The 115,553-nt window shown below is 37.6% G+C and overlaps 1 protein-coding gene across 2 annotated transcripts; it reads left to right on the forward strand.

The window, feature by feature from the left end:
- The first annotated feature begins 35,047 nt into the window (after window positions 1-35,047).
- On the forward strand, window positions 35,048-98,134 carry LOC141555042 (STE20-like serine/threonine-protein kinase). 2 transcript variants are annotated; one of them, XM_074287597.1, is made up of 18 exons: window positions 35,048-35,757; window positions 58,373-58,537; window positions 59,489-59,537; window positions 60,172-60,321; window positions 64,627-64,699; window positions 65,862-66,056; window positions 68,676-68,757; window positions 72,228-72,338; window positions 78,042-80,084; window positions 80,458-80,588; window positions 81,683-81,806; window positions 86,565-86,741; window positions 90,519-90,648; window positions 92,465-92,589; window positions 93,308-93,493; window positions 95,187-95,312; window positions 96,728-96,841; window positions 97,522-98,134. In XM_074287597.1, exons 1-18 carry the CDS (start codon window positions 35,611-35,613, stop codon window positions 97,633-97,635), a joined length of 4,242 nt encoding a protein of 1,413 aa, XP_074143698.1. In that variant the 5' UTR covers window positions 35,048-35,610; the 3' UTR covers window positions 97,636-98,134. The 2 variants fall into 2 exon arrangements, with proteins under 2 accessions (XP_074143698.1, XP_074143699.1); XM_074287598.1 differs by lacking the exon at window positions 86,565-86,741.
- Window positions 98,135-115,553: the final 17,419 nt, after the last annotated feature.

Below are 115,553 nucleotides of genomic sequence, written 5' to 3' on the forward strand. Positions count from 1 at the left end.
TTTGGGTTGATATTACGTAATACTATACATATATTTGTTGCAATTCTGAATTTCTAAATCTTTTCTGCATCATCTATATCTTCTGCAAAACTTCCAAAACATTCCCATTTAATTTCTTTTGTTAATTCATGATATAGCAACACCACAATGGGAAAAGTTAAAATGTGAAAGGAATAACTGTATATGTATCTTGTTACATGTGGAGATTACAAAAATGAAATGTTACCAACAGTTACAACTATCAAGGACTTAAAATCTATTTTTTGATTAAGATTTAGACACAAATCATTACATTAAAAGTGCTACAGTCCTAAATAATTGGGGGCCACTGAAAGTTTTTGAGCAGGAAAGTGCTATGATTTTTGCCTTACAAATACAACTTTGATAACAGCAATATTATATGATGATCAGTTATGATAGACTTAGCTTTTCTCAGGAATATAATGATCCAAGACAATTCCAAAGTATTCATGATGGAAATGATGAATTTTTTCCATATCTAGAGAAAGAACCATGGAGTCTGAATGCTGACTGATGTCTAACTATTCTCACTTTATATTTGTTTTGTTTTTGTTTTTTTGTGATTGTTTTTCCTTTTGTCCTGATTTTTCTTTCACAACATGACTAATGTGGAAATATGTTTAACATGATTGTGCCCATATAACCCATTTCAGATTGTTTATCATCTTGGGTAGGGGGAATAGGAGAGAGGAAGGGAGAACAATTCGGAACTCAAAAATCTTATAAAAATGAATATTGAAAACTATCTCTACATGCAATTGGACAAAAAATTTATTTGGAAGGGAGGTGAGAAGTGACAATGGCAGTTGTCCAGAAAAAAGGATTGGAAAAGAGACAGTATAAGCAAGAAAGTACAGTGTGGAAACTCACAATAATCCAGATAGTAAGTAGTGAGTTTCTAAACTAGGGTAGCAGCTATGAATGGAAGAAGCATGGCTGAAATTGGAAGAATCTTCCATAAAATATGTCAAAGTCTGTTAGTTCTATAATAGAACTCAGGGATTGTGGGCAGGGTTGGAAGCAAAAGAAAAGGAAATGTCAAAAATGACAGAGAGGTGTCTAGGAGGATGGTGGCACTATTAATAGAAATCAGACAAGTTCGGAGGAGAGATTTTGGAGGAATGATGATTTTAGATTTGAACTTGGTAAATTTGAGACTCAATGAGATACTTGATGGAGATTTCTAACAAGAAATAGGGGATGGAGATCTAGAGTTCATGAAAGACCTTGGAGCTGGAAATAAGCATTTTAAAACTCTCTGCTTAGGGTCAAGTTTGAGTATGATGAGGAGACTAGAATTAGTATATAAAGGCTTTCTATCAAGGCTTGGCTTTGCCACAAGAACTTTTAGACTTTCTGGCTCAGTAATAGCCATACTTCTATCTGCCTCACAGGGCTTTTGGGAAGAAAGTGCTTTATAAATGTGAAAGTACTATTGTGATTAACTAGAATGGCTACCTCCCACCTGGGTCTTTAAAACCAAGAGATCTTTTTCAGCTCCAAGTTAGGAGATTAACTCTCTCATATGCCTCATAGAGTTCTGATTTAGAATAGCTATTTTAGAAATAAGATATATGATTAAATTAACTTTGTTTCTAAGATTTTAAACTAAACTAGTAAGACAGGAAAAGGGCATGTAGTGAATCAGGTTTCATTTTCCTAGAAACCTTAGATTTCAAGACTAGAGGTCATCAGGCTTAGATAAATATGAATAGAAAATGAAACTGAATCACCACCACTTATTACAATGTTTATACAGGTAAAGAAAAAATAAAATTACAGTTAAGAGATTAATTTCAATGTTATCATATTGAGAAGGAAAGGAGAGTAGGGAAGAAACATGTATGCCAGGCAATGTGCTTAGCACTTGACAAATATCTCATTTGATTGCTAGAAAGAAGAAAAATAGAAAATTTAATGAACTGCTCAGAGCTGCTTTGGTTGTCCTTTGTTGTCAAAGAGGATCCAAAATCATATCATATGTTGGAGTCCAGGTGGTTTCCCCAAGTGTGACTGATCAAACCAATACACGTTTGGAAAATTCTAGCACAGGTCAGGCAGGTAGGGAAGACTGCCTGAGAGTAAATGGTTAAACTACAGGTTGACTTTATTTTCTGCATCCAACAGCAATTAGGTGGTGCAATAGAGAGAGTACTGGGCCTGGAGTCAGAAAACTTGAGTTCAAATCTGGCCTCCATCATTGCTAATTGTGTGAAAAATCATTTTATCTTTGTCTGCTTCCAGTTTCTCAATCATAATAATACCTATTTCACAGGATTGTTATGAGATAATATGATAACTGAAAAGCACTTGGCACAGTGCATGGCACATAACACATATTTTATAAATAGTTGTTTGCTTCTTTCCCTTACTCCAAAACTATCCTGACTACAAGACTACTTTATATTTTTGTATGTTATGTAAAATCAACTCTTGCTTCATCTTCAAAATCTCCTGATAAACCTCAATACAATATCCTAGGACTTTACTGGCCCAACCCTCTTATTTAAAGAGGGAAATTCTGAAGCCTAGAGAGTAGACTAATTTGCCTTGAATCATATGGCTAAATCAGGACAATGCACAAACTCTGAAATCAGGACTCTTGATATTTAATCCAGTGTTCCTTATAATAAATCACCCATTTGGACTATTATTTTCCACAGGGTTGGAAGCAAGTAACAGTCACAGAAGCAAAAGTTACCAATCTGATAATTTGATTGATTCATTTCCTTTTAGGGGCCCCCACCACCTTCAGTGGTCCAAGCAGTCACTGTGTCTAGTTACTGCAAAAGCTAGAAGATGACAATCTGTCCACACTCTATATTTCACAGAGTCATAATATAGATAAAAATTGAAAGGATTCAGGGAAGATGATGAAGTAGGTTGGAAAATTCCAAGCTCTCCAGATCTTCCCCACAAATAAGACAAAATTGCAACATAAGGCAAATTAAATCACTACAAATAAGTAAGAATTGGAGCCTCCGGAGACAAACAAATAAGATTGGAAGATTGAGGTTTGGATTATGTGAAGTGTAAATACCTCCAGGCTAGTTCTGTTGCAACAGCAACCAGAAACCAGAAGTTAGGTAGGTAGAGAGGTAACCTCAGCTCCCTCCAAAGGAATTTTCATCTTCCAGGCAATATGGGGAATTGGACACCTGAGTTAGGAAAAATTGAGGGAACCTCTGCTGGTAAAGAAGCCAGGCCCAATTGTGCTGCTGAGACATGGCTCTAGGTCAGAAGGAACCAGCACATACTTAGTAAGTACAGAAGCTGTGGGGCAGGAATGCTGCAGGATTAGGGCACTCACAGGAGGGAATAGATCTTGGTTTTTAGGTTCCATATCAAAGGGAAGAAGTGAAGAAGGACCTAAGCTAAAAGCCATTACTTATACCCAAGACTAGTAGTGATTATACCAACAATCTGCTACAAAATGAGCAAAGGAGAAAGAACTGCATCTTAGAAAGTTACTATGGGAATAAGGAAGATGGGCATTAATTTTTAGAGGATGATATTGAAATTTTTAAAAAGCCTCTTCTTCCCCAAAGAGTAATGTCAAATGATTACTGCCCAAAAACAATTCACAAAAGAACTCAAAAAAAGACTTTAAAAATCAAATGAGACAAATTGAGGAAATACTAAGAACTCTTTTAAAAATAAAGAAAATTTCAAGAAAAACAAAATTATGTAAAGTTAACCAATTAGAAAAGGAGTTCCAGAATCTTAAGAAACTGATTTCTTGAAAACTAGAATTTGACAAGGGGAGGCTAGCAAAGTTATAAGAAACAACAAAATACAAACAATGAAAAAGTAGAAGAGAATGAGAAACATCACATTACAAAACAACAGATCTGGAGAATAGATCAAGAAGAGAAAATGTAAGAGTTATTGGACACTCGAAAGCTATGACCAAATTAAAAAAAATCTTGATATAATAATACAAGAAATAATTAAAATTGTCCAGAAGTATTGGAACAAGAAGGGAAAATAGAAATAGAAAAAAACCTCACCTATAACCATCTGAAAAATGGAGAAAACCTACAGGAACATCATAGTTAAAATTTTAAAACTGTAGATCAAGGAGAAAATATTACAAGAAAAAAAAAAAACAATTCAAATACTAGAATCACACAAGACCTACTTCAAAGGACACAGATTTTGGAACATTATATATCAAAGAACAAAAGAACTAAGGTTGCGGTCAAAATGTGAAACATAATATTCAAGGAACAAAATGGATATTCAGTGAATAGCCAGGCTTTCATGGTTTTGTTGCAAAAAGACCTAAACTCAATAGAAAATCTGACAAATAGATGTGAGGGAAATATAAGGTAAATATCAAAGATTAACTTCAAGGGACTTAATAAAGACAAATTATTTATGTTTTATATATAAACCATAGTGTTCTTGCACTGGCCCATGCTCTTCTCCTCAAAGGCTGGACAGACTTCAGGTCATATTGATCCATGCCTCTTAGTGCCACATGTATATCTTTAGATAATCTATGTGAATATGCCTATCTTATATAGGACATATGCATATGTCCTGGAGACATCCTACATTAGTTATTATGATGATATATCTGTCCCAGTTTCTTAAAGGTTCTGCTAGAAAAATACATGCTGTCGGATCTTGTCAAGCAGGAAACACTTCAAGTCTTTGGGCCAGCCCAGCCAGAATCAGGGAAAGCCACAGTCAGATAGCTGGCCATCATTAGTGATTTTTTTTTGTCAGTAGCTCCTGAAGAACATAAGTTAAAATATGGAGTGGTGGACACTTTGAAGGGGGTCTGAATATCTGAAGTATTTCTTGACAAAAGTCCACCAAAGACAGGGATCTATCTACTGTACACTTGATTTCCTTTTCCACCACCCTTCCAACCCCCATTCCTGGCTCCCAATCCCACTGAGTCTAATAGAGTGAATTACACACTGCAGGTTTTCATCAGAGTTGTTAATGGCTTACCTGAAAAACTCACCCTTCCCCCAATCCCTCCAGGTCCTGGTTCCCATCCAGAAGGGCAGGACTTAGTATCCTCCAAAACTACTGCCTGACATTCTGAAAAACAAGGAATTTCTTTAGGAAAATTCCACTTTGCAAAAGTTCAATTTCAAAGGTAGGGTATCAAATTTCTAAACCAGGCCCTGTTGCCTACAGTTGGCTTAACACTGTGATGTTAATATAATCAAGTCGGATGAGGCAATCTTGTGACCTGAAAATGGTGAACCGTAGAGTTGGATATAATTCAGTATTTAGAGCTGGAAACAGGGATGGATATGTTGGTAAATGTTTAACAAACAACATTCCGGGAGGGAAAACGAAAGCTCGACATATTTTAAAGTTTAATCAGTATTATTAATGATTTTTCCCATCATTTTCTTAAGTCCAGTCAGTTAACAAAATAACAAATTAAACGAGATTTGTAGCATTTGGTTATTTCCAAGGTATAAATGCTCACACTGAAAATTTAAGCACTGGCTTTCACAAGCTGTTATGAGTTGTCCCTAGTACTCTCTGGTCAGAAGAGACCTTAGAGGAAATCAAATTTACCTCTTTCATTTTACATATAAGAAATCTGAGACTCAAGGTCATAAAGTAATTTTTTTAAAAAGAGGCAATTGGGGTTAATGATTTGCCTAGGGATACACCAGTGCTAAGTGTCAAGTGACTGAGGGCAGATTTGAACTCAGCTCCTCTGGACTGGTGCTCTATTAACTAAGCCATCTAACTGCCCCCAACATAAAGTAACTCGACTGAGATCATACAAGTGTTAAATGCCATAGCAGAATTTTAATCCAAGCTTTTTGACTCAAACTCAGTATGTTTTTCCATTATATTAAATTCAGAAGTCAAGATATCCCTAGCTGACATTTGTAGAATACTTCCATATTCTTCATCTCATTTAATCTAAATATACTAGCCCCTCTGAGGTAAGTGGATTGATACAACAGCTGTTGTGATGATGATAATGATGGTGATGTTAGTGATAATGATAGGAGTAGTGGTCATGATGATGATGATGATGATAATGATGAATGTGATGATGATGATGATGATGATGATGGTAATTCAGACTCTCATCACCATTTACCTGGACAATTTTAATAGCATTCTAAACTCTCTGACTCAATTCTCTTCCCTTCCCAATTCATCCTTCACACAGCTACCAATCTGATATTCTTAACGCATAGGTGTGGTCATATATGCTATTGCCCCTTGTTCTATTAACTTCAATGGGTCTCTATTGTCTCTGAAGAAATACAAACATTCTGTGTTTGTCATTTACAAACTGGCTCCAACCTGTCTTTCTAGTCTGATTTCATGTGGCTTGCCCATATCTGTTCAGCATTCCAATCAAAGCAGTCGACTTGTTATTTTCCACACTGGCATTTCATTTCCCCCCCCCCCCCACACACTACTCCCATATCTTTGCCCTGGAATATCCCCTGCCCTTTCTCATATCACCTCTGCCTCTCAGAACACCCAACTTCCTTTAACTCTTTGCTCGAGGGCCATATCCTATCCAAGACCTTTCTGATTTTCCCAAATGTTAGTGCCCCCACGCTTCCACCCCTGTTACTACTTCAGTTACTTTTTATCTTTTGGACAAATAACTTGTCTGTATTTAACTATACAAAGCAACTATATTTGATACAATGGATAGAGTGCTGGGCTGTCAATCATGAAGATTTGACTTCAGATGTGGTCTCAGACACTAAACTAACTGTGTGGACCTGGATAACTCAATAAATTTCTCTCTGCCTGTTTCCTCAACTATAAAATTAAGGTAATAACTCCTAGAGTTGTGAGAATCAAATGAGCTATTTGTAAAGTGATTAGCACAGTGCCTGGTGGATAGTAAACCCTATATAATATTATTATTATTTAGTGCTTAGCACAGTATCTGGAATGCAGTAAGCATGTCCTCACCATACACATATGTGTGCTCACACACACATACACACACATTTATCAGAATATAAAACTCCATGATAAGAAATTGGTAAAAGAGTTTTCTTACAATGACTTGACATTCCTTCTTCATAATTCCTTGTGGAGTTATAGGAAAACTCCTTAATAGCTTCCTAAAGGAAGATAAAGCTTCTTGAGGGCTGCCACATTTTTGTTTTTGTCTTTATATAACTATTGCAAAATAATAGACTAGCTGGGCAGTCAGAATCCAGGACGTCTGTAAAGCTTAGTGCCTGGCTCATAATTGGCACTTACTTAATAAATGCTTGTTGAAATGGACCTCATTTTACAGATGAGAGAGCAGAGTGGTGATCTGACTTGCTTGTGATCACACATAACTAAGAAGCAAAGACCCAAATCCAAGTCTTTAGTCCAGTGCTCAGTGCCACAGATTTCACTGCATCAGGACTTACCTTCAAAGGCTGCCTCTTTATTGGTCTATCATTCTCCTCACACTTAAAAGTAGACCATTGACAAGCAAACACTAAGCAGAGCCCCAGAAGAAGAAAAAAAATCCCAAAACTACTTTCATTCTATGGATTGAAGTAGGCCTTTGCTACCCCAGTGGGATTTGAAGGACCAATGCCTTCCTTATTATGAAAATAGATGTCTGACATTTCAGCAAGTGTTAACTTTGGTGAAAAAGGAAACAAGAGATTTCTTTAGAGAATCTGTGACTTGCCCAAAGTTTCCTCAGAACTAGGAATGAAATTCTGACCATTTGGTTTTAATTCCGGCACTCTTTCCATTTTATAATATCAAAAGCCCTAGTTTGTATTTATGAATCTGCCACTTCCCAGCTATGTCATTCTCAGGAAGTCTGCCTCCTAAATTTCAGTATATTTGTCTATAAACAAAGCAATGATTAGAGCAAATGGGACTTTGCTCCCAAGTCATCAAAGTTTAGGGGGTTCATAAGATTTGGCAGCTTATGCATTCCTAGTCATAGCACAGAAGCATTTAAACTTAGTGCCTAATTAGCAAGAATAATTAGCTAAAACAGGAAGCTTCTAGGTGAGGCAAGTTGTTAATAACACTAATCTCTTAATCATTAAAGTAACTATTTCCCCTTTCGGCTTACCTGAATTTGCATTACTTTTAGATGGTGAGTTTTAAAGTTTTTTTGAGTATATAGTTCAATATTTTTGCCCAAGTGCCAAAATTGCTAGTTATGATTCTGTAACATAAGGATAAGTACTGTTTATCTTTGGGGTTTGGGGATCTTTAAGTACTATGGAAAAACAAAGAGATCAAAGGTATTCCAAGCAACTGTCCTTAGCAACTATACTTTCTTATACAGGGGCTGCTATAAGGCTCAGGTGAGTCTGGGTTTCTTTTGATCTAGATTTGCTCAGTATTTTTTTTAGAGATAAAAAACACTTTCATTTTTCAGAAAAAGAAACAATGTCATAGAGGGAAGGTGACTTGCCTAATAGCATAACAATTAAAAGGTGTATTTGAATCCAGATTTCCTGATTCCAAATCCAGGATGCTTGCCACTGTTAGTGTGTGTTTGTTTACATATTTGCCTTAACTTTTGTTATGCTCCCCCTTTTCCACTATAAGAGAAAATATGGATGAGAAAAAGTGCTGAATTTATAATTGGAAAGTCTTGGATTCAAATCCTCTCTCTCTTTTTTAATTACAGCTTTTTATTGACCAAACATATGCATGAATAATTTTTTACATCATTGTCCCTTGCACTCACTTCTGTTTCAACTTTTCTTTCCCTCCCTCCACCCGCTCCCCTAGACGGCAGATAGTCTTATACATGAAACATGTTAAAGTCTATCCTAGATATGATATATGTGTACACATCTTCTTGTTGCACAGGAAGAATTGGATTTAGAAGGTAAAAATAACCTGGGAAGAAAAACAAAAATGCAAGTAGTCCACATTCATTTACCAGTCTTCCTTCTCTGGTTGTAGCTGATTCTGTCCATCATTGATCAATTGGAACTGAATTAGATCTTTTCTTTGTAGAAGATATCCACTTCCATTAGAATACATCCTCATACAGTATTGTTGTTGAAGTGTATAATGATCTCCTGGTTCTGCTCATTTCACTCAGGATCAGTTGCTCAGTATTTTTTATGCATTTAGGAAGTTATAAAATACGAATCAACAAAATATTTTTAATTTAGCTGTGTGTTTCCAGTATTCTTGAAGATCTCTCTATGTATCTATCTCCATGTCTCTGTTTCTCTTGTCTCTCTCTGTGTGTCTCTATCTCTGTCTATCTCTAGCTACCTTTCTGTTCATTTGTCCCCCAAAGGACATACATATTAGTATCATAATAATGACCAGCAAGTGGCAATGCAGAAAGCAAACAGACTTTTAAAAATAGATTAATGAAGAAGACTGATCTCTGCCTCCAAGGAGAACATGAGGGTGAAGGGAAGCGGTAGAAGATAGAAGTATAGAATTCATCAGGTTCTATTCTGCAAAACCACAGGTATAATAATTCTGCCTGGTTTACACTCACTCTTGGCTACTTACTATACATATCAAAATCTCTTTCTTCTTCCTGCCATCTTTTGTATATCTCATTGCCTAAGGAAGGAAGACACTTGTGAGTTTGATACTCTCAGAGCTCTTCATGTCCTCCTTTATTGTGACTGTTTGCTTCTTGCCTCTCACAAAGTTTAAACTCTCCCTCTTATTTAAGATGAGAAGGAGGGAGACTATCAGCTTTGAAACAGTTACAACCCATAAGGACTCAAATAAGGAGATACTATATAAAATGTTTGTCTGCCAGCAAACATCAGTCTCCAATGTCCCCCTACATTACTCTGCAGTATTAGGAATTTTTTAATACTTTACAAAATCAGCTATTATAAGCTTGACATCTACAATTATATTTTGCAGTACCAAAATTCACATCAGCACTTAATAGAATAAGAATGATTAACCTAATTGTTGTTTAGCCATAGCTGACTCTTCTTGACCTTTGAGATTTTCTTGGCACAGTTGCAAGTATCTGATAGCATTCACAGAAAATACAAAATGCTTCATGAAAAAGACATAGAATATTGTAAGGCACATTACATGTTGCTTCAGTAAATACACATGTAAGTCACATATAGGGAAAAAAGAAATTACATATAGGACATATTACATGCACATGTTACAACATATTGCATGCATATCCATAGAACACAAGCAAATATGCATAACAGCAAAGAAATAATACCAGTAAGTCTATGAAATGCCAAAACACGCAGAAGGACATACATTAACAAATGGGCAACAAAGCTCTTCATAACTACAGGTAACATAAATACAGTACAAGTGAACATGAGAAACAATAAAAAAAGAAGTATGCTCAAAATAGGAAACAATGGATACATGCATCAATGAATATATGCAATTACATTCAAAATACACGGCATGTTGTTAAATATTAGCATTGTTATTTGGCTGCATGTGCAACTTTTTTCCAGTTTCTCTTGTGTTAGTGTTACTTACCATATTGTAATAAGTTAGTTTGGTTGCCAGTTGAGTAAGCTCACCTCTTCTGGGGCCTGCTGACATATTTATCTCTATGGTTGTTTCTTTAAAGCCTGTTCCATTCTATAGTGTTGTTATTCAAGTATTTCAATCTTGTCTGACTCTTTGTGACCCCATTTAAGGTTTTCTTGGCAGAGATATTGCCATTTCCTTCTCCGGCTCATTTTACAGATGCAGGCAAATAGGGTTAGGTGACTTATCTAGGATCACACAATTATTAAGTGAATGAGGCTGATTTTGAATTCAGGAAGATGTCTTCCAAGTTCCAGCTTGGGTAATTTGGCTACTGCTCAATGCAAAATGCAATGGCTTCTAACTGTGATTGTCTTTGTGAAGGGACAGACCCCAGGCTCTCTAGGCTCTCCGAATGTTTTAATCCAAATAGGCCTTTTATGATACATGTGTGAGGTGGTAGACCAATTCCGAAAGGGCATTATTTTTTTGTTCTCCCAATATCTCTATGGGTTTTAGGACAATTTTGCATTTCTTGCTCTTCTCCTTTTGAATTATCACTTAATTAATTTGTGATAATAAGAATAAATCTCAGAAAAGCCTTAAATCTCACTCACTCTATAGATGTGACCAAGAATAGAGTCCTTTTGTCTTCTCTGGGTTGATGCTTACCCCTTGTTCAAATAGTATGTAACTCACATATTTGATAGAAGTTCTAGAAAACTTTAATTTGTCAATCGAAACTTTTAGACTTTTTTTTCCTGATTCAATGCTTTCATTAGTTTCTTTCCATGTCCTTCTAGAGTCTTCTCAAAGGCAATGTCATCAAAGTACACTAATGCTTTTTTTCATGTCTTTATTTTGCCCATCAGTCTTTGGGCTGTGCCAGTGAGATGCCTTGGAACATTCACTCAATTGTCTTTTTAGCCACCCCAATTTTGTTTCCTTTCTACAGGAAGCTCTATAAGGTTAGGAGAATGTAGAGATCTCTGGAGGGAAGATGGGACTAAGTAGAAAAGGACAATTGTATCAATTCATTATGGCCTATGAGTTCTTTGTGTTTTCTGCATTTTTGTGAGACAAAAATAAACTCTTTCCTGTTCTTAATGTGCATTGTTATCTTGAGTTCTGATTTAGAAACTAGTGGTCTTTTTATCCACTTGTGTGAAGACTTCATTATGAGCTAGAGTCTAAGATTTCCTAGGAAAAACCGTGTCCTTTGGAGGGCATGGAGGAAAAGAGTTGTGATTGGCAGCCCCCAAGACTGAAACCAGTCCTTGATGGTTACTGAGTGATTTATAGATATGCTTTCATTTAATCTTTACCTAGACTGTAAAAGGTAGGTATAGCAAATATTTACACATCTATTATATACACAGTTACCAAGGCTCAGATTGTTGAAGTGATTTTCCGAAAGTCACACAGCAAATGAGTCAACAAAACAAAACAAATAAACAAAAAAGACCAATCCTGAACCTAAGGAATTCAAATTTAGCACCCTTCCTCCTATGTCAATCCTGTACTGCTGAGGCAAATGCTGCCCTTTCCAGATCCTCTCCACCTAGATTAGGAACTGCTTTGGAAATTTGGACTAAGAACAGATTGCTGGATCTAGTCAGGTGTGCTGCCCAACGAAGCCACACAGAAATATATCAACTGGCGAACAATCTGTAGGTCATTTCTGTAAAGTTTCTTTTCTGTGCTCCTGCTCTACACATTGGGGCTTTCAGGTTAAATAGTAGCCAAAGTGTTCTTTGTCACCTATCCCAATTGAAGCTATTTGCCTATACAATACTTGAGTCCATGACAACACATACACTAAGAGTGGTGAAGTCCAATCACCCTTATTTTGTTACATTTTTATAGATTTAGGCACCAAAGGCACCAAAAAGGACATCTAGTCTACAATTTCCTAATTTCAGAGACTGAAAAAACCAAGTTTTGAAAAAAATCACCAGACTTATTTAAATTCACCGAAAGTGGACAACAAGTATCAGAGCAGAACCACACCCCTTCATTGCAAAAGCAATGTGCTTTGGCATCTTTCTTCCTTGTACTGTGTGGGGAATCTTTTTCTCTAGTCCTTAATTGGAGGTACACCATGGTTTCAGTGGCTAACCAAAGTTGCCTTTTCAAAATTGTTTCTTCCTCCCTCAGTATCAGATAGAATACTGGGTCCAGTTATTCTGACCCCTATATCCTGAAGGTCCATGATATAAAAATGTTGTATAAATGAACACTTACATAATTTGTAAAATATAATTAGTAATATAAGAATAACACATCATAAATGTAATTTATAATATAAGCATAACATATTATAAATACAACATAATATATTATGAATAATTTATAAGTATTATATATTATAAATATAATTTGTAATATAAGCATAATATATCATAAATGCAACTTGTGATATAAGTAGACTATATATTACAAATGCAATTTGTAATATAAGCATGACATGTTATAAATATGATTTGTAATATAAGCATAATATATCATAATTATAACTTGTGGTAGAAGCATACTATATATGACAAACATAACTTGTAATATAAGTATGATATATTATAAATATAATTTGTAATATAAAAATAATGTTTCATAAATATAATTTGTGATATAAGTATACCATATGTAACAAATATGATTTGTAATATAGGCATAATATCTGTTATAAATACAATTTATAATTTAAGTATAATACATATTATAAATATAATGTTTAAAATTATTTTAAAAGCTTACAAAATATTAAAATTTTTTTTTAGACAAGTCATTATCTTCCTCTGGGTTCTAGTTTCCTTATCTTACCTAAAAGAAGGGATAACTCTCTAAGCTAAGATTCTTTTCAGTTGAAAATCCTGTAATTCCAGAAGATCTCTCCTTTTGCTTGTATAATTCCAATGAGGAGGTGAGGTTGACTCCAGGAAGTTCTCCAATCCAATCCCCTAGTAAAGTAAAGACTTTCAAAATTGGTGGGAGAAAAGATTGGAGACTTTAAAAGCCCTTCAATCACAAAATCTGTGCCTTTGTGAGCAAGTGCACAGAAACGACTGCCTCTTTGCCTTGTGCTTAGCAGGTGTTTCATTAATCATTGTGGAACGAAAGTGACAGATACCAGCCCATGGTCTTTAAGTGTGGTACACTCATTTCGAAGACATGAAACCGATAATAGTTATTTTAAAAGATGAGCTAGTTTCCCAGTCCCACAAGCTGGGGAACCTAGCTACCACAAGGCTGCAGCCCTTTCCCCAGCATCCTGCCAGGACTCAAAATGTAGCTTAGATTATAGAAGTGTCAACAAATAAGGAAAACACATATAAGCATTTGTACACTTATATAAAAAAAAAGTGTCTGGGTGGTGCAGTAGATAGAGTGCCAGGCTGACAGTCAAAAAGATCTGAGTTGAGCAGCAGCCCTGGAGTAAGGAAGACCTAAGTTAATCTAGACTCAGATACTTAATAGTTGTGTGACCTTGGACAAGCCATTTAATTCTATGTCCCAGGAAAAAAAGAAAGACTTGAGTTCAAATCTAGACTTAGATACTTACTAGTTGTGTGACCTTGGATAAGTCACTTAACCCTGATTATCTCCAGAAAAAAGAAAGACCTGAGTTCAAATCTAGACGCAGATACTTACTAGTTGTGTGACTTTAGACAAGTTATTCAACTCTGATTATCCCCAGAAAAAAAAAGACTTAAATTCAAATCCAATCTCAGATATTTATGAGCTATGTGACTCTGAGCAAGTCACTTAACTGCTGTTTGCCTCAATTTGCTTCTCTGAAAAATGGGGATGATAATAGCACCTACCTCCCAAGGTTATTGTGAGAATCAAAACTTGGCACATGGTAGAAACTATATAAACATTAGCCATTATTGTTGTTGCTGCTATTGTTGCATTAGCATTTGAAAGTAGACGGAAAGAGTGTGATACCATTGAAAGGGAATCAACTTTAGATTTAGAAGACTTGAATTCAAATTCTATTTCTGCCACTAACTACTTTTGTGACCTTGTACAAATCATTTAACTTGCATGATTCTTAGTGTTCTCCCCTATAAAAGAAAGGGTAGTGGAACTAAATGGCTCTGGAATTATCTATGATCCTATTATTAGATGCAATCTTCTCATTTTACAGAGGAGGAAACTGATATTTAAAGGCAAGAAGTGACTTGCTCAAAACCATACAGATACTAACCTTTGATTCTAAATTCAGCTCTCTTTCCACTAAATTGGGCTGCAAGAATTATAAAATTCCCATGAGCCCAAAGCCTCCTAAGATAATGAGGAAGCTAGGTGTTGCTAGAAATGAATATCATTGTCTTGCAAAATAGAACTTTCAAAGAGTGAACTTACAGGGGGCCCTAGTGTTCAAAGAAGGAAGACAAGTTTTCTAGGGAAAATCATCATGGTATATGGAATTGAGCAGGATTTAGAAATATTTAGAAATTTTGATATTTACTAATTGTCACCTTGGAAAAGTCACTTAAATGCTCTCTGCCTCAATTTCCTTATGTATAAAATGTACATTCATGAACCCTTACCTTACAGGATCAATGTGAGGATTAAATCAGACCATATACAATGTACATTATATGTATTAAAATATTATATAAATATACCACATTAAATGACTCAATGGTGATGGTGAAGTAAGGGTATATTGTTATGTGAAAAAATTTATTGAAACATTTATACAATAAGGCATACATATTACATTGCTATAAAGGTAGACACACATTATATATCTATCTATATACAACGTATCCCAAAAGTCTTTGTGTTACTTTAGAGTATTAAAGGTTATCCAGCAATACCTTTCCTTGCCTCTAGACTCCTCCCCAACTGTTCTCAAACACTATTTTAAAATATTAAAACTTGGGATTTTACTAAAACTTTTAGAACATGCTCTGTGGGGACGGGGTGTGGAATAGAGATTTGACACATGCTCAGATATCACTTTAGATAGAAGCACTCAGGTGGGAGACAGGAAGACTTGGAGAGGATGTGATGACCTTTCTATTGGTTGAACAGTCAGAAATGAATTTAGTAGAGTTTGTGGCACATAGTAGGTGCTATATAAATGCTTATTCCCTTCCCTGTAGTCTACATTTTTCAATCTACCTGACTGAAATACCATAATTCTATTGTCTCGAAGCATTCATACTCATAACAGATTAGTTGGTTGGTTGGTTGTTGACCTTTGTTCTTGAAGAAGACCAAAATAACATCATTATGTTGAAGCTCAGGAAACACTGTGTCTGACTGGCTGATCAGAACAATACCAGTTCAAAATGTTCTACCACAAATCAGGCAAAAATAGTCCATGTGAAGATTCTGAGTGAAAATATCTCTGAATTTGTGCATCTCACATTTCTCTTGAGCTACTGCAATTCTGCTTTGCTCATAAAGCACAGCACCTTCTTTGATAAGGACATGCCATGCTGGGCAGTCCTTTGCCAGCTTCTCCCATGTCACACAATTGATTTCTGTATGAAGTACACAGGGAAGGATACTGAAAAGTACCTTCTCCTCTCCTTAGCCCTCTGACCCCCAAAATGGGCTTGGTTTTTTATTTTATTCTTGTTTCATTTGTTCTTTTCAGTTCTAAGTTCAAGAAATGGAGACTCAAACAGAAGCTTGAGCCATGGGGATCTTGGAGCCCAGGATTCCAGGCTAAATATAGCAACCAACCACTCAAGGAAGTCCCTGCAAGTCAGGGTGCTAGGATGCAAGCTCAAGGTGAGGGCATTTAGAACTTGGTGAGACTAATGCTAAGTAGGAACTGAGCGAAATTGGGAACCTACTCCCTTCTTTTTCCCAATTTTAAGGGTCCATGAGCCTCAGTTCTATTTTTTACTTTATAAAAACTAATCAGTCTATTAAGTAGTAAAAAATAGAATTGAGGCTCATGGACCCTTAAAATTGAGGGGAAATGTTTACTGAGTATTCTAGCCAATAGCAGAGAGATTCACATATACACAATGCTTTGGGGATCTAGGAGACCCTAGAAGAGAGGTAGAAATGTAACATGTCTGACATTCAGATAATGAAGACCAAAGGATCACTGTTACATATACACATAGATACACACATATACATATATATGCACGTATATATGTATGTGTATAAATACTGTTTTTTAGTTTCATCTACTCTTCAGGGTGATTCAAAGGCCACATTTTGAATGTTTTCTTTAGCCAGAAATATTCTCTAACAGTAATTTGTAAATTGTTATTAAAAGTAAAGTCCTGTCTGAAATATTACAGTTCAAACTGTTCCTCAAAGAGTGATCAGCCTAGAGAAAACCAGTAAAATTGAGCCTTTGAATATTTAAGACTAAGAATAGAATCTCCAAAGCTGAGCAGTTAATGCTGAGGAGTTGCTCAACATTAAGACCATTAGTTTGGCTTAGCATTTGAAGCTATGTCATTGTCACATGCTGCCTTCCAGAGGACATGACAGCCTTCTCAACTTGCCACTTTGATGCCAAATGACACATCACTGGGCACTGAAGACTAATGCAGTTGCCCAAATTTCTAATGGAACAGCTCCGAGTATTACATAGACAAAACACTGATCAGAAAGATATCCCTTACCCAAATCTTGGTACTATGACAAGGCACACATTGAATTTTCCTTATATTTAGAAATGTTAGGAGACAGATGACTCAACTTGGAACAGAACAGGTCTACTAATAGTCCTGAAATACCACTGAACAATAGCTAGAATTGAAACCAAGTGATTTATATTTCTGACTGCATGAAAGGAAGTATATTTAGAAGTGTTGAACTTGATTCTCTAAGGACTGGTGAAAGCTTAAAATTCTGTTTCTTTGTGTAAAACTTTACTTAGCAACACCTTCCCTACACCCCATGCTCTCCAATTCTTCCTTCCAAACTATCCTTACAAGCTTTAGGAGTTGCTTGTACTATAACTGTCCTGCAGTTTCCTCTTCTGGGAAATGGCAGGGTAAGTTATTCTTGATTGCTGACCTTTGTCTTTTGCCTTTTAGAATATTTCATTCCATGTTGTCTACTTCCTTAAGTGATAAATCTTGTGAGATCCTGTTTTGTGGTTCCTCAATATTTATGCATTCAATGGCCCAAGTATCTAAATATTTAAAGAGAAAAACCAAATAAATCACAATTTAGCCCCCTGCCCAAATGGACAAGAATGAAGTTAAGGACCTGAATAGAATTTTTTTAAAAATCAAACATAATAAACTTCTAGAGACTATTGAATGGAAATTAAAAGGAGTATAAATATTTGTTCAGCTTTGTATAATACTTTACAAAAATTGGTCAGAATTTACCAAATAAAAACCTCAAAATAAATGTGGAAAAGCATAAATACCATAATTTTTGCTGATTCCAATAGTTATATATATATATTATATATATACATATATATAACTATAACAATAGTTATATTCAATAAATGGATACTAAAAATTAAAAGTTGATTTAAAAATCAACTAGGGACTAAATACTCAATAATAGCAATATTGAAAAAAAACTTTAAAGAAAACCACAATTATTAAAATGAACATTTATGATTCTAGAGGATTGCTAATGAAACATGTTTTCTACTACAAAGATGTGTCATATTTAAGGTGCAGAATGAAACGTAGGTAATTTTGTATACAACCATTGAGTTGAAGGGAAAGAATTTGCTCATCTTTTGAATTTGCTCATCTTTTATAACCTATGCAATCTTCATAAATAGTTCTTAAAATTGTCAGTTTGTCAGTTTAATAGTTACTGATCTGAGTTGATTTCAGCTTATTAACATGGAACAACCAAGATACATATAGCATTTTGCATGTATACCAGTCATTTTGATTTTTGCACTATCCTATGTGGTCCTGACCTACTCTTTCCTGCATGCTGTGCCAAGGAAGAAAGTGAACAAAAGAATCACACAAAACACAAAAGCTTAAATGTAGGGAGAGGTTGGCCTAACAATGTTCCCAAACAAAGCAACTATGAGTAAAGGCCCAAGAATAAAAAAAAAAAAAAGGAAGTGAAAGTCTTTTGAATCACTATCTTGACCTAGAAGACAATTCTCAGAGGAGTTCTAGTGGTAAGCAAATATTGCCGTTTAAACATCTGCAGGATCAGTTGACAGAAACCAGCCCCAGGGATTTGGAGAGAAGATGCTTTGAGGCCAGGTGGCTCAAAGTAGCTCCCATTTGGGGTTTGCCAAGTCTTGATCACCCACGCAGAGCTATTCTAATAAACATAGATCCTGGGTTTTCATCCTGAACCTAAAGACTCATGATTATTTGCTTTGATAGCTCCTTGATCCTAGGAAGGAACTTTCCCTATCAGTCCAGATGCTATACCAATCTTGTCCAATTTCTTCACTGAGTAGCTGCTCAACTCATAAGTGAACTATTTTATATCATTTCTTACAAATTGACTTTGGTAATATGCTATATAGTCTATAAAACCCACCATGTATTTTCTGGTAAATTTTTATTAAAGGTAAATGGTGAACTGTAATTATGATTCTCTAGAGATAGTGATGCTTGCTGATCCATAGCCATATATCATCATGGAGAATATCGATATCATAAAAAAATTAATTTTAAAAGAGGAAAGACAAAATATTCAGAAAACTAATCATAGTCTGACATTATATGCAAAGTTCCATATCTCTAGTCAGGAAGCTGTCACTTTATATCTTTTCTTTGGGATCATCTTACAGCATTTAGTTTAATTTGTTTTGTTGTTGCTCTTTCCATTTAGACTATTCTAATCATTGTAAATATTATTCTCCTAGTTCTGTTCACTTCATTTGGTGATCTACAGGACTTAGCTCATTAGGTGTTTGGATGAGGATTCACCCACAGCAATGTCAAATTTAGACATGAACTTGGTTGGATCAAAATGCTATGTAGAAACTGCCTTAAATCTAAGGCCACGCTTCCTCTGGAAGCCAAGATAGAATAAGGGAGAGTGCACTCATGAAAATGTTTTAGGAAAATGTGTGTACTCCTGTTCTTGCAATGGTTTTGAAGTAAATATCTCTTTGTAAAATTTAATTGATATTAATTGGTTAAAGGGAAAATGAGGCACTAGTTTCTGCCTGGAAGCTAAGAGAGTGAACAAAGCACATGCAAAATGGAGGCTTGAATTCATGGGATTAGAGAAGAGACACCCAACTCTTCAAGAGTACCTCTAGAATCTTGGAGAGGAAGATGTGGGAGCTGGTTCTGGGATAGTGACAACAGTAACCACAGTAACTATATCTCTATTTAGTCAGTCAGTTAACATTTCGTTTACTATGTAGCAAGCATTGGGCTAAGTAAGAGAAAAACAAATATAAATGGAAAGAAAGACAATTCTGGCCGTCAGTGAGCTGACATTTTAATGGGAAAGACAACACATAAAAGAAAGCTAAAATGGGAAGTGCAGGAGAGTGCCACTTGGAGAGAAATAAAACGTGGCTAACCTGATTGTTCTCTTTAAGTAGAGTTTCTAGAAGGAAGCTCATACATCTCATCTCCCATCTGACTACACCTATTTTGGACTTCTTTGGTAAGGGTAGAGACTGTCTCTCTTTTTTTATTCGCAGTAATTAGCCCAGTGCCTAACACATAGTAGGTACATAATAGTAGTTACTGATCATTGACTATTGATCCATTTAATCCGGAGTAGTCACATGAATGGAAGATATTTCCAGTGTGTGAATTCTAGAGCTGGAGTGAGGCTTCAGGATAAAAAATTGGGCCTGGTAAAAGAAATCTGATTTGAATGTATCTCTTAGTAAAGAAGTTGAAGTAGCCACAAGTCTAAAAGAATAATTCATCAAATTTATTATTTCTTATTACATGATATTCTATTACATTTGTTTACCACAATTTTTTAGCCATTCTCCAAATCAATGGATATCTATTTTGATTCTAGCCCTTTTCTACCACAAAGTCTTACCATAAATATTTTAGTTTATGTGAGGTCTTAATGTCAATTATTTCCTTGACATGTATATTTATTAATTCCCTTTTTATCATTTCACATTGGTTTCCAGAATGGTTGGAACAATTCACAATTCTTCTAGTAATGCATTAATATATCTGTTTTTCCACAATCTTTCTGTGGAAATTTTGATCTAGAAAAATTAAGAAATGATATTACTTTTAGGTTTAAAAAGCCCTTTCTTAATGCTTCTGGTTGAAGATTAATTAGATAGAGGGCAAAATATCTTTCTTAGGAAGAGAAGGAAGGAAATAAGATTGTGTTGTTGGTCAGTTATTTCAGTCGTGTTTTATTCTTCATGACTCCATTTGGGGTTTTCTTGACTAAGACACTGGAGTGGTTTGCCATTTCCTTCTCCAGCTCATTTTACAGATGAAAATTGAGACAAGATTAAATGACTTACTCAGGATCACACAGTTGGTATTAAGTGTCTGAGGCCAAAAGTAAACTTAGGCTGTCCCTTTGTTGACTGGGTTCAGTACAAATTTATATTATTTAACTAGGACTTTAGGGACTTCACTATAATAAGGTCTTTTTATGCCTCCCTAATTAACTCATTCTCCTAGTCATCACAGTAGCTTTTCTAAATCTTTTCATACTTCCTCATGTCTCTTCTTCCCCCATTTCTCTCAGCTGAAAACTTTGTCTCATATTTCATTGAAAAATATTAGGGTTATTCTATAAGAACTCCCTCTTCTCTCCTCCTCCTCATTGCACATATCATTCAGATACCTTCTACTACTTTCTCTTCCTTAAACTTTGCCTTACATGAAGAAATGCATAAAAGTTGTTAACCATAACTTGCAGTTTTTCTTTTGAGGAGGACTGTTTAGTTCTCATTCTCTAATTCCATCTGGTTTTTACCAGCTGAGTGCCTCCAGCTATCATCCCCAATGTCTCACTAATCTTCAGTCTCTTCTTATCTACTGACTCATTCACTACTGCCTATAAACATGCCCATGTCTCCCCCATCCTCAAAACACTGTCACTTCACTTGTCCATCATCACTTTACTATTGTCCTGTCTCTCCTGCCTTTTTTGGTTAAAATCCTTTAAAAAGTCTTACATTTCCTTTCCTCTTACTCTCTTTTCAACCCTCAAAAATCTGTATTCAACCTCTTCATTCAACTGAAACAACTTTCTTTAAAATTGCCAATTATCTCTTAATTACCAAATTGAAAGACCTTTTCTCTCATATGATCCTTCTTTACCATTCTAAAGTCTTTGTCATTGTCAGTCTTAATCTTTTCCTAATGTCCTTTTCTCTCTAAGTCTGTGACATGATTTTATTTCAATTCCTCCTACCTATTTGACTGTTCCTCCTTGTTTTCCCTGGATACTATTTCACTTGTGATCTCATCAATTTCCATAGGTTCAAACATCATCTCTACATAGACAATTCTCATATCTCCTTATCCAGCTCTAGTCTCTTCTGACTTCTAGGCTCATAGCTCAACTGCCCAATAGACATCTCAAACAGGATTTCTTGTAGACCTTTTAAACTCAACACTTCAAAATTGAACTCATTCTCTTTCCGTTCCTTCTTCCAAATTTCCTTGTTACTGTTGAAGGCACCACCATCCTCCCAGTCACTCAGACTCACCAGCTGGGCATCTGTTGTTGACTTCTCACTCTCTCTCATCCTCCATATTTAATATTTCCAAGTCCTATTAATTTTACCTTTGTAGCATCTCTCACATGCCCTCCCTTCTCTCTACCACCCTGGTTCAGGGCCTCATAATAGACTATTGCAATAACTTACTGATTAGTCTCATTGTCTCACCAAATTGAATGAAATCCTTCGATCGGATGATGAATTAATCTTCCTGAAGTGCAGGTTGGACCACATCACCTTGCAGTTTAATAAACTCTACTGACTCCCCACTATTTTGAGGATCAAATACAAAATGTTCTGTTTGAGGCTAATTGTACACTGTTTCAAAGTCCGATTCTTTTTGGACAGCAAAATAACTGTTTGGACATGTATACATATATTGTATTTAACTTATACTTTAACATATTTAACATGTATTGGTCAACCTGCCATCTGGGGGAAGGGGTGAGGGGAAGGAGGGGAAAAGTTCAAACAAAAGATTTTGCAATTGTCAATGATGGAAAATTACCTATGCATAAGATTTTTTTGTAAAAATTAATTTAATTAATTAATTAATTTTTTTAAAAAAGTTCTGTTTGGCATTTGAATCCCTTCACAATCTGGCCTCTTCTACCTTAATAATCTTTTTTATTCCTCATTATTTCCATGTACTCAATAAATCCAACACTGGTGTCTTTGCTTTTACTCATTCCACACTCCATCTTCCAATCCTTTCATCTTTTTCATTGACTTTCTCCTATTTTTGGAAGTTTCTGTCTCCTTCTGCCTCCTGGCTTTCTTGGTTTTTTCCAAGTCTCAGTTAAAATCCCACCTTCTAGGAGAAGCCTTTCTAATCCTTCTTAATGCTAATTAATGCCTTCCTTTTGTTGGTTATATCTAGTTTATCCTGTCTATTTCTTTTTTGAACACAGTTATTTTTATGTAGGCTCCCTTATTAGGCTGTAAGCTACTTGATAATAAGAAATGTCTTTTGTGTTACTTTATATCTCCAGTGCTTAGCACATTACATTGCAAATAATAGGCTCTTAATAAATGTTGGTTGACTGATTATTTACTATTGTTCAAGAGTGCTGTAAATATTGTCCCAAATCATACTGGGGTTTGGGAGACATATTGAAGGACCCGGAGAACTTATTATACCAATTAGGAGTTCTCTCTCCAGATTACCAATGTTTGATATTACATTAATGATAAATTAAATACAAATTGTTTCAGATAGATATATCTAAAATGAAGAATATAATACTAAGTTTTTAAAAAAATTACTTGCCCAGCACTGACTATTTTCATCTTTAATCAACTTAGCCAGTCTGGGTTTGAGGTAAAAGTTCAGGTTTGTTTTTATTTGTAATTATTATTACAGTATTATATTTTACATTATATTATATATATTAGTATATAATATAATATATTACATCTTTATTATATATAATAATTATTATTAGTGATGTGCAACATTCTTTCACGTGGTTGTTAGCAGCTTGCAATTTTTATTTTGAGAACTATTTTCTTCACATCCTTTCATAGCTTATCTCTTCTGATTTACTCTTGCTTTTATATGTTTTTCTGGTATACACCTTAAATATTAAACATTTAACAGAAATATTTGTACTAGGTTCTTTTCCCAATTAAATGCTTCTCTTCTTACCCTAATTGCATTGATTTTATTCACAATTTTTAAAAATTTTCATATAATTAAAAGCATCTTCTTTCTCTGTGATTGCCTCTATCCCTTATATAGGTAAAAATTCATGACTTTTTTTTATGAAATGATCTTTAATATTCAACTTGGCCTAATTTCTGACAAATTATTGTCCAGTTTTCCCAGAAATTCTTGTCAAATATAGAGTTCTTTTTTATGTAATTCATGTGTTCATATTTGGTTATTGAGTTTGATCATTTGTGATTCTTTCTTGTCTAGTGTCTTCCACTAATTAAAAGCAAAATCCTAAAAGTATTATGCTATTTTTAATCCAATACCAAATGGTTTGGATGATGGCTACTCTACAATATAGTTTGAAATCTGAAAGCCCTCTCCTTCTTTCATTCCTGCCTTTTCTCATCATTTCCTGTAATATTCTAGATCTCCTGTTCCTTCAAATGAATTATAGTATCATAAGAGGGCAGTTTAAGTAACTCATTTGGGACTGAAGCCAGATTAGAAGCAATTGAGAGAGTGGGTGGTGAGGAAGTGAAGACATCTGATGTCAACAACCTTTTAAAGAAGTTTGGTCATGAAAGAGAGAAGAGAGAAGGTGCAGAAGTGTTGAAGCAATGTTGGAGGGATTTTTGGTTTTGCTTTTTCTTTCATTTTTAAAGATCAGGGAGATATGTGTATGTTTTAAAGAAGATAATACATAATGCATAAGATAATGCTTTGAATATCATAGCAATTTAACAAATGATTATGGACTGAATCCAATGAAGAGGAAAAGACAGTATTCATACAGGATGTCCCAAAAGCCTTAGCATAGTTTTAAGCTCCGAATCACACTAAGAATTTGGGGACACCTTGTACAGACCTTTAAAGTTTAAGAGACACCTAATTATGTTCCACAAGCATATAAAGGTATTCCTCTCCCCATTATATAGATGACAAAACTGCATCTTAGGTTAATTGATTTGCTTAGGGTCACACAAACTAATTTAAGAGTTGGGGTAAGACTTTTTTTTAATTGTTTTTTTAAAATTTATTTTATTTGAAAAAACAGTAAGAAAAACAGAAAAACAGAAAAGAAATCAAAACAAAATAAAATAAAGCAAGAGAATATTGTCATGTGCCCAGCAGAACATCAGGGAGAATTAAAAATATATAACAACAAATTACCAAATCAAGAAAAAAAAATATATATATATATGTTAGTAGAAGAAATTATATTTATGAATATGCATTTTTCTTTACTTTCTTATAAATTATTCTTTCGTTCTCTTTATTAAATTATTTGTTTATTTTATTCTTTTTCTCCTTTTTATCCCTTCCACTACCTCCAAGCAAGTTATAGTTAAGAAAAGATATATTTATGTATACATATGTGGATATATACATACATACACACACTCACATACACACAGATCCCACATGTCTTTCCTATCCTTGCTGCCTTTTTAATTAAATTCTGCTCCGTAACTTGTCTTGCTATTACTTAACCTCCCCCCTCATACATACATATATATATGTATGTATATATATATGTATATACATATATGTATGTATATATATACACATATATACATATATAAAAAACATAAATAATTTGTCCATGTTTAAACAGTTTGTCCATGTTAAGTAAGTTCCTTAAAACTGATCTTTCATATTGATTCTTTTATGCTAAATTTTCTGTTAAGTTCTGGTTTGGTTGTCAGAGAGTTCTGAAAATCTGTAAGTTCATTGAATGTCCATTTTTTCTCATTCAAAATTATAGATAATTATAGATATTTTTGGCCACAGGCCTAGTTCTTTTGATTGTAGGTAGATAGGACTCCGGGATCTGCGATCATTTATTGTAGCTGCTGCTAAGTCTTGTACAATTTTAATTGTAGCTCCAGCATATTTGAATTGTTTTTTCTTGTTTCTTGCAAAATTGTCTCTTTGATCCGGGACTTTCAATTTTGGCAATAATATTCCTGTCTGTTTTCCACAAAGGATTTTGTTTACCTAATGATCAGTGGATTTTTTTCTATTTCTACTTTCCCCTCATATTCTATCACTCCAGGACAATTTTCTAGGATGATTTCCTGCATTATTGTGTCAAGTTTCTCTTTTTGAACACAGTCCAATTATTCTTATATTTTCTTTTTTTAATCTGTTCTCCAAATCTGTCATTTTTCTTATAAAAAGTTTCATATTCTGTTCTATTTTATCATTTTTATAATCTATTTTGTTATTTCTTGATCTCTCATAGCTTCACTGGCTTCCCCTTGCCCAATTCTAATTTTCAGAGTTGTTTTCATCTTTGAGACTCTGTATCTCCTTTTCTAATTGGTTAACTTTTTTTTTTCATAATCTTATTTTTCTTAGATGTTTTTAAATTTTTTCCTTAGTTTTTCCTCAACATCTCTTATTTGATTTTTGAATTCTTTTTTGAGTTCTTTTATAAATTCTCCTTGGGCAGGGAGCCATTCCACGTTACTCTTTGAAATAGAAGCTTTTTTTTTTTACTGAAGTGTCTTCCTCTGAAGATGAACCCCTGTCTTCCCTGTTCCCATAATGTTTCAATATTATTATTCAATAATGGGATTCTTTCTTCTTTGCCAGTTCATTTAAAAAATGTATTAGTGTAAGTGCCTTTTATTGTAAGGTGGAGGATGTTGCCCCAACCTTCCCTTCACATCTCTATTCTGACCAGAAACCCTAAATCAAGAACTCCACCCTCCTGCCTCTGCACTTACCAGGTACTAGTTCATTCTCACCCAGGGCCACATCTCAGCAGCACAGCTGGGCTTGGAGCTCTCTGGGTGAGATTTCAACTGAGGTAGGGGAGACATCACTGAAACTATATAAGTTTTAGGGATATTAGTCTGATTTGGAGTGAAGAATAGATCAGAGACAGGGAAACCATCTAGGAGCTAGGAATTCAGGCACAAGGTCCTAAGGGTCTCTTGAATTGGATTAAATCCAGAAAAGAGGAACAGAATGAACATTTATATACAATGTCCCAAAAGTCTTAGTGAAGATGTTCTATTCCACCCCCCTACTCTTGCTTCTTACTCTGATCCTAACCCTAATTCTAAGTCCTACAGGTATCATTCTGGCTCCCCTCCTCATGTGTGCCATGGAATAATGATAATAGCTAATATTTACTATTTACCATGTGTGAGACACTGTGCAATTATTATCTCATTTGATCAAATGTCATTATTATGATCATTTTACAGGTAAGGAAACTGGGATAAACAAAGCCAAAATGGTTTTTACATAGTAAGTGTCTGAGGTCACATTTGAACTCAAATCCAGGGGTCTATCCACTAGGTCACTTCTTTGAAGTAGAAAGAAAGGGGATAACTAAGTCACATGGTGGATAGAATGCACTTCTTCCTGAGTTCAAATCCTAGTTGTGTGATGCTGGGTAAGTCACCTTACTCTGTCTGCCTCGGTTTCCTCATCTGTAAAATGAGCTGGAGAAAGAACTGGCAAAATATTTCAGGATCTTTGCTAAGAAAACTTCAAATGGGGTCATGAAGAATTGTACATGACTGAAAAATAAGTCCAAGAAGCATTCTGATGAAAGAATTGCAAATCACAAGACTTAAAATTGGAAGAAACTTTAAAAATTATCTTTAGCTTCTTCCCTATTTTACAAAAGAGGAAAATAAGACCCAAAAAGGAGAAGTAATTTGTCCTAGATTACACAGCTAGTACAGACTCAGCAGGGCATGTAGATAAAGAAGGGTGCCTTGAGTATTACCAGTATCATTTGCTTCATTGACAGGGTTCCACAGAAAGGCAGGATAGGTAAGAATGGCAATAAACAGAGTAAGGACAAGATTAAGTATAGAGTCCAATGGGGAAGAATTAGCCTCAAGTGCCAACAGCAAAAAATGGCTACCAAATATCTGATAACTTTCATCTTTTATTCTTAATCAACCACAGATCAAGCAAGTCTAGAGCTGAGCATATAACTTGGGGCTTGCCAATCACCAAAGAGCTCTTCTACAAATAGTACCATAGAGATAAGAATGTCAGATGCTTGTCACAAGAAGGAAGCAGCACCTCTAAGCAAATCTAAATCCAAGGGCAGGGAAATCATCACTCTAAATGTCTTTTCCCCCCAGCTTAAAACATCTGTGGATTTCATGGAAAGGGCACTACATTGAGAATCAGAAGTCCTGGTTTCTTGCCTCAATTTTCCATTATTTGAGGGATGTGAAGAAAATCACTTAACCCTTTGGGCCTCAGTTTCCTCCTCTATAAAACGAGAAGATTGGATTAGATGATTCCCTAAGGTGTCTTAAAATTCTCTGGTCTCCTTATACCGTGTGTGCTACTGGTTGGAACACTGTGCAGTGTGAGGGATCTCACAAATGCTTATAATAATCATCTTCCTTTTTATGGCAAATTCATGTTATTTAACTCATTTAATTTTCCCAGCATTATTAAGATGACATGTTAGGATTACAAGGTTTAGGCCTTTGAAGGGAGTTTACACCTTTGGACTTCTGAGGGAGAGTTTAAAGGAGTTTGCATCTTTAGAAGGAGCAAGTTCGTTGGCTGTAGGAGTTCTCACAAGCCCCATTGAGTTCTCACTAGCCCAATCTCTACTAGGATAAAGGAGGAGGGCAGTTGGGCAAGGTTAGTCTGACTGGGAGATTGAGTTTAGATGGTGGTCTGGAAGGAGAGTCTAGGCTGGGAGAAGAACAAGACTTCCCAGGAGAACTTCAGGGAAGCTCAAGGAGATTCAGAGCCAGGATTCAGGAAGAAGAGGATTCAAGATTCTACCTTCACTCTGGCTGGAGGCTCTAGAAGTCTCTCAAAAAACCTGCTCACAGATGAAAAAATTTTACAGAAAAGAGATCTCCTCCTAGAGAAGGATTATAACTTAGAAATGATCAGGACCTTTACATTTTGGCGCCCAACATGGGGCAAGGACTTATTCTGAGCCCTTCAGAGGAGCTAGCCCAGACCTTGACATTTTGGCGCCCAAACAAGGACTATATTGGACAGCAATTGTGACAGCTGACCAACCTATGCTTACTATTTATATAAATGGAATACCATTAGAAGGATTGGTAGACACGGGTGCAGATCATGCAGTTGTTAGAAGTGCCAATTGGCCCAGTCACTGGCCAAAGATTAAGGCAGACATCTACATGTCTGGTATAGGAGGATAAATAGCAGCAGAAGTTAGTGCTATGCCTTTGAGATGGACATTTGAAAATGAAACAGGAGTTTTTACTCCTTTTGTGGTTGAAAAAATCTCCATCAATCTGTGGGGAAGAGAAATTTTATAGCAGATAGGATTACAAATAAGCACTTCGACTTTTTAGGCAGGGCTGCTGTTGAAGGCCTACCTGCACTCTCACCAGTTCCTATTCAGTGGAAGACTGATTCACCAGTGTGGGAAGAACAGTGGCCCTTAAGAAGTGATAAAATTCAGGCCTTATTAGACATAGTGAACGAACAACTTGACCAAGGACACTTTTGGCCTTCTCTAAGTCCTTGGAATTCCCCAGTATTTGTGGTGAAAAAGAAATCTGGAAAATGGAGGATGTTAACTGCTCTAAGAAGAGTAAATGAACAGATGGAAACTATGGGAACTCTTCAGCCTGGACTTCTATCTCCTACTCAGTTGCCAAGAGAATGGCCTCTTTGGGTTATAGACATTAAGGATTGTTTCTATTCTATCCCTCTAGATAAGGAGGATATAAAAAGATTTGCTTTTTCAGTTCCTAGTGTTAATTTGGCTGAGCTTTATAAAAGATATGAATGGACAGTTTTGCCGCAGGGAATGAAAAACAGCCCTACTATGTGCCAAATGTATGTTGTTGCTGCTCTTGCTCCAGTAAGAAAAGCATTTCCAAAAGTAATATTGTTACATTATATGGATGATATTTTGGGATGTGCACCTGAGGAATAAATGTTAGAAGCATGTCTACAAAAGACCATGGAAACACTAAAGTACTACAAACTGCATATAGCTACAGAAAAAATTCAAAGACATGCTCCTTTTCAATATTTAGGATATGAAGTATATCCTAAGACACTCACAGTACAAAAGCTTTCTTTAAGAACAGAGAAGTTGAACACCTTAAATGATTTCCAAAAATTAATAGGAGATATCCAATGGATGGGTCCAGTGTTAGATTTAACTATCAATCAACTGCAACCTCTATATGACATTTTAAGGGGAGACAGTGATTTAAATTCACCACGCTAGCTTACAAAAGAAGCACAAGAGGCTTTGAGAAAAGTTGGACTGGCTTTATCCAATGTGATTGAAAGATTCACTCAAAAACCCTTGGAAATAGCAGTTTTTGCTACAAGAGAGGCAGTCCTTCATCAAGGAGACAATGTGATTGAGTGGGTGAACCTCCCAGCACAACCAGAACAAAGCTTTACTCCTTCCCCAGTGCTTGTGGCTAGAATTTTATTAAAGGCTATTAAGAGAGTAGTACAATTATCTGGAATAAATCCTGAAAAAAATATACACATTCTATGCTAATGCATAAATTAATGTATGCTGTGAGACCATCCCAGAATGGCAAATTTTATTGGCCACAGCTCTAAATTTTGCACATGGGTCTCCATTAAAGATTACCCGGCTACTACATAATTGGTGATGGATTTTTGATGAAAAGGTTTCTAAGGCTCCTCTTAAAGGACCAACCATCTTTACAGACGCCTCCAAAGAAAATATTTGTGCTGTATACTCTCATGATTTAACCATAAAGATAGTAGTCAGGACTCCTTTTCAGTCCACTCAGCAAAATGAATTATTTGCTATCATGCTAGCTCTTACTTATTATCCAGGAGACGTAAATATAATTACTGATTCAGCCTATTCAGTAGGTGTAGTACAAAGAATTGCTACAGCCCAAATAAAATTTGCAGCCTCTAATATTTATCAGCTCTTTAAGGTACTTCAAGAGCAAGTGAGAAAACATCCAGGCAAGATTTATATCTTGCATGTCCACTCACATAGTGGACTTTCAGGTCCTATTTTTGATGGAAATTCAAAGGCAGATAGCCTTTTAACTATGTTAGCCAGTACTCCTTTATTTCAGGAAACACAAGAATCTCATTCTAAATATCATCAGGCTGCTCGAGCTTTACGTTTACAATTTGGAATAACAAGAGAGAAAGTTAGGAGCATAGTAAAAAGCTGTACAGCTTGCCTTCCTTTCCACGCTCCTACACTCCCTCCAGGGAAGAATCCTTGTGGTTTGAGACCCAGTGAAATCTGGCAAATGGATGCGACCCACTATAAATCTTTTGTTCGTCTGTCTTTTATCCACGTGGTGGTAGATACCTTTTCAGGATTCACTTTTGCAGTGCCAACAGCAAAAGAGACAACCTGAGTTATCACCTTGTAATCCTAACATCCTCAGGCCTTATTTTTCCCAGTAAGGTAATGTAAACCTCTTAAGAACAGAAATTGTCTTACATTTGGCTTTGAATCTCCAGAGTTTAGCACAGGGCCTGGCACATGATACACATTTAACACATTAGTTGATTGATTGATTGATTGATTGAGTTAAAGTGACAATCTTGTGATTATCTGAAAACAGCATGTTTTTCCATCACCCCCATTTCAAGCTTCTCTTCTATAGGCTGAGTGTTCTCAGTTCCTTTGACTGTTCTTTATATGGCATATATCCAAGACTTTACTATCTAAGGCGCTCTCCTCTGGACACCCTCCAGCTTATTGTGTTTTAGTCAATTAGTTGTGCTCTATTTTTTGCGACTTCATTTGGGATTTTCTTGGCAAAGATATTGGAATGGTTTGCCATTTCCTTCTCCAGCTCATTTTATGAAGATCTGAGGCAAACAGGGTTAAGTGACCTGCCCAAGGTCACCCAGCTAGTAAGTATCTTTGGTAGATTTGAACTAAGGTCCTCCTGACTCCACCACCTAGCTGCCCTCCAAGTTATTAATGTCCCTAAAATATGGTAAATAAAAACTTCACATGTGGTCTGATCAAAACAGAGTCCGAGGAATTTAATAAAGGTGTACCATAAAATCCCTTTCAGATCTCTTCTGAGCATGGACTGCATGTGAAAAATCTAAGAATGTAGTTAGACTGGAGGAAGTGACCCTAATTTTGGTGTTTAACTTGTACTTGTCTCTGTGCCTTTTTCCTACCAGGGAGAAAAACTATGGAGGAATTGAATTCCAGAGCTATTTGGCAGTTATTAGGCAGATAACCAATGCTTGGTTTATAGTCTAGATTTCACAGATTAAGAGGTATGTGGAAATGCTTATCATAAATTAGAATTAGGTTTCTAACAGAAGTATTCAAGTACCTGGACCAAGAAAAGGAGTACAAAAAAAAGAGACTAATTTTGAGTGTATTAAACAGCTGGAGAGACTCGTTATTTTAAATATGATGATGAAGATGATGATGGTGAATGATGATGATTATGATAATGATAATTGGAATTAGCATTTAGGTAATGTCTACTTTGTGCCAACCACTAAATTAAATGCTTTACAAATATCTCATTTTTATCTTCATAATAACTTGGGAGATGCTATAATTATCTCCCGTTTGCAATTGAAACTGAGGCAAACAGAGGCTAAATGACTTTTGCCCATGGTTATACAGCTAGTGTCTAAGATCAGATTTAAATTCAGGTCTTCCTGAAAAGATCTTCTGGAAGAACTTATTATCTGGATTAAGAATCTCCATCTAGGGAGATGAGAGACACTCAGCCAGAAATCTGTAGGGAACATCAGAAAAAACCAAAGGAAAATAGTTTTTTTTGCTAGTATCAGGCAAAAGGTATGTGTTTTTTAAAAAAGCAAGAAAAAGTCTGTTGTATTTTAAGATATATGAACATGGACTTCCCTGCTTTTCCTTTAGGATGAGAGAGCTAAGGACTTCAGTACAGACAGAAGCTGGAAGTCAGTCAGTTAGTCAAAAGCATTTATTAAGCACTCACCAAGTATCAGGCACTATGCTAAGTGACCAAATTAAAATCCAAGCAGAAAGGAAATTTCAGGCAGCATTTGGTAGAGCATCATTCCTCAAAAGTATCAAAGGAGACTTTAACCAAAAGAACAATGCTTTTTCTCTCAGTCTCAGTTTCTTCATCTGTAAAACAAGGATAAATTTTGTACTATTTCACAGAGTTGTTGGGAGATAAGTACTATGTAAACTACAAAACACATGATTTAACATTTATTATGTCCCTAGGCTACTATTAGGTAAGGGGAACAGTGATTATTAGGTGAATAAAGATGATTTGATTGAGAGCCAGTAAGACTGCCTTGTCTAGAACAGAAAGTGGATATGAGGGGCTGCTAGATGGTACAGTGGATAGAGCATAGACTCTGGAATCAGGAGGATCTGAGTTCATAAGACTTTTTTTTTTTATTTTATTTTATAATTATAACATTTTTTGACAGTACATATGCATGGGTAATTTTTTTACAACATTATCCCTTGCACTTACTTCTATTCAGATTTTTTCCCCTTCCTCCCCCAACCCCCTCCCCCAGATGGCAAGCAGTCTTATATATGTTAAATATATTACAGTATATTCTAGATACAATATATGTGTAGAACTGAATTTTTTGTTGCACAGGAAGAATTGGATTCAGAAGGTAAAAATAACAGTTTTCATTCATTTCCCAGTGTTCCTTTTCTGGATGTAGCTGGTTCTGTCCATCATTAATCAATTGGAATTGGATTAGCTCTTCTCTATGTTGAAGAAATCCACTTCCATCAGCATACATCCTTGTACAGTATCATTGTTGAAGTGTATAATGATCTTCTGGTTCTGCTCGTTTCACTCAGCATCAGTTGATGTAAGTCTCTCCAAGCCTCTCTGTATTTCTCCTGTTGGTCATTTCTTATAGAACAATAATATTCCATAACATTCATATACCATAGTTTACCCAACCATTCTCCAATTGATGGACATCCATTCATCTTCCAGCTTCTAGCCACTATGAAAAGGGCTGCCACAAACATTTTGGCACATACAGGACCCTTTCCCTTCTTTAGTAGTTCCTTGGGGTAGAAGCCCAGTAGTAGTATGGCTGGGTCAAAGGGTATGCACATTTTGATAACTTTTTGGGCATAATTCCAGATTGCTCTCCAGAATGGTTGGATTCTTTCACAACTCCACCAACAATGCATCAGTGTCCCAGTGTTCCCACAGCCCCTCCAACATTCATCGTTATTTGTTCCTGCCATCTTAGCCAATCTGACAGGTGTGTAATGATACCTCAGAGTTGTCTTAATTTGCATTTCTCTGATCAATAGTGATTTGGAACACTCTTTCATATGAGTGGAAATAGTTTTAATTTCATCATCTGAAAATTGTCTGTTCATATCCTTTGACCATTTATCAATTGGGGAATGGCTTGATTTCTTATAAATTAAAGTCAATTCTCTGTATATTTTGGAGATGAGGCCTTTATCAGAACCTTTAACTGTAAAAATGTTTTCCCAATTTGTTACTTCCCTTCTAATCTTGTTTGCATTAGTTTTGTTTGTGCAGAAACTTTTTAATTTGGTGTAATCAAAATGTTCTATTTTGTGATCAATAATGGTCTCTAGTTCTCCCTTGGACACAAACTCCTTCCTCCTCCACAAGTCTGAGAGGTAAACCATCCCATGTTCCTCCAATTTATTTATGATTTCGTTCTTTATGCCTAAATCTTGGACCCATTTTGATCTAATCTTAGTATGTGGTGTTAAATGTGGGTCCATGCCTAGTTTCTGCCATACTAATTTCCAGTTTTCCCAGCAGTTTTTGTCAAATAATGAATTCTTATCCCAAAATTTGGGATCTTTGGGTTTGTCAAAGATTAGATTGCTATTTTTATTCACTATCTTGCCCTGTGAACCTAACCTATGCCACTGGATCTGAGTTCAAATGTGACTTAAGACAATTACTAGTAATGGGACCCTCAGATTGCCTCTAAAAAGAAAAAAAAAGAAAAAGAAAAAGATTGGATATGAGCTTGGGAAATGTGAAAAATAAGACAGAAGTATCCATTTCTCACATTTGGGAAATAAGAGAAACCTGAATGTAGGTCATGTAGGAAATGTAGGTCAAGAACCTTGAATGTCAGATTAGACATTTGGATTTTATGCTATAGACAACTAGAAACAGTTAAAACTACTCAGAGCCAGGGAAGAGCCAGGACCCTGCCACCAAAACTCTTTTGAAACTAGAAGGGAACAAATTCACTCTAAGTTTCTCCCTAAAACATCTGCTGTCAGCCATCTGTGAATGTACATGTGTATCTCTTTTTCTCTCTCATACTCACGTGTTCCTTTCGTAACTCTTATCTGCAGTTCATTTCCTGTCTTAACAGCCCTCAGTGACCTGCTGGCAAAAGAAATACCAAGTATTTGGGACCTGCCCCAGAAAGCACTATGCTGGCCAACTTCCCTCCTGCCCAGGTAGTGTGAATCCTGGGAGCAGTAGGTCAGGGAGGAAAGGATCAGAGGCATGAGCAATGAGAGGAACGGGATTGGTGTGAGAGGGACCTGGAGTCCACAAGTCCGGGATCAGAAGATGGGTTAAATCAACCTGGGGACTATCTACTGCTCCACAGTTTATCTCCAGAAATGGGCTAGAACCTGAGAAAAGGGGAATTCACCTCACGGTCCTCTAAGATGCCTATTAGCCTCTTCTCTTCCAAAATCTTCCAGTTTCTGAAGTTTCCTAGGTTATAACCAGGCCAAGGTAGCAGACTGGCCTCAGTGACTATTACTTGTCCTGAAGTCTCTGGCTGCAGAATCTCTTTGAGACTAGAGATCTCTCCTCCTCCACTGCCCCGCCTGAACTTCGGGGGGTATACAGTCATTTCAAGGCCTGCCTAGGAAGAAGACAGCATCCCAGTAGCAACTGCGAGGGATAAAACACTCACCATGGCTTTCTTCCTGAGGCTGCTCAGATTTGGAACCGAGAAAAAGAAGGGAAAGCATTATACCAACATAAAACTAGATGTAAATCCTGAGGATGTGTGGGAACTTGTGGGAGAGCTGGGGGACGGAGCCTTCGGGAAAGTATTTAAGGTAAGCAAGCTATGGCTGGGACTAATTCTTGGGAGGGAGGGAGAAGATGTTTACTCATATGACCCAGATGGAGAATCAGCTTCTCTGGGAGTCTTGGAGATCTTAATACTCTTGGGATGGGCCATAAGGGCACAAGGGAGCAGGATCCTATATCTTCTCCCACTAGAGGGGGGTGGGTAGGAGAAACCCTAATTTTTCTCAGTCTCATTTGCCCTTGGCTACCTGCTAGAAAGATCTTGCATTAGGAACATAGGTTGGAGATTTTATTTTACAAAAATGAATAATGAGACACAAAGAAGATAATGACTTAGCTTGGATCATCAGTTAATAGGTATCAGGGTGGAATTTGAACCTACGACTTCCTGGCTGTCTATCCACTATGCCTACATGTTGCTCTGAATAAAGGTACTTCACTCACAGATACTCAAAATAAAACTGGGAATTCCATGGCCCCCACTGCAATATGTGACTTCCTAACTTTTTCCTGATTTCCTTATATTTTTAGTGTTCCATATTTACTTGTGTCCTCTTTTTTTTTTCCTTGTTGATCTCATCCACATACAGCCTCTTCAATTGTTACCTCTCTGCAGACTATTCTCCACTTTTTATTTCCCACATTTCAAACTGCCAACTGGTCATTGCAACTTAAATGTCCCCCTGACTCTTCAAACACATCCAACAAAACTCACCATCTTCTACTTCAAATCACTCTTTCCTGACCTGGCCATCTCTAGCAACTGCACTAACTTCGTAGGTACCTGTGATAGAAACATCACAGTAATGTCAGGTACAATCTATCTTCAAGTCCTATTGATGATTGAGTCTTTCTTTCTGATGTCACTTGAAAGTCTCTCCTTTCCATTCCCACTACCTGAACTTATTTTCATGATTTCTCATCAGAACTATTTCAGTAATCTCCTTATGAGCCTCCCTGCCTCCATTCTCTCCCCTTCTAATCCATATCTGCCATTACTGTATTAATCTTCCTAAAACAGTATCCTTCTCTTCTCGCTCAATAATAGTCAATATCTCCCTATTGCCTACAGAGTAAAGTACAAATTCCTTAATCTAGCATTCAGATCTTCTGCAATCTGGCACTCCAGGTCTTTCTCTACCTAGTTCTAATTCATTTCTATCTCTATTTTCTATCCCAGCCTTAGACATAACAAATGAGCCAGCCAAACTGAACTAACTTGTTATTCTCTCAACACATCTGGCTTTTTCCCCCTTTACTTTGCCCATGCCATCCCCTCTGCCCAGAGGAAGCTAATGAATCCCCCATTCCTTACTTCTTGGCTATCTTACAAGGCTCGGATCAATTGCCACATTCTCCAGGAAGCCTTCCTTGGTCCCTCCAATCAGAAGTGATTTCTCTTTGCCCTGGGAGGGAGGCTGAAGATGTTTGCTGATTTGACCTGGATGAGACATACCTCAAAGAGAATCAGCTTCCTCTGGGATGAAGTCTTGGAGATCTTAGTACTCTTGGGATGGGCCAGAAGGGCACAGGGAAGCAGGATCCTATATCTTCTCCCACTAGAGAGGGTGGGTAGGAGAAACCCTGATTTGTATTTATTTGTTCCTCTTCTCTTATTCCCCTTAGACAGCAGGGGCTGTACCTGATATTTTATCTCATACAAAGCAGGTTGCTTTTTAATGGGGGGTGAATTAATGAATGAATCAACACTGCCTGAATATCTTCTGCAATAATAATAGCTGATATTTAAACATTGCTTTATAAATTGCAAAGTGTCTGGCCTTGTAAATAGAGAGCTGATCTCAGGCAAGAAAGTCTAGATTCAAGTCTGGCCTCTCAAACCCAATAGCTATGTGGCCCAAAAAGGCATTTTCCTTCTCCCCAGACAATTCTAAGATTGTAAGTTGCCCAGTGACCATGACAGAACAAGTTCCTCACCCAGACTTTCCTACTCTGGTGTAATTTCAGATAAGAGTTTTTAAAAAGTCCCTTTGCATAGATCTCATTAGAACCTCAGAGCCATTTTGTGGGATCACTTTTATCTATGGGTATGATTAACTTCAGTTCACACCTGAGGAAAATGAACCTCAGAGAGGTTAACTCTCTTGCCTGGGGTCACTCAGCTGTCAGCGCTTTCTCACAAATTCAGCCCTCTGTCTATTATAGAACACTGCTGGACTGATGCTTTCAAAACAGGAGAGTGATCTCTTCTAGCTCTGATTAAATTAGTGTGACCTTGGGCACACATTTCTCTCTGTGTTTCATTTTCCTCATCTGAAAATGAGTGGGAGTGATAAGCTGACCCATAAGGTCCCTTCAAGCCGAAACACTTGATGAGTTTGGAAGGGGCCTGAGCCCTTTTCTAGGGCCCTGTTATCTGAGACTAAGAACAATGACACACCAGCCTTCAGTTTCCTGTTTACAGCTCTTGTTATTATGAAGTGTGGTTTCAACAAGAAAAAAAAAGGTCTCACAAAAGCAAAGCTTGTGGAGAAGGGCTTATTTTTGTCCCTTGTACATTTATAATTTTTTTCTGGACGCCCACTTAGGCACCATGCTTATTCTAATTGTTCAAAGAGTAATTGTGGAGAAGGGGAAGATTTTCAGGTAAAATGGAACAGTCTAGATTCCCAAGTGGGCATCTGAGCCCACCTAACACAACTCATTTTGCTGACATGAACCAAAGATCCACCTTTCACCACTTTTTACATCAATAGCCTGGTTCTTGCTGGTAAGTCCACTGACCAGATGGAGCTACCCAAAAGAATTCCATTCACAACTGCCTCTATTTCCTGCATGCCCACAGTAGACTGTGAGGTTCTTGAGAGCAGGGAATTTTTTTAAACTTTCTTTGTATTCCCAGCCCTTATTTAGCACAGCATAATAAAATTGATGTCTAATTTTTATTTCAGTTAATTAGTGGCTAAAGGTTTACTTCTACTTGTTGAAAAAACACAATTCAAACCTATGTAGGCAAGAACTGTAATATTTATGGTATAAATTGTGTAGAGTATGACATAGTGGCAGGAAAATATAAAGTTAATATAATTCTCACCCTCACGAAGCTCACAGTCTAATAAGGATGACAAATGTACACACATATAGTAAATGATAAGTAAAAGCATAAAATGAAGTGAATTCAGATGAAATAAGAGATCGATTCCTTCTGGGGGGATCAGGGAAGGCATCACAGAGGAGGCGTCATTTTGAGTTGAGACATGAAAGAAAGATTGATTCAAACTAAGGCGAGTAGAAACTAGTTTAATTTTAAAGTGGAGAGTTTAATAAGCCAGCTGACTGCATGGGGATATGTTTCCATAGAGAAACTGAGGTGCAGAACTTATATAGTGTTTTAACTAACTAGGATTTACAAGAAAGATACAGAAACTAGACATGCAATTAGCTTGCTATTTTAACTAACATCTTGCAGCTGTTGTCATCTTTAGAAAGATACTTCAAAGAAAAGAGCCAGGAGACAAAAATTAACCTGGTACTAACAAAATGGGGAATGTAACAGGCTCAGGAGATAAGGGAAGTTAGGTCTGTTCTGGTATGATAGGGAATATAATTCTAGGGAAGGACAAGCTTGTTAAGATATAAAAACATAACTGAGATACAGGGAATTACTTAGACTAGGACATCTTGGGCAGGGATTGAATTAAGGAAATAATACCTGGACAATGTTTTTCTTTGCTATCCTTCATTGTGTTAGAATAGTATGTGAAGGGGGCCAAAGCCTCAAGGTTTAAGGTTTTATCCAAACTCAGTTTTTTCCTGACCTGATTGCAAGAAAAAAGGAGGCTGTGGCCTATTATCCAGGGCCTTACAAAATGTGGGACAGAAATGGGGTATATGGTGGACTTTGCAGACAAAGGCACATGTTCACACATGAATAGAGAAGGAAAAATTCAGGAAATGTTTGGGGTTCTGGGGCTCATACAATCATATTTTTAGAAATGATAAGGACTTGGACATCATTTAGGCAAACTTCTATATTTTATAGATTAAAAAAAGCAAGGATCAGAGCACCCCAAAAACAGCTCGACAGGAAGATACAGAGAGAATAGTGGACAAAAAATTAGAAAAGTAAAGTGGAGTCTGATTGTGAAGGATCTTGAATGCCAGCCCAAAAAGTATAGACTTCATTTGATTTAATTGGATCAAAGTTTAATTGAAACTATGGACTTCAATCTAATGAGTGATATGAAGTCAAACAATCATAGCAAGTCATAATTGAGTCTTAAGATTTTATAGATCATCAGGGATATACTAGCAGTTTTACTGCAATCTTCGGTATGAATGAAGAACTTATTAGAAATAAATCAAGCACCAACCCAACTTGTAGACCTTATTCCCTTTCTCAAATCATCTCCATAGCATTCTGTTCCTTCCACAACATCCTTGTTGCCATCTCTAGATTGAGTGGCAAATCATGCTATGTTTTTTTTTTTTACATAATTGAAACATGTTGGATTTCCTTTGGTAGAAGTCTGAAATTCTACAGCCAAATGTGACGTATTGGGGATAAGGAATGACTGATCAGGCTTAACCTACCCAAAGATAATTGCATTTAAACACAATGATGGCTTAAGTGATGTGGACTTTGGCTTTAAGAGGAACTTTCCATTACATGATCTCATTTGCTCCTCATAATTGCTCCAAGAGTGAAGAGGAGATACTCTAGGTATTGTTTATGTCATTTTCAAATGGGAGAGGCTAGAACCAAGAACGATTGAGTTTTTTCTCTAGAGCTGTGAAGTTAAGAAATTAGTCGTGTAGCATTTATTAAGCACCTACTATGTGCCAGGTACTGTGACAACTGCTGTAGATACAAAGAACAGCAAAAACAACAATAATTCTTGCTCTCAAGGAGCTGATGGAGGAGAAAACATGCAGTTACATACAAACAAGATATATATATATATATATGTATACAGAATTAAATGGATAACCTCCCTCTGAGAGAGGACACTAAGATTAAAAAGTAAATGCCCAGGGTTGAATGATAGAGGAGGAACAGCAAGACCACTGTACTAGATTGCAGTGTGTGTAAAGGGGAGTAAAGTATAAGAAGACTGGAAAGTTAAGAAGGGGCCAAATTACAAAGTTCTTAAATAGCCAAACAAGGGATTTTTTTACTTGATCCTGAGAATGATTGGGAACCACAGGAGTTTATTGTATGAGGGAGTAACATAGAGATCTAATAACTGTAGCTTAGTAACAGCAATATAGTCTAATTGCAACAGCTGAGTTCAGGTCCTCATCCCCTGGACTATAACAATAACATCCTAGTTGGTTTCTTTGTCACTGTCTATGTCCTGATGTAACATGACTGGTCCTTCTACTGGACTGGGGTCTTGAATATCACCCTTTGCTCCTCAGTGCAATCTGGCCTGGGTCCCTTGTGGATGACTTTCTCAAAGTTGGAGACTCCATTCTCTAAACTTAGAACACTCAGGAATGGATGAACCAAAAAACCAAACTTAGGATCCATTTCTTTGGGTTAGATGGAAGAAAATCTCATACTTCTTTCTCTTAGAGAAAAGTCTCTCACTGAATTCCTTCATACTACCAGAGGCTGGATGAAAACACTAAAGAGAAGAGATGACTAAAGCTAATTTGAGCTTTTTTGAAGATGCTGACTATCCTGCTAATCAAAAAAGGTTCTTCTTAACCACATGACTTGCTAAATGACTTGCATGGGGTCACACAATTAATAAATGTCTGAGATCAGATTTAAACTTAGAAAGGAGAGACTTTCTGACTCTGCACCACCTAGGTATCCTATTATATAGATGTGTATGTGTTTTTTCTGTTCACTCATCCTATCATTTTAAACTCTTCATGGCCCCATGGGCCAGCGCATGCCAGGTCCTTCTATCTATCCTTCATCATCCCCTAACGGCTATTCAGGTTCTTTTTTGTGGCTTACATGACACTATCCATTTCTCTCTCTGCCATTCTCTTCTTTTGCTTTCAATTTTTCCCAACATCAGGGTTTTTTCCAACGAATTCTGTCTTCTCAAACTGTTTAAGCTTCAACTTCTTATTTGTCCTTTTAATGAATAGTCTGAATTAATTTCTTTTAAAATAGTGATTTATTTGAGCTATAAGTAACTCTCAGAAGTCTTCTCCAGCACTATAATCCAAAAGCATTGGTTCTGTAGCACTCAGATTTCCTTATAGTCTAACTCTCATAAACATAGATTACTAATGGAAAATCCATAGCTTAGACTATATGAACTTTGGTTGCCAAGGGTATGTCTTTGCTTCTTAGAAGACTGTCCAGATATGCCATAGCTTTGCATCCAAGGAGCATGTTTTAGTTTGCCATGTGCAGTGATCCTTGAGCTTACGAATATAAAATCTGACCCTGCTTCCATTTCTTCTCCATCTATTTGCCAGGAAGGTGATGGGACCTGTTGCTAAGATCTTGCTTTTTTTTGCTTGCTTCAAGTCAGATTATTCACTCTCCTCTTTCACTCTCACCAAGAGGCTTCTTAGCCCTCTTCACTTTCTGCCATCAGAGTGATCTTATCTGAATATCTGAGATAATTGATATTTCTCCCAGCATTCTTAATTCTAGCTTTAGATTCATCCAGCTTGTCATTTCACATGATGTAATCTGTATGTAAATTGTAAATAAGGTGACAATATAGAACCTCATCATACATACTCCCTTCCCAATTTTATTTTTTTTTTACTGAAGCAATTGGGGTTAAGTGACTTGCCCAGGATCACAGAGACGAGAAGTGTTAAGTATCTGAGGTCAGATTTGAACTCAGGTCCTCAGGACTGGTGCTCTACCCACCACACCAACTGGCTAGCCTTGCCTTCCCAATTTTAAACAAATCAGTTGTTGCATGTTTAGTTCTAACTGTTATTTCTTGGTCCATATGCAGGTTTCTCAAGAGACAAGTAACATGATCTGGTATTCCCATCTTCTTGACAACTTGCCACATTTTGACATGATCTATACAGCCAAAGGCTTTAGTGTAATCAATGAATCAGAAGTAGAATGTTTTTTTTCTGAAACTCCATTGCTTTCTTCATAATCGAGCAAATATTGGCAATTTGGTCTCTAGTTCCTCTGCTTCTTTAAAAACCTGTGCTTTTCTGATAATTCTTAGTTCACATCTTACTGAAGCCCAATTTGCTGAATCTTAAACATAACTTTGCTGGTAATGCAGGTATAAAGCCTGATAAGACAGCCATTTTGCTTACAATTGTTTAGTGATTTGAACATTCCTTAGCATTGCCCTTCTTTAGGATGGGAAGTAAACTGATCTTTTCAAATCCAGTAGCCACTACTGAATTTTCCAAATTTATTGCCATGTTGAGTGCAGCATTTTAACAAAAACATCTTTCAGGATTTTGAGTAGCTCAGCTGTAATTCTATCACCTCCACTAGCCTTATGGTTAGCAATATGTACTGAGGTTCAGGTTAACTTCATTCTCTAGGATTTATGGTTCTACAGCAGCAACCATACTGTTGTCATTATCAATTATTTAAGCTCTTTTAGAATTCTTTTGTGTATTCTTGTCACTTCTTAATCTCTTCTGTTTTCTACCTCTTCCTAAGTCCCTACCATTTTTGTTTTTATCAGGCCTATTTTTCATTGAAACATTGCCTTGATATCTTTAATGATCTTGAAGAGATCTATCTTTCCTTTTCTATTATTTTCTTTTATTTCTTTACATTAGTCATTTGAGAAAACCTTATTTCTCTTGGCTATTCTTTCGAATTCTACATTAGATTGGGTATATTTTTCCCTTTCTCCTTTCCTTTTTACTTTCCTTCTTTCCTTAGCTATTTATAAAGCCTGATAAGACAGTCATTTTGCGCTCTTGCTCTTTCTTTTATTTGGTTATTTTTTTTGTTGCTGCTTCCTGTACAATATTGTGAACTTCTCTCTGTCCATAGGTTATAGGCACTCTATCTACTAGACATAATACTTTAAATCTATTCATAATTTCATTTCATATTCATAAGGGATGTTATTTAGGTCATATCTGTATGGTCTGACACTTTTCTCTATTTTCTTCAATTTATGTCTGGATTTTGTCATGAACCCACAACCAGCTCCAAGTCTTTTAACTGACTATTATATCAAGCCTATAATTGACTATATCATTTTTGGTTGCAAAGTACATGATCAATATGATTTTTATATTGGTCATCTGGTTTGATGTCCTTTTGGAGAGTCTCTCCTTTTGGGTTGTTGAAAAAGAGTGAGTTATCTTGACAAAACACTTCTCAGTTTTTGCCCTGCTTTATTTTGTACTCCAAGGCCAAATTAGTTTATTATTCCAGTTATCTTTTGATTTATTATGTTATCCTTCTAATCCCCTATGATGACTGTCACATTTTTGATATTATTCCTTTTTAAAAATATTTCATTTTTCCAATTACATGTAAAATAATTTTTAACTTACAAATTCTCTCTTTTTCACCTCTCCCCAAGGCAGCAAGCAATTTGATAGAAGTTAAACATGTGCAGTCATGCAAAACATATTTCCATATTAGTCATGTTGTGAAAGAAAACACACAAAAAAGTAAAAAAAAAAATATGCCTCAATCTGCACCCAGACTCTATTTCATGATATTCTGGAAGATGTTGTAAATCTTCATAGAACTGAGCAACTTTGGTCTCTTTTACATCAGTTATAGGTACATAGACTTGTATTACAGTGATGTTAAATGGTCTTAGATTGAAATAGATATCATTCTGTCATTTTTGAGATCATGCCCCAGCATAATTTTCCTCACCTTCTTATTGAGTAAGGGGGCTACTCTGCTTCTTCTAAGGTATTCTTGCCTACAGACCTATATGTAATGATCACTCCATCAAATTCAACCGTTCCCTTTGATTTACATTCACTCATACACAAGAAGTTAATGTTTAATCTTTCTATCTCTGACAATATTGACCTTTAAAGCATTAGCCTTTCATTTTGTTACCACATACACCCACATCAGAGCTTCCTTTCTGCTGTGACCCCACCACTTCATTCTTTCTGAAGCTACTTGGAGTTGTCCTAGGTCCTTTCCTAGTAGCATACTGGAAACCTTTCAACTTGAGGGATTCATCCACCATCATCTCTTTTATCATTTTAGTGCTGTCCATAGGAGTTTCATGGCAAAGATACTTGAGTGATTTGCCATTTCCTTCTCTGGTAATTTATTTTTTGTCAGAACTCTCCCCTATGCCTTGTCTGTCTCTTATGTAGCCCTGCATTAAAAAGTTCATAGTTTTCTTGAGCTACACAAACTCCTTTGCCATGACAAGAACAAGGCAGTGATCTAGAAGGTGAACATGTACATACATATATAGATATATATCCAAATGAAATATTGAATGGATTTCCCCATTATTCACCTCATGTTAGCCTTATGCTAAGAATTAAGAACTTCATAAGGAAATAAATTCTGACAAGAAGGCTCTCATCTGTATTGAATTTATTTAATCAGATTAGAGTTCCAACATAAAAGAAAACTAATCATTTCTTTTAATATAAGAAAACCATCACTAATTTTACATTAGAGCAGCCATTTGTGTGATAGTGACTAATGTGCAAGATATTACAGAACTATATGCCTCTGTATGATCAGATCATTGCCTGGTTAGAGATAAGATCAAAATGAATGTCAAATTAAAGGAACGATAAACATGAGAAAGTAAAGTATTCAATCACAACAGCTGGATCCAAATCTCTTTAAATAAGCTGTTGACTGAAGAAAAAAAAAAAGGTAACTGCATGTTAAAACATTGATAAAGATAAATTTAATCAAGGAAGTCAGAGAGCCAAGAAACTACTTTAACCAACAAACATTTCTTCCCTTTGCCAAGTTAAGAATTTTGGCAACCAAGGATAAAGCTAATCTAAAATATTAATTAATTTGCAAAACATTATAGAGGACTACATCAAAAGCTTACAAAGAGTATCATTTTACAAACCAGAAAAAATAGTGTAATGGAAAATGAGGTTGGGAAAAAATTAACATGAGAGCCAATTAAATTAGAATATTCCAACATTTGTAGCTATTTGTAGGAAGGAAAACAAAGATATGAACTGGACTAGTTTTCTGAGATTTCTGTGTTGATTTATTTTTGTTAATGACAGTGAAACCAACATATTTGTATCCTAATACACTGTACATTAGCAATCAATGTTGTATACCCTGATCCTTCACTTCAGTCATGACACCCCTAAAAGCTACCTCTAGGATCAAAGCATGCTTTGGATCAGCATCACTCAAAAAAATCACAGTTCTCAAGCCTTCATTGACTTTTTTTTACTAGAACAACCAAAAGACCCATTTATTTACAGCAAAATACTTTTAATTAAATAGCACAGTAAAATATATGAAGAGAATTTCTCCTATATATACATGCTTTTACAAATTTCTTCAGCAAAGACATTTTCCTCTTTAAATTCAATCCCTATGTTTTGTTGCCTCTTTGTATGAAGACAGAGGTACCCAGAGTCTTAAAGGCAGTTGCATTAATTCTCAAATAGCATGTTTAACAAAGAAAAAACATAATTAGAAAAAAATCCATTTTCCTCTTCCAATCCTCTATCATAAAGCAATCTTTTTTTAACTGGATTCTATAGGGGCTTGAGAATTTCTCTCTAAAGCTATATTTCCATCAAAGGGTTCAACAATTTAATGGATTTTGTGGTAAATTGTAGGTTTCAATATCTTTCTCCAGGAGAGAATGAAAACTTTTATAGAGTGGAACTGGAAATGATTTAATATATGATATAATTTTACTCATAATTTTGTTAAGCTCAAATATGAAAGTGTCCATTAAGGAAAATAAACTTTAACAAGAATACTACACTTCTACAGCTGTCAGAAAGAAACAGAGACAGAAGGAGACACAAACAGAAAGACAAAAATAGAAACATAGAAACATAGAGGAAGACAAACAGATTTTAAGAAAGAGAAAGGCAGAGTCAGAAAGAAGAAAAACAAAGAAAGAAAATGAAAGATTGAGAAAAAGAAGGGAAGAAGAAAAAAAGAAGGAAAGGAGAGGAAGGGAAAGAGTTAAAGAAATCATATATTTTGTATAAAGAAGACAACTCATTTCAATAAGAAATACCATAAGATTCTATTGTGAACAATTTAGAAGATTTTTTTAAATGTATAGACCATTATTATTTGAAAACATAGATTTGGGCTAAATATTTAGCAGCAATACATATTCGTTATAGATAATTCAATTCAAAAATATTTATTTCATGCCTTTTTGTGCAAGAATTGAAATAATGGTCTCTAGTAATGATGAGTACATGCTCATTCCAACACGAATCTATTGGAATTGACTTGAATCACCTCACTATTGAAAAGAGCCATGTCCATCACAATTGATCTTCACATAATGTTGTTATTGCCATGGACAAAGTTCTCTTGGTTTTACTCAGTTCCCTCAGCATCAGTTCATGTAAGTCTCTCTAAGCCTTTCTGAAATATCCTGATGGTCATTTTTTGCAGAACAATAATATTCCATTACATTCATGTACCATAACTTATTTAGCCATTCCCTAACTGATAGGCATCCACTCAGTCTCCAATTCCTTTCCACTACAAAAAGGGCTGCTACAAACATTTTTGCATTTTTGAGTCTTTTTATGATCTCATTGGGATGCAGGCCTAGTAGAGACACTGCTAGATTAAAGAGTATGCAGTTTGATAGCCCTTTGCATATAGTTCCATATTACTCACCAGAATGGATGGATCAGTTCACAATTCCACCAACAATGTATTAGTGTCCCAGTTTTCCCACATCCCCTCCAACATTCATCATTATTTTTTCCCATCGTCTTTGCCAGTCTGAGAGTTGTATAGTGGTACCTCAGAGTTGTTTTAATTTACAATTCTCTGATCAATAGTGATTCAGAGCATTTTTTCATATGACTAGAAATGGTTTTAATTTCTTCATCTGAAATTTGCCATATTCTTTGACCATTTATCAATTGGAGAATGGCTTGTATTCTTATAAATTTGAGTCAATTCTCTATATATTTTAGAAATGAGGCCTTTATCAGAACTCTTCGATGTAAAAAAACATTTTCCCAGTTTACTGAGGAAGCCTTTCGCAGTCATTTCCTTCTGAGATAGTCTTCCATTTATACTGTATAATTTTACATGTCCAGTTATTTGCATGTGATTACCCCCATTACAACAGGAAATCCTTGAGGGTAGTATTTTTGTCTTTCTTAGCATATCTAGTCCTTCATACAATTCCTGCACATAGTAAAAACTTAATAAGTGCTTGTTTATTGACTGACAAAAATATTTAAGAATCTAGACTAGAGGAAGGATTCCATTGGGTTAGGTAAATTTTCCAAAGGAATTTGAAAGAATATATGGACAAGACCATATAGGTTGAGAAGACACAGAGAGCATGGAGCCTGAGAACAGTGATGAGAATATGGATAGTCTGCTGATTTGGTTTGAGTCTAGCTTTTCTTGAGGCAATATGCTTGTGTTTTACACCCCTGTCCATCTATTTGTAGAATTGCCCCAATGGGCTGCCCTAATGCATCAATAATCCAGCTAATTTTGGGTATAATGTCAACTCATTACTCTAGGGTACAAGTGTGGGTTCCAGGTCCTAAGGTGGGGTATTGACATGCTACCCCAGTGAGAGTGATGACTACAGTCATCTCCCATAAAGCTAAAGATAGGAGAGCCAAGGCTCAAGAACAACTTCTTCAGCTACCAGTTGACACCTGCTCCTTCACCCTCCATTGGTCCTAAAGCCATCATGCCTGAGGTCCAGTGACTAATGGAGTAGTGATATCTGTCCCTTGTTGCCCATGACCTATACTCTCTACTGCCTACTCTTTCTGCTTAGGTCTCTGGCCTTCCTTTAAATGATTAAAATCAGTTTCTTGCTGCTCTCCCTTAATGTTAATGCCTTCTCTAAGATTACCTTTCATTTTTACATATATAAAGATATATATATCTTTATATACATACATAATAGATACATACACAAAAATATATATTAATAATAGGTAATATATTTAATATGTATATACTATATATGTTTCTTTATGTGCATAGTTTTTGCATCTTATCTTTCTCATGAAAATATAAATTCTTTAAGAGCAAAACTGTTTTTGTCTTTCTTTGATCCTAGTACTTTACACAGTGCCTGGCACATAGAAGGCACTTCATAAATGTTTATAGATTGATTGATACGAGGTGTTTAATAAATCCTTGTTGACGTACTGACTTATTTGACTCTTGGGAAGATTTTTAAGTCCTAAAACTGTTACAAATGACTGGGAGAGCTAGGTATTTATTATCTTCAAAGTAATTATGACTACCCTTTGAGGAAAGTTTGGAAATGTCAGCAATAGCAAGCTTGTCCCTGGGTCCCTGGAAACTTTGTTCAAAAGGCACATCAGCCAATCAACTGCTTTTTTGTCGGTTCTGATCTGAAATACATCTTCAATTACTCCTAGGGATGACAATATTGTCTGTAAGAGCACAGATTTAGAGCTAGATTGGATCTTTAAAAAATCACTAAATTTAGCTCCGTCTTTTTGCAGTTGAGGAAACTGAGGCATACAAAGTGCCACACATATCTCTAAAGTGGAAGATGAACCCAATGCCTCCTGACTCTAAGTCCAGAACCTCAATAACAGCCCTAAGTCTTTTTGATTTTAGTTTCAGATATTTGACTCCCTGCCTTCTTTCCTCCATCCTTCCCCCTCTGCCATACACACTTTCAGAGTTCTCCAAAACATTAGTAATTTGAAACTTTTGTTCATCAGAAGTTACTTCTCTACCTGTGGCTCTCATATATCCCTTTGTGCTCTTGTACTCCTATCATATTCTATTTTCCAAAATGATAATGATGTTTCACAGTTATTCAGTTCAATTTGACAGGTCTTTACTAAGCATAGCTATGTTCTGGGAGTTGAGGGACCAAGGACAAAACTTAAGTCTTTGTCCTCTAAGGGCATCCATTCTACTGGGTTAAAGGCAAACAATATATAACATGCATGCAGACATACAGAAAACATTTAGCATAATGACTCTAATTGTAACATATTGCTATATTAATAATAACAGCTAATATTTATATAGCACTTTAAGATTTGCAAAGCTCTTTATATAAGGTGTCCAAAAAGTCTAAGACATTTTAAAATTTTAATAGTTAATAAATAAGTTTCTTGCTTTATTTATTTATTTTACGAGGTTTCTTGGGTCATACAGCTAATTAGTATTAGATGTCTGAGGTGGGATTTGAATTCACATCTTACTGACACTCTATCCAACCAATTGCCCCTAAACAGGTTTTGTTTTTTGTTTTTTGTTTTGTTTTTTTAAAATAACTATGAAATAGCTATTTAAAGCTTTAAAATGTCCTAAGACTTTTGGAACATTATATGCTATTAAAGCTTTAAACTATATTGAGACATTTGGGACACATTGTTATATATGCCCTCACATTCATATTATAGCATAATATCATATAGATATTATATCATATTATATGTGTTACATACATTATATCATATCCATATTATAACAATATAGCCTATATATTGCCTAATATTACATGGTTGCATATTTGTTATAATATATTTTTTAAATTATAAGATCATTAAGGACAAGGATCATATCTTAATTATCTTGAATCCTGTAAGACTCATCATTAGATTTTTGTCTTTCTTTTCTTTTCTTTTTTCTTTTTTTTGCTGTGACAATTGGGGGTAAGTGACTTGCCCAAGGTTGAACAGCTAGAAGTGTTAAGGGTCTGAGACCAGCCTGAGATTTTAGGGCTGGTTCTCTATTCCCTGCACCACCTAGTTGCCCCCTCAACATTGTATTTTAAGCTGAATAATTATTTCATAAAACATTGTTGAGTAAATATCTCTGTGTCTTTTTTAGAGGCAGCTGGTAGTTCAGTGGTAGAGCTCTAGGCTTAGAGTCAGAAAGACTTCAATTCAAGTATGGCCTTAGATATTTACTAGTTGTATGACTCAGGATAATTTCCTTTGTTTGCCTCAGTTTCCTCATCTGTAAAATAAGGATAATGATAGCACCTGCTTCATAGAGTTGTTGTGAGGATCAAATGAGATAATCAAAAAAGAAAAAGCACTTAGCATAGCAGCTGGCATATAGTGTTTATTCATTTATCTTTGTTGACTGGCACTGTTATTATTTTTTTATTTTCCTTAGTCTCTCCATTGGTGTTAGTCATTTCTATCTCTGGCTTTTTCTTGGTAACCCCCTTTCTTTTTCCCATTTCCTCTAAGCTTTGAATCCTAGAGTGGGAATCTTTCTTCATGCATGATTTCCCGCCTTTGGTTACAAAAAAGACTCCTTACTATGTATTGGAATATGGACTAGGACCCTATTAGAGCCCATTCCAGCATCCTAGAACCTGATGGAGTTTATGCTTTGCTAACAGAGGCTTCATGTTAATATGACAGAACTTAACAGAATTTATGCTCGGCTAGCGTGGAGAACTTCCTCAAGTGGAGATTCCAAGGAGGAACTCAGCAATTGGAGAAGGAAGTGGAGGTGAAGTAGTCTGGACTGTCAGGAGGTGAGCCAAGTTTTAGGAGTTGGATCAGAATAAACAAGAAGGGATCAGTCAGGATCATCTTTGGGAAATTACAGAGTTTTAAATGGTTTCCAGCTTGTCCTGGAAAATCAATATTCCAATAGTACTATTAAAAGGCTTCAAGACATGGAGAGGCTCCAAAGAACTGAGTAGTGAAAAGCAGAGTGAGTGAAAGCAGGTTGTGACATAAAACCAACCTATGGAACACCTCAAATAAGAACAGGGTATTAACAGGGGCATGTCTGAGAGAAAAGGAAAATGATCTGGTTATATTGCAAGGGTGAAGGATGATGTGTAGACAATCGAAATCCCACCACCAGTATTGTTGCTGTTGCTTATCCTTTGCTCTTGAAGATGACCTTGACATTAGGGAGTTGATGCCATTACATACAAGCAAATTATATTTGAGAGCAGGAAGACCTCACTTTCTCCTCTAGAACCACTTGGGTGCTGGGGCCAGATACAGATCAGGATGACTGGAGATGGCCCTGGATGCAGGTTACCACTGACATCCTTAAGATGTAAAGAACTGAGGAATGCAAGTTGGGAGGAAGGTTCCCAATATTTTGAATGGTTGTCCATTCCATGGGATGACATGGACAGAGCCACACAGAACAAACAAGTCTAGAGAGATTGCAACTTGTATCTTTGGAGAGAATATACAAAGTAATGAGATCATAGATTCATTTGAGCATTTGGGAGAAGTAGCCTGATGTTGGGGGATAGAAGGTTGAATCTAAAAGTTAATAAGATCTGGATGCAAACCCCACTTTAAACTCATTCTTACTGTATGACATTAGGCAAATCATGCAATTTCTTCAGCCTTAGTTTCCTCATCTGTAAAATGGAGCACCTATTAGTGCCTACTTTATGAAATTTTAATGAATCAATAAAATGGCATATGTAAATTAATTTGCAAGCCATATATATATATATATATATATATATATATATATATATATATATATGTCAACTATTATCATCACTATGGTGTAAAAGGAAAAACAAAGGTTTTAATTTCAAGGAGAAATGAACGTGAGTCCTACCACCAACTTGCTGTTCAATATTGGACAAGTCCATCATCTTCTCTGAGCCTCAGTTTATTTCTGTCAAATGAAGGGGTCACACTAGAATAATTTTAGGATACTTCCCAGCTCTAACATTTTATAGTATTCGGTATGTGAATAAGAGCTCTGAGAGAAGGCCTTTTATCACTTCCCTGACCCAGGAAATATGTGAACCAGCAAGTTTGCAGAGAAAGGCTAACTGTTTTAAGTCAGTCTCTTATATCAATCTGAAAGATGATTCTGTCCATTCCTGGAAGAGTAGGAAGCAAAATAGCAAAACAGAATGGAAGAGCCAGGAGATGGAAGCTGGAGAGTGTCCCAGATCAGTCCCTCCTGAGCCAAATCTGTACTGTTGCTTCATTCATTTTTTTGCAATGTTGTGAATTCCTAGAAAAAAGACACCCACATCCAGATGAAAGCACAAACTGACATACAAAACCAAAGTCCAATGCTTGGAAGTTTAGATTCCCTTTAGGAATTGTCAGTACTCCTTTCCATTAGCAAAAACAATAGCAACTGGAACACCAAATTTATCCTTCTCTTACTGAAGGGCAAAAGGCAAACTTAACATTTTGGCAATAAGGTATTGTGACCAGAAAAAGACCAGCTGACTTTTATCTACACCCAAGGCTATCTCTAGCCTGTTCTTATTTGAGGTTCCTTATAGGTTGGTTTTGTGGCACAAAATCTGCTTATATTCACTATGACCCACTCTACCACACTCAGTGTGATGGTAATATTCAGTGTCTTAGAGACTCTCCATGTTTTGAATACTTGTAATAATACCAATAGGATACTGATATTAAATAGATGAGTATTTGTTTCCAGGACAAGCTTGGGACCATCTAAAACTCTTTGTAATTTCCCAAAGACCCAAGATATATTATCTCCCAAATATTTTATCACAATGAAATTAATAACAATAACAACAATAATAATAATGATAGCTATTTTTACATAGTACCTACTATGTGTCAGGCACTGTAATTTTAATTACATTAAAATTAAATCAGATTAAAATAACCATTTAAGACTGGTTCTTTTAAGATATGGAATCTATCTACATCCATGTATGTGTGTGCACATTTATAATATATATAGTATATCTACTAATTTACATGTATTTATATTTGTGCTGTATATATTTTGGCACATACTTCTTGTCTCTTCCATTTGAATTTAAGACCCTTGTGAGTGGAGATTTTTTTTTTCCTTTTTCCTTTTGTCCCCAGAAAGGTTGCTTATCCCAAGGGAAGGTTATAAAACAATGAAAAACAGTTGAAGAAAACTAGTTGCCATTGTATACATGTCTGACAGCATATGAAACATCCCATTCCCTTACCCCTCAACTTTCTGCCAAGGTAGTGTTTTTTCACCACCTGCCATTGGAACCTAATTGGTCTGTCCTACCAAGAATATTCCAGGTGAGCTTAGCTTAGACGTGGGCTCTTCTGTTCGTTGTGAAATAATACAGATCACCTCTATTCCTGTAACAGAAAGTGATTTTTGTTTATTAAACTAGGAGGGGAAGGAAAGACAGACTTGGGATGACAGTTCAAGTTGGTGGGTAAGCCCCAATATGATTGAGTGCATTTTCTCTGTGAGGGAGGATGTGTGTGATGTAGAGCAAGAGGTAGAGAATGAGGTCTTGATGCGGGTGAGCAGCACTTCCTGCCAGTCTCCGTGAATGGAGAGAATCGGAAACCACAATGATTTCCTCTGGACTGTAGGGTTCAGCGTCTAGGGCTTCTCTGAATCGGGTGGGGAGTGGAGAAGAGGGTTGGGCAGGGATCATATAAACTTAGGAATACAGCAAAGAGGAGAATTGAGACTTTTGTTGTCATATGAATGTGGGAGAGGGGCAGGGAAGGGAAGAAAGGGGAAGGGAATAAGCATTATTCCAGGGCTATTATGTGCCAGGAACTGTGCTAAGAGCTTTTTTTTTTTTTTTTTTTTTTTATTAACAAATATTGACTCATTTGCTTCTCACAACAATCTTGTGAGGTGGTGCTTTTATTATCCCCACTTTAAAGCTAAAGGAACTGAGGCAGCCAGAGGTTAAGTGGTTTGTGAGGGTCACATAGTAAATGATTGAGGTCACACTTGAACACAGGTTTTGCTGACTCCAGATTTACCATTCTATTCACCACACCATCAGTGGTTGGTTGGGAGTCCAACACTGGCTGCACTCTGCAGAGACCTTTGTTTTCTCTGATCTTTCTGTCTCCCTTCCCTCCCCTTCCCTTTCCCTCTCACATTTCTCTCCTGAAAGTTAGGGAGGGTGATAGAAGGAAGAAGAAATATGTCAGGCTATTTGCAGGAATTCTGTACTAATGGTTTTCCCCAAAAGAATAATGATGAACCACATATAAATTGATTCAACGGCCATCACCCCAATGTTGTTATGTGCATGAGACAGGAGGGAAATGGAATTTTAAGCACAAAAGTACTCTGACACACTGATGTGGGAGATATTCTGGGTCTGAGGCTACTACTACCGTGTTTCCCCGATAATAAGACCTATCCTGAAAATAAGACACCCACATACTCTTTAATATTCCGCTAAAATAAACCCTCCCCCGAAAATAAGCCCTATCGAACTTACTATGAAAACGGTCATCATGGTGATCCCCTGCGCTATATGCTGCGTAGCGGTACCTTCAGTAAGCAGCGCCGCCCTCCCCTCCCGGGTGAAACGCACGTCGCGCTCCGAGCTGCATCCAATCAGAGCTGCAGCAGTGAGCGCGTCATCCTCTTCTTCCCTGGTGATTTGCTTGCTGGCGCTACTGAGAGCAGCGCCGCGGAGTAGAGCTGAGACAGGACCATCTAAAAACTCGGTAAGTTCAGTAAGCGATGGAGAATAAAATAAGCACTCAGGGGGCATGATGGAGGCTAAAAGGGGCATGATGGAGGCTAAAATGGGCATGATGGAGGCTAAAAGGGGCATGATGGAGGCTAAAATGGGCATGATGGAGGATAAAAGGGGCATGATGGAGGATAAAATAAGCCCTCCCCTGAAAATAAGCCCTCTGGTGTTTTTTAGTCCCAAAAAAATAATAAGACAGTGTCTTATTATCGGGGAAACACGGTAGTAGGCTACAGCATGGCCCTGACATAAACAAACTTATTAGCTAAAGCCCCCAAAGGCCCACTTCTTGGAGCTATTCCCTTAGATTTCAGCTCCCCAGTCTTCAAACCACTTCTCAGAAGGTAGGCAGTGGATATAGATGTATTCTTGTATAACGAAGGAGAAGTCCTGACTCTAATTCCAAGTGACCATCTCTAATCCTTGGGTGAGCTCTATATAACCTAGACACTGTGATGAAATGGTTCATCAATGAGATCTAGACAGAGCAACAGCCAAAGCAAGGTAATAAGGCATTGCCATAAGGTGCTGCAATTCAGGGAGCTCACTGCTGACCTGTTCCCATGATTTCCAGTCCTCTGCCAGGCCATGCTACCTGTGGTATAACCTCCCCTATTTTCTTTCCCAGCCCTGGGCTACCATAATAAAAGTGAAGTCACAGTAATGCTTCTCCCCTAACCATTTTACCCTCCTTCATCATATTCCCCAGTCTATTGAATTCCTCAACCATATCTTTACTGCAGCCACAGGGATTAGAGGGTTAAGGGTCAAGGGCCTTCTAGGGGAAAGGCAACTTCCTTTTTTCCTGAGTAACTTGTTAAGTGATTTCAACTGACCTCTGCATCATCTTCCCCTTAAGGCTGAATTTGCCCCATTACATGAATTTCTACTTATAATTCTGGACCCTGGAGGATTGTCCTTCCCCTCAAGCCTTAAAACTCAGAGATTTACTATATAAACAGGAGTGCCTGGGAAAGGGCAAGTAGTAGGGTATTTAAAGAAAAAACATTCTAAAGATAGGGAATTTCATGATCAAAATTACTAAAGCAGGAGAGCATAGCATAATTATGAATGATAATGAGTAAAGTCTACTGGACATTTTCCAAGAATGTCAGAGGACAGTGCTTTGTACATTAAATGCTTTATTCATTCAATCACTCAATGTAAAATACTTAAAAGGAAGCAATATGGAAATAAGACTTAGAAATATGAGAGGTAACAGATTACTGTGACCTTTGAATGCCAAGCTAAGGAATTTGGATTTATTCTAGAGGTAATAATAATAATAATAGGCAATTGAAAAAATTTAAGCAAAAATATGAACATTCATATCTAGCCATGTTACTTCGGAATATTGATGGTTTTGAGGAAGAGAGGACCAACTGCTCAAGTGCCATCTTCTGCAAACAGCCTTTCCTTATTCTTTAACTCTAAGACCCTCTTCCCAAACCACTTTGTAGTTATCAAATCTGTATTTATTTGTATTTGTTAGCTTTCATTCGTAATATGGTGTATTGTTGTTTGTAATGATTTGGGCTAGGTAGCAGTTAAGACAAAGAATGTCATCTTTCACCTAATCAAAAAAAAATCTAAATAAATAAATAAATGTATGCACTCCTTGTCTCCCTCATTAGAGTTAAATCATTTAACTCTTGTCAGTATATATTTGAAAAGGAAAATGGCAAATCACGCCAATGTCTTTGCCAAGAAAACTTCATGGTCATTATTTAAAATGCTAAAAGACATGATGTCAAAAGATGGACCCTCAAATCAGAAAGGTCTGGTGTGTTACAGTCCAGAGAATCATGAAGAGTTGGATATAACTGAATAACAACAATAATTATAATGATTATGTCTCTCATCCCCCCACCTTATGTCATTCCTTTTCTTTAAGATTTAAAAAAGTTTTTCTTTGAGGAGGGGGTTCTAATTTTTTCAAAAGTATTTTATTTTCCCAAATACATATAAAAATAGTTTTCAACATTCATTTTTGTAAGGCTTCATGTTCCACATTGTTTCCCTTCTTCCCTTACCTCCCCTATCCCAAGATAACAAGCAAGGTAATATAGGTTATACATGTGCAATCTTTTTAGACATATTTCTACATTTGTCATTTGTATAACAAAAAAATCAGACCAAAGGGGGAAAACAAAACGTGGTGTCATTCCTTATGGGATTATTTGGGAATTATATAGCAAGCTTGAAGGAAGAGAAAAGTTTGGATAAAAGAGGGTGGAGGAAAAATCTGAAGGCTCTGGAATCAGCGGTGGTACCCAGGAAGAGTAGACAAATAGACTAGAGATGATATAGGTTGGAAGAAAGAGGCTGGACAATTTAGAGGCAGCAACAACATCCAGAGAAACAGCACTTGGTAAGCTTTTAATAAATATTTAACAAATGGATGAATTCGTGAAAGGCTTTACCTGAAGATAAAGGGTGCTAAAAGAGAATGGAGACTTTTCTCAATTTCCCACTCATACCATGAAGAAAAGTGCTTAGCATTTGCCAATTATAGAGTAAACATAATATATATAACAACATAATAAATGTTTATTGATTCATTGGCAGAAGAAAGATGCCAAGATTCACAGTCAAGGCCTCCTAGTAAGTCCACAGAGTTGCCAGGAAATCATTTATTCTTTCATTTACACACACACACACACACACACACACACACACACACACACACACACACACATCTTAGTCCAATCTTGAGCTCATTGTTAAAGTTTTAAATAACACTAAGATTTTTTGAGACAATACATTGCACTAGATAGAATTAGAGAAATGCTTATAGATAGGTATAGTTTAAGAATTATAAATCCTAGATTTCTTAGAGTTGCCCATCCAATCCAACTCTTCCCTCAAGCTTGAATCTCCTCTGCATCATCCCTGATACATGGTCAACTAGCTTCTACTTGAAGATCTCTGGTAAGCAAAAGCTCACTTCTTCATGGGATAACTATTGAATAAAGCGTGGCCTTGGTTCCTGGTGGAACTTATAAATCAATAAAACTCTGGATCCTTCTATTCCTCTTGTAAGAGGGCCATGGGAAAGTTAGGGAAGGTAGGAGCTGATTCAAGAAGGATCATTTGTGTTTGTATCTTCCAGGCTCAGAATAAGGAGACCGGGGTCTTAGCTGCAGCCAAATTGATTGAGGTTCAAAGTGAGGAAGAGCTGGAGGATTACATAATGGAAATTGACATCTTGGCTAGCTGTGACCATCCACACATTGTCCAACTACTGGATGCCCTCTATTGGGAGGGCAAACTTTGGGTAAGTTGGTGGGGCTATAAGTACTACCCTATGCACTGAGTATATCCTCAGAGCATCTCTATTGTTTCTAATACTTAGTTTGAAGTCAGGTAAATGGGGGCATTGGATTCTGTTCCTGCCTTTGCTGTGTGATGTAGGGGATGATATGATATCCATTCTCTCTTCACAGGGTTGTTGTGAGGATCAAATGAGATAACATTTGTTTGAAAAAAGAGAGACACTTAACACATTATTGGTACACAATAAATGCTTATTACCTTCTCCTTCCCTTAAGTGACACACCCACAGACACTTAGCTAGAAGAGCCAGGACTCAAACTTCTAACATCCCTCTCCCCCAAGTCCAATGTTCTTTCCACCTTCCGAACTTGACCTTCTTGAAGACAGTCACCTTTTGTACACCTTATATCTCTCCAAGAATCTGACAGTACTTGGCACAAAGTAAACACTTAAGTCTTTGGTGGATCATTCACTAGTGGGGAGAAGCATTATAGAATAATATAGAAAGTGCTGAACCTGGAGTCAGAAATATCCCCAGAGTCTCATACTTGCTGGTCATCATCTATTCTCTGAGCCTCCTGCAACAACTTGAAGCTGTCTGGTTAATGGATTGCAGTATTGCAACATATGTACCACATATACCGGGATGTATGTGATGGGATTTGAAAATGTATTTGAAGAGTAGATTGTGTGGCTGAGTCATAGGACTATTGATTCAGAGCCAGGAGGGAACATAAGACCAGTGTCTGATCTCCTCATTGTACAGAAGTAGACAGCAGAGATGGGATTCAAACACAAGTCCTCTGATTGATATATATGTGGGGGGGTGAATGCATACGTGTAAAAGGGATATAGAGATATATACACCAGGTGTATGCTGGGGTGCAGGACATAGCTTCAGACAGATTCCCATAAGACATTTGACTCTTCCTTCCTCATCTCTGGTCCTCAGATCCTTATTGAGTTTTGCCCTGGGGGTGCTGTGGATGCCATCATTCTGGGTAAGTAAAATAAGGAGGCTACCACTAAATCAGATACTAATTGCCACAATTCTGAGAATGCAGCCCTTCGAGATATCACATCTTACCCAAGTATTTCATCTCCATTATACAGAAGGGAAAGCCAAGACCCAAGCTGTGCAATAGGGTCTCTGGATGTTCCACACTCCCCATTGCCTTAGAATCAAGAAGATCTGCTTGAATCCTGCCTTGGATACTTATTAGCTATGTCACCCTGGGCGAGCAATTTAACCTGTTAGCCTCAGTTTCCTTATCTGTGAACCAGAAAAAATAATAAATAAGATAACACATGTAAAGGACTTAGAAAACCTTAAAGTACTCTATAGAACGGGGCCAAATGCTTGTGGGATGCTGTATAAATCCTGGCATTAAGAATGATGTTGATGGAGGCAGCTAGGTGGTGCAGTGGATAGAGCACCAGCCCTGAATTCAGGAGGACCGGAGTTCAAATCTGGTTTCAGACACTTAACACTTCCTAGCTGTGTGACCCTGGGCAAGTCACTTAACCCCAGCCTCAAAAAAAAAAAAAAAATTAAGAATGATGTTGATGGTGATGATGATGATTGGAACTTCCAGTACTGAGTCCAGGGTCTCATTTTCTCTTTCCTCCTTGCAGAGCTAGAGAAAGGGTTGACAGAAGTCCAGATCCAAGTGGTCTGCAAGCAGATATTGCAGGCTCTGGAATACCTGCATGGATCTAGGATCATCCATCGGGACCTCAAGGCTGGGAATGTCCTGCTGTCTTCTGAAGGCTATGTCAAACTTGGTGAGTAAAACCCTGAACCATTTCCCCAAATCCTTCCCCAACACTCCCTGCTCCCTCACAACCCTTTCTAACAATATCAATTCCTGGGCCATTTCCCCACTCCTCAGCTGGCCAAGATATCTGTCTCTTAGATCTTGCTACAAAAGTGTACCCAAGTTCCTTTACATTAACTTCCAGTGCACCACACATTGCAAATCTACAACATAAATCTTCCTATCACCCAATATTTTTCTTATAAAATCCTTTCAACCCCCCACACATGCTTACACAACTCTTGAACTACCTCACAATAATAGTAATAACGATGAAGATAATAGTAGTTGCCACATTTTAAGATGTTCAAAGTACTAAATATGCAATTACATAATTTGAACATTTAAGCGACTAGGCAATGTGACTTTTCTATGATCCTGTATCTAGTAAATATCAGAAGTGAGATTTGAACTTGATTTCGGAACGAATACATTTACTACTATGGCACTTGGTGCCATATGATAATTGACCAACAAGTCTAATTCCAGTTCAAATATTCTTCCATCCCTTAAATAATTGTTCCTTACCCATAAAAGGTGCTAATCTGAATTAATAAATAGAGTTTCCTCCTGTGAGGTCCCTATGCCAATTAAACTAAACTAGGTCCAGTCCTTATTCCTAACCCAGCTACTCTGCACATAACCATAATAGAAAATGAGCTGGAAAGCAGATAAGAGCTGTAATACTGCAGTGAGGAACACTGGCTTCAAATTCTGCCTCTAACACTTATTAGTTGTGTGACACTGGGCACATCACCTAACCTCATCTGCCTCAGAGAGTTCAGCAAGATTAAGTTACTATTGTATCACTACTATTACTAGCTGTATAGCCAATATTATATGTCACTTAAAGGTTTGCAAAGTGCTTTCTTTACATATATTACCTCATTTGATTCTCATAACACTTTTTAGGCACCATTATCCTCATTTCACAGATGGGGAAAGCTGACACCAAAGGCTTAAGTGATTTGTCTAGTGCCAAATATCTAGTTATCCTAAGACAGGATTTGACTACAAAGGCTGATACTTTATTCACTGTACCATCTAGCTGCCCAGCTAAATCACAGATGGGATACAATCTGTGACTGTAGAGGGAGGACCCAAATCCAAAATGTGACAGAACCACAGATCCTTCATGTATTTGTGTATCTCACATGTACATATTCTCCTGCCACCATCCCCCACCCAACAAGTATCTAATCCCTTCCATGTGTGCTACTCTTTATTGTGCATATCTCCCCAAATATACCTTCCTGCTGATAAGAGACAAAACAAAGCAAAGTTTGGTTGATGTGAGAGAATGAAAAAGGGAGTCTCTGACTCCCTTAAGATACTGATTTCCCCTTCCTTCTCCCTATTCTCTTCTCAAAACATTAAACCCACTCCCTGGTTCAACCTCAATTATCTTCATTAGGAAATCTCATTCCTTCTGACTGACTCATACAAAAACTTTCCATGTTACTCCCCTGCATTCTAGGATCCACTCAATGCTCACAAGCCAGGCCCCATCCCTCAGGCAGAGATAATCCCCACACAGACTTGAGATGGTCAACACAGATGTCCAGACAGGTGACATCATCCTGGTCCTTATGAGCCATCAGGAGACTCTCTTATTCTGCCCCACACATGGCCTAGAGATATTAGTCTCAAGGTGACTGCTGTAATGGTGTAGGCACCCCTGGAGCACCCTTTTCACTACCCTTCATGGGGGAATGGAAAGAACCCTAGTTAGGGAGACATATCTTAGCTTGGCTGACTTCAGGTAAGATCCTTCATCTCAGTGTGCCTTAGCCTGAAGAACAAGGGATCTCAAAAGGAAGAATCACAAATGTTAGGAAAGATGCTGATTGCCCAGATAAAGAGCTTTTGGATTTTTATTTAAAGAGATAGGAATGGCAAAATCAAAAGAGTGTTTTAATAAATGCTTTTGACAGTACCTGCAGGATGAAAGGGAGATCAGAGACAGGGAGAACATTGCAATAATGTCATATAGCAGATAATAAGTATCTAAACTAAGACAGGAGAGGAAGGACAGACAGGGCTTAGTCCCTAATTAAATGTGGCCGGTCAAGGAGAGAAATGATTCCCAGGACTGTTTGTTCACTAGACTCACTACAAATTTATGTTACATAGTCTCAATGGGCCCTCACTACAGCAGGGCAATCCTTATGCACTTCCTAATCATTTCGCTAACTCTCTTACCAAAGAAATTATTCCAAACCTTTTCATCCTTCTTCAAGCCTCTCATTAAAACCACTCTCAGTCTCAGCCCAGGACCCTGACTCATTACTTCTCAAGGAAAAAAAAAAAGCCTCAAGACCTCCCTCTTTAGAATGAGAGAGATTACAATTGGGTCCAACACAAATCCCTGCCCTCAAACTTTAACTAGGCTCTTACTTTTGAAATATCATCCGTTTCATTTGTCTATGATTAGTTCCCTCTCAAATATCCCATTGTAATTGTTCAGACCCTTCCTTCTAAAGTCCCCAATTCTACTAATATTCATTTTCTTTAACAAATATTATTTTTGTCTTCTTTACTGAGAACCATTTGTTCTGAGATTCCCTATCTCTCCTACACTACACCTCATAAATTCCATTCATTCTCACACATTATCTCTTTCCTTTCATTATTATCAAAGAAAGTAGAATTCCTCTTTGCCAACACTAACCTTCTCTTCTAATAAGCTTTTCATATCCTTTGAGACCTTTCCCTATCGTTTCCTATTTCATCTTCAATTTTCCCATTCTACTAATTCCTTCTCTGCCTACAAAATGTTCTTTAAAACACACACACACACACACACACACACACACACACACACACACACACACACACACACACACTCTTCTCTTGATTTATGATTAAGAATGCTTTTATCTCTCTTCCTATTCATTGCTAAACTTTTAGGTAGCTACATGATCTACATTTGCTACATCTCACCATTCCCTTACTCCTCAGCTCCTGAATTCTGACCTTTTTGTCTCTACCCACTAATGAAACCGCCATTTCAAAAAATACCAATGGCCTCTTGATTGCATGACCCAATGGTCTTTTCTCAATTCTCATCTTCCTTGAACTTTCAGCAACACTTGACATTATTAACTGTTTTCTTGATATTCTCTCTTAATTGGGTCCAATACAAATCCATGCCATCAAATTTAAACTAGGCTCTTATCTTTAAAATATCATTTTTTCATTTATCTGTGATTAGTTCTCTCTCAAATTATTCTCAAGTCCCCAATTCCATGCTCATTTTTGCAATATTTGCCATTACAACCACCTGATTTCTTGATACTTTCTCTTCCTCTGCATTTTTGTCATTTTCCTCCAACTTATGGTACATTCTTTTAAAATTTCCCTTGCTATACCATCTTCTTTCTCTAAGTGGAGATGGAATCCAAGTTGTATCTTTTCTTCTCACTCTAAAATCTTTTCTTTAGTAATTTTAATCCCTTCTTTGGCCCCAATTATTCTCTCTATACAGATGACTCCCAAATTGACATATCCAAATCTGATCTCTCATTTGGTTCCAGATCTACATTTCTGGCAATCTCCTTTGAAATTTACAAATGTGTCTCCATATGTCCATAGTTAAATTCATCACTTTTCCCTATAGAATCTATACTTCCTCCTAAATTCATTTCCATTGAGAATCATTATCCTCCCAATTACTTTGATTTAAAACCTTGGAATCATCCTTGCCTCTTTCCTCTTCCTCACTTCTACTTTCCTCACCTAGCAATGAGCTGCCAAACCCCATTGATTCTATGTCCACCATATTCTATTATCTATCCCTTGCTTTCTACTAAAATGCTGCTGTCCTAGTTGGATTTGACATTATCTCTTGCCTAGAATATGTAGTAGACTACTAACTGCTCTTCCCCTTAGCTCCTTTTTCTCCCCACTCTAATCCATGCCTCACATATGCTGAAATATTCTTTCTAGGAAAGAGTTCTGGCTCTGTTATTTCCTTCCTTAAAACCTGCAATTATTCCCAATACAGCCCCTTAAGGAAAGGGACTATGTCCTTTTTCCTATATTTAGTAGGATACATTGCATAGGTTAAACAAAGTAGGTGTTCAACAATGTTTAATTATTGCAGAGAAATAGGAAAGTATGAAGGCCTATGGATTTGCAGGCAAAGAAATAAATTTGTGAGTAAATAATAATCAAAGGTATTTAAAGACTCATCCTATGGGAGTTGGGAGGAAGAAAGAAAATCTTTATTTTCAGTCCCTCACTTCACCTCCTCCATTTTTCCTTGAAACAGCTGATTTTGGAGTGTCAGCCAAGAATTCCCGCACCTTGCAGAGAAGAGCTTCCTTCATCGGGACACCATACTGGTACAGCTAGGGGCCAGGGGCTGGACAAAGTGTCCAACTTCCAAGAGAGCCCATGGCTCCTACTCAGGGATGGGGGTGAGATGGGAAGTTGGCTAAGCTTTGGAGTCAACATTTAGAACACAGAGGGAGGGGCCCACTAGCTCTAGCCTTTGGATTCTGGCCTCTTAGGGAGGAAGGGGATAGGACAAATACTTGGAGTGATTAAGGGTCCTCCTGGGTAAGAGATGGGCATGGCCCAAGTAGTATAATCTGAGAAGATGCACAGTTTGTTAAGGGAAGTTCATGTTAACAGCCAAATGCAAAAATTAAGTGAGAAATCAAGAAAAGAAGCCTAGATAGCTGGTTTCAAGAATAGGAGATTCAGCAGAAAGCCATGGAGTATATACATAATAACTATTGAAGAGGCCACAGTTCATCTCACAAAACTCTTTCTCCATGTCCCCTATATTGTAAACAATATTCTTTTTTTTTAATGTACTGATACATTTTGACAATAATGCTCATTTACAGATATTGCCCCACCTTCCCTCTATCCTATTAAATCTTTGCTCATGTGACAAAGCAATGATCACCTCCGCTGTGTCTGACGATGTGCATATGATATTCTTCACCTCTAGTCCCCTATCTTTTCAAAGAGGAGAAAGAGGGAGGTGTGTTTTCCCACCCTTCTTCTTGGCAATTCAGTTAATTTCTCTTTGGGGAAATTTTATTTTAAGGTGGCTTCTCAGTCTCCTGCTTTGAATATTAGGTGCAAAGAAATAGAGGTGCAAGAGAGGCCACTGGAAGTCTGAGGACCTGGGTCTAAACCCTGTGTGGCTTTTGGGTGGATTATTTTTCCCTGAACCTCAATTTTTTCTCTGGCAAGGATTGGACTTAAAAAACTTATCGTGTGCCTTCCTGTTCAATATCAATGATTTTAAGGCTTTCCTCCCTTGCTTGTTTCCCCCAGTCTGCCCCTGAAAAATCAGGCTTTGCTTAGTGACCTCCAGGAAAGACTATTAAGGAGAGGGATGGGGCATTCCAATACATCAGTCTACTGACTACCACACCTCCAATTTTAGCCTTTTGGTTTCTCTTTTCTCGGCAACTTAAGGGCAGAGGGAGGGGGTCATTCAGGGAACCAAGTAGGACACTTACAATGAATCTATGCTTCTGACTATAGGATGGCACCAGAAGTCATCCAGTGTGAGACGTCCAAGGAGGCTCCCTATGACTACAAGGCTGACATCTGGTCCCTGGGGATCACATTGATAGAGATGGCTGAAATGGAACCTCCCCATCATGAGCTGAACCCCATGCGGGTGCTGCTAAAGATCCACAAGTCCCCACCACCCACTCTGCGCTACCCTCAGCAATGGCAAGTGTTCCCCTCCCTTTCATTGGAACTGGAGCAATGCTGAGAAAAAAGCAGGACAGATCGGAAATAGTCAGAGCCTAGGGAACTAATAGGCCCATGGGAGGTGCCAGAATCAAGCGTAGGGGAGGGTGGAAGCAGTCAGGCAGAAAAAGGAGTGGTGGGCAGCTGGTGGCAAGCAGTCATGGTGACATGGTGCCTCGGAGATTTTGCATCATAGAGCAGGGACCTAACCATGGTTATTAAGATTTAGGGACAGGATTTCAGGATCCAAAAGAATTTGGAGGGGAAGGAAGTGACTGCAGACCAAACCTGCAGCAGTAGAGTAGAGGGTACAATCAGTGACATGGGAAGGAGTCATCTCTAAGTTACAGATTACCCAACTGATCCACTCCCAGTTTACTTAGTTCTCAAGGACACAAACAGTAAAGAGGATAGGAACTCACTGCGTGTTCACTGACTGAAAAAACAAATCCCTCGGGAAGGCCTTTGTGATTATTCTTCCATGAAGGCAAATCTTTATCTTCCTCCCTTGGTGCTGCTGCTGGTCTAGGAGCCCTGATCTGGGCCATGGACCTTTATTGCTATCCTTGTAGTTTCACTAGGCTTAGAATGTAAATAAAGGTCTAAAAGGTTTCTCTCCTTCCTTTCAATTTCTTTTGATTTAAACTAGCAATGGTTTATTGGATTTGGAATAAAAAAAATCTGCATTTGAATCCCAGTTTGGAGAGAGCTGTAGAAACTGGTTTCTTTTTCTAAAAGGCCAAAAAGTTGGACTAGGAGATCTCTAAGTTCTGTTCTATCTCAAGTTCAATTCTTCCGCTCTATTTCAAGAAACACTTCTATCTCAAGATAATAATATCCCATGGGCCTTAAGACTTACTGGGTGCAGATCATTGTAAGTAGATGAGCATGTGAGTCAGGGATGATGGGCTAGTGAAGAAATATGATTGATCCTTGCCCTCAGATCTATTAGGGAGATGTTGCACATATCCAGCAAAGTGCTGTGTAAGGTCCAAAGTGGGGAGAGGTCACAACCTGTTAGTGTTTTCAAAGGAAAAATTTTTTCTTAAAGATGGCATTTGGATTGGCTCAGGATACTGTTCCCAGTCTTTTCTTCCAAAACATACTCTTCACAGTGTTCACTATTAAAAATAAAAGTTCACCTAGAGGATTTTTATAGATCTTCCTCCTTCCCATTCCAGGGGACTGAGTCTGAAACCCTTAATCCTTAGAAGAGTGAAGCTGAGAACTGAGACTTTGGTCTCAGAGCAAAAAACATATCACTTCAACAGTTCAATTCAGTAAAGCAACAGTATTTATTTTTCTTAATATTTTTCCCAATTACATGTTAAAACAAAATTTTAAACTTAAAAAAAGTTTTGAGTTTCAAATTCTATCTCTCCTTTTCTCCTTTCCTCCTCCCTAAGATGGTAAGCAATCTAATATAGCTTATAAGCACGCAATCATATAAAACATTTCCATATTAGTCATTTTGTACAATGACTCAAATTTAAAAAGTGAGAAAAGAAAGTGAATAACAAGCATTTATTAAGCACTTGGTATCCGTGCTAGAGATATAAGGACAAAAAGAAACTATCCCTGCCCTCCAAAAACTTACAGTCCATCAGGAGAGACAACATGTAGATATACAAGTATATGTGGAATATAGATGAAATAACAAAATTCCTAAAATTCCAACTCTGTGCAAGTCTCTATCCCATGTACCAGAGACAATTAGATGACATAAAACACACAGCACCTCTTCTCGTGAGACCCACTTCTCTCCCTTTTATCATTATCTAGAGATCAATATACTAAGCAGCTAGGTGACACAGTAGAGAGAACACTGTATCTAGAATCAGGAAGATCTGGTTCAAATCCAGCCTCAGATACTTCATAGAGATGTCATCCTTGGTAGTTCAGAACCTCTAGTTGCCTCAGTTTTCTCATCTGTAAAATCGGGATGTTGGTGAAATGGGATAATAAGTGTAAAATGCTTAGCACAGTGTCTGGCACATATTACATAAATGTTAACAATTATTAATACATTTCCATCTCCTGGTAAGCACTATATAAATGTTAACTCTTATTAATATATACATATATTCCATCTCTAATGCTTCTTTTTTTTCTTGGAAATAAGTTACTGATAATAATAGCTCACATTAATATGCTGCTTTAAGATTTGCTAAAATCTTTATATATGTTATCTCATTTGAGCACAACAATGTGTGGGATAAGCACTATTATTAAACCCATTTTACAGATGAGAAAACTGACCCAAGAGACTAAATGACCAAGGTCATGCTGCTAATAAATGGATGAGGCAGGATTTGAGATCATCTTCCCCACCTCCAGTACAGTACCCTATCTAATATACCACCTAGTGCTTCACGAGGATTATGTGGGACCTTTAACCATTCAAACATTCGTCTTTCACCCTCTCTACTTCCTGATTGTCCCCTCCACTTTCAAAGAAAGAAACAAAGGCTTTTGTGAGAGTGAAGAGTCTGTAAGGTGGCCTTTCAATGTATATCCAAGGTCGATGAGAGTTGTTAGTGATGATCCTGAATATCAGCCACTGGGTTAAGTGAGCAGGTTCTTGGATATTCCTTTTAGGTCAGAAGAGTTTAAAGACTTCCTGAGGAAATCCTTGGAGAAGGATCCTGAGATCAGATGGTCTGCCTGTCAGCTCCTGCAGGTAAGCAGCCCATCTCCAAGGTGTGACTTATACCTCAATATCTCTACCACCTTCCACTGTCTTCTGTTCAAATGACCACCGTGCTGGAGTATGTGTTTTACCCAAATGATCTCCAACTATTAAGGGAGATCTGAGAATAAATAAGTCAATTAACAAGAGTTTGTTAAAAGTTTAATATGGACCAAGTGCTAGGAATACAAAGACAAAAAAAGAAATAGTCCTAGACCCTCATTGAGGAAGATAGCCCTCACACATGCTCCTCCATCTCCCCATGCCAAAGATTTAACTACCTCTCCTTCATGCCTGGTTACATAAGCAGTAAGTGAGTAGAAAAATCACTACTCCTTTCTCAGCCTCAGTTTCTTTAGCCATAAAATGGGAATAATAACGCTTGCTCTATCAATTTCAAGGACTTGTTGAAAGGCTATGTAAAATTTTAAAGTACTTTAACTACATGAACTAATATGATTTGGAATAAATAAATGTAATTTTTCTGTCTTTCAAAAGGCCTTTGAAAAGGGTTTGTGCAGTTCCAATTGTTCAGTAATGAGTCAGAGAGTTATCTACACCCAGAGAGAGAACTATGGAAAATGAGTGTGGACCACAACATAGCCTTTTCATTCTTTCTGTTATTGTTGGCTTATATTTTTTTTTGTTTTCCTTCTCAAGTTTTTTTCCTAGATCCGATTTTTCTTGTGCAGCAATATATCTGTATAAATATGTATACACATATTGGATTTAACATATATTTTAACATATTTAACACGTATTGGACTACTTGCCATCAAGGGGAGGGGTTGGGGGGAAGGAAGGGGAAATTTGGAACAGAAGGTTTTGCTGGGTCAATGTTGAAAAATTACCCATGCATATGTCTTGTAAATAAAAAACTACAATAATAATAATAATAATAAAAGAAAAGGGTTTATGCCAAAGGATCCTTTTAGTATCTTTTTTTGTTTTGTTTTGTTATTCCTTGGTTACTCATTGAAACCGAGGTGCACATTTTTTGTCACAAAGAACTAGTTCTAAATGAGGAACTAATGAATAGTTATAAAGGGCATTTCTCCATCCCACCCCATCCTAGTCCAACTATTTTATCATTGGACCATGATACAGATCTTAGCTGCTATCTCATCACTTCTCTTTTGTTTCAGTGCCTTTCTAGAAACCCAGATTTGTATTCATTACTGTATTAAGACTCAGGAGTCCTATGAACCAGGTTTTGCTGTAGCTTATGCCCAAGAAAATTTGGTAAGACTATGTCACTTTGAAGTGACATACATACCAAAAATTATAAGAAGTCATAGTATCAGTAACTGATTTTGTGCAGTTTTTAAATTTTTTTATTATAACTTTTTATTGACAGAACATATTCATGGGTAATTTATTACAACATTATCCCTTGCACTCACTTCTGTTCCAACTTTTCCCTTCCCTCCCTCCATCCCCTCCCCTAGATGGCAGGCAGTCTTATACATGTTAGATATGTTATAGTATATCCCAGATACAATATATATGTGCAGAACCGAACAGTTCTCTTATTGCAAAGGAAGAATTGGATTCAGAAGGTAAAAATAACCTGGGAAGAAAGACAAAAGTGCAAACAGTTTACACTCTATTCCCAGTGTTCCTTCTCTGGGTATAGCTGTTTCTGTCCATCATTGATCAATTGGAACTGAATTAGAGCTTTTCTATGTTGAAGATATCCACTTCCATCAGAATACATCCTCATAATGTGGGAAAACTGGGACACTAATACATTGTTGGTGGAGTTGTGAAAGAATCCGGCCATTTTGGAGAGCAATCTGGAATTATGCCCAAAAAGTTATCAAACTGTGCATACCCTTTGATCCAGCAGTGCTACTTACTACTGGACTTATATTCCAAAGAAATACTAAAGAAGGGAGCAAACTGTGTGTGCCAAAATGTTTGTAGCAGCTCTTTCCCTAGTGGCTAGAAACTGGAAGATGAATGGATGTCCATCAATTGGAGAATGGTTGGGTAAATTATGTATATGAAGGTTATGGAATATTATTGGTCTGTAAGAAATGACCAGCAGGATGAATTCAGAAAGACACTTGGAGAGACTTACATCAACTGATGCTGAGTGAAATGAGCAGAACCGGAAGATCACTATACACTTCAACAACAATGCTGTATGAAGATGTATTCTGATGGAAGTGGAAATCTTCAACATAAAGAAGATCTAATTCACTTCCAGTTGATCAATGATGGACAGAGGTAGCTACACCCAGAGAAGAAACACTGGGAAGTGAATGTAAATTGTTAGCACTACTGTCTATCTACCCAGGTTACTTATACCTTCGGAATCTAATACTTAAGGTGCAACAGGAAAATTGGATTTACACACATATATTGTATCTAGGTTATACTGTAACACATGTAAAATGTATGGGATTACCTGTCATCTAGGGGAGGGAGTAGAGAGAGGGAGGGGAAAATCTGGAAAAATGAATACAAGGGATAATGTCATAAAAAAATTACTCATGCATATGTACTGTCAAAAAAAAGTATAATTATAAAATTAATAAAATAAAAGAATACATCCTCATATAGTATCATTGTTGAAGTGTATAATGATCTCCTAGTTCTGCTCATTTCACTCAGCATCAGTTCATGTAAGTCTCTCCAGGCCTTTCTGAAATCATCCTGCTGGTCGTTTCTTACAGAACAATAATATTCCATAACAGTCATATACCACAATTTTCCCACCCATTCTCCAATTGATGGGCATCCATTCATTTTTCAGTTTCTAGCCACAGTTTTTAATCATTGCCCAACCACCTTGCTCCTCAAATATCAAAGTATTGCCAGTAAACTCCTTTTGCTGTTCAGTCATTTTTCAGTTACAGCTGACTCTTCTTGACCCCATTTAGGGTTTTCTTAGCAAAGATATTGAAATGATTTATCATCGCTTTTTCAGCTCACAGAAAAGGAAACTGAGGCAAACAGGGCTAAGCGATTTGCCCAAGATCACATAGCTGATACGTTTCTAAGGGCAGGTTTGAACTCATGAAGATGACTGACTTCAGGTCCCACTTTCTATTTATTGCCAAATTAGCTGCCTCCAGCAAGCATTAAATATTGCATTTAGGAACCACTTCAGCTAAATCCTCTAAAATGAAACTCCACACTTACTAAAGATCAGTGACTCAGTTCAGTTCTGGTTTAAGTGGAAAGAAAATGCAAAAGGTAATGGAAAGAAGGAAGAATTAGCTCCTGTCCCAACCAAGGCTACAGCTCCTGCCAGCTTCCTCCTCTATTTCCCTGTATAGCCATAAATTCTATCCAAAAAACCTTTCTGTGTGTGAACAGAGAGATGACCCACTAAAGTCTGCTGGAAATCATTGCATTTTGTGGCTAACATAGAGGGATCATTTTGCACTCTTCCCTTTTTGCTGGAGAAGAAGCCAGTTTCAAATTTCCCCTTTATTCCTTCTCCTTCCCAGCATCCATTTGTATCAGAGGTGGAAGACAGTGGACCTCTAAGGGAGCTGATTGCAGAAGCTAAGGCAGAAGTTCTGGAGGAGTTTGAGGAAGAAGAAATAACCTCCTTTTCGGTAAGCTACAGCTGGATAGTATCTGTATGACTTTTAGCTGAATTGCTCCTTCCTCTGGATTGATTTCCCTGGGGATGGCAAGGCCAAGGACACTTTAGTTTATCTAAGGAACCCATGATTCCCTTGGATCCTTCCCCTTGGAAACAACCCAGATTGGTACTCTAGCCACTGAAGCATGAATAACAGAGATAGCAGAGCCCTCAATGGATCTTGAAAATGCTACTTCTTAAGCCAGATTCTCTTAGAAGTGTTAGCATAATAAAAGATGGCAGATAGAGAGAGGTCTGTAGACACAAAAGTGTCCAGTAGACTTGAACATAAGAGAGCTAGTGGATCTTAGGCTACAATTTTTTAAAGAAGGTACAGCCCCATTGTGCTCTGCCCTAGTCAGAGCATTATAATCAGATTCAAAATGAAGTATTAGATTTAGTTCTGGGTTCAAGAACCTCCTCTTGGAGGACACACATACTGGTTGCAAGTCCCTGGGAAATATCTTAAGATTAAAAGTTGCCAAGCAGGCAGGTCCCCATCTACATTGGTGCATTGATAAAGAGTATTCCCTCCCCCAGAGTTCTATATATCAGTCATGTCAAACTCAACTAGAAATAGGGGCCATTAAACCATATATAATAGTCCTTGTGAACTATATATTGACTTTTAAAGCTACGTATTAATATTATTCATGTTTTATTGTTTTTAAATTTTATTTTATTAGATATTTTTCCAATTATATTTTAATTTGGGTCAGACTGCACTTAGAAGTGATGGACTGACTGCATCTGTTCTCCAGCAATGAAACCATTGAAACATGGTTTTTGAAACATTGAAACAATGAAACAAATGAAATCCACTATAAAAAAATAAAAATACACTCCCTATTTTATATGGCCACTATGAAAAAATTGCTCTGTTAATATTATTGTATCACAAAAAAAATGAGTTGGTATTATTAATCATAATCACTATACTTTCCAGAAGTTGTTCAAGGGCCAGTACTCTGGATGCAGGATCCATAAGACAAGGAATTGGATTGGCTTCTCTTTCACTCAGATTTCTCATCTATAAAATGAGTTGGAGAAGGAAATGTCAAACCACTCCAGTATCTTTGCCAAGAAAGCCCCAAATGGGGTCATGAAGAGTTAGACATAACTGGAAATGACTAAACAACAACAAAAATGTCTTTCTCTATTATCTTAGTTAGCCCTTAGACCAATTCCCTGCTTTTACAGATAAGGCAAATTAATCTCCCAGAAAGAAAATCACTTTCCAAGGTCAAACAATTCCTCTTGTTCTAAAGCTCATGCTTTTTCAACTCTTTGGTCCCTTTCACCAGTCCAGGGAGAGAAAATAGGCATTTAATCAGCATTATGTGCTAGACACTCTGCTGAGCACTTTGACAAATATTATCTGATTTGACCCTCACAAGAACTCTGAGAGACAGAGGTTGTTTTTCTATCATTTTACAATTGGGAAATCTGAGGCAAACAGGAGTTAAGTGACTTGCCTAGGATCATACAGTTAGTAAGGGTCTGAGGCCAGATTTGAATATATTTCTTTCTGATCTGGATTCCAAAACTCTATTCATTATGCTCCTAGTTGCCTGCAGATAAAGGTGAAGCGATTTTGGTCACTTCAGTGATGGAGCTGAGATTTGTACCTAAGTATTCCAACTCCAAATTCATAGCTCATTCTAAGACACCTTAGTGCCAGCTGTGTTACTTCCCAGCCATGCAATCAAATCATTTCATGCCATTGAGGCTCAGTTTCTGCATCAGTTGTTGCTGTTTGTCCTTTGTTCTCGAAGGGGGCCATGACATCAGAATAATGATGCTGTGATAAGTGAATTGGATTCAGTGAGGGAAGGCTGTGCAACATCAACTGCCTCTCTTTCCCCTCCAAAGCCATCTGGGTCCGGAGCCAGATACAGGTCAGGACAATTGGAGATGGCCCTCAATGCAGTGCCATTTTAAGCTAAGGTCTTCAACAAGCCTCAGCTTGACTGAATCAATGCTCAATTAAGGCTAGGTAGCAACTGAGGCAAAGAATCTCCTCTTTCACCTAGTCCCAAAAAAACTCTAAATAAATAAATGAATTAATGTGGGAGGGGAAGATTCTCAGAGTTTCTGGAAAAAGCAGAAATCATTACTGTTTACATTCAATCTGAGTCAATCAGGTCCCAGACAATGACCAAATGTAGCTTGGCCTAGGACCTATTGGTGACCAATTAGAATTAGATTGGTTTTTGGTTTAAGGCCTGGTACTTAAGAAGGAGATCTAGCCAGTAAACCTTAAAATACTTTGGGAGGGTTTGGAGAAGGAAGGGATTAGATTCATAATCTCCAGGGTCTCTCTTATGTGACCTTGGATAAAGTCCCTTGTAGTTCTTTGATCCTCGGAGCCTCCATCAGTAAAAATGAGGGCATTAGACTAAATGATCTCCAAGGTCCCTTCCAGTAATAACAATCTATAAACATGAATTTTCTAAAATGTGATAATAACATGTTAGAGTTGGAAAGAATAAATGAAAAAACACTTCTTAGGCACTTACTTTGTCCCAATATATCACCCAGTCCAATCCAGACTTTACAGATGAGGAAACCGAGTCTCAAACTGATTTGTCTAAGTTCACACAATTTATCCAGGGCAGAGGCACAAATTCTAATGTAACTAGGACCCGAGGTTCTGATTGCTGGATGAGTGTAGTTTTATGACTTTCCATGGACATGTCATCCAGTTCCAGATTCCTGGCTGAGGATAAGATTTCTCACTGACTGGTAGAACTAATATAGCTTGGCTGGATAACAGGGCTGGATTACTCAAGCCCTGCTCAGGCTGCAGAGGCTGGCAGTGAACAAAGTGTTTACCTAATGGGATTCAATTTCCTCTGGAGACTTCTTGCCTCCTAGAGACAGCTCTGCTAAACACCGGATTACACTTGAATAATTTCAAAGATCTGCAGGATGAGCACACACATACACACAAGCTGCCCATCACAACCTCTCCTCACCTTTAGTTTCTTGGCTTGCTGAAGTAGGAAAACATATCATTTCATGGTTATCTTTCTTTATGGCTCTTCTAAGCCGACAAGTTCTCAGATGAGAGACCCGGTTCTGTTCTAAGTCTTACTCAAAGATGTTCCAGATCTAGAGACTGGCAAAGATAGTAGTCTTCTGGCATAGACCCCAAGAATATACAACATGGGGAGTTGGGGGCAAAAGATACACTCACCTCCATGCTACATTGGAGCTGGACCAGGCTGGAAGGGACCTTGGAAGCCACAGAATTGTATTTTTAGAGCAGGAAGGGAACCTCAAAAACCATCTAGTCCAAGTCTTTCATTTTGCAGATAGAGAAACTGAGGCCAGGGAGATACCAAGGGCCTTATCCAAGATCCCATAGCTAATCAATGGCAGTTGGAATTCAAACTGAATCTTCTCCCTCCTAATTCAGTCTTCCACTGTGTTAAACTTCCTTCTGGCCTTAGCTCAGATGGGCAGCAACAAGTGAACCAAGGCCAAATGCTATGAGCAACCATTATTCTTTGTCTAAACTTCTAACACACACAAACTTATTACACGGCAGAGGGGGACTCCTGCTTCGAATTAGGTTGGATGTGACTGATTCTCTCTGTCTCTGTTTCTCCTCTCCCCTCTCTTCTTCTCTTCCCCCTTACATTTCCTTTCCTTCTCCTCCTTCTCTCCCTCACTTTATCTTTCCTCTTCTCTCTCCTCCCTTTCCTGTCCCTTTCTCTACTCCTCTCCTCCTCTTCTTCTTTTTCTTTTTCTTCTTCCTCTTCCTTTCTCCTCTCTCTTTCTCCCCCCTCTCTCCCTCTCTCTGTCTCTGTCTATCTGTCTCTCCAACTCTCTTTGTCTCTCTATGTGTGTCTCTGAATGATCTCTCTCTTTCTCTGTCTCTCTATTTCTCTTTCTCTCTCTTTGTCTCTCTATTGTGTGTCTCTGATCTGTATCTTTTTGTATGTCTCTGTCTCTCTTTATCTCTCTATTTCTCTCTCTCTTGTCTCTCTGTGTCTCTATCTACTTCTCTCCTTTATTCTCTTTTTCTTTTCTGTCTCTCTGTCTTTCTGTCTCTGTCTCTTTCACTTTCTCTCTGTTTCTCTGTGTTTCTGACTATCTGATCTGTCTCTGTTTCTGTCTCTGTCACTCTGTCTCTCTGTCTCTGTGTGTGTATCTTTCTGCCTTTGTGTCTCTGTCTCTGTCTCTATCTCTGTCTCTCTAAATCTTTGTCTCTCTGTGTCTTTAATCTGTCTCTCTGTCTCTCTATTTCTCTTTCTCTTTGTCTCTTTCTCTGTGTCTCTGTCTGATCGGTCTTTGTCTCTCTTTCTCTGTCTCTTTCTCACTTTCTCTCTCTCCTCCTCTGTTTTCTTTCTTCTCTGTCTCTCTATCTTTCTATCTCTATCTCTCTTTCTCTTTCTCTCTGAGTCTCTGTCTCTATCTGATCTGTCTCTCTCTCTGTCTCTCTGTCTCCCCTAAGAAATATTTTGTCTGTTTTCTTCCTTAAAATATTTTAGCATATTTTCCAAAGGCCAGAATTAACTATGAAAGAAAAAGCAACATATCCTATGAATTTCAACCTGTCCAGTCCTGCCAGGAGACAAAACTTATAATTCATTGCTGAGTCTCAGGTTTCCATAGTCCTGGCTGAATTCTGCTCCAATATTCTAATATCATAAAGAGAGGTAGCTCAGCCTGATGTCCTGGATAATGGGAAGGCTTCAGAGGCAAGAAAGCCTTTCCTCTGAGACAAACTGGTTGGGAGACCCAAAGAACATTCTTTTTTCTTTTTTTTATTTAATAGTTTTTATTTACCAGATATATGCATGGGTAATTTTGCAACGTTGACAATTGCCAAATCTTTTGTTCCAATTTTTCCCCTCCTTCCCCCCCCCATGGCAGGTTGACCAATACATGTTAAATATGTTAAAATATAAATTAAATACAATATATGTATACGTGTCCAAACAATTGTTTTGCTGAACAAAAAGAATCAGATTTTGAAATAGTGTACAATTAGCCTGTGAAGGAAATCCAAAATGCAGGCCGACAAAAATAGAGGGATTGGGAATTCTATGTAGTGGTTCATAATCATCTCCTAGAGTTCCCAAAGAACATTCTTAACCTTACTCTAAGCAACTCTACAAGATGACATTGCAGACCAGATATAGATTTGCATTAGTATCAATCGTCTCTTCATCAGAAGTGTGTAATCTTGAGCAAAAAAATAGCATAGAAGGTCTAAAAATCAGTAAGTATTTATCAAGTATCTACTATGTGCCATGTATTAGGCTAAGCACTAGAAATACAAGAAAAAGAAAGATAGTTCCTGCCTTCAATAAGCTTATAATCTAACAGAAGACAATATATAAGGATGCTGGACTTCAAAGTCAGGCGATGTGGGTTCAAATGTCAGCTATGATACTTATTTTGTAACCGTGAGTAAGATACTTAATCTAGCTGAGATTCTGTTTTCTCATCTCTAAAATGGCAATGATAATACCTATTGTATCCACATCACAGAGTCAAATAGTGTTTTCTCAGTCAATCAACAAGTATTTATTATGTGTTTGTGACAGGTGCTAAGCTAAGTTCTGGGGATACAAAAAAACTTGAAAGTGCTATGGAAATGTGAGCTATTATTATAAAAAGTCAGGAAGGCCCTAACTTTCCTTCTCTTTTTGCCTCTCAGCCAAGTCAAGATCACACACGTTCCCTCTCCAGTGATGATATTCCTCCTGTAGAACCAGAAAGAAACTCAAAAGATAAGAAGTTCTCCTTGGATAAGCCAGATAGAGGAGATATAGACAACAAGAGTGTCCAGCTCCTACCCACACCTCTAGCTGTCAAAGGAAATGACTTTAAACCTCAGGCCAGAGAGGAGAATCAAGTATTCCTCCAACAAAATCTTCAGGGAGGGTCTCCAGACAAGCTAGGTGATGGTGCTTACCCCAATGCCCTTGTTTATTCCCTTAATACAACAGAATCTGGGCTCAACAGGCAGAGCTCCGTTGGTCCAAATCAAAGGCTACTTCGGCCAAGAGCCAACCGGACTTGCAGTTTGAAGAAGCATATGAGACGCAAGTCTGAACCTATCCTGGTTACAACCATTGATTCTCAAAGTTCGGTGAAACTTTTCTCCAAAGGCCCTTCAGATGTCTCGAAATTAATGAGACGAAGGTCGTTCTTCAGTGGGTTTAAGTCCCAGGACATTCTTGACCCACTAGCCAGGAGGACTCATGAGCTGTTGGTCACTCAAGGTGAAAAAAATCTTGTGGAAGAGCAACCCACTTCCAGCGCTAAGCCTTGGGCTAAGTTAAACTCACAGAGTGATGTTCTTCCTTTCCCCAAGGCACTCTCCCCTGAGTCAGATACAGTGATGAGATGGACACCCGAAACTAATTGCCCAGCTAAGCCCCAGGGATCCCAGCTTTTCACATGCTCCCCCACGAGCCTCTCTGAGAGACACCTGGCAGGAGAAGGAATAACTCCTACTCAGAATTGGACTTCAAAGACTCCAAAGGGTCAAGAAGACATTGGTTCAGACACCCCAGATGGGCTGCCCATCCCAGATAGCCCCAGAGGGGCTGTTACCCATCTCTCAACAGGAGACAAGCAGCAGGTTAATCTGGGTCTGGAAGATCCCACAAAGATCAGTTCAATGGCAGTTCTGGAGAATTCAGAACAGGAGCATGATCCCAGAGGAAACCTGGACATTTCCTTATATAAGAGTATGTCTCTTGAACCAGAAGTGTCAAGTGATCCCCTCTGTGATAAAGAAAGGAAAGTCTTATATAATCAGCTCAGTTCTACTGGCAGGCAATGGGCTGGGGGTGAACTGTTGGAAGGAACCAAATCTCAGCACTTAGATGGGATGTTTATGTCTAGTCTCACAAAAGATGAAAAGTCAGGAGCTGAGTGTGTGATGGAGGTTTCCAATCTCTGCCAGAACATGACCAAATTCCTAAACATCCAGGACCCAGGGGCCCTCGTTCAGACTAACTTGCCCAATAATACTGAAAAGCTAATTACAGAGGATTCAGGACACTGTTTATGCTGCCCGCAAGAGTCCTCCAACTCAGGAGATGAACTTGGCTGTGGTACCCAGAATCTAAAGGGAACAAACTCCTCGTACCAAAGGGAACCCCATCCCCCAAAGCCAGAGGAAGGAGCTAATGATTTGTTGCTGAGAAAAACACAGGAGGGAAAAACTGAGGATGCCAAGAAAAACATGTCTGCAGCTTCAACAGAGAAATCAAAGCAGCTTGGAGGGCAGGGGGCTCCTTGTCCTCAAGCAGTGACCATACAAACACATTTCTCTAAAGGTGAGAGGGAGATTCCAGGGACAGAGGATAATGTGGTAGTGGCCCCCATGGAGACCTTTATAAATGTCACAGAAGATGTCCAACCCAGGCCTTCTGGGGAACAAGCCAGAGGCCTAGAAGAAGGTCATTTTAAGGAGCCTGCTCTACACCTGGCTCCGACAGCTGAGACCTTGCAGGAACCATCAGGGTCGGGAATCCCTGAGCCCCTGAGTGTTGGGAAGAAAGTTAATTTTGCAGAAGGGAACTTGGAACAAAGATCCAGTGGGGGATCATGGAGTAAAGGCAGAGTCCAGAAGACTGAGTCAAGCCTTTCGGAGAGGACAGATTCAAGAAATATCATGAACCACGTGGATGGTGACAAAATGCCCATTGTCAGGTCTTCACCAGTTATTACAAGTGACATTAGCCAGGTAAGGTTGCTTATTGAGAAGGGATTGGTATAAGAGCCAGAGAAAGGGTTTCTCACTGTGGTTGGGAATAAATCACCTTGCAGATGATCCAATACCCAGGACTGGCAATTTAACAAGATAGAGTTTACTTTTTTCTCTGTATAGTTCAGGCTTGGCCCTAGGGGAAGGGCCCAACTATAAAATTATCTACCTGCACAGCTGGAATAATTTAGTCATTTTTCTGCAACGAATTTGGCCCCGACCATCCTACCTTGCTTGGACCAGAACATAGAGGGGGCTGCCCCCTGGTGGGAGAGGACAGTACTTTCATCATCTTATGTCCCTGGGGATGGTAATTTATGGGGATGCAAACTCTACTGTTTTTTGGCTTCAGGACAACATTTCCTTCAGGAAAACGGTAAAGAAAACACGCAAGTTTGTGGTGGATGGGAAGGAGGTCAGTGTGACAACTTCCAGACCTGTGCAGGATGCTAACTGGAAAGGAGAGAGCGTCCGCTTTGCCCGGTACGATAAAGGAATCCCCCGGCCCCCCTCGGAACAGTGGCATTCAGAGAAGGGAACCAGTTCCTCTTTGCCAAGCCAAAAATGACCCGAGGACTTTCCCACGGGAAGCAGGGTATTTGTCTGGGCGGGAGAACAGCAGTGATAGATTTTTAAATTATTGATTATGTCAACATGGCAGGAGGGGATCTGAGGCAGATACAGAGAAACATGGACAAGTCAGAAAACGCTCGCCAGCCCCCCATGGGAACCATTCCATCTGCCCTGTGGCAGACCCCTGAGAGTCCTTTCCAAACTTAAGACTCAGAAAATATCAGAATGAAAAACCTGCTCTCACAGAAGAGAACAGGGTTTCCTCCTTTATACAATTTGCCACTATGGTGCAAAAAGGTTTCCCACAATGGCCTTGTATGGGCAAACACATAACCACTTTTAGAAACAAACGTAAGCAGTTCATCAATATATACCCATATGCCTATATGAGTACATATAATATCTATTAAATATTCATTCTGTCATAGACATTGTGCTGAGGGCTGAGCACAAAAATACAAGGAAACAAGATGGTTCTTTTCCATTATAATGGGCCCAGAAGGGCTGATGGGACGCCTGTATGCACCTGGCATTAATTATTCCTTTTGTCTAGGGGAATATTGTTGCCCACTGAGGCACTGAGAAATAGGGTTATCATTTAGAGTTGTAAACTAAGATTAGTCTTCTTCCAGTCTAACTCCCCCATTCTACAAATGAGGAAACTGAGGTCATGAGAAGGGTCATGGATGGGAGAGAAAATAAAAGTTCGTTAATTAAAAAAAAAAAAAAAGCAAAATAAAAATTACATTAAAAAGCAACCTGAGACCCAAAAAGATTGTGACCTATCTTAAGTTACAGATGTAAATGGCATTCAGACCTGGGTCCCGATCCCAGATCCAGCCCTCCTGTCACATTGTCTTTCCATGGTGGACAGTCAAGTCTCCCAGGTTTCTTCTCCATCCCTTGGCTTAGCCTCAGTGTTCACACCTATAAAATGGATCAATCTCCCCCAGGAATGTTTGAAGACATCCTTTCACAATTCTGAATAGTCTGCTATGTTTCAGCCGGAAGGAGCTACAGGAGCTCCGGCTCCTTCAGAAAGAAGAGCAGAGGGCCCAAGCTCAGTTGGACCAGAGACTCCATCAGCAGAGGGAACATATGTTCCGCCACATCGAGCTGGAAATGACGGTAACTATAATCCTTTCACCTTATGTTTGAGGGGAGAGTACTGGCTTATACAAGTCACAAGAAACTCTATTTAATTATCTTTCTCACTTCAAATTCTTTAACTTCTCTGGACCTGTAATATAATGAAGGTGAATGAAATGATCTCAAATATCCTATGATCCTTACATCTTTCTCTTTTTCTTCCTTCCTTGCTTCCTTCTTTCCTTTCTTTTTTCCTTCCTACTTTTCTTTCTTCCTTCTCCGTCTTTTATTCTTACCTTCTTTTCTTCCTTTCTTCCTCCTCTATCTCCCTTTGTCCCTTCTTCTGTCCTTCCCTCTCTTCCTCCCCCCTCACCCCTTTTTTTCCTTCCCTTCCTTACTTCTTCCATTCCTCCTTCTTCCCTTCCTTCCCTCCCTCCTTCCTTCCTTCCCTGCTTCTCTCTCTCTCTCTCTCTCTCTCTCTCTCTCTCTCTCTCTCTCTCTCTCTCTCTCTCTCTCTCTCTCTCTCTCTGTAATTAAGTACCTTGTTCAGGATCACACAGATAGTAAGTGTCTGAGACCATATTTGAACCTCCTGATTCCATATCCAGTTGTTCTATCCATTTTACCATCTAGCAGACCCTTACATCCCTTTTCTCAAGGCAGGAATAACTCTTGATACAACCCAGTGGTAGGGAAAGTATTTTGTACACCCTCCCCCTTCTTTGTTTCCTACCTCTCCCCTCTCCCTCTAATCCTCTTCCCTATAACAAAATAATCTTCCTAAGGCACAGACCTCACCATGTTGCTTTTCTACTCAAAAATCTTCCGTGACTTCTTATTGCCTCTAGGATAAAATACGAACTCTTCAATCTTTTAAGTCCTTCATCATCTGGTTCTGACCTTATTTCTTATTATTCTTGTTTATACTCTGTGCAGCCCAACTAGCCTGGCTTATTTGTTCTTCCCCAAGGTTCACACTCTGTTTTCTATCTCTAAGCCTTCTTTCAATCTGACCTGGAATTCCTTCTATCTTAGCCTTTTTAAAGATTCAGTCCAAAGCCATGCATGTTGGAAATCTTAGGTGAGCTCCTCTATAATTGATGCTTCCTTATTCCAATAAACTTCTTTTTGCTTCTCTGAGTACAAGTTTTAACTCTACCACCACCACTAATGGAATGTAAACTTCTGGACTCATTTTTCTTTCTTTTTTTTCTTTTATTTATTTCTTTTTCTTTATTTTTGTTTTTTTTTAATTAAAGCTTTTTAATTTTCAAAAGATATGAATGGATAATTTTTTGTCATTAACTCTTGCAAAACCTTGTGTTCCAATTTTCTCCCCTTCTCTAGATAGCAAGTAATCCAATATATGTTAAACATGGTAAAAATATATTTAAGTCCAATATATGCATACATATTTATACAATTATTTTGCTGCACAAGAAAAATCAAATCAAAAAGGAAAAAAATAAGGAAGAAAATGAAATGCAAGCAAACAATAAGAAGAGTGAGAATTCTATGTTGTGATCCACATTCAATTTCCACAGTCCTCTCTCTGGGTGTAGATGGCTCTCTTTATCACAAGGTCATTAGAACTGTGGACTCTTTTTTCCTTTAGTATTCTCAGTGCCTAGCACAGTGATCTTTGGGTACAGTAGGATCTTAATAAATATGAATAATTAATTATTTAATATAAATAATAAATATAAATGAATGAATGAGGGAATGAATAAATGAGTGAATAAAAAAAATTAAGAGGCTTATTATGTGCTGTGTACTAAGCACTGAGGATACAAATATTAAAAACAAGATAGCTCCTGCACTCAAGAAGCTTACATTCTAATGGTAGAACCAAAAAAAAACAACAACAAAAGCAACTATGTACATATAAGATATATGCAAAGTAGAGAAAGTCATCTCAGAGAAAAGATACTAGCAAGTGAGAGAGACTGGCAAAGATGGGGTTTGAGCTGAGTGTTGAAGAAAACCAGAGAATCCCGTAGACAGAAGGCAAGAAGGTATGGGGGACAGTCAGTAAAAAAAGCATGGAGTGGCAATTAGAAAATGGAAAATCAGATGTGTGGAACAGTAAGAAGGCAAGGGTTGCTGGATGGTAGGATATATGGAAGAAATGTATAAGAAAGGGGCCATGCTGTGAAGGGCTTTAAATGTTCCACAGAGTATTTTATGGTTGATCCTGAAAGTAATATCCTGAAGGTTGCTGCTAGAGTTTGTTGAGTAGGTCAACAGCATGGTCAAACTTATCCTTTAAGAAAATCACTTTGGCAATTAAATTGGGGATGGATTAGAACAGGGAGAGACCTGAGGGAAGGAAGGTAATAGAAAATTAAAATAGTCCAGGTAAGAAATGCTGAGAACCTGTTCCAGGACAATGGCTTGGATGAATAGAAAGGAGGGGATATATGTGAAAGATGCAATGAAGGTAGGAATGACAAGACTTAGCAACAGATTAGATAATATGTGGAGTGAATGTGAGAGTGGAATTGGGAGAAACACCAAGGTTTCAGGAAGGCCCAGGTGAATAAGAGAATGAGGTAAGTTTGGCAAGTTGAATTCTAAACATGTTGACTTGGTTTGCCTTTGGGACATGCAGTTAGATATGTCTTCTAAGAGGAAGTGCAAGAGTGGAGTGCTGGAGAGAGATTAGGGCTGTATATATGGATTTGGGAATACTCTGCTTAGAAATGATCATTGAAATAGTGGGATGAGATGGAAGAAGAAGAGAAGAGGGCCCAAGAAAGAATCTTGGGAGAGACCCACAGTTAGTGGGTATGATGTGGATAAAGAACTTGTAAAGAAGAGTGAGAGGGGGTGGGAAGATAGGTAGGAAAGCTAAGACAGAAAAATGCCAGAAAATCTAGAGATGAGAGAGAATCTAGGAGAAGAGGTGATCAATTATCTCAGAGGTGACTAAGAAATAAACTGCCCATATCCCTTCCTCTGTGGTTCTTGACCAAGATCTCCCATAAATCCTCCACAAGGATCTACCCAATATGCTTTGGGCACAAAACAAAGATCTAGTTCTCCCAGAACTCTTGACATTGCATATCATCAATAGAATCCCTAGGTAGCGATCTCTGGCACATCCTTCACTTGCTAGGAGACCAGCCCATTTTCTTTTTTTGCACCCATATCTTTGATGGCTTCTTCTGCACAGTTTTTTGTCAGTAATGTGTTACAGTCTATTTTCAGTCCAATCTTTTCCCAAACTTCATGTATTCATTCCAAAGACAATCAAGCTTTCTGATTCCAGATTGGATTTGCAAAAGTGCAAAACCAAATGGGCATCACACCCATATGTTTTTGTCCTTCTTGGACAGGGACCCCAGAATTCATCTTTAAACAAGATTGACAGAGTTCTGAAGGCTATGCTGAAAACCTCCCCAAGTTCTACACCCTTCACAATTCATCTCAATTAATTTATTCTTTTAGAGAGTATCCAGTCAAATAACCTTTGGCTTTCTCTATTCACTTTTCATTTTGGTAGTACATGTTCTCTTTTCACTAGTTGCAATCCCAAAGCAGTTGGGTAATAATATTTTATTGCAGAAAATGCAAGTACTATTCCGACCACATTAAGACTACTGAGATCCAGAAAGTCTGATCTAATCATGTTTTTTTTTTACTGGAGTATTCAATAATCAGAAGAAGGAAAATTGCTATCTCTACTGTGAGATATTTATTGTGTTTTTTATCTACTTGAACTACAAGCTAATGGTTTTTATTGTCATTTAATGTTGTATACTCTTTTTTTGTATAAATGAGACTAAAGGGATGTCTTTATAACAACAAAAATAAGAAAATGCAAATACTTCACATAAAATGAAACATAAAGTAAATGATAACTGAAATAGACAGAATTTTATACATTTGAAAAATACTTTCTCATAGGCTATCATAGCAGCCCTGTGAGTTGGGTGCTCTTGCTCATATTCAGAGCAGTCAGGTGCTTTAGAAATTACCTGATCCAAGCTCCTCATTTTACAGGTGAGGAAACTAAGACCCAAATAAGTAACTTGCCTAATGTCTCATAGGTGATATGTGAGAGAGGCTGAGATTTGAACCCAACACCTCTAACTCCAAATCCATTATTTCTTCCCCCATACCATCTTTGTCCCCATTTTATAGATGAGAGAACTCTGAGAGTTTAAGTGACTTGCCCATGCTCACACAGCTTGGCAGGATTCGAACCTCCTGACTCCAATCCCAATATTCTATCCACACCAGTTTATGCTGTCTACAAGATAATCACAATTATCACCTATTCCATTTATCTTTTTAAGGTTTGCAAAACACTTTGATGGATAATAAAAGTATGAAGAAAAATATAAGAAACTGAGAATTTATCTTTGTTAGGAATCCATTGTGTACTGGCTTTGAAATGCAAAGTCACAGAATCAGACCTTCCTTGGGTACTGGATTGCACATTTAGGAACTTTGTCTTTCCCTCCTTTGTTTTTAGCCCTCTTGCCTGTGCTTAGGACATCAGTAGTTATAAGAGAATAGCCTTGAATCACCTCCGAAATCCACTTTGGTATTGCTGCAACTTGACTTTTATAAAATGCCAAATGACCTTTGAGGAAGTCGAGTCTATACTGAGCAAGAGCTAGAATATAAAAATGTGGCTCCCCTAGGAATTCATTTCCCAAGAGTAAGCCTCCCCACTTCAGGAGCAGAGTTAAATCTGTTCCATGCTTAGGAGGAGAAATAAGTTGATACCTGGAACATGTTAGAACACATTCAGAGTAAGGAACAGAGTGGGGACCCATCTCTCCACAGGGCAAGAAACAGTACTATGATAGCCAAGTGGAGGCTGTGGAACGCCATCACCAGCAGATTACAGAAAGGCTAGAAGCAGAATATACCCAGAGGCTCCAGGACCAGGCTCTGCGCCTAAAAGCCCAGCAGGAGAAAAGTACAAAGAAGTTGCCTGACCTGAGAGAGAACAGGAAAAAGGTAAGAAACTGCATTTCTGTGTATGTCCAGATCCCAAGGACGATCTTTAAGAGTCTGGGAGAATATGACATAAAGAGGAGCTAAGTAAGGGCAGAGCAGTATCAACACAGACACATGCTATCCATCATCTACCTGGTATCAGATTAGGATCTAACTGATGCAAAAATTGGAACAATACATAAGGGTATTTCAGGAGTCCTTAAGTTGATTCTTACTAAGGAACAAGTGGAGGTAAAGCCATAATTTGGGTGAAGTGACCAGGATTTAAGAAAAATAGGAAAAGACAGGGAATAGAATGACTGGATAGATTTAAGCCCTCCAAAAGAGAAGTTTGATATGGGTCATATCTGATTTGTCTACCTACCTCTAGGCAGCTTAAGAAATTACAAGCAGGATGTTTCTTTTTTTATAATAGCTTTTTATTTTTCAAAGTACATACAAAGAGAGTTTTTAAAAATTCTCCTTTGCAAAACCTTTTGTTCCATATTTCTCCCCTTTCTTCCCCTCTCCTGCCTCCCCTAGATAGCAAGTAATCCAATATAAGTTAAGCATATGCAATTCTAATAAATATTTCCACATTTATCATGCTGCATAAGAAAAATAAGAACAAAAAGGAAAAAAAATGAGAAGAAAAAAACAAGTTCATAAACAACAACAAAAAAGGTGAAAATCCTATGTTGTCATCCCCATTTAATCCCCATAGTCCTCTTTCTGGATATAGATGACTCTCTCTATCACATCTATTGGAATTTGCCTAAATCATCTCATTATTGAAAAGAGCCAAGTCCATCATAATTTATCATCATGTAATCTTGTTACTATGTACAATGTTCTTTTGTTTCTAACCACTTCACTTAGTTTCACTTAGTTCATATAAGTCTCTCCAGGCCTTTCTGAAATCAACCAGACAAGATGTTTCATGAAGAGACACTTTTGAACATTACTTTTTATAATTTATATATTTATTTTGAAGTAAGCCAATTCAAATGTTATAATGCAGTGTCAAAGTCTCTGGTGGACAGTAATAAATAATAATTAACAAGCATTATATAGCCCTTTTAAAATTTACAGAGTGCTTTGCAAATATCTCATTTTATCCTCACAATTCTGGAAAGTAGGTACTATTATTATCCCCATTTAATAGATAAAGAAACTTAAGCAAATATTGATAAAAAAAAAAAAAAGTCTAGGGTCACATAGCTAAGTAAGTGTCTGAGGCTTGAACCAAGTTTTCCTGACTCCGCAGGACTCTATTCACTATATCAACTGGCTTCCTAAATAGACTTTAAAATTTGTAAAGTGCTTTACATAAATTATCTATTTGAGTTTCCATAATAACTCCACAAAACAAGAAATACTTTTAAAACATAAGTAGATTATATCTATCTATCTATATCTATTCTATATTATATATATATACACATATATATGTATATATACATACATATATATATACTTATGTTGGATTATTTATAGAGTATAGATGGCTAATATAAATGAGGAAACTGAGTTTTAGAGATGTAAGATGACTTGTCCATGGGACAATGTTCAAATATGGGATTTGAATCCAAGTACAGAACTCTACCCATTAGGTTCATGATCTAGACATAAAAAAATATTATAAACAAATTAGAAGAACATAGGATAGTTTACCTCTCAGACCTGTGGAGAAAGAAGGAATTTGTGACCAAAGAACTAGAGGTCATTATTGATCACAAAATAGATAACTTTGATTATATTAATTTAAAAAGTTTTTGTACAAACAAAATTAATGCATACAAGATTAGAAGGGAAGCAATAAACTGGGAAAACATGTTTAAATTCAAAGGTTCTGACAAAGGCCTCATTTCTAAAATATATAGAGAATTGACTCAAATTTATAAGAAATCAAACCATTCTCCAATTGATAAATGGTCAAAGGATACGAACAGACAATTTTCAGATAAAGAAATTGAAACTACTTCTAATTATATGAAAAGGTGCTCCAAATCACTGTTGATCAGAGAAATGTAAATTAAGACAACTCTGCTATACCACTATATATCTCTCAGATTGGGTAAGATGACAGGAAAAGATAATGACTAATGTTGGAGGGGAAATGGGAAAACTGGGACACTGATGCATTGTTGGTGAAACTGTGGGAACGGATCCCACCATTCTGGAGAGCAATTTGGAACTATGCTCAAAAAATTATCAAACTGTGCATGCCCTTTGACCCAGCAGTGTTTCTACTGGGCCTATATCCCAAAGAGATCTTAAAGGAGGGAAAGGGACCCACATGGGCAAAAATGTTTGTGGCAGCCCTTTTTGTAGTGTCCAGAAACTGGAAACTGAGTGGACGCCTATCAATTGGAAAATGGCTGAATAAATTGTGGTATATTAATATTATTGAATATTATTGTTCTATAAGAAGTGATCAGCAGGAAGATTTCAGAAAAGCCTGGAGAGACTTACATGAACTGATGCTAAGTGAAATGAGCAGAACTAGGAGATCATTATACATGGCAACAAGAATATATGATGATAAATTCTGATGGATGTGGCTTTCTTCAACAATGAGATGATTCAAACCAGTTCCAATTGTTCAGTGATGAAGAGAGCCATCTACACCCAGAGAGGACTGTGGGAACTGAGTGTTGACCACAATATAGCATTTTCACTTTCTATTGTTGTTTGCTTGTGCTTTATCTTCTTTCTCAGGTTTTTTCTTCCTTCTTGATCTGTTTTTTCTTGTGCAATGTATAAATATGTGTGTATGTGTATATATATGTGTGTGTGTGTGTATGTATGTATGTATATATATATATATATATATATATATATATATATATATATATATATATAGTGAATTTAACATATATTTTAACACATTTAACATGTGTTGGACTACTTGTCATCTAGGGGATGGGGTAGGGAGAAGGAGGGGAAAATTTGGAACAGAAGGTTTTGTAAGGATTAATGTTGAAAATTACCCATGCATATGTTTTGTAAATAAAAAGCTTTAATAAAAAAAAGTTTAAAAATAAAAAAATAAAAATAAAAATTTGCCTGGCCAGAAAGAAAATAAAATAAAAGCATGCAAAGCATGAAAAAAAAAACTCTACCCATTAGCCAACATTGTCTCTCAGTAACACAGAGAGGACACAACTTTCAAAGATAGAGGGACCTTTTCTTTAGCACCTACTAGAAATTAATTTGTACATTTTTTTGTTTTAGTTCATCTGGGGTATCATTCTAGACAATACATCTTTAGCTTGTGTATCATATGCCAATCTAGTTGGGGTCTGGAAAAAATAGATCTTTTCCTTATTAATTCCATCTGTGCCGAGAACCCTGTGTATGGAGACTTCATTCACTTAAGTAGATTGGCATTCATGTATAATTTAAAGTGTTAGAGTTTCTTGGGGCCACTGAGAGGTTAAGTTGCTTCATACAATGAATAGTGTCAGAGGCAAGACCCCAACCCAACCCAGATTTTTCTTACTTCTAGACTGGTCTTCTATCCACTATATGTTATGGTATCTTTAGATTTGCTCTTTGTTTAAAAAATAAGATTTTCCAATTTAAATGCCTTGAGGAAAAGGACCGTCTCCTCTCATGCATCTTCCTATTTCACTGTTTAGCCATGGTGTTCTGTACCCAGCAGTGGATGAAGAAATACATGGTGATAATGATGATGATGATGATGATGATGATGATGATGATGATGATGGTAACTGAAGGGTGATGGTGATGCTGCTGTTGTTATTGGACTAAAAAAAATTTTCTTTTTTTTAGGAGCAGAGTTTTAACCAGCATCAGCAAGAACTGTTGAACCAAGCCTTACAAAAACTGATTCAGGAGCATAAGAAAAAAGTGACCTCTATTGAATGGGAATGCACCAGTAAAGTCCATAGCCTCAAAAGAGGTAGGGCTTAGCTCAAAATTATAAAGAGATGTGACAGATATCTTTGTATTTGAGGAGCTATGAGAGGAACTAACTCTATTCCGAGGGTTCCAAAGTGCAAACATTGGGCCAATAGGTCAAAGTTACTGACAAGTAGGTTTCATCTCAATGTAAGAAAAAATTTCCTCTGTAGGGCTGGCTAAAAATTGAATGATGTGTCTTACTAGGTGATATGTTCCTCATCATTAAATGTGTTCATTAGATGTAAAGTGGGCTCTTATTAAGGGATATTATAGAAGGGATTCATGCTTTGAATACAAAAAAAAAGTCTAGATGACCCAAAGGTCCCGCCCAACTCTAAAATTCAGTGATTCCATGACCATCCATGAAAGGACAACAGGGATCCTAAAAGAAAGGATCTATATAGTTATTCCTTCTATATCACAGGGATTAGGAGGGCTGTATCCCCATGATATGGAAAATCTACATAAAATTTTTGGCCCACCCTTTGTACAGAGAAGTCTGAATTATTACAGTATCAAAAGATAAAATATGTTGATATTATACAATGCTATTCATATATTTTATGTATTTTTGATTTTCCAAACTTTTCCTGTGTTATTTGCTGGCTTTTACATGTTGTCTCTGGCTTTTGCAAAAAACAAAACAAAATAAAACTCACATTTAATCTCTTATGTCAACCTGTGATATAGCAAAACCATGATGGAGAAAGTAATGATGTGAAAGGGATAACAACACAGTACTTGGAATATCAACATAAGGATCTAGGGCAGAGTCTAATGGGAAGGAATTTTAATGACATGGGTCATTCTTTCCATAGTATACTATCCATTCCATCCCTACCTTACCTCAGGCTCAGGTGGGAACCATAAATTGACTTCAATGTGATTGTAGCACAGACTCTGGCAGGGAAATTGAGGTATGGTCTGGAGAGAAAGTGATCATAGGTAGACTTTCTATGGAGCTTTCCAAGAAATGTCAGGATTTTACTCTAGGATCCAGTTTAGATGAGCAAGGAGCATGTAGACAGTAGAGGGAAGGATGAGAACAGGAGACAAAGCAGTCAGAATGTAAAGTACTTGAAATGGAGTGGTATATGAAAAAATTGGGGGGAAAATGAATTGGAGCTAGTCTGTTTGAGGGCCTTGGATCAGGATCTTGGTTTGTAAGGTTAAGAATGTATTGAGGTAGTATTGAGGACAATATCAAGGGATGAGTTAGCAAGAACAATTCCTGTAAGACCTCCAATTGTAAATAGGAAAATGAAACCTAAGGCTCACAGTATTGCAGGGGATCATTTAATGTTTCCTCCATGGAGGGTAGCTAGTCAGCTAAGAACTTTAATGCTGGTTGGAATAGCGATGATTATTGTAGCTGATGTAAAATATGCTCGTGTGTCTAAGTAACTTCCCACATATTATCAGACAGCTGTGGACCTAGAAAGAGGGATAGTTATCCTAACCATCTTTCATAGGACCTTCCTACCAAGGTTGAAGACCTCAATAAAAGCATCCAAAGATCCAATTGACTGAATCAGGTTGATGAAATAGGAGCTGAAAATGGATGGAATAACCTTTGGCAGAAGTTCATGTAATGTTAGACCTGGAGGAAGGGGGCCTTAGCAATGATGTGGTCCAATCATTCACAACCTTCTGGAATATAAGCATTTTTTCATGTCAAAAATTTTTGCAAATTGCTGTCCCATCCTTGATAATAGTAATTATGTTATTAATGCCCATTTTTTGAAGAAAATACATAATTATGAGAAGTTACATGACTGAGAATTTGTAATTATGAAGAAACCTCTTTTCTGCAGCTCGGGAGGCTGTGATCTGGCAGCTGGAACAGTCCCACTTACAAGAAAAATATCAGCTCTTCAAGCAGCAGGTGAAGGAACAGTACACCCTGCACAGGCAACAGTTGACCAAGCGCCATGAAAAGGTAATTCCAATGCTTTTTTTTTTTTTTTTTTCCCTGAGGCAATTGGGGTTAAGTGACTTGCCCAGGTCACACAGCTAGGAAGTGTTAAGTGTTTGAGATCAAATTTGAACTCAGGTCCTCCTGATTTTAAGGCTAGTGCTCTAACCACTTAGCACCCCCCCAATGTTTTTTTGATACCTAATCTTACTAACCTCAACCAAAGAGCTGCTCTGCCTGAATCCAATCCCCTCCTCTTAAATGACTCTCCAAAAGTTGTCCCGCAAGGCATTCGGGGCCTAAAATGGGATAAGTAGGCACTTAAAGGAACTAGATTTTTCCTTCCCATAACTGGTGATAGGTTTGTTTTGCAAGGTTAGCCCATTTCAGCATTCAATTGACTTCCCACATATCTTTTTATATAGTGCTTTATGGTTTGCAAAGAGCTTTATAGGTTATCTCATTCGATCCTCACAATAACCTCTGGGAGATAGGTGCTGCTATGCATTTTGCAGATGAGAAAGGTGACTTATTTAGTAAGGGTCACATAGCTATTAAGTGTCGGAGATTACAACCCAAGTCTTCTTCACTCCAAATTCAATATCCTGTTTATTGTATCATCTAGCTATTTTAGAAAGAAAGAAAAATCAGGTAACAGGAGAGTAAAAGAAAGTGAAGGAGAAAGAGAATAAGATGGATGGATAAATTACTTTATATGAAAGTCTTGTCTTGTGCTTTGCAGGATAATGAAAGGATGCACAGCTTCCATCACCTCCTATTGGAAGAGTTGAAAAACCAGCAGGCGCAGGAGAGAAGCCAGCAACTAAAATCTCAGCGAAGCCAGGCCAGGGCCCGCCTAGTCCAGTTCAAAGAGAGCCTCAAGTTTCAGGACAAAAGTGGTTCTGAGCACAGAGAGCAACTCAAACAGGTACTCCATGCAGATCCATGGAGTAAGTATTTGTCAGTCCCTCACCACGAGAATAGTAATTTAGAATGGTAAAAGGGGCCTTAGACATCCTGCTCCAACTACTCACTTCATGGAGGGGAATTTGAAACCCAGATGGGTGAAGAGACTTTATCCAAAGTGACTAGACTGAAAACCCAGGAATCCTGACTCCCTGTCCAGGCTCTTTCCATTAGAACAGGATTCCTATTCAGGTACGGTTTAGTCCAGATGGCCACCGAAGTCCCTTACAACTCCAAGATTCTGTGAGGTAGGCTAGGCCCGAAAGGAATATGATCTAATCCAGGCTAGTCTCTGCCACCAGAAGCGTGACCTCAGGCAAATGCTTTTACCTGGCTGGCTTCCAGTTTCCTCATCTGTAAAAAATGAGGGGCGTGGTCCTTCTGCCCCCTTAATGCCAAAGCCTTCCCTCTATTGATTAGCTCTAATTCATCATATATATGTGGATGGATATATACATACATATATACACCCATGTACACATATATTCTGCCTATATACACACACAAGTATATATCCTGCCCATATATAGTTGTTGATTTATTGTCTCCCCCCTCTTAGTGAACTTCTTGTGAAAGGATCAGTTGATTTGTGGGGGGGTTTTTTGTGCTTTGAAGTTTTTTTATCTTTCTTTTTATCTCCAGTCCTTAGTATAGAACCAGGCACATAGTAGGCACTTAAAAATACTTATTGATTTGTCTTCTGTCTCTAACATACTTTTATATTCTGCTGATTCCATGATAAGGCAGAATATAATAGTAATAGATGAAATATGGCAGCAAAGTAGTATGGAAGTTCAGAGGACTGCTCATCAATTAATAATATATTAGTAATAATTATATTAATATTTTATAGTGTTAATTACTATAATTAATATATTAATAATATATTTCTATATAATTATATAAAGGATAAATTTCATAATCATTGTAAATATTAAGCAAAGCATAGTAAATACAGAATTTATTTTTGTTGTTAATAAATAAAGCATATAGTATTATGTATTTATATAATGCACAAAGAACTGTGCTAAGCACCAGGGATACCTAGAGAAAAGTCAGATCACCCCTGCTAACATATTCTAAGAGGGAGATCACACAGAGAATGTTTCAGCTGCAAGTCAGTTGGAAAAGTCCTGTGGTCCTTAGGATCCAGTACCAAAGCAGATGTTGCCGAGCAGTCCCTTCAGTTGGGGTTGGGGATGGGGAACCAGGGAAGGCTTTGTAGAGGAGAAGGTATTTAAACGGCATACTGAAGGATAGATATGATTTCAGTGTGGGGAGGGGAGGGAGGTCATTCCAAAAACAGAACACAAGGTTAAGAAAAAACAAATGGTCCAGCTTTGCTAGAGCACAGGAACAAGAAGGGAGAGTAATGAGAAGCAATGATGGAAACATCAGTTGGGATCAGATTGCACAGGGCCTCCATCACCCAGGTAAGGAGTTTTGAGATGATCCTAAGAACAGGCCATGGGGAATCCATAGAGGTTTCTGAGCAGAGGCCTAGTGTGATCAGAATTGTGTGTGCAATTCTTATTATAACAATGCCTGAGCCAGGAGCACAAAGTCCCCTTCACTGCCCTTCCCCTTCAGGAGATTCTGGAAGCTTTGTCACCCTGGTACCAAATTCAATTTAGCTCGATGTATTTCTTGTGCAGTTCTTACAGCAAGAGGAAGGACGCCAGAAGGCAGAAACAGAGCAATGCCAGCAGAAACACCAAAAACAGCTGCAGGAACTACAGCAGCAGCTGGAGGCCAATGTGCAGGAGGTGGGGCAGATGCAGGTGAGTGATAGGAGCCCTCTTTGCCTCAGGTGAGAGAGAACAGAAAAGGAAATGCCAGAAATCCAGCAGACCCTATGTAGGGATGCTCCAGCCTTCAAGACGGTTAGAAAAAGCTTGGTTTCTGTGGTTTCTGGAAATCTGCAAAGCTGGAAGGGACCTTCAAGATTATCCCCTTCATTTTTATAAATGGGGGACTTGGGTCTGGAGAGGCTGTGTGACCTTTTTGTCAAAACTTGGATTTGAATAAAGTGCATGGTCTGAAGTCAAGGAGACTCATCTTCCTGAGTTCAAATCTGGCTTTTAATTTGAACTTATCCATGTGATCTTGGATGCTTGGATGAGTCTGGTTCTCAGATTTCCCATATGTCAAGTAGAGATAGGAAGCCCACCTTCCCGGCCTCAGAGTCACTGCCCCACAGTAACCTTCTATTCTGTATTTTTAGCTATGACCCATTCTGCTTAAAGATGGAATAACAACTATACTCTCCCTCATGTTAGCAATGAACTCCTACATCTATGGAAACCTTTTTTTTTTTTTTAGGAACAAATTCAAAACCACCCTTTTCGTAGAGCCTTTCCTAATACTCTTTCCCCATTCCCCTCAGTGGAAATGATTCATTTCTCTTTGAATCTTTCATTCCACTATGTGTGACCTCTCCTGTGCACTCAGTGATATTCTAGTTTTATTATGCTTATCGGTGCACATGTCTTATTTCCTCTTCCCTTCCCCCAAAGTAGTATAAGCTCCCTGTGAACAGATCCTGTGTCCTTTTTCACCTTTCTGTCCTCTGATACTTACCATAATATCTTGCACCTGTTATAAGGATCTGTAATCAATGTGGATCCTCCCCTTTCCCCCAATATGGATCTCAATCCCTCTATAGAGAGTTGTTATAGTCATAAACTCTGCAATCAACCTGGTAATGAGTCTTTCCAACCTTAGTTACACAGATTCTTGGGTAATAAATCCAAAATCTATTTCCAGACCTAGACGGAAGTCTTTCCAGCTTGAGAGGGCCAACCAACACTTAGGTTCCATTGGCTAGACTTTGAGAACCAGGGCAATATCAAGGCTACATTCATTGGAGCCTAGAAAAATGGGATCTTAGTGGAACCCTTGCACATGGTTAATGCTTATTAAAGTTAATTAAACTGAATGCCTGCCTTCCTTCTTTCCATGGCTAATGTGATAACACAATAAAAGGTATATGAAAACTTTTAAGGGCTGTATACATAAGAGTATTAATTATTATTTGCAGCCCATCCTTAAGAAAGATGAATCCCATCTGTGGGTGGCAGGTAAATAAGTGGAAACTTGGTCAGGGCATATATGCTATGATGAATATAGATGAGTAATAGCCAGTGAAGTTCGAAGCAGAGACCTCACCAGCTTGCCTTTTTACCTCTCTATATAGCATGAAAAAATTCAGCGCCTGGTAGCACAGGAAAAGAAGAAGCTAATGACTCTGGATGATGAACACACCCTGGAGCTGCATGAATGGCAGGAGAGGCTAGCTGCCCGAAAAGAGGTATGCTATATGAGACTGACTAGAAGAAGAAGGTCGGGGAAACGTGAAAAGTACTGGTTATTGTCCAGGCTTAGACAGGAAGAGATGATTTGCAAGTTGTGGTTCACAGTAGGCATTCTATAAATGCTTGCTGATGGGAGTGATGATGTCCAATTGGATCCAAAACAAGTCCTTGTCAGAATTTTTCAGATTCTAAGAGGCAGAGATAGAAAGGGAGAGCATTTGAGAAGCAAGGGATAGTATGAAGGCATCGAAATGGAAGACAGAATATCATTTGTGTGTTTTTCTGGATGTACCATCGAAAGCAGGATGAGGAGTAATTTATAACAAAACTATAAAGGTAAATTGGAGCCAGACTATGAAGGGCTCTAAAAGTTAAACCAAAGAGTTGGTATGTGATCCTGGAGGTAACACAGAGCCACTGAAGTGGCAGGGGAGCCACAAGGAAAGACTTTGTGCTTTAGGAAACAGTTTGCATGGAACATAGATTATGTGAGAGGGTGAATGTGTATGAGACCAGATAGCTAGGGAGGGACTGGAACATAGATACTAGGGAGTTTGTATTTTATTGGATAAACAATGTAAAATTTTGAATAGGGAGCTGTGCATTAGGAAGACTAACCAGGCAGATCAAAAGAAAGGAATGAACTACATATGGCTTCCTTCTTTCCATGCTTCAGATGCTGGAGGAAGAGCTGTCTAGAGCCCAGCTTCGTTTCCCAGGGCCCCGGAGAGGGAGTGAGCCAGCAAGGAGGCTTCAACGGCTCTTCCCTGTGTTCCATTTCCCTACATGATAAGCTCAGTTATGGTAAAGAGAGCTAACCCACACCTGTTTTCCCCTGTGAGAGCTAGCCCACACCTTCTTTCACCTCTAAGAACTAGCCCATACATTCTTTCACCTGTGAAAGCTAGCCTACATCTTTCGTGAGTATTTCTTTTTGGAACTTCTTCAAAAGTGGAGATGAAACTTCTATACACTGTACCTTAAGGAAAAGAAAAAGATCTATTTGTAATGAAATATTTTTAATAATGAAAAACTGGAAAGAAACATCCCACCAGTCATGGAATGGTTGAATAAGTTGTGGTTTATGAATAAAATGGACTATTACTGAATCCACAGCTGTAACTAAGGTGGGGCCATCAGAATATTACTCCAAGGTGTTAACATCCAGTTGTTGTTTTTCCCCCACATTGATGGTCTGATCTATCCTGGTGTTTCACAGTCCTCTGCTGGTCTGTGGCACATGGTGCAACCCCATTCCCTTCTGCATAGCACAATACTTCTACAAAGAATATGAATATGAAAAATGTGAATAAAGTAATTCAGAGTAAAAAAAAATTTTAACCAAAAGAACAACATATATATATATATATATATATATATATATATATATATATATATATATACTGATTACAACTATATACATAATAATATATGCAAATTTAGAAAATGTACCATAAATCAGGAGAAACAAGATAATTGTACACAGAAAAGACAAATATGACATGATTTAAATCTATATATTTTGTTACAGTATAAACAATGTAAACTGATTTTTGTGTCAATTGTTTTTCTTTTATTCATGTGCTTTAAGGTTTCAAGTTTATAACAAAAATATTATAATATTGTTATAATAACATCTTATAATAAAAAAATTTTTAAAGAGTGAAGGTCATAGCTCCAGGTGTTATCTTAACAATCTAGTTTGGGGAGCTTGCCATTTAAGGACAAATCAAATCCTTCTCATAAATAACTCAATGTGCTTCTGAAGATCTTCCTGCAGAGGGAGATAGAAAGCAGGTTTGTGGCCCAAAACCAGTCTCCATGTAGCAGTACTCTAGGCTCATTCCATCAGAGGGTTATTTAGAGAAACTAGGTTGTTAGGACAAAAAATGTCCACAAGAGACCCCTTTCCTGCCCCTTTCTTTCTAATAGTGCTCTTATTTAAAGAGGATGTAAACTATTATCTGCTTTGGATATACCCAGAGCTCAAAGCCCCAACAAGGCATATAGCTTTGAATTATAGAGTATTAAATGCATCAAATGAGGCATCCTTGTCTCTAAGAAAGTGTTACGGTTTTGGAATCCAAATACTGGGTTCAAATCCTTCTTCTATTTTTTATTGTCATTTTAGGAAATTCTTTCAATATTTCAGGGGAACTAGACAATTCAGGGGACTTAGTCCTGAGACTAGAATCAGAAAGACTCAAATTTACTAGCCTCAGACATACTAGCTATATAACTCTGGACAAGTCACTTAACCCTGTTTGCCTCAGTTTTCTTATCTGTAAAATACCAAGAAGACCCCAAGAAGGGTGAATGTGTGTGTGTGTGTGTGTGTGTGTGTGTGTGTGTGTGTGTGTGTGTGTGTGAAGGGTATCTCTATCTATATATCTATACTTAGTGTGCTTAACTGTAACCTACTTGGGAGAGATAGGGGGATGAAAGGAGAAAAAAATAATAAAATAAAAAGTGCTTTTTCTTTGGACAGTCACGAATATAATTTCTTCTATTATTATAGATGTTTTTTTGAAATGGAAATTTATTGTTATATATTTTGAATTCTCCCTGATATTCTGTTGGGCACATGACAACGTTCCATTTTCTTTTGCTTTTTATTTTTCTTTTCTGTCTTTTTTCTATTTTGTTTTTTTCTTATTTTATATTTAGTTCAATCAATTTAAAATAAATAAGAAAGATTTTTAAAAATTAAAAAAAGAAAACCCCAAGAGTTGGACATAACTGCAATGACTTAACAACAATTGTTTTAGAGCTTCAGTTTTTAAGCCTACAAAAATAGGGAGATTAGACAAGATGAAATCTTCCAGATCTAAAAGCCTATGAACTTGTTAGACTAACCAAGTCAGTTTATAGGAGAAAATGAGGAGGAGAGCTAATTTGTTCAAGATTGCCTTACAAATGTATAGCAGAGAGCTCACTCAGTTCTCATATCGGATCTATGGTCCATAATTTAGGAAAGACATTGGTAAACTTGAAAATGAGTGCCCAAAAGGGGAGGACCATGCTGGTGAAAGCCCTCTATTTCATGTTCTATAGATATGGGTTGGAAAAAATGGGGATGTTTAATCTAGAGAAGACTTAGAGAGGAAGTGGAGCAGAAGACATCTAGCTGCCTTTGAGTATTTGAACAGCAATCGTGTGTAAGAGGGCAGTGAATGGCACAATTGGAGGAAAAGTAGCATGACTGTAGTCAGGTCAACTTGAAATATTTCCATTGCTTTGAGTTGTTTCTCTAAGGATTTTTTCATTGAAAGAAAATGGGTATATGGCAGAAAAAGTTGTTTGTATTTTAAGACCACATTGTACCAAAGGCTGAAGTTCTTGTAGGAAACCAAAAATTCTCCTCTTTCAGTCCTGAGCTTTCTATTCTCTTGCTCGGATGTTTTCCTGGAGAACTCTAGCATAAAGTGGTACTTAGCACAGGGCCGTTAACAGAGAGTATTTCCTGTCTGCTGACCTGAATTAATTTAATAAATTCCAAAAACATGCCAAACCACAGACCCTACCTAGCTTCTACATTTTCTGTATGATCGTTGGCAAGATACAACCTTTCAGTCTCAATTTCCTCATCTGCAAGATGGGAGTAAATTCTTTATAGATCTTAGAGGGCTACGGAAATATGAGTTGTCAATCCATTAAAGCAGAACAATAATGCCACGTGGTTGCCAAACCTATAAATTCCAGAATTGCACCAATTATGTCACTGCCCTGAATGTTCCATTAAAAAGAAAAACACTGTGTGCCCTGTAAGTCTTATCACAAGCTGAAAAGTTTGAGGCTCTGACAGGGGTTATCACTCCTGCATCTCCTGGCTTGGCTCAGTTTCCTTCCTAGAAACAAAACAAGCTTGTTTAGCAGGACTTTGGCTGGCGGTTCTCTGTCTAATTGCACAAAGGGGAAAAAATGTTATTTGGAGCTATAGTCCTTCTCCTCCATCAATCAGGGCCAGGATTGAATCTTCATCCTGGAGACCTCCAAACAAGACACTTAATCCCAGTGTCAAAAATATAGCTATCTAAGAGAGGAGATCTTACAAGACAGAATGAATCAATCTCAGACAATTTTGGAGGGTGAAAAAAAATTTTTCTGATACTTACAGAGTATAGAGCAGTGGCGTCCAAATCAAATAGAAAGAAACACTTCTTTTTGGATCCCTTTTTGCCATATATTCACTCAGTTTTATAATGTAATGTTATCTCTTCTTTATTTTATTTATTTTGTTAAATATTTCCCAGTCACATTTTAATCTGGCTCCTGAGGTACTTGGAAGTTTGTGGGATGTGGTGTTTGGCATTCCTACTGTAGAACACAAAATCATTTACTCCGTTTCCATGATCAGATGCTATTTGACCTTGTCCCCTGTACCGGATCCTCAGCTGTAGGAAAACAGAGGACTCTTGTGATCCATGTTACAAAGTAGGCTAATGTCTAGAGGGCATTTCAGAGCCACAAATTCCCTGAATCTCAGAGCCAGAAGGGACTTCAGTGGCCTTCAAGTTCAAGGTGCACATGAGCTCTTAGAATCTGCTTTACAAGATACTCTAGATAGGTAGTCTTTGCTGGAAGACCTCCAGTGACAAGGAACTCACTACCTACCAGGGGACTTGATATGTCTACTTTGGTAATTCCCATAGCTAAGAAGATTTTCCTTTTATCATTCATCCTCTTCTCTCTAGGTTCTCCCGGTTCTCCTCCTACCTGTCCAACTGCTTCTCAGTCTCCTTGGCTGGATCTTCATCTAGGTCTAATCAGGGATGTCTCCCAAAACTTTGTCCTGAGTCCTCTTTCCAATTCCCTTTATTTTACCTCACCTCATGATCTTATCAGTTTCCAGCTATTCAATTATCATCTCCATGCTCATGATTCCCAGATTTACATGTTGTTGTTTTCAGTCTTTTTTCAGTCACATTCAATTTTTTGTGACCTTATTTGGGGTTTTCTTGGCAAAGATACTGAAATGGTTTGCTATTTTCTTCTCCAGTTCATTTTACAGAGGAGGAAACTGAGGCAAATAGAGGTAAGTGTCTTGTCCACAGTTAGTAAATTCTTATTTGAACTCACAAAGATGAGCCTTCCTGTCTCCAGACCTAGCACTCTACCCACTGAGACACCTAGCTGCCCTGGTTCCTGATCTATGCATGCAGTCCTAATCTCTCTGCTGAGCTACAATCATGAATTTCCAGGTGCTTCTTAGATACTTCAAACCGAATATTCTATTGGCATCTCAAACTCAACTTGGGCAAAGCAGAATTATCTTTCCTCCAAGCTTCTCTATTACTATCAAGGACAGTAATCATCATCCATCATCGCCATCACCCAAGCTCACTTATAACTTTAGTATCATCCTTGATTCCTCCCTCTCTCTCACCAAATATCTCCAATCCTTTGCAAACCTTGCCTTTTCTGTCTTTACATTTATAAGCCCCCTTCTCTCCCACATTACTACATCTCTAATGGGTCTCCTTGTTTCACCTCTCTTCTCAATCCAATCCACCTTCTAGTTAGCTTCCAGGGTGATTTTTCTAAATAAAGTCTATGTCAGACCATGTCAGCCCACCCTCTTCAAGTGATTCTAGTAACTCCCTATCACCTCCAGGATAAAATATGAAGTCTTTATAGCTCTTTATAAGCACTTTATAACCTGGACCCTTTCCATCTTTCCAATCTTTAAAATCTTAGCCCTTTTCATATATTCTATGATCCAGCAACACTGGCCTATTTTGTAGTTCCTGAGCACAATACAACTCCTATCTCCATAAAAAAGCACTTATTGTCCCCTACACTTGGCATGCAGGGAGCCTTCCTAATTCTCCAGACCCCTTCCCATCCCAATCTGCAAGCTACTACTCCACTTTCATACTCCACCTTCACCTATTCTGTCCATATCCTATACTTAGATATTTATATGGTATCTCCTCCATTAGAAAAAGTGATCCTTACTATACTCAAAAAGTTATCAAACTGTGCACACCCTTTCACCCATCATTGTTATTATTGGGCTTATATCCCAAAGAGATCTTAAAGAAGGGAAAGGGAGCCACATGTGCAAAAATGTTTGTGGCAGCCCTCTTTGTAGTGGCCAGAAACTGGAAGCTGAGTGGGTCAATTGGAGAATGGCTGAATAAATTGTGTATATGAATGTTATGGAATATTATTATTCTGTAAGAAATGACCAGCAGGATGATTTCAGAGAGGCCTGGAGAGACTTACATCAACTGATGCTGAGTGAAATGAACAGAACAGAAGATCACTGTACATGGCAACAAGACTATATGATGAACATACGTGGCTCTTTCCAACAATGAGATGATTCAGTTCCAATAATCTTGTGACAAAGAGAGCCATCTGCACTCAGAGAGAGGATTGTGGGAACTGAGTATGGACCACAACACAGCATTTTCATTCTTTCTGTCGTTGTTTGTTTGCATTTTGTCTTCTTTTTTTTCCTTCTTGATCTAATTTTTCTTGTGCAGCAAGATAACTATATAAATATATGTGTACATATATTGAATTTAACATACATTTTAACATATTTAACATATATTGGATTACCTGCCATCTAGGGGAGGGAGTGAAGGGAAGGAGGAAAAAATTTGGAACACAAGGTTTTGCAAGGGTCAATGTTGAAAAATTATGTGATTTCTTTGTTGCTGTTTTTTTTTTTGCTGAGATGATTGGGGTAAAGTGACTTGCCCAGGGTCACAAAGCTAGGAAGTGTTAAGTGTCTGAGACTACATTAGAACTCAGGTCCTCCTGATTTCAGGGCTGGTGCTCTATCCATTGTGCCATCTAGCTGCCCCCCATGCATATGTTTTGTAAATATAAAGCTTTTTAAAAATTTTCCTTTTTTCATTAAGAAAAAAAAAAAGAAAATGTGCTCCTTGAAGCTATATTATGTGCAGCTGCCATACCCCACTAAAAGCATCTTAGCAGAGGAGCTAACAGACAGATCTCAAACTTGTTGATGAGTTAGGAGGTTGTCTACCCCAAGCATGTGAAGACTTTTCTTGGAAGAATGGATGGATAAGACAAATTTGTTCCAATGATTGAAGCAGCCACTGAATAGCACTTAGAGCTTGTTCAAACAATGAAGATGCTAAGGTCATCCATTGCATCCTCAGCAATCGCCAGTCATCTTGACTTTTGTCTTGTCACTGGTCTGGGATGACTCTGGAAGAGAATGTGAGGCTGATGACTTTATGCAACTCTATCTCATTTAAATTCAATTCATTTGAGAGTAAGATATCACCCCACAATGAATTGCCATTGGTCCTCTTCAAAAAATAAGGATGGACAACAATATATGCTCCTTGAGAGCCAGGACTAGCTTTTGCTTTCTTTTGTAGCCCCAGCTCTTAACTGAGTGCCAAGATATAGAAGATGCTCAATAAATGCCCTTGACTGATTGATTTTCATTAAGCTGAAATCTGCGTCTTCTCAATGGGCACTCATTGTTTCTACTTTTATCATCTACTGCCAAATAGAACAAGTGTGAGTCATCCATCAGATGATAATGATTTTCAAATATTATAAAAGCTATCATGTCTCTCCAAAAGCTTTTCTACTCCAGGCTGAGCGTCACTAATACAGTCTAACAGAAAATACTTTTTGCAGGAATTTAAGGTCTTTCACCATCCTCCTGGTAACCTTGCTCTGGACATTTCTGACCTTTCCTATATCCTTCCTAAAATGTGGTACCTAGAACTGAACATCACACTTATCAGAATCTTACCAGGGAAAAGTACAGCAGAACGAGTTCCCCAGTCCTGTACAACATGCTTTTCAGTGCTACCTCTGATCAAATCAACTACTTTGGCTGCCATGTTAAACTTGTGGTTCCCTGAAGTCCCCACATTGATGTGGTCCTAGAAGTTAAAGTATTTGAATCGTATTTCCATTCTATTAAGGTAGCAGAGTAGTTTGGGAACAATCATTTGACTCCTCTGGATCAGCAAAAGGAAAAATGATACTGACTTCTTAACTTCTTTAGCAGTCACAAAAGCAAAGCAAATGAATGAAATCATGCCTATCAAATCTTGGCATTCTTTAAAGAAAATATCATTTCACTATTTTTTAAAAAATAGTTTTCTGTTTTTTCAAAGTACTTTCACACCCATGCTTTATCCACACAATAGCCTTGAGAGGCATTATTATTCCCTTTTGATAGATGAGTAAATCAAAACTTAAAACAATTAAGTTACTTCCCTAATGTTGTGCAGCCAACTAATAACTGCTTACATTTTTATAACCTAGAAAAGGAAATGGCAAAGCACTCAAGAACTTGACAAATCAAGAAAACCCCAAAAGGGATCACTAACAGCCAGTCCCAACTGAAAATGAGTATACAACAAGCAACAAAATATTTTTATAGTGCTTAAAGGCTTATAAAGTGTTTCCCTCACAGGAGGCTACAAAAAAAAAATAATAATGGATTTAACATAAAAACCTGAGTTCAAATCCTGACTCTTCCATGTGATAACTTTTTAAGATTCCTTCTGGCTTTAAATCCTAGGATTCTATGAAACTTATGAAAGAGGGAGTAGAGGTATTATTAATCCCAAAGCATAGATGATGAAAATGGAGCCTAGAGATTAAATGACTGGCTCAAGGTCACCCAACAAGCAAATGCCACGAAGAGTTCAAATTCAAACCTTCCAATGAACAAGAATTCTTCCCAGTTTTCTTTCTACTCCATTACCTTACCCCCATCCCTTCTCTGGTTAATAAAAAAAAAAAAAAAAAAGAATCCAAGTTTCTTAAGACTTTCCTTTCCACTGGGCTAAGTCAGATTATAGGGTAATTTTGTGTTTTTTAATATATAATAGCTTTTGCTGAAGTATTTTCTCCTTAAGTACTGACTAAATTCTGTTGTAGAAAGAGTAAGTCAAATATTGGTTCTAGAGGACCTGTGAGGAAACCCATTTTCTTTCTCTCAATAAAGGGGAAAAGATATTCAGCAAAGATATGGAATTAGTTCACTTAGGTACAATTCCTTTATAACCTCCTCATTTGCCATAATGATATAGAATGTTATATATGTCAGATGGAGACATTGTATCATACAATGTCCTTTTTCTTTTTACTATGGGAAGGCTTTATGGAGGAGGGCTACAGTGCTTTTAAGTTTTTAAGACTGGGTCTCCCTCTGTCACCCAGGCTAGAAGTATTGGGGCTACTCACTGTCTTTTTTTTTTTCTTTTCTTTTCCTGAGGCTGGGGTTAAGTGACTTGCCCAAGGTCACACAGCTAGGAAGTGTTAAGTGTCTGAGACCAGATTTGAACTCGGGTCCTCCTGAATTCAAGGCTGGTACTCTATCCATTGCGCCACCTAGCTGCCCCCCTACTCACTGTCTAGTGATGATCACAGAGCAGTTTCCAATCTGTCCCAATTGACCCCTTCTCAAGTAACGGGCTGGCCTCTTATTAACAGAGGCTTAATTTAGTAAAGACAGTTACTTAACTTAAGCTTCTAAACGCAATAGATCTACTAGTCTATTCCTATATCTGGCAAGGTAGCATACTGAGAAAATATAAGGGTGTAAAAAATATCAATAAAACTTTTTTTCCCTTTCTTTTAGAAAAGTCTAGTTGATGAAGTACACAGTTAAAGTAGCTTGCATAAATGGTCCCATAGGCTGAATAGTCAGACAAAAGACAAACTAGTACAATTCCTATATATAACAGCAGCCAATAACCTTTCTAGGACAAGATAAGCACAGTGTTGGTTTATTTAAGCTTGTATTTCATAGCATTTTTCTTTTCTAAGGTACACTTTATAGCATCTCAGAGCAAAATAGTCTCTTAAGCACAGCACAGCAGAAATATCAACAGGGAAGAAGTTACAAGCTTTGTGCTCCTGAATTCCAGCTTTTCAGTCAGTCATCAGTCAAAAGGTATTTATAAAAAATATGTGCCAGGCTTGGAGAGACTTACATGAACTGATGCTGTCACTGTCACTGTCCAGACAACCTGAGTTCCCACCTTGTAATCCTAACACTGTATGATGATCAATTCTGATGAACGTGGCTCTCTCCGACAATGAGATGAACCAAATCAGTTCCAATAGATCAGTAATGAACTGAACCAGCTACACCCAGCGAAAGAACTCTGGGAGATGACTATGAACCACTACATAGAATTCCCAATCCCTCTAATTTTGTCCACCTGCATTTTGGATTTCCTTCACAGGATAATTATATACTATTTCAAAGTTTGATTCTTTTTGTTCAGCAAAACAACTGTTTGGTCATGTATACATATATTGTATTTAATTTATACTCTAACATATTTAACATGTATTGGTCAACCTGCCATCTGGGGATGAGGGGGAAGGAGAGGAAAAATTGGAACAAATGGTCATTGTTGTAAAATTATCCATGCAAATATCTGGTAAATAAAAACTATTAGATATGAAAAAAAAATTATGTGCCAGGGACTGTGATAAACCTACAAATTTGAAGAAAGAGAAAAAACACTGTCCCTGCCCTTAAAAAGCTCAAATATTAGTGGAGAAGACTACATGCCCAAAACTATATATTTATAAGATAGATTCAGTGTAAATGTAAGGTAATCTCTCAGGGAAGGGGATTTGTAGTAGGAGGGACTTCGAAAGGCCTCCTTCACGATGTAAAATTTGAACTGAGTTCTGAAGTTGAAGAAGCCAAGAAGCAGAAGGAGGCCCTGCATCCCTGATGTAGCAGATAGACTGTGAAAAGACTTTCCAAAGTCGTCTTCTAAAGGACTGTTTCCTCATCTATCAAATGAAGACAATGGGACCTAATGTCCTGGGCCAGGCTTGCCTCAAGTTATCTAGTGGTTCAGGACTGGGATTAGACCCCAAATGAGGCATGTATAGGCCATATAATTGTTAGGAAGACAAATTTTACACAGCAAGAGTGTGATGATGATCTATGACAGACTTAGCTCTTCCCAACAAAGTATTCAAGTACTTTATTCAAAGTAATTCCAATCGACTTGAGATGGAAAGTGCCATCCATATCTAGAGGGAGAAACTATGGAGAATGAATGTAGATAGAAGCATACTATTTTCACCTTTATTTTTCTTTCTTGTAATTTTTTGCCCCTGTTGGTCTGATTTTTTTTTGCACAACCCAACAAATATGAAAATATATTTAACATGATTGTACATGTATAACCTATGTCAGATTGCTTGCTGTCTTGGGGAGGGGGGGAGGAAAAGGAGGAAGGAAGAAAAAATTTGGAACTCAAAATCTTACAAAAATGAATGTTCAAAACTATCTTTACATGTGTTTGGAAAAATAAAATGCAATTGAGAAAAAAAGGCAAATGTTACTGGGCAGTAGGATCAAAAGGATATTCAACAAAGATAGAGTTGGTTCAGTTGGGGGCAGTTTATCTCACCTCCCATTTGCCGTTACAGCCCAGCTGTTCAGAAGGATGGATTGAGTGTCAAGCCTGAGGGATATGAATTGCTTATCCATGTACTGGGTTTTTGTGTCACTGAGAATCACTTCAGTAGTTCCAACCCTAGTTCCCTGGACCAATAGTCTCAAGAACAACTTCATTGCTAAAAAAACAAACAAAACAACAACAACCCTAAACAGTAAACTAGCCTATAGGGCAGAAGCCTTTCAGTCCCCTCTCTAGTTGTAGCTATTGCTCCTACCATACCTGTCCTATCTCTCTCACTTGACTCATGGGACCAAGGGAGAAAACAGATGTGAAGGTTGTTCTTATGTAGATATATATTTAAATATATATGTATATATGCATATATAGTATCGTACTTTATGGTGGTTAGTATTATTCAAGTCATTTTAGTCATGGCTGACGCTTCATGACCTCATTTGGGTTGGTTTGTTTTTTTAGCAAAGATACAGAGTGGTTTGCCATTTCCTTTTCCATATTTGACTTGAGTAAAACCTGAAGGACTATATATGCTATTTATTAATGTATGTCTACATACCAAAGGGAGCAAGGTAGTGCAGTGAATAGAGTGCTGAGCCAGCAATCAGAAAGACCTGAGTGCAAGTTTAGCCTAAAACACTTGACTAGTTGTGTGACTCTAAGAAAATCATGAACCTCTGTCTGTTTCAGTTTTCTTACCTATAAAATGGGGATGGTAATAAAAGCACCTACTTTCCAGGAGTGTCATGAGGATCAAATGAAATGTTATTTATAAAAAGTGTTTATGCATTTTTTTCCTTTTGGGAGAGATTTAATTTTAGGGGCATAGCCTATGTTTTTAATGCCCATTCAGACCAATAATTATAAATTATTATTATACACAGTGCATTCCTTCTTCTTCAGAATATCCCTTTCTATGAGGTGAGTATGGATTATTTCTCTTAGTTTTATAAGAGGTTCACTGATTTAGTCAGTTAGACAGGAAGCAATTAATAGAGGCAAACCCTTCAACCTAGAAATCCTGACACATAGGTCAGTGCCTTTGCTCACTAGGGACACAGTTTCCTGACCTTGTCAGATTCCTAAAAGGAAGCGGATTCAAGATATGAAATGAATAAGTAGTTCAATTGTTGAACAACTACCAAATGTATTTTAAACAATACATTTACAAATTAGTGGCCCTACTCATTAAGCTACATCTCAATTAGCTCTCAATTCAATCTAGAAAATATTAAGAATATTTACTAGGTGCTAGGGATACAAAGAGTGACAGTTAGATGGCCTGGTTGATAAAGCACTAGACTGGGAATCAAGAAAACTGTCTTCCTGAGTTCAAATCTGGCCTCAGACACTTACTCACTGTGTGATCCTGGGCAAGTCACTTCACCCTGTTAACCTCAGTTTCCTCATTGTAAAATGAGCTCAAGAAAGAAATGGCAAAACACTCCAGAATCTTTGCTAAGAAAGCTCCAAAAGGAGTTATGAGCCCAACATGACTGAACACCCACCAGGGATGTAAAGACCAAAACACCTCCACGATTCCTTCCTTCAAGGAGCATACATTTTATTGGAGGGCTACATCATGTATAAATATAAGTAAATACCAATAATTTGAGAGGAAAAAGGGAGGGAAAGGGGGAAAAAATTGGGGGTTGGGGGAAAGTTTATCCATGCAAAGTGGCACATGAAGTGAGCCTTGAACAAAGCTTGGGATTCCAACAGGTGGAGGAGAGGAGGAAGTAAATTCTATGCACGAGGGAACAGTGTGCAAATGTGAGATGGAATGATAGGTTGGGGAAGAGCAAGTTGGTAAATTCAGCTGGAACAGAGTGTGAAAGGGATTACTGTGAGATAAGCCTAGAAAGATAGACTGGAGCCATATTGTGAAGGTCTTTAAATGCCAAACTGAGTTTTACCCTAGAGATAATAGGGAGTTTTATCTTATCAAACTGTTTGATCCTAGAAATAATGAGGAACTATTCAGGAAAATGATATGACCAGCTTTGTAATTTGGCAGCTATAAGAAGGATAGATTTAACAGGGGAGAACTTGAGTTTGAACATTCAATTCAACTGTCACAATAGCACAATAGTGAAGAAGTGATGGGGCTTTCCCTAGAAAAGTGTAGTGAGAGAGGAAAGGAAGCCTTGGATATTATGGAGGTAGAATGAACACAACTTGTCAACTAACTGGATACAGATATTGAGGGAGAATAAAGAATGGAAGGAACCTCACTGTTGCAATTCTAGATGACTGGAAACATGATGGTCCCCCTAGTATGGAAAGCAAAATGTAAATGAGGACTTGGAACTCAGCTGTCCAATAAATGAATGACAAATCATTTATTCCACACTTAACATTGTGCTAAACACTGAGGCCGATGGGGGTTGAGGTCCCATTGAGATTCCTTTCTGATTTCCAACCCCCTATGGCTGAAGAAGCTAGAATCTTTTGATTCACAAATCCTGGTCAAAAAGCACCCCTTTTGAATTCCAATGATATTTGGGCTTTCCCAGTCTCCACTTTCTACTCAGGTATCCCCAACCCCCACAAACAGCTTCTTCCTTATCCAAGGACCTATTGAATTCTATTCAATGCTAACCCTGGCCTAAACCAGCCAGGAGCCTGGGACTCTACCCACCTTCAAGATTATATAAAGGGGAACCCTGGAAGTCTACTCTTTGCAGGAGCCCCCCAAACATGGTATCCTTCTGGCCATGTAAGGGTTCCTGTCCGCCCGGCGACCACCTCTGGCCCTGGCATCTTTCTACCTTTGTCCTTACTACTAAACCCCTACAATAAACCTTTTTTTTATCAATCTAGGTTTGGGGGCCTGTAAATTCCTTTACAGGGGACTCTGTACTGTCCCTGGACTATCCTTGCGAGACCCAAAAGGGTTTCCTCCTTCCTAACTCTCATCAAGGCTACAAATGATTAAGCAAGAAAGTGTCTACTTGCAAGAAGTTAACATTGTAACTAGGTTCCACACCAATACTCTAGAAGTAAAACTCTAAGGAACCAACAGAGCTGTTTACCAACTATACAGTACAATACCTAGCACACGGTAGATGCGTAGTAAATATTTGTTAATTTAGTTGAATGTATACCTATAAGCATTAAACAGTTCACCTGTTGTGACATGAGACATAGAACCAGAGACTTTCTTCCGTCCTAATTAATCTAAATTCCTAAGAGTTTTTTCTCTGCCAGTGTGAGAACAGTTTCTTCAGTGAAAAAGAACAAAAGCCCATGAGAAACAGATCCAAGAGAGTTAGATTAGTTTACCAGCTCACTACAGCCATTTTCTTGTGTCTGCCAGAAATGAATTCTCAACAGCCTCAGGCAAGCAGAGATTTAAACAAGCTTTGTATTACACTGCTGGGACAAAGCTATTCAGAATTCTTAAAGAGGTAAGTAAACAAACCTCCAACAGATTTCACAGCCTGATATTTTTAATTGAGTGCTCAGTCTAGTCTTATGACTAGAACAAAGTCCAGTTCTTTTTGGCAAAGGTCCTTTTCTCTCAATCCAGACATCAAACCAATAGAATTACATTCACGCATATCACTAGGCTAAAAATTATCTTTAGATTAAATACACACCCTCTAGAAATTCACATACAATTTTTAAACATTTTTGCATTTTTATTAGCTCTTTCTCTTAAGAACATTGACAAGAAATTTACAAGACTGCATTAATAATGGAAGAAACTGATAAACAGACCAGAAAGGCAACTTCCTCAAGATTAAAAAATTTACAAAAAAGAAAAAAAAATTAAAGATTAATTATTAGACAATATAAGAATAATTAATTAAAGATTAAAAAATTAAAAGAAAACAAGAGATTAAAGCTTTCAGTCCTTTCACCCTGATGTCCCTCTCCCAAGTTCCAGGATCTCTTTCTAGTTCCCTAGCAAATACATGTTTGGAGGTCCCAATTGATGAGGTCCTGAGGAACTGGGTGCAGTTGGCTCAGAGGAAAAGTATTGATGGATTGTTCCCTGGGTCAGGCAGAGAAAGGCACTGATAGGAATCGGTTTAGCCTCATAGTCCTACCCTCTGTGGAGGTCATGGATAGTCCCACCTTGTTATATTTGGTCAGAAATTTAAGTTATGTCAAGCCCCCAGAGTTAGATTTCCCCTATAAATCTATCCATGGCTCACACCATCTTGGCTGTGATAACCGTTTGGGTTATAGTCCACCATGACACTCTGCCTGATGGGTTTTTCCCCTCTCACATAGCACCCCACTTCTCTCTTCCCCCCCCATACCTTATGACATTCTTCTCCTTATAGTTAACTCTTTTAGGGTGCTAAACTCCTCTATAGATTTAGCCTGCCACCTAAGAGTATACTCCAACCTCATGGAGTATTCCCTTTCTCCTGGTTAATTGTGAGTTCCACTGAGAAATTTGTCCTTCTCATCACTGATTGCCAAAACCCTTTCCTTGCTAACCACATGCTCTCCCACTTCTATTTCATATTTACCACCATTTTATCTCTTCGTTTTGTCTGTAACCTCTTCTCCTTAATAAACCAACCTTTTGTCAAAGACAATGGCCACTGTAAATTCTTCACATGACCAAACCCCAACATTTGGTGCCTACAATGTCATTTGGTGCTAATGGGGGTAAACCCTGAAACTGTATCCCCTTTAATCTGTAAAAGAAGGGAGATTCGGGGTCTCAGGCTCTCCCCGGGGAAAAGCATGCTTTCCCAAACAATGCCTCTCCCAGTTAAGCAGTCTCATTCAATTGGAGATCTCAGCCTGATATTGAGTGGCTCGAAACTCCAAGATAAGTACTCTCTTTTCAACTGGAAATCTAGGCCTGGGGCATTGACAACATAGAAGGAATCTCATCAATGTTGAATGAGAGCAGTCCTCAGACTGCTAATAAAAGACAACTCTGAACTCCGAATCTTTGCAGAAGTCCTAAACAGGATTGTGCTTGCCAAGGAAGCTCTCTTCTTGGCAAAGTTGCCTGCCAGGACTTTTGCCCACTGTGAAGATATCCTCTTCTCAGTGTTAACCTTTGCCATCTCCCTAACAGTACTTCGACCGAGAAGTCTGTCTCCCTAACAGGCTGGCTTCTCAGTGCCAATAAAAATCCCTTTTGCCATACAGATTTCGGGTTTTCAAATTCTTTGCATTGGACCTGCGCTGACCCCAGTTCTTGCACCTCTTCACTACAACCTCATCATTTTGCACTTCATCAGTGCTAAACCCCCAAAACATCATTTGAGTGAGACCAGCAATTGCACTCCTCAATCACATTGACGAGAGGAGCCCCAAAACTCTCTAAAATGCCTTGAAGGACAAATTCTTCTTGAATCCTGCCACTATGGGGACCCCATCCAAGGACAAGCAGCTTCATTCTGTTATCTGGGTGGGGCTGGTTGAGTCAGGAGTTTGAGATACCAATCCCATTGAACTAGAGAAACACCCATTCAATTTTAAGATTTTCTATTCAGTTCCAGGTAGAGCTAGTTAGCTCAAGCTGAAACCCAGCTTGTAGATAAAAAGAGCCAACATGGAACTCCACCCACTAGCCCCCACTATTCCCCTTTGGCTTGTAACCAAAGCTTCTATTGTAAAAGAGCCATTCTTAAACCCTCTCTTTGCAGAGGACCTAAGATGCCAAGGAATCTCACTTTCTGGCATAGCAACCTCTGCCCACTGGGATGATATTCTCTTCCAGTGTTACCTTCTCTTTATCCTCACCTATTTCCCTAACGAGACTTTATATCTCTCTGTCAGGATTTCTCTGCTAGAAACTTTATACTTCCCTGCCAGGACTTTGCCACTAAGGAATTTAGCCTTTCTATTCATGCATAGCAAAGGCTGACTTCCCAATGCCAATAATAAACTTCTTTTACCAATCTAGGTTTTCAGGTCCGTAAATTCCTTACGAAGAATCTCTGTGCTGCCAGAAGGGGGTTCCCACAATTCCCTACACATGCGCCAAATCCCAAGGGGATTTAGGGGAGCCAAACCTCTCCATTTGGTTCCCTGAACCCCAAACCTGCCACTAACTTCATTATTTAATTCCCTGACCACCAGGAACCCTAATCTCATCATTTGGTTCCCTGACCACCCTAAATCTCATCAACATCACCAATGCTACTATATATATATATATCATTTTATTTTCCTTGCTTTCTCAGTAGGGAGGAGTAAGGGAGAGAAGATAATTTTTTTGAAAAAAAAAAAGTTATAAAAAACCAATTGCCACCACACTTCATCATACTTAATATTACTATAACAACATTATTCTATTTTGGTTTTGCTTTTTAAATTTTTTTAGATGTTATTGTTCTTTCCATTTTATTCTTTAAAAAGAATTAAAAAAAGAAAGATGAAAAGGAAAACAAGATAAGACAAAACAGAACATTCAACATATTTAAAATACATAACAATTCAAATTCAAAATTCAAAATAGATAACAATAAATTACCAGTTCAAGAAAGGATATATAATAGCAGAAGAAATTATTTTCACGAGTGTCCATCTTTTCTTTACTTCCTTGTAGGTTGTTCTTTTACTCTCTGATGAACTTTTTTTTTTTTTTTACTTTATTCTTTTTTTCCCCTTTTCATTCTTCCCCATCTCCCCCAAGCAGGCTATAATTAAGGATATATTTAGGTATGCATATACAGATACACACACACACATATAAAGCCCCCCTTTTCCTATTCCTGCTAAATCTTTGCTTTAATTTTGCTCCTTAACTTGCCTTGCTATTACTTAACCTCCCCCTACCCATGGATCCCTCCCTTGTCTTCTTCCTCCACTCTTTGATTTCTCCTTAGCCCATCCATTCCCCCTTATTTCTTTATAGATTTTGAAGGGTTAAGATACTCTTCATGTATATATATGTAATGTTCCCATTCCCCAATATGTAGATTTTCAGAACTATGAGCCCCCCTGCTCATACTATGGTTATATGGCACTAAAAAAAGGCTCGAGACAAAATTTCTGGGTAATTTAATAATTAATAATGCCAACATTTTAATAAATAGATGGTCATTCAGCATCTCTCATAGACCAAAGACAATCATGGTGATGGATTCTCAATTTTTATGCCCTTTTGGAAGAGGAGTGAGAATGGAGACTTTCATATTCTGACCTTGTCACCCCAAGCACCTAGAGCACATTTTGTACAAAGGGGTCACTTAATAACTACTTGTTAAATTTAAAGCTTTGCTTTTGTCAGGTTGCTCACTTCCCAATTCAAAAGCCTTCAAATGCTACCTAATGCTTCAGGTTAAAATTCATATTCCTTAGCCTGACATTGAAAGTACAT

This window comes from Sminthopsis crassicaudata, chromosome 2 (assembly GCF_048593235.1).
Source record: "Sminthopsis crassicaudata isolate SCR6 chromosome 2, ASM4859323v1, whole genome shotgun sequence".
Classification (NCBI taxonomy): domain Eukaryota; kingdom Metazoa; phylum Chordata; class Mammalia; order Dasyuromorphia; family Dasyuridae; genus Sminthopsis; species Sminthopsis crassicaudata.

What these genes read in the sequence shown, in the direction of transcription:
- LOC141555042 (XM_074287597.1), top strand. Translation starts at nt 35,611, where the DNA reads ATGGCTTTCTTCCTGAGGCTGCTCAGATTTGGAACCGAGAAAAAGAAG. An exon ending in CTGCGCTACCCTCAGCAATG is followed by an intron (nt 66,057 to 68,675) that starts GCAAGTGTTCCC and finishes TATTCCTTTTAG; the next exon opens with GTCAGAAGAGTTTAAAGACT. An exon ending in ACATCGAGCTGGAAATGACG is followed by an intron (nt 81,807 to 86,564) that starts GTAACTATAATC and finishes ATCTCTCCACAG; the next exon opens with GGCAAGAAACAGTACTATGA.